The sequence below is a fragment of the Gavia stellata genome, chromosome 10 (genome assembly GCF_030936135.1).
Source record: "Gavia stellata isolate bGavSte3 chromosome 10, bGavSte3.hap2, whole genome shotgun sequence".
Taxonomy (NCBI): Eukaryota; Metazoa; Chordata; class Aves; order Gaviiformes; family Gaviidae; genus Gavia; species Gavia stellata.
In genome coordinates, this window is record NC_082603.1 from 27,479,011 (window position 1) to 27,600,906 (window position 121,896).

The following is a 121,896-nucleotide window of genomic DNA, read 5'->3' on the forward strand; positions in this document are numbered from 1 at the left end:
CGGTCTACTTTCTGTTAGAGCATATGTAAGGAAGCTATCTTGGTGCAAAAACAGTCCCAGCAGCAGATCTGGACAGTGGCAAGTTACTCCTGTGTATGTAAAATGTGGCTGGAAAACTGTACATACACTTTGTTACTTGTCATGGCAGTTTATTTCTTTTCTTTCTTCTTTAAATCAATCATTTGACTCCCCTCAAATATCAGCCTTTAGACGCAGAAGGCATTTATGCAGGCAGGCTATTACTGTATCCACCCAGACCTCCACGCTGATTGTGCAGATTATATAAACCTTTTGGTTACATTAGCACCTGAATATGATTTATGAGGGCAGACGGGAGATGGTGATTGACCTGCTTTCATGAAAGCAGCCTGTTTGCTGTGAAACGGCTTCCGGCATAAATCATTTTAGACATGCTTTTACACCAGGACTAAATAAACACTCACTTACCCCTGGTACCTGCTAATATGTTAACAAGTAATGTCCTCAAACAGCCTCATTATTTGATTACATCCGAGATTGGGGACTTTGTGCTGTTGCTTTCTCTGCCTGCCAGGATCTCACGAGCCCAGACACATTAGCTCACTTGAATACAGAGAGAAAGTGGGAGTTTTATCAGCCTCCATTATCAACCCAGCATAACAAAATAGAGCATAAAGGCATTTATGATCTCATGGCTGAGGCATTATAACGCAAATGTCTTAATCCCTGCAGTTCTCAACAATGTTGTTGCCATGTCTTTGGGTCAGTAACATGGTGCAGGGTTAATTAAAAAAGACAAATACAGTGGAAACAAGGGAAGCTGGAGGGGTCCCTCCATCCCATTCCTGCCTGCTTTTGTGACCAGCGTGCTCTTGGCCTGTGGAAGTTGTGCTCTCTTGCTATAATCTGTGCAACATACCCCTCTTCAGCAACAATTACCAAAGTGGACCATGGCTGTGGGTCATCCTGCATCCCTCCAGACAGAGGAAGGTAACCACCCAACATGGAGGAGAAGCAAAGACACACACACATGCAAAAGGCAGTTTTTATCTCAGGTGTAGACTTCAGTTACTAGCTTTGCTGCTGAAGTAATGCTGGCCACCAGGTCAAGATGAACTTACCCAAACCACTGCATTGTCTGCAGGTAACCACCTCTGTGTGTAACGCAAATACAAAGTCAGACAATGTAGCTGGGCGTGCACAAACCACAGTTATCCTAAGTTATATCACTTTTCTCCTTCTGTGGCTTAAAGAGTGTCAACATCGACAGCTGGACTCACTTATTCTATATAATATCATTATTTTGGTATGACTCTGACATGTTAACAGGCCTCACGAGCCACTTTGGGACCAGACCTTTTGTTAGCATGAGGCTCTTTCCAGCATCAGCGTTTCTAGTTGTTTTTCTAGGCACTGAAGGATGTTGTAGGAAGTGCAGGAACTCGGCTTATATAGAGCAGAAGGAGAGAAAAAAGATCCATGAAATAAGAGAGGGAAACAGCACTCTGGGAGGTACGTGAGCTTTATGTCCAAAATATGGTGGCAACCAATTGTCGTTAGCATCAGCCACCAGAAGCACCTCCAGTGATTTCAACAATAAATGACTCCCCCCTGAGATACTTTGTCAGCTCACCACCACAGCAGCTGTGACCTTACAAGGAGTTATTCGCTACCCTCTCAGGGAAATCAATACATTTTTTGTAGTCCATTAAACAGCACTTCTGTTATCTTGGGCAAGTGAGAATGCAGGTCTCCATATGGCACATTTGGGAGCCCTCAGTGGAGGGGAGAGGGTGATCAAGTGATGCCTCCCTATCATTCAGGAGCGCAAGTGAGAAGCCAGGGTTCACCTGGAAGCTGTATCTCCTACTGATACGGATCTGAAGTTATCCTCATGTAGAAACACCCCACCCCCAGGCTTTGGGGACATCCTGGTACCACTGCTCTGACCTGCCTTCTTAAAACACGGCAGAATCCATCTTGACATTAATATTGGGCAGATATCAATGAAGATTTATTCAAATTGATAGACACACAAGGATGCAGGTTTGCTATGAGAAGAAAGTCAGACCTGCAATGCCAGGAAATTGTCCCCATTTTCAGCATAGTTACCTGAGCTCAAAATTTTAATAAATCCGTTTAAGTTATCAATAACCAAAAGCTTTAGACCTTTGTTTCCTCACCTTTGATGGAGCGGTGACATGCTTTACAATAACATGTGGTTATCCCTTGCAAAACCTACAGCAGATTATACAGACTTCAGACCCTGACTCAGGAAAGCTTCCCACCATAGGAAAATGTCAGAAGTAGAGAGTCCCACTGTAATGAAAGGGACATAAACACATCCTAGAAGTCAAACACAGGTTTGGATCTTTTTCTGAATCTGGCCCTAAATGCAAGCTTCACGAGGGCATTGAACTCCAGATACTCCTTTACCTGGGACTACATTTTTCCCCCATCTTTGCTAAGAAAGGTTAGCAAAACTGATAAAGGTGAACACTGAACAGACACTATTTTTATTTTATTAGATTTACTTTGCACCTCACATTTATCGTGGCTGTCCTAGCAGTGATGCTGTCCTAGCCATGATGTAATCTGCAATTAACTAGTCTCCTTTTGTCAGCCTGCATCATCAAAGCCTGGTTTTATGGAGTGTTAAGTCTAATATTTACAGTGTTAAATACTTGGACAATATTTAAATTGGTTTCATCACATACTATATTTAGTTGGAGTGATATTGTCTGGTTAACAGCAATGAAAACAATTCCTTTCTTTTGGGTTTTATATTTTGAGTGGGTATTAGGTAACTGGAAAATATGGTCATTATATTTGTCTAACATTTCTACAAGTTGTAACATGGCATTTCAATTTGAGCTTTAACTCATGAATTATCCGTACGCAAAACTTCTGAGAAGTTTCCAGGTTCAACATCCAAACAAACGCAGAGTTCAGTGGCGTGTCTGAAAGGAAGGTGGATTAATATTTATACGCATATATAGAAAAGTATGAAGACATTTTTCAGGGCCTTTTCTTTCCAGCAATGCTGCTGTTACACAAAGCCTGCTCCAAAGGTGTCTTTAATGTCCAACAAAAATCGCAATTAATGTGTGATCTAATCTCAGTCTCACAGAGACAGACATCGCTAAATTTCTGGGTGTTGCTTCTTGGACTTTTTATTTGTCCATGTGATTCATGTTTGTCTCCACTTGTAGCTTACGTGGGCAATCTTGCCCATACTCTCCTGAGTAATTTTGTCCTTCAAACCTAAGACCTGTAAGACTTTGCAGCTGTGCTGACTTCTCATTGCCAGCAGCAAGGAACTCCTTCAAACAATGAAGATGTCTCCCTTCTTCAAAGTAGAGATCTTTCCTAGAGGTTTTTGCTAATGTTTTTGCATTAGAGCAACTGCTATGAGAACTTTTATTTTTTCAACTGCAGGGAAAACCTTTTACCTTCTTTCTTGTCCTTAGCTTTTATTTCTTTTCCTAGTGTTGGTGTAAAGACATCTTCCCATCTCAGCTACGTGATTTCTAGCTATCCCACTGAGTTAGTCATTCCTCTCCTTGATGATCACAGCCATGGTCTCCGGGCCAGAACAATACCTGCTCCGTATATTGGCTCTTTTCCACGAGAAATTTCTGCTCCAGAGACTTTCGTCTATAGTTCTACGTGAGAGTCAGAACCACGAAGGAGCATGGCATGGAGAAGGATTTTCTCCTGACTCTTAGAAAGTACTCTGCTCACAAAACCATGACTGAGATTCAGCTTTGTTGAGCTAGGTCTCTCTATGCAGATGATCCCACTACACAAGAAAGAGCTGTAATCCCTTCAGACAGCCCTTTGAACTGCCCAGGAGCTCTTTGAAAAAGCCTGATATAACTTCTGAAACACTGGAAACTTTTAATCATCCATTTTATTTGTTTTTAGCAGATAGAAATAAGAGACTCTGTAGAAATCTACGGTCAGGCTACAGAAAACTAAGCACAAACCAAGAGATACACAGTAATTTTCTTAGTTATTGTACAACAAGAAAATTAGTACATTTCTTCTTTTGATAAGTCATAGGCTTTTCAGGTTTGAAATCTGCCTGTTTTTAGAGACTTTTTAAAGAAACACAGTAAAGTCCATTTCTCTCTGTGGATTGCAGTTTCTCCTTAGCACTTCAATATGTGTTTGTTCATTGGACTTAAAATAAATTTGGGGTATGGAAGCAGTTCTGCTTCCCCTTCTGCTAAACTTGTACCAAAGCCTTCACGGGTGTCATGAAACTGTTGCTTGCACATAGCTGGCTAGAAAACGGGTGGGTATGAGGAAGGAAGATCCCATCTCTGTGTGGCATTGCCATGACTTGGTGACCAAAGTCTCCTGTGTGTGCTTTTAAAAATAGCTTGGGTGCCACCTGCTGAAGCTCCAGCTTTCAGGGTGTCTAACTGAAAGTAAAACATACTCATCCAATAAATAAATAAGAGTAAAACTATCAATAACCAAATAAAATGTGCTTGAATTCGCCACCCTTGGTAGACCATTTGGGTAAGGCTGAAGTCTACCTTTGGCTCCCTCCCATTCTCTCACTGGCTAAGTATTCCTGAAGGAAGCACGTCAAAGAAGCAATCTTTGCTTTGGCTTGAATGCCAATGCCAAGTTGTCCAGAGCTAATAGAGCAACCTGGGGAGCATCAGAGCCCCTGAACAGTCACTTCCAGAAAGTGGAAAACGTCGACAGTATTTATCCGTTTTGTTTTCTATATGCTTATGAACCATCCACTCTTACAGAGGTGAACGCCTCTGTAAGACGTTTCCTTTTCTGCAGAGGAAATAAGGTGCTGAACACTTCTTCCACAAACACTGATCTAGTTGTTTAAACCATGCTTGAGACTCTTAGAAAGGGTTTGAGTGGCCAAAGTTGAATTTTTTTATTGTTTTTAATTCTGTCCTTGCTTTTGCAGGTTGGACCTCAGTATTCAGTGCCTAGCAAATACATTCTTCAACTGCAGTTTGGAAATCCCTAGTGAAAAAGTCACAGAATGCTATAGGTGTGGGAAGGATAAAGACCTGAGAACCAATGTCTTTGCATCTTATTTCCTATTTTCCACATGGTCCCATGTCATTTTTGTATATATTTGTTTTATATAAATTGCATAAAATGTAGCATTTTGCAGTTTTCACTTACTAAGACAGTCTTTTGCATATTTTTCTTAGGAAAAACCATCTTCCTGAACAATCTTCAGGACAATTTGTGAAACTTTCAAAATATTGTTGTTTGTATAAAACCAGAGTTTATTTCAGACTTTTCTAAAGCATCGGGCTGCTTTGGGAAAATGGAAGGGAAAGGTTTAGTCATATTCCTTAATGAAACTGTGTTTTAATTTAAAGATGTGACAAATTTTATGGCAGTCTATTTACTTTCACTTAGCCCCCCAAAACAAGTATGACTTCCAGATTTGCTACAAAGCAAGTAAAAAAGCAGGAAAAGTAAAACAAACTTTGATTAAGAGCCTGATTCTGCAGATTAAAATCAGTGGTCAAACACTCTCTGACTCCAGAGATCAGATTTGAACCTTTACTGTGCTGGACCTGCTCCAAAACGCACTAAAGTCAATAGGAGTTTTTCTTTTGAGCCCAGTCACTGGGTTTCTGTCTGCCTTTTTCTCTCTTAAATTATAAATCTCCAGGAGGAGTTTAATCTTGCAGTTTTCAGTGCCAGTGTGACATTTATTTTAACTTTGGCTGTTGACAAAGCACCCCGCATCCTGCATTGCCCTGCTGGCAATCACATGTCTATTCTAACTCACATGTTACTTTCTATCAGGGATTTTATTTTATTTGTTCTCTGCTTATTGTGCTGTCCACTTCTTCAACCCTCCCTTTTCATCTGTCCATCACATTTGGCAGCAAGAAAAATGGATCTATTTTGCAATACCAATTTCAGTGCCACTTGCCAGTCCAAATAAGAGTTGTGTATCTAACACACCATACAGGGTCTCAGTTTCTGGATTTTGTCACCAGAGCTGTATTTTCTCAGCAGCTTATTAACAGCGTGTGTTTGGGGTGAAAATTAAGCAAATGGAAAAAGGATGTCACAGCAAGGAGCCGTGTTGCAACACTTAGGTTATTATATTGCATTAAGTTAAACAAAGACTGTTTAGCCATGTTATGACTATGTTTCTCATTCATTCCAGTCCCTTAAGAAAATGTATTTGAAAAGAGGCAACTTTGCTCAGTCAATTTCCCTTTGGTCAAAATGCTCCCAGGTGCCACTCTTGTGAATTTGACAGAAAAAAAAAAAAAATTGTTAAGAGGGAGTAGAGCTTGAGGGGGCGAATGGGGGGAAGATTGCCATAACTGAGCTGATGCCAAGAATAAGAAGAATAATGGGAACCGCTACAGATCGGAAACTTTCTTTTGGTCATTTATCAAGCCCTTATTATTTTCTCATCTTTCACTGTCTTTGGAGCGAGTGTGTCAGGTGAACAAAAAAAGTTACAAGAAATCATGAATTGCACTCCACTTTCCCAGAAAAATGTGCTGACCATCTATCGTGTGCCTGAGGTCAACCATGCAGCTTTTAAATTGGCTCTGGATCCATAAATAGCCCTTGGACAAGGCTGCCAGTCAACTGAGAAGGCTTTGAATTTCTCATTCAAGGAAGGGGTGACATACAATTGCTCAGCACCAACCCTTTGACTGGCTCTTTCCCACATCTGGCCAATGACTTTGTTGCTTAAATGGGAGCTGAGCAATTCTGGAAATTGGACTCTAAGTAGAAAACATTCCCACTTCTGCTCCATCAGTCATGTTGGTGGGGAAATAAAGCACTGTGACGCTTTTACCGTATGTGGATTTCAGAGTAATTTCTAAATCCCCCATGCCTGAGAGATAGCTGAACATTTCCCATCAACTACTGTTCCTGATCAGGGTGGAAATGATGCAGGTGACTTCGATAAGATGAACTTCTTGGGTGACCTAATTCAAAGACAGCTGTTCTACCTTGCAAGTGCCTAGCCACTTGGTGGGCTTTAGCCAGAAAGCTGTTCTCAAATGAAAGGGACAGCCGTGTCTGCCAGGTCTGACCTCTGCAGAGAAATCAGCCTTCTCATAGGCTGCAACAGTGGGTGCTGTATCCTTTCTCCCTGTAGGATTTCCCTCTTTAAGGTCTTGCTTCCAAGCCTTCGCATACAAACAACTGCCTGCAACTCTTTTTCCGCTTTCCTGGCAAAGGATGCCACCTTCATTCACACTGTTCTCTACCAATCTGACAAACACATTTTCTCCCATGCTGTCCTTCATTCACTACCCAGGTTGTGCCCATCTTCTCCTGTTCACTCTCGAAAACTCACTTTTTCCATAATGCAGGCAGCAACATGTGACCTGTTAACAACCAGACAGGTGAGGAGCTGTGTCTTGGCTCCTAAAACACACCCTGCTTGTGGCCTACTGATAATTGCACATCTGATCATAACAGCCACATTATTTCAGACTCCATCCACCCATCCATCCATTTCTCGTGTGTGAGCTGGATCCAGGACTAATCTTGAGTGGCATTGAACATAGGAAACTCATCCAGCCTCAGGGTATGAAAAGATGGGCAACACTAAACAATACGTGTTGTTAAGCTGTGAAACTGCTTGCCACAGGAAACTGTGGATACAAAGAGATTTAGAAGTAGCTGGATGAATTCCTGGAAGCAAAATTCACCAGGGGCTATTAAATACAAAGGCAGCGTGTCTGGCTCCGGAAATCCCAGCACCACAAATCACTGGCCCTGAGCCACAATCTGCATGCCCTGTTCTGATATCATTTTTAAGTACCTACTATGGCTGGCTGCTGTAGACAGGGTATTGGGCTGGATGGACCTTTTGTCCTAACCAGTTTGGCCATTCCTGTGTTTTTGTATTAATAGATGAGCTGGGACTGAATATCACATTCGGCACTAAGGTCTCTGCATTCATCCAGCAGCGTTTCTATCACCAGCACTCTCCAAGCTGCTTCTGCCACAACATCTGGACATCATGTAGCACCTGAAGCACATTAAGCTTTTTCAGCAGGTAATAAACCCCTGGATAGTGTATGGCAGGCGAGCCCCTGTCTCTAAATACCCACCACGGACATTGCTTTCTCCAGCAATTGCCAAAGCCTGGTTTAGATTAAACTACTTCAGACCAGCCACTGCAGAACGGCAAGGCTGGAAACGGAAGTCTCTCTTGTTTTGTTTGGGCTCTTTTTTCCCAATGATTGGTTGTTTTGGGCTTGTTTGTTTTTTGGCAAGTTATTTAAAGGACAAATATAAGGCTAGAGAGCTGAATTCATCAAGAAGGTCAGCCAATTTCTCAGGCTACTGTCTTTTTCCAGCTGTTCCAGATGAGAAAAAGGATCAGGCAGGGCTGTATCTCCCTGGTTGCTTTCCATAGCGTAAGGTAGACTTCTTTGATGTAAAGCAAGGGGTTAGAGAGGTTAGAGAATGCTGGGGTGGTGATGCCATACAGGACACCAGCAAGACCCCTCCCCCTCTTTTCAGAGCCATTCCCAGTGTCATATATCCAGGACCACTGTCCGTCAGAGCCCTGAAACAGAGCTGTGCTGTTCAGCTCTGGGTCTGGGAATGATATGGACCTGGAGCCTTCCTTCAGCATCTGGCTTCCCTGACTCCACATATTATAGGGAAGTCTGGGCCACAGCAGTGGAAAACTTCTTGTGAGACATGGGTTGTGTCAGACTGTCCCCTGCAGCCCTGTCCCTGGAGGGTACCATGCACAGGTTGCCCAGTCCCACCAGTGTGCAACCCAGTATATGAGCACAAATGTGCCAGATCACTGTGAACAGGGGACAGTGAAGCACAGCATCCTTTTTGCACATCAGATATGGGGGACAGGGTTGTCCTCAGAGGAAGGTGACACCTCCACTTCAGCTGGGTCCCCCAGAGCTCCCTTGGGAATTACTCCCTTTTGTCCTGTTTCATGTCTGTAAGTGAGGCAACTCAGCCTGGAAAGAGTTGCATCAAACAAGTTGATATATGAAGGAAAGAAAGGAGGAAGGGAAGTGAGAAAGGAAGGAATGAAAGCAGAATAATGAAGGAAGGAAGGAGAAGGAAAGAAAAACAGAAAAACAAGAAGGAGGAAAAAGGAAAATAGAAAAAGAAAAAGAAAAAGGAAGCACAAGTATGCATTTCTGATGACAGCTGCACAAACGTGCCTTATTCTAGCAGATCTCTCAATTAAAATACAGCCACCCTAATTTAAGGGGAAAATAAACACAAGCCTGATGTTATGTGCTTTGCTTTCAGAAGGAATCAGCCTGAGGAGAGGCAGCAGGGCCCTCAGCTCAGGACGGCTGGTTGTAAGGGAGAGGCAGATCTCGCTGCATCAGCTGCCGCCCCCTGATGCTGAGACAAAGCTGACCAGTGGTTTGCACCCCTGCAGCAGCGCGGGGGCCGGGGTCAGGAGAGCCCCCACCCTGCAGTGGCTCTGCGGATGAGGGGAAGAGGCTGGTCTCAGGTAGGTCTTTACGCCAGAAAACTGGGGCAGAAAGTTCAGTGCAGTGACTCACTGCTCCTTTTTGACTGGGTGCACATCAGCTAAAGGCGCATAGAAGAGCTTGGACAGTCTCTGCGCTGACACTGTCCCTTACAGTGTAGAATTAGGAAGTTCAAAGCACAACCATGTTTTCCTTCTCCCACTTTTTTAATTAAATATGGGGGCGCTTTCTTTGCACATAGCTATTCTAAAACTATTGGCGAACAACACGAGGGGCTGCTTTTTGAGCAAGCAAGCTAGGAGTGCCATTCACATGGAATCCACAGGGTTACTGCAGTGCTCTGGCTCTACTGTAGTGCTCCTGCACTCTCCAGGATGGGAAACTGCTTGATGGCTACATCCCTACCTGGCAATAGCAAAACTTTCTTAAATGCTCCTGTTTGTCCTTCTGCTGTTGTCTTGCTGTACTCATGGTGAAATAAAGAATCACCATCCACCTTTGGATCTGAAAATAGCTGAAAACAAATGAGTTTGCTCATGGACTGAGTTCCCACATTGTCTCTCATGCTTGTCCAATGAAACTATTCATGAAATAGCAGACACTCCCTGTCCCACTTAGGGACTGGATGACATGGCATAGGCAAACCTCTGTGATTAATCCTGGGGCTCTTGCAGACCTCCACAAGCCACATACAGCCCTTAGCCTGCATGGTGGGAACGGCTACGATGTTATGATGTTATGATGGAAGAAACCAAAAACCAGCAGAGGGATGCAAAGGTCCAATGGTCTGGGGAACCGTAAAAGGGTCACTTGCCCAGGCTGGACATCTAAAATGCCCATTTCCTGCACAGAAGGAGTCTGCCTGAAGTTTCAGGGGAGAAAAAAAGAAAGAATTTAAAGATTGTAACAACAGGAAAAATGTGCAAATTCTTCAGCATAAGCTATCATGGATTCGGCTGTGGATTACAGAGGTTCAAGAGATCAAAGCAGTAGCAACCAGAAGGGGCAAACCAGAGACAGCATGCAGATAAAAGAAGAGATGAAAGCCAAAGAAAGCTAGGACAGGAGGCTGATGTTGGCAAATGAGGAACTGAGGTTGGATTAAACTGGTAGTGCTTGATGCGTTGTCTAGTCCCTTTTTTGGCCCCATTGGTTTCTACAGAACTGAAGCTTTGGGGGTTGGGGAGAGGAGGGGGAGGAAAAATGATATTTCCATTTTTTGTCCTTGCCAAGAAAAGCTTCACAGAATCACAGAATCACAGAATCACTAAGGTTGGAAAAGACCTGTAAGATCATCAAGTCCAACCATTACAAAAAAAAACCCAAAAAAAACAACAACAACAACAAAAAAACAACCAACCACCACAAAAACAAAAACACACCCACACCCACCCACACCACACAGCTCCATGCCCATCAAGCCACATCCCACAATGCCACATCCACACGCTCCTTGAATACCTCCAGGGAGGGTGACTCCACTACCTCCCTGGGCAGTCTATTCCACCGTGTTCTGTGTGTGAGTCGTCTCTGTGCTGCCTGTGGAAGGCTGCAAGGAGCCAGGATAGAAGGATCCTCCTGGGAGTAAAACACTGCTCAGGGGGACGGTGGACCCAGATTCAGCGGTGCTGCAGGCTGCCCAGATGTCACCCTGGTGGGACACACCGCCTACTCTTTGCCTTACATGTTTTTGCAGGGGAGTGAGCTGATGCACAGTGCTTCCTTACACTCTGGGATCAGGTGTGGATCTGGCCCTCGGGCAACAGGGGACTTTTGTAAGCTGATGGGGTATCTCTGGGAATTTCCTATATTTCAATATAAAGTGTTCCCATTGCCTGGCCTGAGAGGGAGACCCAAGCAGTTGCATTAGCAGAGCCTTGACAGAGGATCAATTAATCAGTCAATACATCAGGGAATGGGCAGATCCTCTCATTTCTGTAGCTCCTCAAAGCAAGCCTCTCTGGGTGAGCAGGTGAGACTGATCACTTCCCACAGCTGCTTTGTGTAAGCTGGGATTTATATTTCTCTCTTCTCTGAGACAGCCCACCTGGGCCATCAGCTGGGAGGAGGAGGTGGAGGACGGAAAAAAGGGAAAAGAAGAAGGACAAGGACATCTCAGAAGTGGATGTGGAGCTGGAGTAGGAGTTGTGGCATAGTGCAGTGAGATGCTCCTGTTGCAAGACTGACTGGGATGGAGGGAGGGACCTTCCTGAGCAGTGGGGCCTGAAAATGAAAGGAGCAAGTGATGCTAACAGGCTGATGCTCGCTCCTGGGCCTGGAGCTGTGGGGAAATGCTGCAATGCAGCAGTGTGATGTGTTGTGGTTGAGGCTTTGGTGTGGAGAGGGAGCAGGGATTGCTCCTGTACTCTGAGTCACTCTGCCCAAAATGCATTTGGGGACTGGCTGGGACCTGCATGAGCAAGTCTGAGGTGGGATCAGGTTAGAAAATGAGATCTAAATGACTCTGGTTTGAGAGGTTGAGCTTGGGGTGGAGGGAGGAGAGTTGTGGGCTGTGAATTGGTTGATTTCTTCTTTTTTTTTTTTTTTTTTTCCTTTTCCCTATGTATGGATGAATAAGCACTGTGTCCTTCCAGCTTCTTCTCTCTGTCCTTGCTGGGACTCCTAGTGCATTCACCCCCTACTCGGGGTGAAAAGCAGGAAGGTCACATCCCCGCTCAGTGGTGAGGCCATGCCTGTGCCAAGGTCACCCAGTATTTGCAAGCTGCACTTGTAAGGCCAGAGAAAACCCAAATCTCTCTCTGTGCTCGGAGGAGCGGCACCTCAGCGATCCCCAGCTGCCATCTGCTGGTAACGGCGCCGTGCCGGGGCCGGACAGCCAGCGCTTCGCTGCCCGACCTTCCCTGGCTGCTGCAAAGGCTGGGCATCCCTGGGGACCAGCGGCCTGCAGCAGGAGCTGCTGGCTTCCCACCCCACTCGGGGCAAAGCAGGGCAGGAGAGATGGCAAAGAGCTACCTGAACTAAAAGGACCTTGTTTCAAGGTGTTTGTGTGTGAATCAATCCTGTTAGAGCAGAGCACTGAAGGACAAGCAGGGTTTAAGTGCTGCAGTAAACTTGATGATTTATTGGAGACTAATTTTTTTCTGGAGGGATATTAAACCTGCCTTGGGGAGGCGGGGAAGAGGTGGGAAGCAATCTGTTAAAATATCTTTCTGCTGTTTTCTGGTTACTTAGGCACAGAAAAGCAAGTTAGCAAAAAGTGAAGTGGTTATTGAGAGCTTGGGTCTTTGCGTAGTGGGTTTTTTGGGTTTTTTTTGTTGTTTTTTTTTTTTAATTGAATTCTGCAACATCAGAGCTGTTCTGCTGCATATCTGCCAAAGAGGATACGAGTCAGATGTGTCCCAGGGCTATTGCATGAATACTAACTGTCCTTCACAGCATGAATAGTAGGTTCACGGTACTATTTGCACCTCTGGCTGGGCTGGAAACATCTTTCCACTCTCCACTGCCCCACACTGCAGCTGCCTCTCTTATCTTGGACCTTGTCAGGTGCGTCACGTAACACGGTGGCCAGGCATGGCTTGTTGTGTGACCTGCCAGCAGGCATCCATCCCCTCTGCGTACAGCCCAACACATCACCCCTTCTGCTTTGGGTTATGGTATAAAGCTAGTAAGTGTGAAAATGTCCCACTCAGCACCAGGCCCTGTGATGCCGTTCCTGCCTTTCCTGCATGCGGGACTCTGGTAGGTGGGAGGCGAAAAGCCACAGATACTGCCACAAGTTGTCTCAGGAATTTATTTCACCAGATTTGGAAAGGGAATTTCCTGGGAGGATCCCAGGGAGGAGGTGGCAAGGGTGCATTGGTCCGTGTGAGCAGCAGCTCTGGCCTCAGTCACTAGTGGCTGCATTGGTTAACACCAACTAAAAGTGGTGGAGAACTAATAGTTTTGAATATATGAAGCTCTTACAATTCATGAAAATAAATGATGGAGCAGAGGAGAAAGACCCTATCAGTCCCACCAGCAAAGGAAAAATTTAAGTGTGATATTTAACCCTCATTAACCAGGAAAGAATCCACAGCAGCAGTGTATTCTGACCACCAGAATGGATGTGTGAGACCTCACATCTTCCTCCAACACCAGAGCATCCTATCCTAGGATGTACACCCAAAGGAAAGCAGGTTTCTTCAGCTTAATTGCTCACAGAAGAGCTTGTTTCTTGGGGTTGTCTTGGAGACCTACCCTCTGAGCTGCAGCTTGGAAGGCTGCACATCGAAGAGCAGAGACTGTGCTAGGACAGTGGAGGAGTGTAACAGCAGGGCCTCAGCTGAGCACCAGCATTGACAATTCTCCTGTGGAACTGGTGAGGTTTATTGTTTTCCCTAAAGTCCCAGTTTCTGGAGTCATGGTATTGCAGTAAGCATCCCAAATTTCATGCAAATATGAGACTCACTTCTAGAACTACTTGCGGTAGAGAAAAGTATAAAGATGCACCCTCCCAGAACAGAAACCAGAAGGAACAAAAAAGCTTCACTGCTTAAAAAAAAAAAAAAAAAAGAATTCCTTATGATACCTAAGCCAATATCATACAATTTTGGCCCCCAACTCAAGATTTTTTTAAGCCTTGGAGTTGGCAGTAACAGAACTCCACTGATGTTTTGGCCAAGAATAAGGGCATTATTTCTTGTGTCCTGGCCAGTGTCCTAAACCAGATGATTACCTTTCCATTTACTCAAAACCCTTCCTTGGAAATCCAGCTCCACATGGGGCTCTTTATCACGTTTTGTCCTCGGCTTCTCCAGGGCATTACGAAACAGCAGCATCCTCCCACGCGAAGTCTCATCACGCTGTGCAAGTTGATGGCAGTAGTTTATCAAGTCTGATGTATTCCTCAGGATAAAAGCTGCTTGACTAAGGTATAGGAGTCATATAAGTTGTTATTATTATTATTATCACGAGGAAGATTAGCATTGGGGGTGTTGCTGGAGAATGTCATAGTCTTTCTATCTCATTCTAATTTTTTTTGTAGTGCAGCTAGTTTTGAAACTGGACCAAGGAGACTTTTTATTTTTATTTTAGTTTAGTTTTAAGAAATCTCAGCCCTGGAGGGAGCTGTCATTTTGGGATGCTAATTAGCTTTTGCAAGTTGACAGGGAGCAAGGCGGCTTTCTCTGTAGCTATCCCAAGTTCTTTCGCCTAATCAAGCCAACACTGCAGGCTCTGTGTGGAGGAAGTGTAACCCTATCTCACTGCCTGACAACTCCTTCAGTTACAGACTTTGTTTCCTCAGTCCCCACAAACTGTAACAAACCATTAAGCTTGATTTTATTTCTTTTTCCTTCCCCCCCCCCCTTTCGTTCTTTCAGCAACCATTTTGGCTCAGCCTTCCTTTCTGGTTCTTTTCCTTAGGGATAGTAACGCCGAAGACCGTACTCACTTCATCTATATCCATCATCCTTAGAGCTTTTCAACACCTATTTTATCAACTAGTCAAAGGAAATGCAGCATCCTTCAAAAATTCTCCTTTCTACAAAAATAAAAGTTGTATCTTATCTGTCCAGTTCGCTTTGGAAAGTGTTCCAGCTAGAAATGGATCAACAGGCTTTGTAGAAAGATCTTGCTGAACCTAAAAAGAGGATCTTGCAGCTATAGAGTTTGACTCAAAAGATGTGGATTTCACTTCCAGTTCTGTGAGAGTCTGTAACACAGTGACTCAAGGGAAGGGACACTGAATTGTCTTTCATTAAGCCTGGATGTGAAAAGAAATTAGGCATGTTCATAGACTGCTCGTTGGAGCAAGAGGAGCTGCTGCCCCAGACTCTCAATACTGCATTCAAGGGAGGGTCAGCAGCCCTGATGCAGACATGGGGAACAGACACTAAGTGAGGGAGCTGCGTATGAGGGAGGGAAAGAAGGAGCACAGATCATCATGGGGAAGACCTTGTAACTTTAATAAAAGCCCTGCAGAACTCTGGGACAAAGAGCCAGCTGGGAAGAAATCTTTCCTTGATTCCTTCTGTTGGACTTCAATATTTCTAAAGAAGCAGGTTTGTACCAGACTTTACCTCCTGGTGAGAACAACAGCCAAACCCCCAAACATTGACTAATCTGTCAAAGGGGAGAATGTCCTTATCCCACCTCCTAACTCCAAAATGAAGGATCTAAATCTTTTTTGCCATTTTTTCCCTGACATGAAGAAGAAGGATTTTCTCAATAGTCACCGAGTGGAGATGGATCAAAGCTGCCGATACCTATCTGACTCTGCAGTTCCAAAACATCCGGGCTGTTGACATCTGTGGTTTTGCCATGGAGCCTTTTCTCTTGAAATGGGCCACACAGTGAAAATTTAAATGCATTGGAACACTTTTATTTGTGTGTAGGGAGTGCTTTTTTTTTTTTCAGAGCACATATCAAAATTATTCAGCAAAGACTGTTTTCTTCCCCACTGTGTGATCTGTAAAAGGATTATGCAAGGTCACACTGGGAAACAGAGATGGGTATGAGCCCACCCCCTCCCGTGCCCTACAGCAGCTTTCCAGGTGATTCTGCACCACCTCCAGTTTTACCGGTCTTGGTCTAAGTTCCTCGTGATTCTCGGGCAACGGAATGCAGGAGAACATAAAAGGAAACTGGTTGTTCCTGTAGTACCTACCAAACGTGCCCTTTGCAGGGGCTGTGAAGCATTATCTTATCTGCTTTGCTGTAGAGCCTTACTGTCTCAGGCAGCGTGACTCGCCTCATCCTGCCCTTCCCCTTGGCTGGCTGTCATCCGGAGAGGATGAAATAAGGTGGACATGTTCTTACTGCAACTCCTCCATCTCTTTTGCATGTTGATTCTTTATTATTGAATATTCATCTTGCTGGTGGTAGCTAACGGTCACAGTTCACATGAGCCTCATTGTGCAGCATCCCCGTGAACACAGTAATTCGTAGCTCAGGTCGTAGGGCTTATGTGTCTTTCACTTCTTCCTTGGTGTTTCTCAGACCATCATTTCATTGCACTCCAGACCTGAAACGTCGTTCCAGAAAAGCAATACCCAGAGTCCTAATACAAACTACAAGTAGATCTCTTCATGTCTTAAATTCATTAAAAATGCTCTTATAAAAAGATTTATTCCCAGGGCTTTTACTCAGACTTCTGCATGGAGTTGGCAACGACATTATGTAATAGCTAAATCTTCATTAGTTATATCTGTTTGCTTTGTGCCTTCGTGACAATGATGAAAGCTGTAAATAAGTACATTGTCCCATCTTAACAAGGATAGCGTATCCATCAATAAGGACACTTACTCTGCTGAGATCTTTGCAAGGCTGTACAGGGGAGTAAATTAAAGGGAGAACAACATCCTTCATCTAAAGTGTCCTTGTTCTGTCATTTAATGTTTTACCCTGGCTAATATCTTTCAAAGTCTGGCTGTTAGTCAGAAAAGTCACTCAGTAAATGTGACATATTTTATCCAGTCTAAGTCTACTTGGTCCTAGAATGATTTTTCTAGGCAGCCACAGCTGAAAGCGCAACTTGGAACTCCTCCTGTGGCTTCTCACTTTAGTTTCCTAGTCGTCACTGAAGTTTCCCAGCAGGGTACATGAGGATGGAAGGAGTGACCGGAGTGACGGCAGCTCAGCTGAACAGGGAGGTGCAAACCCTTGTTTGGGGTGGCAGATGAGTTGTCTGGATAAAGACAGATGGGATGAGACTCCACTCTCAGTAATGTTCACTTCAGCCTAGACTGGCTGGTTGGTAACACCATGTTTAGCCCAAGGCATCTCCTCTCAGCAACTGTCCCAATTAAGTGCAGCAAAAACTATATGCTAACTTGAAACTGCCCTGTATGTCAAGGCTATCCTTAATCTACACACAGATGACAGGGTCATGGCTCCACAGTGCTCAGGCAAGAGCTACAGGTGGTCTTCGGGATGGAGTGAGGAGGGGATGAGCGGTGGTCAGTGTCGCTTCCTCGGAGAGGTCCATGATCGCATCTCCCTGCCGAGGGGAAAGCCCAAACAAAGCACATCCTATGTGAGCCCACCTGCCTCTGCACCAGCATTGCATGGCCGAGGCTGAGCAAACACATCCTCTGCAGGGCTCTCCCCCACACCAGGAGTGGACAGGAGTAGTCTCCAGCACACAGAGCTGTGAGCTTTCCCCCTGGTGTGATGGGTGCACAAAGGAGCCTGCCAAGATACCGAGGTTACCACCAAAACCAGCACCTTCCCTGGCTCCTCTGCACGGCATTTATACCACTGCCTTCAGCACCGGTATCCCTGACTCACCCTGGGGTTAAAAAAAAGATATAATAAAAATGCAAGGAGACTTGAAGTGATGGACTTGCTCCAGGTTTATGGGACGGTCCAGGAGTGAAAATCAGAGTGTGGCCTGCAGAGGGAAGAAAAGAGCTGTGGTAGCACTGCCGCAGCTTCCCGGGGGTCTGCTCCTCTTCCCGCTGCAGTGCCTGCTCCCCACTGCGCTGCTCCTCCGGAGCAGGCTCTGAGCTGAATAGCTTGCCGTTAAACATTAAATACATTTAAAGCCCATTCATATCAAACCAAAATTAAACTGCTGGATTTTATTCAAGAGTCATTTACCTTAAGAAAGGGCTGAAAAGAAAATAATGGTTAGCTGAATGCCTCACCCATCCAACATGCAGAAAAAATCCCCCCAGGAGGTAAGGTGAGAAGTGAGGCTTGGCTATCGCCTTGCCTCGGTGCATTGTTACCTGTATATAAGCCAATTTCTCAATCCATTTAAAAAGTCACTAATTGTCATTGGAGCTATTTGCTGACGACTGTGAAGTAGCTTAGTAATGAAGAGGAAGTCCATTTATTCGTTAACATTTGCAAAAATAATTGCCTGTCACTTAACTGAACATCCTTTGCCCCAGAAACACTTGCTCTTCAGCACAATTTTTTTTTTTTTTGAGCTGCATGCTTTGAAACGCCACTTATAATTTCCAGTCCCTGAAGGGCTCATTTTCAGCTGCTGTGACATGAGTGAGAGAGCACACTCCACAAGAGGACACTAAACGTCCTGTCACTTTTGCTGCAAGGAGAGGAGAACGTATTAATGGTGCTGCAGGAGGCCTCCAGCAGGCAGGCTGCAGCTCCGAGGTACTGCTTAAACTGTGCGGTTCCACAGGGCTGCTGCTCCCCTGCAGCCTGCCCCACACCTCTGCTGGGTGTCCCGACGGTGCTGGGAGAGGTCATGGCGCTCTGGCCAAGGAGATGAGGCACATGAGGTAGCCCCAGCCCCACTATCTGAGCTCCAGAGGCTGTCTTCTGCCCCGGTTTGCTAGCCCTGCTCTCAGCTCTCACGAAGGCAAAAGAAAGACTGCATGTAGCTGGGCATGCACCAGCGAGTGAGTCCTGGAGGGAGGAGGAAAGGCTCTTTGGGAGGCAGAGAAGTGATGTCTCAGGAGGGGAATGCGGAGAGGATGGAGTTCTGTATTCCTCAGCTCAGCCCTCTGTGCCCCCGTGAGTACAGCCAACACCTCCAGCAGTGCCTGTTCATGCCATGGGTGACACCCCACAACAGCTTTATCCCCTGTGCTCACCCGCTCATCCCTTCCCACCATGCCCAGCACTTCCTCTGCCACCACCACTGCTCCCACCAACACAGATAACATAAGTCAACCTGTCCCTTAGCTTTAGGGAAGCAAAATTCACCTTTGCCTACATGTCTGAGAGGCTTTGAGGTGCTCTGCCTGCTGAGGAAGATGGGTTTGCTGTAGCAGTTAACTAGAGCATCTGAGGTGCCTTGCTAGGTCCCTAGCAGGAACAAATGGGTGTGCCTCCCCCAGAATCAATAGATATCTGCCCGCTTGCACCTGCTGGGCTTATGCTGCTGTCATATCTTTCAATCCAATGGCTGATCATTTGTTTGTCAAATGTGTTGAATTTTTATTGTTTCCCGGGCACATGAATTCCTCCATCCATTCTCAGGGCAAGGAGTGCCACGTCTCCTGGGGGTGGATAGCTGCTGATGTTGACTTAAGAGGACGTGGAGCAGGAGATAAGCACTGCCCTGCTGCCAGGGCCCGGCGGAGCCAAGCACCTTGCACCGTGCGCTGCACTTCTCGCCTGGGGCTCCTGCTGCGGGGCTGGGAGCCAGGGCGAGCGTCACGCAGCACCGGCATGCGTCATCCCCTTGGCTGTGGGCAGGGACAATGGCCACGTCCTGGGAGGAGCACACCTCTGCAACCAGCCCCGAGGAGTGGGGACTGCTGCCTGAACAGGACCAAGGGCAGGAGGGCTACGAGACCACCGAGCAGCAAAGAAGGGCACCGCTGCAGATGTGCTCCAGGTATCGTCTGCATTCGAGGTGCAGCCACTGCAATCCTACCCAATTGCACGAGCAATGGGGTTGGCCACTACGGCTTGGGATGATCCGGTCGGTGTAATAATACTTGACAGGGTCCTGTCGCCATAAGCCAACATCATTCTAGTGGGTCCAACGTACTCGTGATAGCTCCCAGCTGCTGGGAATGGCTTATTAGTTGTATTTACTTTTCAGGGGTGCAAGCTTTCAAGTGTTTGCAAGTGTTAACTGCTGCTGGTACAGTGCCTTGGGAAAGTGGGGTGAAGGGCTGGGTTGGGCAAGTACTTTGGTTTGGGCTCCCTGTGGGAAGCAGGATTCCTGGTTTGGGAAGACCAGAGATACTGGCTCTGTTTGCTTCTTGGGAAGGAATTTGATGTATTTCAAGATTAGGCAACTGTCTTTTTGCTTTCAGGTGCTGTGGTGTTAAGAGGGAATAGTGTGTGGGTGAGTGTAAATCAGCTCTGCGCAGGGAGAGCTGCCTGTTTACACCAGGGGATTTAGGCTTCCAGATATTTAATTTCTGGTAACTGTACTTCAGCTTGTTGAAACATTTCAGTCTTGAAAAGCCTCTTGTGGATAATGAGACTATGGGGAGGCGCCGGTCCCAGAGAGTCTCAGGCTGGGGAGCAGGGGTGGATGAGGGCCTTGCTTTGGCAGTGCAATTAATGAGCAAGCAGGTAGCCAGCATTTGCAAGAAAACTCTGGCAGGGAGGGGGATAAAACAAAATGAGAGAGAGGTTGTGTCACCTCCCTTGAAACCAAGAACAAGCAAAACTCACCTAAGTATAAATCATCCCACCTGATATGTCATGGGGCGAGGGACCACGGATGGCGGAGGGTGGGGGAAGTAGAAGATGGTTCTGCTTTGAGGACCAGGAGACTGCCTGGAGAAGGCTCGTGCCCCGCAGCCAGCTCTGTAATGGCTCTGCAAACCCGATAGGAGCCTTGGGCGACACTTCCAAAGCTGTCCCAACAAAGGAGCAGAGGTGCGGCGTGACCCACACCCTGTGCCCTGATTCAGAGGTCTGGTGGTGTCAAGGAGAGCTGGGCTGGTGCTGGAGGGTCTCCACCTTGTCTCCAGACCAGGCTGGTGCCCTCAGCTGAGGTGTCCTGTCCCCCATTAGCAGGTATGAGATAGCTGCAGACAGAGGTAACGCAGGGACATTTGCAGCCACGTCGGACCTTGAGTCTTGGTGGCTGGTGCCACAGTCAGGACCACCCTGTGTGTGTCCCAAGTGTTCTCTTTCTTTTAGCATCCAGCTAGAGCCTTTCATGATTTCTTTTCTGACAGGCTCCAGGGTAAGCCCCGCTGAACCTGCCAGGGTGGCAGCCCCCAACCAAACCTCTCCAGAGGACATCAGTTGTAACCCCTGCCTTTGCCTGCTAGCCCAACGCACTGCCCTGTCTTCTACAGCAGCATCTCCAGCATACTTGCTATTTCCCTGGTGCTACTGCAGGTGGGGAAAGTGAGTCAGGGAACTGACTCTGTCTTGGAGGAGCATTCACAGCACTGGGGGCACTCAGTGGAAAGGAGAAAAGTTGCTCTTTCACAACTGGTGGAGAGAGAGGAGAGAGATCTCCAGGGGGTGACCAGAGTCAGCCACGGTCTGGAGATATTTGTATTTATAAACTAAGGAGGAAATGGATGCCACAAGCACCCATGGCTTTGAGGGGGGTGCCAGGAGCCAAAATCTGTGGGAGGCAAATGTCTTTTAGCACCATTAGGAACCACGCTGACAAGCCAGGTCTCTGCCCGTCTGCCTGTCTTGGGCTTTTGGGTTAGAACCATCAACTGAAGCACCCGCAGGGACCGTCCTGGGCTCCTCCCAGCATCTCTGAGCAGGGCCCTGGTGCAGAGGGAGGTGGAGGCACAGGTCCTGCCTGGCCTCAGCCCTAAGAGGTGGAGAAGGGTGAGACGTCCCACAGAGCTGGGAAATGACTCTGCTGCACCAGCAGCCAGCAGGATGGGGAGGAGAACCTGCAGTTTGCAGTTTGCTGGTGTGGTAGGGGACAGCCCTCTCCTACCTTCCCATGCCCCAAGACAGCTGCTGCTCCTGCTGCCACAGCAGCTTTCCCAACTCACACAGGTGACCTGGTGTTTGCTCTGCTTGCCACTCAAGAAGCTTAACTCCTTTGCTTCTGGCCACATGCATGCTGGAGGGCCTGCCAAGAAAGCTCAGCTGTCTCCTCCCTGAACTTCTCCCTGTTGCTATCTGCAAAGTGAAGGTACAGCGTAACACGTGCTCCCTGTTTGCTGACCATCCGTGGGGGCTGCGGGTCTCTCTGCAGCACGGAGTCTCCCTGAGCTGCAGCACTGGACTGGGATGGAGGAAGCACATGGCTGGTCTGAGTGAGGAAAGGGGCACCGGTGCCCTTGCCTGCAGCTGGTCCTGCCCCTGGGGGTGGGTGCAGGTGCTGCACCCATCCTGCACAGATCGGTATCCTCACTGCCCACACCAGGAAGAATGACCAACTCCCCTCTATGGCAGCTCCTCTTAGGAGGAACTTTCCCCTCTAGGATGCTGCAGAGAGAGTGATGTGAAAGAGGGTGGGAACAAGACAATTTGATGCTTATCCACTTGCCATCCCAGAGGCTGTCACCAGGTAAATGGGCAGGAGAAGGGACCGCTGGTAAAAGGGTGCAGGAGCAGCCAGGAGGGACACTTACACCACAGAGCTATGGGGAGGTGCTCAGTGATGAACCATGGAGCCAAAACTCTTGCTGGGGCCTGCTGGGAAACGTTAACCACAGTCTTGCCTGGTTCCTGCTCCCCACTCACACCCTTCCATCCTGTTAATTATTACAAGGGAGGCGATGAAGGCCAACGTGCACCAAAGTCCAGTGTGACAGAGAAAATCAACAGTTCACTCGCAGCCATGAGCCAGCCGACCCCAGCCACCACAGAGCTGCCTGTGCTGCCAGGGGACACAACAGTGGCCTTTGGGGTGGCAGACATCATCGTTGTGGTTTTTTACTTCGCCTTTGTCCTCGTCGTCGGGATATGGGTGAGTCCCCAAGGTGACTGGGTTTAGGTCTGCCTGAGGCAGAGAACCTTTGATCCTCCCCAGACCCCTCCTGGGTACAAAGGTGTTTGCTTGCAAAGGGCATCCTCTGCACATACTGTTATCCCATGGCCTATTGAGCAGGTGTGTGGATTGATGGTGATCTCCCTGTTTTCCCTCACCCCTACCCCACATTAGGACAACCATGGGGTGATTCCCTGGAGGTTATTCTGGGGATGATGTCTACCTCCCATGCTGCAAAGTAGTCTCACACTGGGGTGTGGGCAGGTAGGGGGCAAGGGCACGAGAAAAACTGGGGTTGAGCGGGAGAAGACTGAAATTCAACTTTAAAAAGCTTTGGAAATATTGTTACTAATTATTTGTTCCTGTTGCTTTGCAAAGGCCTCTTTCATAGAGACCTACAATCTTCTGGTTGGCTGAAGTGTTTTTTTCTCATTCCCAATGGGTACATTCAAGGAGAAGTCATTAAATAGGTATAAGCAGCTTCTTTCCAAAGCTGGACTACCAAAAACCTGCACAAAGAGAGTCAGAAGCAATGGGTGAAGCCTGGTGTACTTAACAGACACACAAAACAATTTTTGGACCTAATGCTTAGACCAGGCATTCAGGCTTCTCCTGTCTGGGTGGCAGTGCTGCTCACCAGTCTGGCTGCTGCCATGTGCATCAGCATTTTGCAGCAAACCATTTTATTATGGTGCCCAACTGCAAGTTCCTGGTTGCTGCAAAAAGCAAGCACAGTCAGCCTCAGTCACATCGGAGAGGCTTGCTGGCCTATGGACATCCCTGCAGTTCTCATGCAGTTCCTAGATGGGGCTGCATGATGAGGCCATACAAAATGTGGGCTGCTGGAAACCCTGAATCCACAGCAGTGGGAAGAAGCAAGGCAGCAGGAACTGCAGAAGGGCATTGCTGGCCATCCTGGAGTGCACCTGCATGTCATGCTCAAATGCAATCCTTGAGGTATCCCATGGGATACAAGGTTGTCCTCTGATTCTCACCCCTGTGCCATGTTCTCACTTGTTTGGCTCTGAAGGCATTTGCTAGGGGTACTGGACAGGGAGGAGGGAAATGCTTTCTCTTAATGCATATTATCGTCAGAAGGTGGGCAGCAAACACCTATCTTCACATGGCTGAGAGCAGCCAAACCTGTAGATTTCTCAAAATTAGATGTCTTTCACAGTGGCCCAGCTTCAGCCTGCATCAGAGCCATGCACTACCTGTCTGTGCTGCTCTGAGTAGGGTGAACCAGTTGACTGCAGTGACACTAAAGGGAGTAGGACTAATGTGGTGCAAGAGGTTGCTAAGGGGATGTTTCAAGGCTACTGGGATGGGCATTGGGTCTAACTTGAGGGTGGGTGAATGGAGGAAAAAATTTTTCTTTTTCCTGTGCTTCCAGTCATCGATACGAGCAAGCCGGGGGACCATTGGAGGCTATTTCCTAGCTGGACGATCCATGACTTGGTGGCCTGTGAGTGAAGTGCAGCCCTCTGTTTCTTATGGTTTGAAAGCAATTCCAGATGTAAGGAGGGCAGGTCTAGTGGGGGGACCCAGTCCATACATGTTTTGACTGTAGTCTTGAGATGAAGAGGATCCACCAGGAATCATCCCATGCAACTTTGCTAATGGGCTACAGCGTGGAGCTGCCGGTCCAAAAGGACAGTTCAGCATCTTCAGTTTTTTTCAACTCTCAATTTCTCTGCTAAAGTCAGCAATAAAAATGGTCACATTGGTGGAAGTGAGGGAGTGCTGACTGCCTAGGTGGGTTTGAAACTCTTTGGCCCCTACTCACCAAAGATACCATTGTCCCCAAGCCAAGAGAGCATTAGGTAATCTAGGAATGTGCTATCCGGTAAAAAAGCATGTAGAGACTGAAGAAAAAATAATCCCAAAGCCTAGGACTTTCTGAGCCCTTGCTATATAGAGTAAAGTTGAGATTATTGACTAACTATGTAAAGGATATAAACTTCAAACCACCAAAGTATAAATCTTCACTATGAAGCAAAAAAAAATCTATTGAAGGCGCATTTACTTGGGAGTGAAAAGTACATATAAAGATTATTTAAAGTTTGAAAGGAAGAAAAATGCCACAGGAATAAAGATCCTTCTCAGCCGATCCCAGACTCTAGCACCATATATCTCTCCAGTGAGTCGTGGGTAATGGAATGCACTTCTCAACCAAAACACTGTATTGTTTTCTTTTTTCCTTTGGATGTACATTGCCCATAAATTCACTAGGCTAGATTTTCAACCTCTTCCATCAGAGACACATACACCTCTCTAAAATCTGTTATTTCGTAGATGTTCTTTATAATTCTGTCTCGGCCAAGTGACATTTAATGGAAAAACTTAGCTTGATGGTTTTCTCTAATTAGGACGGGGAAAATTAAAAGATACTAAAATAGAACAATTTCCCGCAACACCATTCTTTTATTTTAAAAAAAAAAAAAAAAAACCAACCCAAAAACATTCTCTTTGCTTTTGGCTTCAACCACAGGTGGCCACAGAGTCTGTTGTGTACAGGTTGGCTCTTGACTCCCCTGACTTACCTTTCTAGGTTCATAGCAACCACTAATGCTGTTAACTTTTCAATTTTGTTTGTCAGAGAGCTGATTCCACCTCTGCAGCACTCCTGCAGGCTCAGCTCCTCATGGCCTTCACCCTGAGTACATGACTGCCTTACATGTATTTTATCTTTTTTTACAGGGGTGACAAATTTCTGCTGTGTGTTAGGCAGTCTCAACCAAACCCTGATATTACATTGCTGCTCCTGTGCAATATATCTTTTGTATTTCTGTGTGTGTTATAGATATCAGGAAAACTGTTTACATCTTTTGAGAGCACCAGTCCCCACCTGAGTTGCAAATTCATGATGCAGCAGCCAGCTCTCTGATCAGGAGTTTTCTTAGACAGACAAGAAGGCAGGGTTGTTGGCAGGAATCCGTGTGGGTGCTGATGCCATATTAATGTTTTACCTTGGTCAAAGGCGAGAAGCAGATCAAATTCCATCATTCTTTATTTCACATTTAGCAGTACTAAGGAGAGAAAAGCTCCTTGTAGGCGATGTGGCTAAAAGCAAACTTTCCCTGGAGACAAAAGGGCTAGACTTGTCCTTTGGGTAACTTCTCATTTGTACCTGAGAGAGATTTGGTGTTGGCATACAGAAAGGAGGTGAGGCTTTATGCCAAATGAAAGTAGTAATTAAGTCAGATAGCCTTTGCCCCGTTTAAACCGCCTTGGAGCTTGCATTCTTCCAATTAGGGTGTCAATGAGCCATGGTAGGGACAGCCTACCATGCCTCCAGCCTACAGTTAAAGTTAACCTGAGGCATTAGTATTTTCCAGCCTACTGCAGAGCTGAGTATCTTTGAACCTATGTGTAGACATTAAACACGAAAGGCCTGCATGTTTCTAACATTGTCCCTGCTATGGCTCAGGAATCTCGTCCCTTAGGCGGAGCTCCAAGAGAGCACTCCTGTCACCCTGGCTGTGTAAACCACCACATACATATTCAGTGCAAGACTTAAAAGCGGCTGGGCTGTCAGCAAGACATGGGGAGGTAGAGCAAGGGTCAGCAAGGTTGGAGAAGGCATGTTGCTGGCTGGGTAACAAGGGAATGGAGAAATCCATCATGTTTCATGGACACTGAGGTATCTGTGGCTGCCACCAGACCTCCCTCACCCCGCTGTAGTCCCCATAACATGTGCGTATCTCAGCACAACCATTGACAAATTGAACCCCGATTCTGAGATGAAGCTTTGCATTGGAGTGGGGGCGGTGGAAGGGAGTAGGCACACCTACTTTAAGATATAAAAACATAGTTTTCTTTAAAAGGAAAACCCAACTCTCCATTAGCACCCAGCTACCTGCCTACAAGGAGACGAGGCCCTGGGGAAAGAGAGTACTGGGGGGAAATGCTTGGGCTGATGCAGGAGTTCTTCAAGGTGACTTCCTGGGTTTTATGCCTGTGCCATGTGTTTCAGATTGGAGCATCCCTGATGTCAAGCAACGTGGGCAGTGGCTTATTCATCGGTCTGGCAGGCACTGGAGCGGCTGGAGGCCTTGCTGTTGGGGGCTTTGAGTGGAATGTAAGAGTCAGTTATGTTGTCAACTAAGATGTCACTGTTTACAAAGGGACTGGGGGTTTGTCTCTAAAATCAGATGCTAACAGTATCGGCAACTACAAGTTCTCAAGCCTCAGGAGAGAAGCCTCCAGACATTCAGACAGCCTTAAAAACATGAGAACTTTATTTTAGTTTAAGTGGAATCCACTAAAATTATTAGCTCTTTGACCTTCCCAGAAGCACATGGCCATATTTTTAAGCTTTAGTCTGCACTCATCAAGATTAAAATAAAAGATAATGAATCCTGAAAAGGTATTTGGATAATCACAGGATTCTGGGTACAGGGAGTTTGAAAAAAAGCAGCATGTGCTCTTAAATTCAGTGTAAAGCCATGAGAATTGGTAACACTGCATTCACCTGTCAGCTGCCAAAATGTGATGTCTCTGGGGTGAACATCTGGGTGTGAAGGCAGGTCTCATTCTGCCCTGTTGAAGTGGCCTGGAAAATTGCCACTGACACCACACAGAACATGAAAACCAGGCCCTTTACATGTGATGCTAATGAAATTTCTCAGCTGCAGTGATGAGGAGTGAGATTAGTGCCAGCCTCACAATAAACATCACTCACCTAACTCTAAATCTCTTGTCTATATCAGCAGAGACTGCTAATAGTGCCAGATACTTGCCAAGCACAGGTAGGGCCCACCAAAAACTCTTTCCTGGGATATCTATTCACAGCACTGTTTTTTTTGTAAACCATTAAGATCACCTTTAAGTCCTTTGCGAAGAAACTAGAGCCTGTGTTCAGCCTGGTGCATGTAGGACATAACAATATCACTGCACTTTAAGTAAATCTATTCAAGTCATTTTAGAAGCCCATGAAGACAAGATTGTATGTCAGGGCAAATATAACGTCAGGAGTTTAGATTCTTTTCTTTCAGATTGGAAAGGGACCTTAGATATGCCATTATTCTTTCCTTTTGTCATGGGACATCACTCAGCTGCAGGGATCATATGAGCATCTTTTAGCTAAGCCAGTCTCTGCTACTGCAGGAGCCATGGCTGTTCTCCTCAATCAGTCACAATTTCTGCTCACAGGGATCAGATTCATTTCTGATAACTTAAATAACTGCTCAAAGTAAAATCTGGACTAATGTAAGGTACTTGGATGAAAGGTAATGGTCTGAGACAGTCAGGAGGTGAGGTTTGATAATCCAATGGCTTTTATTTATGTTCGTGATCTCCTGTTTGGGCTTTTGCTGGGTTTCAGAGAAGAAATACACGATTGGAGATGCTTTTACACCTTCCAAAAGACCCTTCACCTGTGGCAAAGCAACTGAGCTGCCCCTTTATCTACCAGCGACAGAGGCACGTCTGCGTCAGCCTGCAAGGAGAACATCCAGGCAGAGTCTTGCTGTTGCTTATTTTTATGCTCCGCAGGGACAGTCTGCTGCCTCAGCCTCATCACTTGCTAATCAAGCAACAAACAGATGCTCCCATCCTTCTCTGAATCACTTAACTCTTCACTGCCACAGCATCAGTGGTTTCAAAGGCCACCAAATAAAACACCATCTTTCAGAGATCCAGAGAAACAGAATACACCATCTTGCCCAAAAGACCAGGAGATGGAACAGGATGTGCCACCCATTACAGAGAGACACAGGGCTTGGGAGGATAACTTCAGAAACTTCTAATTATATTGTAATAATTCCTCCATTTGTCATCTCATTTTCTGAGCAGGGAAAAAGTCAGACTGCTTCCCAAATATATCACATGGCACTGTACCCTTCTACTTTCTTAGGATGTCCACTGAAAGAGCAGAGAAGGACGTTCCCATGTGTTGAATCATGTGCCTTTATTTTCTCTGTCTCCTTAACAGGCTACCTGGGCACTTCTGGCTCTCGGCTGGATCTTTGTGCCTGTTTACATCGCGGCAGGAGTGGTCACCATGCCTGAATACCTGCAGAAGAGATTTGGAGGGCAGAGGATACAAATCTACATGTCCGTACTGTCCCTCATTCTCTATATATTCACCAAGATATCCGTATGTATCCAACTGAACGCAACCCTTCTGTCTAGGGCAGGGATAGGTCATTCTGGTACAATGCAGGGCTGCTTAGAGAGAATTCAGATGTCCTTGAAAGGACCAGCTCAGCTACCAGAAACAGCAGCAGTGTGTTAGTGTGCTGCTTTGCTCAAGTAAATACCTGCCTCTATTGATCATGGAGACCTATTCTGAGAGAGAGACCCTTCATTAAACAGCAATGCACAGTGAGAACTTTACAGGGCTATGACAGCTAATTACTAAACACTCTAAGTACCATAAGCTGTCTGCCTGCTTTTCCTCTTCTATCAGATCAAATCTTAGGCAATATAGACAGGGTTACTGCAGCATTACTCCATCTGAGGATCTGGCTGGCTGCATCTTGTAAATGTGAAATTCTCTTAAATTATCATAAATCCACTGTTGTTCTTGTAGCTGAGTTTTCAGCATTAGGTATGTTATGATTATTCCTCTCTCGTTCTGTCACTTGTGTTGTATAAAAAGGATACGGTGAAATGGAGGTAGGGTCTGGCTTAAGACAAAGCTCAGCATCTTTCCTGGATTGCTTGTAGCATTGTACCCTGCTGGTAGCCAAAAAGCAATGTAAGCTACTGGGTATTTTCTTTCATTTAAATGTCATTAATAAAGATGCAGAACTTATGCTCAGAGATTTGCTAAGAACTACCTGTGCCCTTGGAGGGAGAGGACTGTATTTCGGAGTCCATTACAGGGACTGAAAATGTCAGTCCTTTGTCTCCAGCTGATTGTCCCATGGCCATTACAAGTCAGTTTTCACTAGACCCTACTGAAGTATTTAGATGTCAGATTGCCTTGGAAGACATTGACTGGAGATGAAGCACCCATGTGCCTTTTGCAGCTGGCTTCAGGGTCCTTCTCGCAGACTTACTATGTCTCAGGTCCTGGGAGATGCATTAAGAGGAGTTCCAGACTGGGAGTTTGGAATAGATTTCCTCATCTAATGGCCAGCTCTTGGTCATGTCACCCATTGCTGTCTCCACTGCCTCCAGGAGATTTGCTCTGTGGGATTGAAGGATTGCCCAGGGTGAGGTCTTGCAAAGAGGCATTTGAAGCCTCTTTACCCATGCGGGGTAAATGGAAGATCTCTCCTGCAACAGCAGCACAATCTGCACAGCTACACAGTCAACGTATGTGACGAAAACAGACCAGTCTTTCAAAATGACCTTCAGCAGAGCGGTATTTGCCAGTGCCTTTCAGAGCAGGACCCTGGCCTCAGTCATTGCTGTTACATCTCAGTGGTTTCTCCTCTGTGCAGCTAATTCACGCGTGGCTGACGGATGTGACTGGTGGAGTTTATGGACATGACAGGTGCTTTCTATTAAGCAGTGCTATTGTTTGTAGAGAGCTCATTTAGCGGCTGGCTGGACAGCAGGCAGTTGGTTACAAGAAGGGTTTTTCTGCCTGTGCTTTTTGCCCAAACATAGGTTAGCAACTAGGGCATTGCAGAGTCTTCCCTGCTTGCAAAGAAAAAGAGAGGCCTCAATAAACAGCATTGTCAAAGGACTGATCCTGCATGGCTACAGAGGTGTTTGTATTTCCTGCTGGGAAGTCAAAAGCCAGAAGACACAGTGGTTCCTGTTGTGTACTGACAGTGTTTGTCCTGTTGCAGGGTTGCAGATGTTAGGAGCTGCACTGGGTGCTTGCTTTTAAGGTGCTTATTTCAGGCACAGCAAACAGAAATCTTGTCCCATCCCTTCTGTCTCCCTTGGCAAATGTCTTTACCTGTATCTCACCCCATACCAGATTTGCAGGTGTCCTTCAAATTGATTTCACAACATACAAATGTCCCGTATCACCTTCTGCTTTCAGATGATGTTATCTGTATAATTCCAGGTTTCGCCCAGTTTCTGGTTTCACTGTCTCTGCCAGTAGATCCAAACAAAACAAAGCCGATGGGGGTTTCTGTATTTCTAGTGAGGTCCTCAGCAGGTATAACCTGTTTTTCTGGAGTCATTCTAGTATGCTGAACTGCATGAATAGAAAAGCAAGCTGTTGACCTTTTCAGATAAATAAATCATGGCACAAGACATCAGTGATTCTTTATAGGTCTTTCAAGAAGGAGTGTCTCCTGGCCACTAGGCCACCAAGAAGTAGTCTTGGGAAGAACCTGGTCCCTGCTAGTTGCCCTGCTTTCCATCCTGTGTCTGCCTGTGGATACATTGGCTCCTGCTGCCCACAGATGTTTTCAGTCAGCAAAAGGAGTGGCAGTTTCCACCAATACCTGTCTGTGCCAGTGAGGATTACATGCCATGAAGGCTACCTGTAAGATGGTCTTTTGGTTGCTTTGTAGTCCCTTGGTGTGGGACCTTGATTTTCATCCTCCTGCTGCCCCAGCTCCCAAATGCTGACAGCTCTGACCTGGAGGAAAAATTTTCTTTACACCGAGACTTAGGAGGTTCACAACCAACAGCCCCATGCTCTCTCCTCCTCTTCCACTTCACCTTCGTGGTGTCCTCCCTCGTCAATGCTTTCAGCCGCAGAGGGCTGCAGGCTGCTTTATTAGATTTCACTTGCACGAAGCCATTACTAATGCCAGACTGCCCTTGGGTTTTTTTATTCCAGACAGACATTTTTTCCGGAGCATTGTTCATCCAAATCTCTTTGGGCTGGAACCTCTACTTGTCCACTGTGGTCTTGCTAGCAGTGACTGCTGTCTACACCATAGCTGGTAAATAGCTGATTTTAAAAGAAATGCTATAAACTGGAGCCCAGGATATAAGTTTCCCCTTTCCTACATAGCGGAAAGTATTCAGCTCCTGGTCTAAGGGAGAGATTCCCCCGGTTGCTGGTAGTACCTGCCCTGTCACTCCCAGCTGTTGGAGACCTCTGGTTATTCCCCTCTCCCCTCCTGGCCCAAGGGAAACTGGTTTGGGGGAACATTACTGTTTTCTGGAGAATTTTCTAATGCTACAGAAGGCTCCTGACTCCCTCTGTGCAGATAGTTACCACTGCCCATATTTGCTCTTTTTTTCTTTTTTTTGCAACATTAGCATTTTTAGACATTAAGATGCTGGACTGCCTCCAGGTCCTTTCATGAGCATGGACAAGCCCTTCAGGCCATTCCTCACAGAAGGGCTTGTGACAACTATAGGGTCCTGGGGACCAGTTCAGTGCCAGCTTCTCCCAATGGGTCTATCCTGAAATCACAGGGCTGGGGGCCAGGAAAACCTTTTTCCAGGTGAGGTACCTGTTTCATTGTGCATGTTGACACACTCTGCCTGTTTTCTCTGATTCTCCTGACAGGTGGTTTAGCGGCTGTGATATACACAGACGCACTACAGACCCTGATCATGGTGCTGGGAGCTTTGGTCCTCATGTTCATAGGTAAGGGGAACCTGCAGTGGCATCATACACTGGTTTAATGGTTCCAAGGTCATTAGACCTTAGCAAGGTACCTCACCCTTTCACGTATGGTGCAGAAATGAGTTTTAACCACTCATAGAAGTAGTGCCAGCACAACTCTCATTGGCCAAGTCATCAGTCTTGCTTCATCCTTTGCACTAACTGTATGGAAGTGAGGTTCTGGATAATCACCTTGCCGGTTTGGGTTTACCTGGTGTTGCCAAAGAGCTTGCAATACTGCATCCCCAGAGCTAAATTCAGCTCTCACTATGCTTATGTAAATTCAAAGTAATTCTGCTGACTTTCCCCATTGACTTTGGGAGTTACTGTGCATTCATCTGGGTTAACTGAGCATTATAAAAAAATAAAAAAGCAACAAGGAACTGACCATCATTAGTCTTTGCTTTAAGCCTTCTTGGCAAAGAGAAATATAGATATATCTTGTTTCATGTCATACCTTCCTGCTTCAGCTCTAGGAGGGTGTATGAGCAAAGACTAGATGCAGAAGACATTGTGGGGAGTAGGATCATGGAGATGTTCCTGTACTGATCCTTTTCCAGGGTGCACTGTTAAAACCACAAGGACTCTGTGCAAAATCCAACTACTCCTGTAGAAACCTTGACTGCCAGAAGTGAGGGTGGAGTGAAAGGAAAGGAGATGAGAGGAAGATAGGAGAAAAGAAAAGTAATCATGAGGTTCAGATAAGGAAATAACTTTGCAGGAAGCACCAGACCTTAAATCATTGTCATTTTCTTTTCAGGATTTGAAAAAGTTGGCTGGTATGAAGGACTTCAGGAGAAATACAGCACAGCAATACCAAAGATCATAGTCCCAAACACGACCTGTCACCTCCCACGTGCAGATGCCTTTCATTTGTTCAGGGATCCAGTGACAGGAGACATTCCTTGGCCTGGCCTTATATTTGGCCTCTCTGTGCTGGCTCTTTGGTGCTGGTGCACTGACCAGGTAAAGAAAGTCTTTCCCTCTCCAGGCAAACCACCACAATATTATTTCCAGTCTAATGCTCAGTTTGTGGATTTGTGAGCTGAAACATGACTGTGTCTCACTGTGCTGGAGTTACTACCTTTTTACTAGTCTAGACCAGAATATCTAACTCCTTCCACCTTCTCAGCAAGCTGCAAATTTTGTGTACTTCTTAGTGCAGAGAGAGTAGGTTATTTTTTTCTGTCTTTATCCCACTGTGGTCTGGTGAGTACCGGGGGTCTTCATGCAGTTAGCGTGACAGGGATATGAAAATGTGGATCTGGAGCTATCTCTGCAGTGACTTTGTGTAGACCTCCAGACAGGTCATTCATATTCCCGGAGGTCTCACGTTTCTTATTACTTTCCCAGCTACAAACAAGGAAAACTGTATTTGTTTCTCAAGACACGGTGCTTTTGTGCTTTAAGATGGGATAATTATGAAAACCCACCACTGAACTTTTACCAAAACACCCACAGTCTGCTTCATTCCTTGTCTCTTGCTGCTGTACAGCTGCTGTCTCCAGTCCTCAATGTGGCTTTATTTCAGTCAAGGGCGAAATGATTCCTATAAAGGAAATTTCCATGCTGCCCTCTCCTATAGCCTGTGCACTGAGCTCTGAGCAGTGGCAGCAGGCTGCAGTCAACTGAGATGGGAAAGTTGCCATTGGCATGCAAAACACCCTGGGGTCCTGCCGGATGAAAGTCATCCATGAGAATGAGAGACAGAGAGGATGGATCCTGCTCTCTCTGTAGTGCTTCTGTTTTACTCTCTCCTCCTTTTCTGCACTGATTGCAGGTGATAGTCCAGAGGTCTCTCTCTGCTAAGAACCTCTCCCATGCCAAAGGTGGGTCAGTGCTGGGAGGATATCTGAAAATCTTCCCTATGTTTTTCATTGTCATGCCAGGAATGATCAGCAGAGCTCTTTACCCAGGTAAGCATTTCCATGTTCCTTGCCACAGGGCTTTATACCTGCCATGGCCACTAGTCCCACACCGGTCCTCCAGCACTTTTACACCTCAGAAACTCTGCTGTCCTGCAGGCACACTTGTACATACTCCTATTGTACACTGATGTTCCCATGCCCTTCCTCCACTTCCAGTGCTCCCACAGTGGCAGAAGTAACTGGAACTATCCATATGGGGCATATTTTACCATTGGGGGCATATAGGTCCATGCTGTGGACATTGCACGCATCTGACTCTTTAGAGGAAATCAGTGAGATGAAATACACAAAGGACTGAGGTTGTCCTTCAGGTTCTATGGATTACTTTCATTAAGTATTTGGTGAGAGTTTTAGGCAGATGATTGCTAAAATTCCTGCTGGATTATGCAAAATGGCCCTCCTTTGTGAAAGAGCAGGAGTTCCCCTCATGTTGTCTCCCAAGGAGCTCTCATTGCTGGTTTCTCCAGAGCATGCCACTTCCCGGGAAGAATACCCTGGTTAGAAGGACCACTCCTGGAGGAAAGTGTAAGTGTCTCAAGTGCCTCTCTCCCAGAATTCCTCAAATAGGAGTAACTCAGCCTGCAACACCCTTGGTAACCCAGCTGACAGGTTCATGGAAACAGTCCAGTTCTCACAAACAACAAATCATCAAGGTTTACAATTATGCAACATCCAGGAGAGTTATATCTGTACCCTGAAGAGAATTGCAAAATATCATCTCAAAGTTTCAGCTTTATTTTATGATGTAAAATGTTCTTCAGCTCCACTCATTCTAGTTTTGTGCCAGCTGCACCTCTGAATTTATGTGAATCCACACAAGGCATCCAGATTTGTTCCCTTGAATTAAACAACCTATGGCTTAACAGGGTTTACACTGACTTCTTGCTATTTTCCTGTCTTCTACAGATGAAGTGGGCTGCGTGGACCCAGACATCTGTAAAAGGGTTTGTGGAGCTGCAGTGGGTTGTTCCAACATTGCCTACCCCAAACTCGTGATAGAACTCATGCCCGATGGTGAGAAACCTTTACACTTGTGGAGGTGGGCTTGAGCCATGCTCTGTCCTTATCCATCCTAAGGATGAGGAAATCTTTCTGCAGTTACCAGACATCGGGATGAAAAAACAGTGCTGAGAGGCCAAAAGTCTAGTCCTGATTTTCCTTCCCCTTTTTGTTCCCCCAGGGCTCCGGGGTTTGATGATTGCCGTGATGATGGCAGCCTTGATGAGTTCCCTCACCTCCATTTTCAACAGCAGCAGCACTCTCTTCGTTATAGACATCTGGCAGCGGATCCGCAGAAAGACTTCGGAGCAGGAGCTGATGATTGTGGGCAGGTCCTTAAATTTCTTTATGTCTCGTTGCTCTCATCATGTGTTTTAAGTGCAGCATTTACATTCTTCAGTCTGGACTCACTGAGAAAAATCTGGTGCCTAAATTATAGAACAGGAATGCAGCCTGGGAAAAAGCATTATATTTTCCATCTTCATCTCAGATAGACCTGGTCAAAGAGAAACACTGAGCGTACCACTGAGCTAGGTAGATCATTGCCTCTCTCTTCTCTAAAGTTAATATAAATATTGTCTTAAATGTAACTTTTAGAAAAGCCAAAGTTGCTCTGGAGTCACTGTCACCAGAGGTCTTTAAGAACAAGTTATTTTTGCATCAAACAGGAGCGATACATTGCAATTACTCCTTTTTTCAGGGGAAAGTGCAGAGAGCTGGGCCTCCCAGCTCTCTGTCTCCCTGAGAAGTTACAGTGCCCTTTGCAAGGAAGCTTTGGTACTGCATTATATCAGGGGCATATAAAGTTCTCCTCCTGATAGCAGAATTTAAGCTACATTCTGCCTGTTTGTGGTGCTTTTCCTCTTCCGTCATGAGCATTAAGTTTCTAAACTTTCTTGTGGGGTGGGTGAAGGCTGCAGGCAATCTCATACTCCATCACTGTACAGTAGTGAAAGGGAAAGTACCTCTTGTTCAGCAATATGGAGAAACCTCTATAACATACAGTGCAAAGATGAAGGAGGGTGATGGTATGCACCTGAGATGCCAGAAGCAATTTTAATAAGCAGAAAATTAAAAGGAATTTGGCAAAGGCACAAGGCTGAGCATGTTAACTGCTTGGAAAGGTGGCAGAAAGATTGCTTCCACAAGCTTCCAGCTCCCTCTCTCTGTCACATCCAAGAGCTAGTCCTCTGAAGAATATGTCACTCTCTAGGACACACCAGGTTGAATGGCTTGCACTGATCCAGCTCACGGTGAGAGCCACCATGCCCTTGTGGATCTCTCATGCATGTTGACTGGCAAGTCCTCACTCAGCTCACTCCGAAATCTGTGAAGGTAGCTCTGGGAATTGGTTGAATTGACTTTCTAGAAGAGAACAATTTTCTCTTTTCCTGTGTACATGGGAAAAGGTTCTTCTTGAGAGTGATTTGTGGATTTTTTGTTAGGAAATTCTGAGAGCGACTGGAAATGTGTTTTGCTGCAAAACTTCATTTTCAGGTGGACTCCACCACCTGCAGAGCTAATATAATTTTATCTTCATCTTCCAGAGTCTTTATCCTCATCCTTGTAGTCATCAGTATTCTCTGGATCCCAATCATTCAGTCAGCCAACAGCGGCAAGCTCTTTGACTACATTCAGTCCATAACCAGCTATCTAGCCCCACCGATTACAGCTCTCTTCATCTTGGCAATCTTCTGCAAGAGGATTAACGAGCCTGTAAGTGGAGTTGCAACATCCAGTTGATATACATATTTAATTTGATAAAATAAATAACTAACTCTCCCCTCACTAACTAGCCTTTGAGACTCTTTAAACTTAAAGCCAGCCCAGCTAAAGTGTGACAATTAGACAGCCTTTCCCTGGCATGCATTAATGGGTCTTAGTCCAGTCTCTAGTCTATGTGTGTTTGCTTCCAAGAAGCCACTGCTAGTGGTACTTCTTGGCAGTCTCATTTGAAAGCATGAAAGGCAAAGTTGTTTCACACTTTAGGGATGATGTGTCAAAGTCTAGTTGGAGGCATGTTGCTAGGAAGAGACTCTTGCATTGTCTGTGCTCTATCTGTTCCATGTTCAAGGGCAGAAAGAGAAAATGAGGATTTTTAACTGAAAACATCCTCCTTTGATGCATGTCAGTGTGGGTTTCCATCAGGCATGGAAGGTCTTGGTCTAAGAAAGAGCAGAAAAGAAAAGAGAAGAGAAAGGAAAAGAAGAAAAGAGAAGTGAAGAGAAAACTTTAACCAAAGGTAACATGCAGTGCTTGTGCTTGCCTTTTCTCAGGGTGCTTTCTGGGGCCTCATGGTTGGGCTAGCTGTTGGTCTCGTTCGGATGATCATCGAGTTTATTTATAGCACACCGTCTTGTGGTGAGGAGGACAGAAGACCAGCTGTGCTAAAGGACTTGCACTACCTCTACTTTGCCCTCATCCTCTGTGTCCTCACTGCGATTGTCATCGTCCTTATTAGTCTCTGCACCCCACCGATCCCTGAAGAAAAGGTAAGTGACTTGCAGTGGCACCCTTTTCTCAGAGCCCCTGGTTTGTTTCCAAAAATCTCTGAAATCTGTCCTTTTCTTTTCCTCCCATGGTTAAGAAACAGTGTGTAATCCATATGCTGCAAAGAAGCCCTTGCTCCTCAGCTTTCTATTCCCCAGGTCGCATAGTGTTAATGCTTCCTGAGGCACTGAGTGCTTCAAATTGAGTGTGAGCTCCCATGCTGTGCCTAGAGCTGGGCAGACACCACAACCCATCATAACTGGAATAGAAGGAAAAGAAGAAGGGGACGGAGATGAAATCATATTACAGAGCACTGCTGAGAAGGAATTAAATGTATCTAATTGTAGCATCTACCCTGTTTCAGCAGAGCCAGCATCAATCTTGCAGGCAAACAAGATTAATATCTTTTGCAACATGGGCATTTAGGAAAATAACATTTTGTCCCAATGTGATCTCAATTACGTTTAATAACTTTGAGTCAAGCACAACTTTATTTTACTTAACACATTAAAATGGTGCAGAGTTGGGAGGCTTTATATAATAAAACCTTAAAGCAGCTCTTTCCAGTCCTAAGTTTTAAAGCAGCTGTCAATATAAAAACCCTGCCATCTACCTCCAAACAAAGGTTACTGGATAGATTTAAAAGACCTATTTTTTTCCTGTCTAACTGCATGAGGAAATGAGGGTGATGCCATCATAGCATTTTCTATCTGTTGCTTCCTCATAACTTGTAAAGCATTAACCGGTTCCATCAATGTTTGATTGAATGTTAGTGGTGTCAAAGATACCCAGCTCCTAAAGATTACATGAAAGCAGGTGCTCAGATAGAGGAGAAGGGGAGAGAGAGAGACTGTCTTTGTGTCTGCTTTGAGATAAAGTCTCAGCTTTTATTAGCTATCAGAGGATCCACATGGGAGAGAGAAATACTGGCAAGGAGGCACCATTAGTTCTGCTGCTTACGTTGTTCACTGCTGCTCAGGGGTGGCCAGATGGTTGCCAGCAATTAATTACTGTGGTTTAATGAGTTCCCACTCATCATCTGACCTGTGATAACTAAACATGTGCGGTGCTCTCTGCCCACAGCAGTAGGAAGATAAGATGCATTAACATAGCACTAACATAACAGAACATCACACCAACAGTTCAGGAAATGAAGAAACTGGCTACAGCACTTACAGGCTTTTTAGTCTGACCTCAGAAGTATAAAAACATTTAAAGCATGTTTTAGGGGGGGGGTTTGAGAATGAAGACCTACTGTAATAGCATCAGGGAAGAGATCATAACTGATTCCTTAAAGGAGATTTTCAGTAGAAATAGGTGAGTATAGGTGCTGGACTTAAGGGACCTTATTTGACATATTCTTCAACAAGCCAATGCTCAGAAAAGGTGGATTCAGACTGGAAGCAGTCCAGGGACAAAAGCCAATGGGATGGTCAGGGAGGATAGGATTTTGTCTGAAACAGCTGTGTGCAGTTATCCCAGAGGAACAAAAGATGAGGGGTGGTGGCTGGCCCCCCAGGGGAGCCTGGGGGGGAGGAGAGCTTGCTAAAGAGCAGTGCTAGCTATGAACAAACATAGTCTGGACTTTTATGGCAAAGTTTTCTAAAGAGGGATGTTCGAGATAACCTTTTGGTAGGCTGTGGACCCCACACAGTGCTGAGCTCAGTGCTTGACCTCTGTATAAGAGATTCTGTTGAAGAAAATTAATAAGAGTTAATGATATTGCCTGTGGCAGTGAGAGGCTAGACACAGAGACTCAGATCTATTATCTGATGATGGTGATGACCATCCATATCCCATGTGCCCCCCACCCCTCAGTATCTTCCCACCACAAGGAAAATGAGATGGGCTGCCAGGCAATTTGTGCCAGTAAGTGGTAGCTAATTCCCTCTTCCCATAGCTCGGTAGGAATGGGAGAGTCTGCCCGTATTTGGTTTTAGTCTGATTTCCATTCAGTTTCTACTATTTATCCCCAATTTCAACAGGAAAGGTCTGACCTTGATCCTCAGAGAACAGCCAAACTGAAGCTGTGGTTTTTAAGCTGTGGTAGGTGCCAACACTGCTGGGTTGCTGCCTGTCTGGCATGAATCTGAGCGGGCAGCATTAAAACAACATTTTTCATTTTCACACAGTCAGACTCACCCCAACTTTTCCCCTAGACATGAGCACGGGTGTAGGTTTGGACCATCACTCCTGGTGGCATGGTTTCCTCACGGAGTCCTGCAAGCAGGGCTTGTCTCCTCATCTCAAGTTAGTCTGTGACTGTGCTGAGATGGCTCAGGGACAGAGGGGTTTGGGAAGGAAGGGCAGGAAGCAGATATCAGATTGGACCTGTCAGGATCTGACCCTCTGGGTAGAAACAGGAACTTTGTGTTTGGCCATTAGTGACCTTGGGTTGCTGGGTTTGCAAGTGGGCAGACCTGTGGCGAAGAGCCTGTATGTCCCCGTGGTAGTGGCTGAGAGGGGGAGGCTGGTAGCGGGTGTCCTGGCTGAGGATATCTGAAGCTCTGGTGCTTCCCAGTTGCATGTGTTGGTCAATTCACTTTATGAGCCTCAGATATTTCCCCCATAAAAATTGCATAGGGCTAGTTCTGCTAGCCCTTATCTGTGCAGTGCTTTGGGATGTAATGATGAAAGACACCATATAAGAGCTAGGAATTACGCCATTTATTTTGTCAAGCAAAAGGAAAAGAAAAACAAGCCACCAAAGAAAAGGAAATATAGAGATAGATCATACTTCTGCGCATGTAAATCAGCATAGCTCCATCGCCTTCAAAGACCAGGAGCAGCTGTTGAGCACAGTTATGCTGCTTTACACCAGCTGAGGATCTACACCAGACAACTTTAAATATTGAATCTCAATGCTTTGCAGATAGTAAATGGGCAAAAGGAGAAAAGAGATTTGTATCTGATGTTACAGTGGTACAGCTAATGTGCCTGGCTTTAAATGAATTACAGTCCAAGAACTGCAAGCTGTAGCATTTTCTCCTGCTGTTTTGGACACTCTCCCATCCCTGTGGTGATTGATGCTGTGCTGGAAAACAAGTATGCAAGGAATTTGTTTGGTATGCTCCAGAGTTCATACGTCTTCATTGTAGGTAGTCCATATTGTGTCACACCGTCCTTGAAAACCCTGCAAAAGAGCTTACAATTAAATTTGAGGCTGTGAAGCTGAAACACAACTGTCAGGTGCCAGATGGCATTTTGGAACAGAAGGATTTATTCTAGTTTAAAAACAACAAAAGAAAAACTTTGCTGAGTTCTTGCAAACTCCCTTGTCCAAGGAGAATGTGAGGGTGAAAAGGGAGAGGAAGAGCCCACAAAGCACAAGTGCTACACGAGCCGGTCACCTCCCCAGGGGTCAGGGCTCACCCAGACAGGCTGGTGGATTGACAATTCCACCTGATGTGCTCTGGAGTCAGGGATGTTTTCCCTGGGTCCTGAGGTCTGGCTTCAGTGGCTCCTTTAGGTGCCTGGCCCAGGAGCAGCACCAAGCTCACTTGGGCTGGCCTGAACCCACACCGTGCACTCCTGAGGTGCTGCAACTGAAGCTCCCACAGCATCATTTAGTACCACTGACAGCAAAGCGGGCTCAGCTCCTCTGGGAACCAGGCAGTCACAGAGGAGCAAACTAAGGGGGAACACAGGGCTCCCAGAGCGGTGCCCACACTTGGCTCTGCCGTGGGGAGCAGAGCCACAGGGCTCCCTGGGACCTGCCAAGTGGCTACCCCCCTTCTCCCCCACCCTTGGGCATGGCAGCCTCAGGCAGCATTTCCAAGGTCTGAGTCAATTATGCTAACGCAGCTCCCCTGTCAGCAGTTCTTCTTATTTATGTACTTGCTTGCTTTCTCCAGGCATGCAAAACATGTGCCATCATCTGCCTCCCCCATCCCCATCCCTTTGTGAGTCTGTGCCAGGGAAGCGTAGCCAGCCCTGTGGTTGCCTCCATGGCCACACAATGCTGCCAGTCTGCCCCAGCATGTGTCTTTGGCGATGGCAAAGAGGAGAAAGGGGGAACTCAGGGAATTCAGCCAGCCAAAACCCACCGTGGGGGAGCTTGAAGCTGGAGCGTGGGTGTGATGCTTCACTGAGGAGCCCTCTAGGGTGGTGGTTTGCTTATTTGGCCATGGTCAAAGCACCAGCTCCTGCATGGGTCAGTGGGATGATACGCAATGAGGTTACCTGTGTGTCTATGCTACTTTCCGTTGGAAATCACTGCCGTCTGGCAGAGTCTGAGCCCCAGGTAAACTCCAGCCCTTGCAGATTTTGCTGCAATGTGAAGAGACAGTCATTCAGTGACGCATGGGAAGAGGAGGGAAAAGAAAAAAAGTTTTGGAAATCCTTTAGTACCCTGAAACTTTGCTATGTTCCAGTGACATTTCCTAAGTGATTAGAAAAAAAAAAAGAATCCTTGAGAAAGATGAGGATCATCAAATCAAAGCAATTTAGCACATCGTGACAAGAAAGATTAGCCCTGCCCAATGCTCATCTTGGTTGAAAATGATTTAAATAAAGCTATAAATCTTCTGGAAATTATGCAATATTTTGTGTCATCTGGAAACTCCTGCCTAGATTTGTGTGTGTAAAATTCAAAAATTAAACTTGTGTTACTTTGTAAGTGACCCATTTGAGGTGTTCATTTCCATATGAGCAGAGCAGGGAAGCAGCCGCTCGTCAGGCAAATGTGTGACTTTGCTTGACCTGTTGTCACCACTGCAGCTTCGCTGCTCCGGTCCCATCCTGTGGCTCCTCTGCAGGGCAGCCGATGGGCTGGAGTAGGAGGGCAGCCCATGGACATGGGCAGCTGCATTTGAGTGGGATTGATGAGCATGGTCCTTGCTGCCTGGCTCAGCCAGGGCACACAGAGGTTAGGAAGTGCCGATGCCACCGAGCTGCTGGATGTGCCATGATCAGCCAAAGCAGCAGCAGGCCTGGCTTGAATTCAAAGACCTGAGCCCCTGGGGCGGTTAACCCCATCCCACAGCTTCAAAAGGACCACCCTGAGGTCTGCAAGATTAATGCCTCCTGTGCACTCCCTGTGTCCCAGGGAGGAGAAGACTTTCAGACTTGCCCTAGGATAAGTAAGTGTTTCAGACCTCCTGCTTTTGTAAACCAGAGCAGATTGCAGCCACAGCAGCCTGTCCAGGACTGATCGTCTTTCATGGCTTTCAATGGTTCTTTCACTGAAAGACTGCAGAGAGAGGTAATATCTTGTATTGGCCTAATAGAGAAAACTGGAATTAAAAAATAAAGAAAAAAAAGCCAAAACAACAAACAAACAAACAAAAAAGAGAAAAGGTGCTTGGATGGGCAAGTCCTACAGTGTGTGCCCAGAGCTCATTTTTTTCTACGTGTAACTACAGCTGTTGGTCTAATGTATGGTATAATCCTCCTTGCGAACTGTGACTTGGTATTTGCTGTCTTGGCTCTGTCTACCCACATAGTTGCACTTCTTGAACACATACTTGCAGTCACAGAGCAGAGACACAATACTGCTGCTTTTCCCACTAAGACCTCTGTGATAAGTTCGTTTGGAAGTGCAGGTTGCCGCTTTGATGTGAGCTTGTCCCAGCTGTGGGGTTTAATGTTCACATTGGGTTTTCTTTTCCTATAAAACAACAACTGAGACGAGACAGAAGATCCTCCATGTCCCGGAGAAGGAGCTGCTCAAATACCAGTGTTCCTATGGCCATATGTCTGTGTTGTGTCCCTATGGCCATGTATTTGCATGCCAGCACCCAGCTGATCTGTCTCTGCTGAGGGTACAATTGCTGTCTGTGATTGACTGTATCCAGAGAGGTTTATTGTGGCTTTTTTTTTTTTTTTTAATTGACTTTATTACCTTTCCCTGTTAGAGGGCTGCCATTCTGGACACAGATCATCATTACTTCATGTCAATCAAGTGAGCCTAGCAAATAGGAAGCTGCTTCTTCAATGTCTACTGAAAGGTTACTCCTTGTAGAGACAGGGATGGAACAGGTTAAGTATGAAAATAGAAGGAAAGAAACTAAATTACTTCACACTTTTTCTCAGCTTTTCAGCTCCAACTGGATGGTACCAGCTTTCTTTTGCAGGGTGTGGGCACCTGTGCAGAAGGAAGGTGAGAGAAAGTCGGGGAACAACCGTCGCCCCAGAACAGGTCTCTCAGCACCATCTTGGATCTGTCCCCCTCAGAGAGGGCATGCCAGTTTGGGACTGACAGGCAATAACCTCTTTGTTCTCTGCCCCACTTTGCAGCTCGCTTCCCTGACGTGGTGGACGAGACACAGAAAAGCACCTGCCATTGACCTGAAAAATTATAAGAGTGAAGCAGCACAGATCAATCCAGCCAACGGAGAGTGTGACTTGGTCGAAAGTGCAGATTCGGGTGATAAGGAGGAGGCAGGTAGGGTGGCTGTGAGTGAACAAGCACACTCATGTGCATGCAAGTGCACAGCCAAAATCTCATGCAAGTCCCTCTAAAGCTCATGAGAGGCCATCTGTTGAATTGACTGGAGGTGGGGCTTGTATTTATGGGTATACCAGTTATAAGGACGTGACAAATGAAAGTGTTGGGGTTCTTGGTCCTCCCAAGTTATCTTCTAGCATTTACCTTCATGTTGCAATCCTCTGAATGGCTCAGAAGAGCTGCCATTCCCGAAAAAAAAAGAAAACCCACCATTCACTAAAACATTTTCCCCCCTCCTTGCTAGAAAAAGTTATTTACCCATGCAAACTACCCCAGTCCAGTTCTGCCCAAGTCACAGTGTTATTTTAGCACTTCAGACCTGGACACTTCATGGTGTGCTGGACTTCTTAGTTGGGAGTCAATGGCCACCTACGAACATCCCTTGGGAGTCTGGAGGTCTGTGCTGCTGGAACACTGCTCCTTGCCCCATTGTCACTGAGGCTTTGTGCCATGGCACTTCATCTATTTGTCTGCCTCGCCAAGATGCTCTTGAGGAGCTCCATAGCACCACTGCAGGCATAACCAAAGCAGCAGCTACCACTAGCACTATGAAAGTCATGGCAGGATCTGTAATTTCAACTTTCAGCACATAAAAGTGGCATCCCTTCCTGTCCTCATCATTGCTAGGAGATAAAACCCTTGTGTATGTGCTAGAGATGCCTCCTCCTTACCCCCGTGTGGGATCTGCTGGCCAAACTCACCAGTGATGCTGTAACATACTGTACCAGTCTGAAGGGACCATGAGACACTGGGGGCAGATGTGTGCACTTTGTGGATGTCCTACGGTAAATCCACAAGCCTCAGTTTTCTCATTTACATTATACTAATAGTATCTTTCATCTTCCCTTGGGATATAAGCTATGGTTAAAACTCAGACCCAAATTGCTTAGAATAGCTGTGGGTCCTACCAAGGGTACTTAATAAGAAGGAAAGCAAAGACTCAAATGAACTTAAAGAGTTGTCAGGAGACAGAACAGTAGCAGGAGATGCTACATAGGCAAGTTCTTTTCAGAGACAGAGGTTTGTTCTGCAAATCCATTAAAAAAAATGCAGCTTTCTGGTTTTAAGCTTAACCTTCCAAGGTTACAGAGCAGAAAAACTCAGAAGAAAGGTACATACACAAGATTTCTTCACTCCTTCCTTTTGCTGGTCAGTTCAAAGGACACTGGTACCAATTACAGCCGAGCTAAACAGAAGTGAACAACTAAAGATATCTCTCAATTTTTTTTTTTTTTCCCCAGTAAACCTTGGGTTTAAGTTGAATGCAGCCATTCAGCATTATTTATTATTTCTTATCAATTCCTAGTTCACTTAACTAGCTCAGATTTTTATAAACAAATGTCTTGGTATTTTGGTAATTAGTAATGATGGGAAAGGAAATGTGAAACACAGCAGTTGACAGTTTAATGAGGGGTTTTTTTGGGTAACACCTTTTTAAAGGCCTTATGACATTCTGCATTTCAAGAAAAGGTTATATTTGGAATGAACAGCCAGTGAAATACGCATGGCACAGGGCTGACAATTAAAACACATACTTCACCCGGCACGTCATGTGTAATAAATAAGCCAGGATATCTCTAAATGGACCATCATGCTGTCAGGAATTTGTGAAAGTGGATGGAAGCTGGGTTGGGGAGGAGGGGGAAGAGATCTGTTAATTAACTAATGAACGATTGGTGTTGCAATCAACCAACTGTAATCAGGCTGTGCTATACATGGTTGAGGCAGAGCTTTCTCTTTTCCCTTCCCTTCCCTTCCCTTCCCTTCCCTTCCCTTCCCATTTCCCATCACCATCTTGCATCTCCCATCCAAGGTGTATCTCAACCCCACTCCAGATTGGTCGATGAACCTCCAAACTAGTGGAAGGATGGAGGGAAGAGTCCCAGCTAGATGATAACACCCATTTTTTTCGTCCATCTCTCGCAGCAGCCAAGCCTCCCTGCTGGAAAATGCTGTATTTGTGGTTCTGCGGTCTGTCCACTGGCCCTGCACCCACCCTGTCCCAGGAGGAGAGAGCTGCCCTGGAGCAGAGACTCACCAGCATCGAGGAAAAGCCCCTGTGGAAGACTGTTTGCAATGTTAATGCTATTCTCCTGCTGAGCATTAATGTCTTTCTGTGGGCATATTTTGGCTGAGGTGGGGTCAGGGAGCATGTGGCTTTGGTTTCTCTCAGGGGCCCTCATCTTCATGTCTAAGCCAGAGGCGTCAGGTGACAGAGACCCTGGTGATGGTCCCTGGAGGTGCCGACAAGCCTTGGCGCAGCCCTTCCCCAGAGGCACTGCTTGCTGGAAATGACTGCGGGGCTCAGTTTCTCAATAACATAAGGTGTGACCAAGACTCAAGACTGAACATGTCCAGGATGCAGGGGACATGTGGGACAGCACGTGGGTGAAGTCAGGAGACCTGGGGTTAATTTTAAAGGTGCAGAGCCAAGCCCAGCAAGGAGCAAAGGCTTTGGAAAGTCTGTTTGTGACATGGCCGGGTCCTTGCTCCCCTCATGCACCAGCTCAGGGCTCACTTTGCACTGCTGCTTTTTGTGGAAGGACTTCTGGTTTACACTGGTGTGGGGAAGGAGCTTTAAGTACTACCTGCAGGTTTTTTATATGGCCAAAATTCAGATGGAGTTAGTGTGGGACCACTGGATTAGCTCAGCAGTGACAACCTTGGCTCCCACAGCCACCCCAGGACCTGTGTTGGACCCCCCCCCCAGGTTGGTATTGGCAGTGGGGACAGGGGCTTCCTCGCCATCCCTGAACCCCCCCACCCTGCCCACTCTGCCATGTGACAATGGGTCTTACAACAGCCTGACCTTGTTTACTCATCGGGCCGATCCTGTCCCTTAACAGCATTACCAGCAATAAAGGTGCCTTAGTAACAAAGCCAATTTTGACTTTGGGTTATTGTGGTTATATATCCTGCACTGACGCACAAAGGTCTCCCTGGGACCACAGTGACCTGGCTGTGGTAAGGAAAAGAAATATCCCTCCTTGGGCCAGGTCCAAGGAGGTCTCCTCTGACCCACTTTGGGATCATCATGAAATGTGGCGTGGCCATAACCTTTTAAACCACCTCCGGAGGAAGAGGTGGCAGTACCCCCTTTAGTGTCTTTGTCTGGTGGTTAGGATGCTCACCTGGAGAAGGCTCACAGAGATGTGACCCCTCCACTCCAGCATCCAAGGGACATGTCCAAGCCACCAGGCATGGGCTGTGTGGGGAGGTGAAGGGCATGCGGTGAAGCACAGTGCCATAAAGATGAAGAAAATGCATCATGATCCAGCAAGGAGAGGAGAAAAAAAGGCTCTGTGCCCAGCTGGCACAGGGAGCTCGGGCCACGGTTCCCTTGCTCATCCTCAGTTTGGATGGAAGAGACTGAATCAGCCGTGCAGGACAGGATCTGTGCTGTGCTCATGCAGGTCAATACAAGCATTTGCTTTTTCTAAGAGGAAAACGCATATTTTCTTTGAATAAGGGAGATAGCCTCGTCAGTCGCCCGTCCATCCCCGCGGGAAGAGGCATACGCTGCAGAGCTTGCCTTGCCTTTCCACTGTTCAATCTTGAGCAGGTGGTGCCCAGATCAGAGGGTGCCTCAAAACATTTAGAGGAAATCAAGTTACCAGCTGTGATTAATAGCTGATAAATGTCTAATAATAACAGACGCATTTCTAACGCATTTAGAAATACCAGGGCTCTCGCCTCCTCGCCTAGAGCAGCGAGGTGCTGAGTGCTCCTGAGCCACAGAGCCCCTCAGCAGCACTTAGCTCAATGGCTTTATTGGCTTTTTCGGACCACACACCGCTAAAGACGTGAGGAAAGCAATGTGGAGCAGGATGAGGAATACTGGTGCAGTTTTTTTAAACATTTGAGATTATTCTTTTCCCCTAAGAAAATTTCAGTTTTGCAGAGAATAGAAGTGAAATTTACTAAGTCTTTTTTTTTTTTTTTAATGACACAAATAGTTTTAATCTTTGGATACATGATGCTGACCTCTTCCCCTCCCCATCTCACCCCATGGACCCTGGAAGACGAGGTTTCCTTTAAAATGATGATGTCTATGTCAGTTAAACAAAGTAATGCGCTTTGAGAGATGTGACTGCATCCCTGAGCTTGGCCCACAGAAGGAATGGAGACATCCGCACTGCCAGATGCAGCCAGCTGTGTGCCCCACAGGAGAAACACATTTCATTGGTAAATTTATTTGACTTACTACTCTGCTTTGAACTGCTAAAACAAAACAAAAGAAAAAAGAATCATTGGGGAGGGGGAGTCTGAAATGTTTTATTGAAATAAACCAAAGTCATCTCAAAACATCTTGACCTTTCCTTGTATTTTCTAGGGAAATATCATATTTAGCTGAAAAAAATTAAAACCAAACCAAAAAGAGATTATATTTTTTCTCCTGGTTGAAGACTGGGGATGGGGGGGAGAGTTTTCTTTTCATGTTATTCCTCATTTCAATCCCTCTGCTCCTTCCTTCTCGTCTCCCACACCCATTCCCTCTGCCTACACCCACGTGCAGCTCTTCCCCTCAGCATCTCCCAGCCCCTCCTTCCTTGATAATTTCCAGTTTATGCTACATCTCCCCATGGTCCGCACTTGAACACACAGAGTCCCTCCAGCCCCAGCTCCCACCCTCCTCCCTGCAGCCAGTGGGACCCTGCTTGCCCCGGCAGCTCCCCGTCAGCCTCAGCCCTGCGTGCCATGGAGCCGCGGGGACAGGGATAGGGACAAGGACAGGGACAGGATGGGATGGGATGGGATGGGGTGGGATGATTCTCGGCTCCCTGCCGCTGCAGGGGTGATGCTGTGGCAGAGAGAGCTGCTGTGAGCATGCAGCTCTTTGCAACATCTCAGATATGCTCTGGGTTTTTTAAGAGGGAAACCCCAACAGAGGCTCTGCAGGTGGAGTGATTTTAAGCCCAAAATAAAATGCTCTTTTCCTAACAGGGATGATCAAGGCCTAAAAACCAAGGCCCACGACACTCGCATGCAGCACCTGTGAAGAGCTTTATCTCCTCACGCGTTGTGCATCCAGTGAAGCGGGGGTACTTTCTAAAACTGTGTCAGTTGAAGACATACAGGTGCTTAAATGCCTGTGGCAGACTCGGGAAGAACCTTTTTAGAGATACATGAGGTGGGATGAGCGCAGACCCTGAGCAAAAGCGTATGTCAAACACCAGGTGCTGCAGCCCAAGCTGCTCTGCGCCGGGAGCAGCCTCGCCACCAGCATTGCTCAGCCCACACCGTGAGGGCATTGCTCCCGACAGAACAAGGATTATCTGCGAATCCAGCCAGCCATAGCCCCAAAAGCAAGGAATGAACAAATTCCTGGGGTTTGGAAGAGTTTTTAGCAGTGACATGGGGAAACGCACGTGGGAAGTCAGAGCCCCGCAGAACTGGGGCTTCGGTGATGACAGGCTCATCCAACGGCGGATGCGGCAGGCTGTGGCGCGGCCTCAGCGTTGGGCTCCTCGCGAGCCTTTCCTGGGGAGTAGCTTGTCGTCGCCCCAGGAACGCTATACAGCCTCGCTCCTCACAGCGCGTGATGAATTGCAATATCCTAACAAGAATGCATCGCTTTCAGAGCTGTAACCAATATACAAGTCCATTGGCAGCAGATGTTATTAATGATGCCAATACATATTTTCTTATTAATCTTCCATACTAGGCTTGTGTCTATCTGCAAATGATTATCATTCATTTTCCTGACAAATCTATCAAGATCATTTATTACTGTTCGGCAAAGGATCTTCTTTTAAACAAAGATTAATAACATTGCATGTTATCTGGCTGGCTGAGCCAAAGGAAATGAAATTAACAATGAACCCTACAAACATGTCATCACTTTAATTTACCGGAAAATATTTTAAAATGTTATTTAAAAGAATATACGCTATGGTGGGCACCATTTATTACAAAGAAAAGAAATGAAACCACATGCATTTTAGTGGGGTGGAGAGTAAGTTAGCAAACAGGGCACTGTTTTTCCTCTGGTTCCTTGTGCTTGTTTTCTGGGACAAGGAGGGAGCAGTGCATGCAGCTTTCTTGCCGTGCACAGACGGGTACCTGCCCAGGTGAATTGCAACTGGAAGTCACTGCTTCTGGGTTAAAGTGGATCCTACCTGGGATCACAAGCTCTCATCCCTGCAGGGGCCATTGCCCTCCCTGCATTCCTGTAGAGGGAAACTTCGCCAGGGTAAAGCTCGTGGAGATCTGAGGAAGAGGAGGGGACACGTGGGTTGACAGACTCCCAGCACCCTTCTGCACTTCTGGTCCCTATGAGGAAAAGAAACAAACTCAGTAAATTTACATGGGTTAGTTTCTTTTCTTCTGCATTCTCTTCTTACTTTTCCTTCCCTTTGTTTGAGTAAAATAATAATAAACAACAAATATACACCAAAGAACACATCAGAACCCCCCTCCTACTTTTACTGTGAATAGTAATGCAAAAACTTAGTATCAACTTTGCCTTTGCATTGCTTTGTTCATACCCATCAACTTATCTTTTGAGCCGTGTTTTGGTGCAGGTACCCACTGCCATGGCTCTGCGGGACTTGCCCTGTGTGCCGTGTGCCTGGCTCTGGGCGGTGACATCTCCGGCAATCGGAATCCCACCACTCCCCTCCACAGCCTTGTGCCTGGAAGGTGTTTCCCCACCCTCCCCAATACTGCAGCTCACTTACCCATTTCTCAGTGCCCAGTGCTTCCAACACCAGCAAATTACTCCTCTTCCTTGCTGGTGGGGAGAGGAGAAGGTTGCTTAAAACAATTTTGAATTACATAGCCAAGAAGCTTTTCTCCCACAGATAATAAAGTCAACTTCTTACCTTCAGTGGATTCATCTTATCTTACCCAGATACCAGGTTAGGAGCAATGTTTTAAACCCCAGACAAAAGAAAATAACCATGCTAACCTCAAGCTGTAGCAGTTTCAAAATGCTGACATATTGGCAAGAGGATTTCCAAGTGTGCCTTTGTGTATCTCTGCAGAGCAGCAAAAGCACACCCGCTAAATTGGCTGGTATTTAACCATACATTTTCTAGCCACATAACAAAGTCTTCTGGATTTTTTTTAATAAGAAAAGTCATCAATGTAGCATAGGTCTTCAAAAATTTATATCAAATAAGAAAAGCCTGAATATACCCCAAAGCAGGTTTGGCTTGTCTGCAGGTTAAAAGGTAATGAGTTAATAACAGAAGCAAGCTGGCCCTCTGTTTAAGCTGGAGATGTATCTCCAGTTACTTTGGGGACACTTTGTAGTTTCATAAGTGGCAAGAGCTCAGGTTGCACATGTCCAGACCATGCATGCTGAAGTAGGACCAAACTCCGAGCTTCAAAAAGGTCTAATTTTCTACTTTGACCTAGCATTTATTGGTAGGATCTGGGATCTTTCACTGAGCAATAGCTGCAATGCATAGGGCAGAACATTGCTGCCTATTTCTTTATCAAACTGCCAGCTTAGCCATGTTTCCTTTAATATAATTGTCAATCCTAGCATAAAGACTGCAAGCTAACAAGAAACCAGTTTCTGGCTAAGGTGCTCTAAAAGCTAAATACTCATTACAGTAGAGAAAAAAAAAGGAGCTGCACCTTATTTCCAGCGTGACTGCATCTCCACCTTTCAACCGCTGGATTTCATCAAGCCTCTTCTATTACATTAAGCAGTCGTCTGTTATGAATTTACACCACATAAATAAAAACCATAGGCAATGTATGCAGAAAAACAGGGCTTTATAATCATGGAAAGGCAAAAAAAGGGGATCAAGTCAAAAGAAATTGGCAAAAGACAAAATGTAGTAGATGCAAACAACAAATTCAAGCCTCTCATCTCACAGTCCTGTATATATATTTAATGGGGTACATTTATTTTCCCCATTTCAGACTAATTCCAGCATAATGTGGGAGGTGTCATTCAACCTCGGTGATTCCCCAAAGCTGGGTATGAACAGTTTTTAGTTTGTTTGCCTTCAGCAGTAACAGCGATGTACAGGGTATTGTGAAGGCAACACAGGGAGCAGTAAGTGAAAGTGATTTTTTTTAGCATAGGTAAAATGTTGGTGTCACAACAATTTGAGATTTTTTTGTACAACCTCCTCTGAAGCAGGTGACTGTGAGTGAAGAAGCCGATTGCTGAGCTGCTGCCCCAGCACAGTGTTGCTGCAATGGCGATGAAGGCACCCTTCAAGGCTGTGAAAGAGTGCAAGGAAACATCACTGCCTGTTTTTCAGAGAAGTGAAAGACGATGACTTCCTCATCACCCAAATGTAACCTTCTCCCCAGTGGAGATGGCAAATCCACTGGGAACACCAAAATACAAATGTCCTTGTCAGAGCAATGCTCAAGGAGGTGAGGTGTCTTTGTTGGTGTTGCCAATCATTGTCCCAAATTCCTCTGCACACAACACTGCCTTTTCCCAAGTGTACCTTGACCCTCAGAGTCATGCGTTTTCTCCACCTTTCTGTGACCCAACGAGTCTTGAAACTCCAACAAGAGAGATGGAGAATGCTTCTGCCCCAGAACAGCCCCTCATTCCAAGAACTGGGCACTCTTCAGAGTCTGTTATAGGTTTAAAGTCCTTCAAGGTGAGCAGGGTATTCTGTGGACATCCAATGGCTCTTTAATTCCTGACCTGAGATCCCATATAATACCTGAAGCCACCTTCATGCCTCCTCCTCCCCCCCTTATCTCAAATGCAATTTCCAACACCTCTGTGTATCCATCTCCATCACAGTACATGGGGGGGCTGTTATTTAAGCATGTGCCATCTGGACAAAGGCTGGCATCAAGGTATCAGTGTGCCATTCAAGCACAGCCCAAGATTTCATAAGCAAAAACTGAAATATCATGCAGTGCAATATTATGGATAAGCTGTCCAAGCAAGACCAGATGGCACCACCATGCCAAGGACAACAAACAGAGATATCAAGTTGTCAGAGTACGAAGCAAAGTCAGCCTGAGCTGCTGAGTTCATGCCATTCCTGTGCACGACTCCCAGGAACGAGAAACAAGCTGTCCCAAAAAACACTGCAGAAATGCTCCTGGAGAGGGCACTTGAACAGCGCCCTGTGAGCCACAGGGTGCCCCCCGAGGAGTCCCAGTGCCACACAGGGGGAAGCGTGCGTAAGAGTGCACAACAGTACACACGTGCATGCAAAACATAAGAGCAACTGCACTTGCACGCTCAGTTTCTGCTCTATGGTGTGGTCTCCCTACTAGACTACTGTCAGGTTGGGTTGACAGCACTCCGGAGTCAGTACTGGGATGGAGATCATCGGGGACGATTCCTCTGCCCACTTTCTGGTTTAGACTAACAAAGCAGGCTTTATTTCTGAGTGTCTGTGTGTTGGGGGGAAGGACCAGGGTAACCATTTTAAGAAATCCATAGTTTTTGCTGCGTTTGTTCAAAACAGGAATGTTGTTCAAAACACTCAGCTGTGACTCACTCCCGTAGCTTCCACAAAAGAAGCATTCAATTTAATATGTGAGACTCATAACCAACTCACGCAGTGCAATAGTTCACATCAGTTTGAAGAAAAAAAATTCTGCTGGAAGCACAGGCAAGTAGCAGTGTCAATTTTTCATTAACCTACAGCCACTGTCTCTGTAGACTTACAGCTATAAGTAAGATTACTGTTATAATTTCTTCTGGTCCCTAAGGGGAAGGAAAAAAAATTTCTCAAAACTTTTAAGGTCATTAAAAAAACCCACCTTTAAATTGGAGGTAGTTTCAGTTTACTTTCATATTTCAAAATCAAACCTTAGCTTCAGCCTCACATCAAAGCAGAAATGTCAGTTGCTTTGTTTCTACATCCTCCATGAAAGAAGTTCCAGCTTATACATGAGCTGAATGCCAAGTAAATACATTTTCCTGGGGAACAAAGGCAGCTTTTTTTGTTTGTTTTAAACATATGTAAATAGAGTCCCAGGAGCTGAGCTGCCCGTCACTTCAACCAGGTTTACACTCATGTCACTCCAGCTGGTTATTTCTGACCGACCTTAGGTCAGAACTGCAGAAGCTTCCCTCCCCACTCCTCCACGCGCTCGTATCAAGCAGCCAGTCAAGCCCTTTCCCTCAGGCCTCATACCTCAGCAAAGGGGAAACAGTTCAAGATGCATTCCTTTTTTGCTAGTTTCTTATTCCTTCTTTTCCTTTTTTCTGTTTTTAAGCTCCAGTTACAGAATCACAGAAATACTTTGGTCCTCTGTCACAGTCACCGCGGCAGTTCGGAGAAGCTTTCGGCAGGTAAGGGCAGTATCTGACAATACATGGCTACTATCAATAAACAGTCAGGGCTGTGTTCCTACGTACTAGCAGTATATTAAAGACTGAACCTACTGGTTCATGGTCAAGATTATTGGGGGGCAGGGAAGAAACAGGAATGGATTGGTAAGAAAAATGATTTATTTTTTTTTTTTTAAACAGGAGGGCACCATCAGTCTTGGGATTTCTCTGTTCAGTACCAGGCATTTTAAAAGTGGAGAGTTATTTTCCGCAAAGCCAGAAGACAACAAAGAGGAGTACAATCCCTTACATGCCCATCTTCTATTACTCCCTTTTTTTTTTTTTAATTTAAAATAGCAGATCAATGCAAAATTAAGAGCATTTAATGCTTGTCATTTCCAAATGGCTTGGGTTATATCTCAATCTTCAGCACTCATTTTGGGTGTAATACCGGGTAGCACTGAGGGGTGCATCACTTTATAGGCTATGCACAAGCCGCAATTGAAGAAAATCCTCAAGTACACGAGAAACCTCAATTTTGATTGGCCAAGTTACCATAACTTATTGATAATTCAAATCACTCGAGTATTATTCAGTGCTTTCTTCTCCCTGCTTTTTTCATCTCTTGACAAGTTTACAAAGAAAAGAATGGAGCAGAGCTTAGCTGCATTACATCCAATATGCTGCCTACACATACGCCAGAGAAGCTAAATGAACCCCAGAACATATGGCACTCTGCTGACAGAGCTCAGAAACTGGTTCTGCATGAGCAACAAGGAACATCTTGAAACGCACAAGACATATGTGTTTTAGGAAGAAGATTGAAGTGTTTCATAATAAAACAGGACAAAGTGAAATACAAGTGCTGTATAAAATTTTAATTAAAAACTGGTTTTACCCCTCAACGTGAATATACAATATGTTTCCCAGATGGATTTCATATTTAAGTATTATCCAAACCAAAAACGTAAATGAGACAAATAAAGCCTTCAAAAATGGCACAGAGGCTAAAATGTATGTAAACACTAGATGACTGTGGTGAAAACAAGGCAGGCAGGAAAAGCAACCTCTTAGAAAATGGAGTACTGAATGAAACAGTTCATACAACTATAGTCTTAGTAACAACACAATTAGCTAAACATACAAAAATTCAAGTCAGTGTAACAATACAAATATAAGCATTAGAATTCACCACCATCCAGTGATGTAATGGTGCTTTTGTTACTTCTAAGTTTCACAGGTTATTTTATACACTGGTAATTCATGGTATACAAATGCATAATTCATGGCATGCCATGCATCAAACCACTCTCAAAGTCTACCCCTGCTTTCAGCCTCCCACCCCCACTTTGTGTGAAGCTCCGTTCATTCAATGGCACCAGCGCTACAGGGTTATGCAAATGCATGACCACGGAACAAAATTTTTGTTCTGTATCCTCAGGATCAGTAAGTTCTTAGGAACCAAGAGGGACATTGTTTTGCAACAGCAAACTCCTTTCCCTGAAGAGGTGAGAAGGCGGCTCAGATCACCACTTCTCAGGCTGCAGAGAGTTCTCTGCTAGGTCAGAAGCAATCACCCACAACTGAATGGAAGTCCACAAGAAGAAAAAGCACAATCTCCACAGTGATCAAGCAAAGAGAAAGATTACAGTTCCTTCATGTTGCCAGCCAGACAAATTATCACTGCACTTCAGAGAATTTCTCACTAAAGACAAACAGGGAAAAAAACTGTATGTCTTTGGCAAGCCAACACTGTTAACAAAAGGAGCTACAGCCTCATCTTTTCAAGGTTTTGGTTGATGATGTTTTGAATTCCATGGACAAAGCACTAGAAACCAATGCAATCAATGGGGCTTGTGCTTAATAGTTCACGGTGTAATAGAAACGGGAATATTAGGTGTTCTTAATCACTTCCCACAACACTGGTTTATTTGTTGAAACTGAAAGGAACTGGGCAAAGACCAGTTCTCTACTGCTACCAGAGACCATCACCTAAACCAGACATCATTTCTGTCAGTGAGGTAGCTCATTAAGATCATCCACAGAAGTGCTGCTCTCTCTTAGCTTCAATTGTTTTCACTGGAACCACCAAGGAGCTAAGTTTCATTGATTTGAAAGTTTCCCTGAATTCCTTGACTAATAAACAAATCTCTTGAGATACCCTCAGCATCCTAATAATGATCACTCCATAACTACTGAAGTAATCAACATCATGGTAGGCTTTCCTATGACCCAGAGATTCCACAATACAAGATTTATACTGTTGTGTGACCATTGCTAAAAGGCTAAGAATTTTGTTGCATAGTTCAGTGTTCTAGAAAACACTTTCAAGCTTAAAAATTAGGAAGAGCAGAATTATATAATAAGCTATTCCTTGCACACGGACCGAAAAGGCAGAGATTCTTTCCAACTTACTTTCTCTGACAAACCTATGGCACACCACACAAACTTTTCCAGTGTCAAGTTGCACACACCATTGCACCCCTTGCTCCTGGGGAGAGGATGAGAACAAATGATGTGATAGATGTTAATAGTACTGATTAGTACACATGGCAGAAAGCACTAAGACATCAGGATAACGAAAAAATAATTTGTATTAAAAAAAAAAAAGATATCATGAGAGCAATCAGTATGAGTATGATGAACCCAGATCATGCAGGAGACAGAAGCTGAGTAGGATACCCACTGTAAAGATTAGCTCCTAAAAGCACATGTAGTAAAGCAGTTCATTATCTTTTTCAGCCATCTCTTAGATTTAATAGGTTTCTATCCTGATAAGATTAAGACTTGCTTAATAATTGTCTGATTAAAACATAATAAACCTGGGAAAATTAGAACAAAGCTCTTTTAGTAACCTGGAGATGAGATGGGACTTTTCAGGCAGGCTTCCACAAAATAATTTCTGTAACATTCACCTCAGGATCCCCAAGCACTTCACAGTCATTTAATTAAGCTTCAACAGAGCACACACTCCCCATTTTACAGCTGAGGTAACAATGAGAAGGAGTTTGGAACAGACTATTTAATACTGAGCAGAGCTAAATGTCCCATTATTTTACCCAAGAAACAGATTCCCAACACCTATAGGTAGATTTCTTTCTCCCATCATTGTTTTGGCAGCCTCTGAAGTAATAGTGAAATTCAAACATGTGATGCACAATCTAAAGAACAGCCCTTATCATCTTCCAAGCTGCTCAGATTTGGGGTATAAACACTGCTGCCCATCTATCTTACAAAGCTGCTCCTACCTGTTCCCATTGCTCTAGCCATCCCTATGCCTCTTGTCCCCAGTGGACCAATTTAAGCTTCCCTTCTTCTAGCTGAAAACTTAGATAAGGCAAATCATTAAAGAGTTTGACATTTTTGCCTTTAATCCACAACAGGTCAATGACTGACTGATTTCCAAAGCAACTACTACTCAGCAAAGGATTTGCATTTCCACTGAACACAGGCAGGTAGTTTGTCTAAAGCCACCCCAAGATCCTAAACTATACGAAGTTATTTGTAGGAAAGCGGGAAGGGAGCAAGTAGGAAGCAGACTCTGACTTACTAAAATGAAAGTGATTAAAATAGTGCACTGATTGAATACTGCAAGCAACACTGGATGCTGAATAGCATTTGGTGAGAATACTCATGGGTTATAACAACTTGGGGAGGGCAAGAGAAAGAGACAGACTCTACAGAAAAACACTAATTCACTCTTAATCTAGCCCATTATTTCTGTATTTGAGTAGGCAGCTTTCCTTTAGGAGGCAAAATGATGGGGGGTGGATTTATGCCATCCCACTGTCACTAACAGACCACTTTGTGGATGGCAAAAGATAAGGAATCAGCATAGAAAATGCTATTTAAAGCTCCACTCAGGAACCTAGAAATTTGCATTCGATAGAAGGGATTTAAATTGTATTAGAAGGCAAGGTGCACTAAACAATTACAGTTTATTACTATGTTGGTTCACTGCCTGAACCTATACTTATCACATACTGCAGTAGCAAAGGAGCAGCCGTGCTCAGTGCACTGGAGCTGTATGCATATTAATAGGAGGGTTAGCTGAGCAAACAGGGAAGGGGCCAAAAGCTTCTGAAAACGAAGTGGCTTGCAGATTTTATGGACAGATCAGAGTAATTTGGGTTTTAAGTCACATTTCATAGAAAAGTTTTCCATTAACCAAACCGTATTTCCAGCACAGTGCTTGGAATAGAACACTCTTTGCTGTATCACAGCATATAAGCTGTGGAATGACTCTGACCCAAGAGAGAAACATATCCTGCAGCAGCTGATTGAGAAAGACATTATACACACCATCTCCCCTCGCAGCTGGAGCACGGCCAAAGACTCATAGTCTATCTGCTTCATTTGTTGTTATCCTCATACGAAGGCTACAGTCAGAATATTCATATCGGCCAAAATTCAATATAGGACTTTTTTTCCTCCCATCCAGTCTTCACCTTTGATGAAAAACTGAAGGTTGCCATATTACCATATGCTTGCTTCCTTTAGATAGGGGAATTAAACAGATAGACCCCAGCCATTCCTCCGGACTCCTCGAAAACATTACCCTGTTTTTTCACGGTGGCCTCCAACCTTCCTCATCCCCTCCTTGTGTCTTGAATTCATGGCAACTTGTGTCCTTACTCATCCATACAAAAACACCAAAGTCTCGGCATTCAGACCTTCTTACACATTGAACAAACAGGCACTAAAATCTGCAATGCTGGATTGCCGGGGAGGGAAAAAAAAATAATCATCAAACAGTACTTCTATGTCACAGAACCAGATTAGGCCAAAGGGGAGCAGCCAATCTTCAGAACACTGTAACTTTTACTAAGCTATGACACTGGGGAGGGAAAACACAGAGAATATTGAATGAAAACTGTGGGATACCATGAGAAGAACAGTAAATCTTATGGCTCAAACACATACAGGAAACCACAGCAACCTTCAGATTTCAGTAGATTCATTTTAAACCAAAAGCTTGGAAAGTATCTCTCAGAATGTGCCTTGCCTATTTTGGGTCCATTTGAATATGTATACTTTCCTGAGCATCAAGGAGAAAGAAACTATTCCTTTATGGATTCATATGGGGTCACAGGAATAGGCTAATGAATGAATACCAGGTACTGGTAGCACAATACTCCATGGCCACCATGCCTTCAGTGGCACAGCTTGGGTAAGTTTTACTTTTCACTTCTGCAAAAAAAAGCGTACTACTACTTCATAGAGTGACTCAACACTTATCCATAGCATAAGACTGCACAACTAATGCCCTTTGAAAGCACTAATGTGCTAAATGGCTTCAGGGACAGGAAGTTATCAGTGTTAATCCACTTCAACTGGTTTAACAGTTACGAGGAATAGAAATGTCTATATGCAAGACACTTCCTCTGAGAGTCCCCTTTCCTGAAACAGAAGCACACAGCCTTTCAACGTGCTTTCCCACTAGCATAATTGCTCACCAACTGCTTTCTCAAATCAATTATGTTGTCTCAGCATTAAAGGATGGAAGGCAGAGTAGACCAACTTTTTGTTTATCTAGGCATGCTGGCAGGTTACAGTCATATGTTCTGCCATCTGTACTGCTAGCTTTATCCTTTATCCAATCGTAACAGGTAAAATGGCAATGGTGTAACTGAATCTGTTCACTCAGTCATGGAAGGAGCCAGAACAGGCATTTGTTTTTTCCCCCATTCTGAAAGGAAGCAGGAGATGGACACTCTTGCCCTTTTAAAACATTCTGCTTTTCAATAGATGGGCAATTTGCCCTGGTCTGCTAATGTGGGATCTGTTCAATGCAAGGCTGAAAAGGTTCCATCCCTGGGGAAAGCATCGAACTGCCGATGAACATTTGGTGGCCTTTAGCAAAAACGATGCGATTTCTGCCAACAGGATCCCAGCAGACTGGGAAGGACAGGCTCCAAATTAGGTGGGATTGTGATGCAGGAACTTCAGAAGGCCTGTGCGAGGTATATGAGGAGCTTGCTGACTAGCTTCAGTCTCTCCCCCTCCACACTCCTTTCTTATTAACATTTTTAAAAATTACAAGTAGATTGGCAAATTTCATGGCGGCATTCAAGAGAACCTGTAAACTTCCAAATGCACAGGGTATGTCAAGATGACCTTTCTTCTGATACAAAGGCTGCTGGGCTGGGTGGGTTTTTTTTTTTTTAAATTTGACAGTATTAGAAAAATTTGTGACTAAAGGTGCTTGAAACCACTTTGAAAGCATGTCTATAGGTCAGTATCAGAGTTTCTGCCCATCTCAAAAATAAACAATTCAAATGCAATTTTCTAGAAAACCTTTGTCCCAGGTGGGACACTTTTAAATCAACACTCACATCCACCTTCCTTTTTACACCCCCTCTCTGAACACTAGGACATACTGCTTCTTCAACTGATTCTGTTCATGTTACTAAATAGCTTTAATTATTTAATAAGAACTGGCTGCAGCTGAAACCTGAGTTGATGTCAGACAGGAATGTCCAGCAGACCTATTAGTCTTCAAATGACTATCTTTTCATAGTCTCAAAGGAGCAACACCATCTTGATTAACTGTGCAGGGACTTAGTAGTTGTTGGGTTTTTTTGGGGGAAGGGGTGGGGGGCAGGGGGATGTTAATAGCTTCCTTTTGGCAACCCTGGCCAAAACCCCATTTCTCCAAAACCCTGCCCAACCATAATTACATCTTAAAAATAGAGTACAAGTATTTCTTACATAAAAATAGGTTTCATTACAAATAAGAACACTGCATACTGTGCATTTCCAGGTGAATTGCTATCAGGAGTGCATTTTTTTGTCCGAAACAGTGCCAGAAGATTTTTGGTACATGTTTCTGTATATTTTTTCAAGACTCTCTTCAAAGATCGCTCTGTGAGGCTTCCCTTTGTATACAGCTGCACGACTAGACCAATATTCACCATTATCCAAGTGAACAGTAGTGTTCTGCTGCACTGGTGAACTGTCAACAGAAAGAAGACAAGAAATAATGATCAAATCAAGATAAGGAACAGGAATCAGAAGCACAAAACTAGCAGAAATCCAAGTGTAGAGCTGCTAAACACAGATTATCTTTCACAAATTGAAACAAAAACTGCACTGCAGCTAATTCTAAGAAATGGGAGCCCCACATAAATCAATTACACAAATTCTCCCCCACTTAACTGAGTGCACTTGATAATACCTCCCAAATAGAAAGTGAGTTAATTTTCAGAGTAATTTTGCTGCATTTTGATAGGCAGTGTGACTAGGCGCTAAGCCTATGCAAGAGCAACACAGCAGGATTTTTGTTTCCTTTGAAGGTCAAAATGTAACCACAAGCAGCTATCTCAATATGAAGACAATCTATCAGAGGTATATTAAATTACTGTGGTTGCAGCTGTAAAGTGCTCTATCGGAAGCATCTTGGATTAAGTATTCTACCAAATACATTATGACATAGTGGCAATCGAGTGTTCCTTCCCCACCCCATCTTCTGTGTCACTGTTTTAATACTAAACACAAATACAGTCTCGTATTTTAGTTGCTTTGAGAAATTATTTCCTAGATCTATGATGTGAAATTTATTCTCTGAAAATTATTATGAAACACTGACGGATCTGAAGTATGTATATCCAAACTTCATGACTATTTGCCTTCTCCTGAAGCTTTCAAAACAAAGGCTTGTGTCATATAATGAAATGAGCCATTTTCCCTTAATAAAGCATGAAACAAGTAGTTCAAAAATAGCAGGCAAAAATGACTCCTGAGGTGACATTTTTCACATCTGCTCAGAGATTTAGGCACTTAAGACACTTAAAAATTAGGACTGAGTTATCTTCAGCCTTTCATGAATGTTCTCAGTCTGGGAAATGAAACTGGAAATGTGAAGCTTACAGTGATCATCTTCACTTCGTAAATGGATTACATTTCACAGGGAAGCCTTACATTTTCTTATATGCATATCATTTATTAATCTACTACTATCAAACCAGTACTTAAAAGTTTGTCCTCAAGTTAATAACAGGAAAGACCTATGACAAAATTGAAAGAAACCTTATGTCAAAGGATCCACAAATATACATCTAGCTAGCTGCATCAAAACGCAAGGTTTTCACTTTAAGAAAGGAAAATGGTGAGGGAAGGAGAGGAAGATGTAGGATCCATTTTCTAAGTTCACATTTCTAAGCTTCCACTGTCCCATGGTAAACAAAAGAAGGAATAGCTTTTTCTTTTAAATTTTTTACATTCAAATATTATGGTGATGACAATCTACACCACATAAAACAACAAGATGATCTTTATGTGGCTCCAATATTAAAAAGGGAGGAAGGCCACTTTCACACTTTTTAAAAAAACTCCAACGTTTAAAGTCAGTCAACAGCATGACAAAAATTTAAACCTGTTTATCATCCTGGAGAGGGTGAACTGTGCTTCACAGTTTGGACACAAAGAAACCAACATACCAAACAGCAAAATCAATAGAAAAGTTATACAGACCTGTGTTACATGTAGACAAGTCGATACCCTGGCGACCCATCAACAACTGAAGTTTTACCTCCTCCTTTCTGCAGTTCGTTTTACCTCACTTCTGATGGAGAATTCTCAGGCCAACAAATAAGCACAGCACTAGGAGTGGCACTTGTAACTAAACAACAAACAGCTCTGACACTCTTTTCCTTGGAATCTCCTTCCTGCAGTCAGCCTTATGCTTGCCTTTTCTTCTACTAAAAGCTTAATCTATATAGAGACACTCAAAATCCAACCACTTTAACTGCAGTAAAGACTCAAAAAACAATAGTAACTTTCACAAGTCCCTTATTCTGGTACTTACAAAGACTTAAAAAAAAGACGTAAGCTTAATTTTCCCTTTTTTTTTTTTTTGGGGGGGGGGGCACAGGGGGATATGTTTGTGTGTGTGTGTGTGTGTGTGTGTGTGTGTATATTTCCATTAGCCAGTCCTTACACATGAGATACTTAGCACTGATGTGGTCAAAGATACAGCCAAGCTAGGGAAGAGTCCCACTCCTGACTCAACTGGAAACCAGCTGACAACCTGAGCTAAGCAATCTGGGAATTACACTCACAAATCATATTAACAGCAGGATTTCTGCACGCAACTCCCTGCTCTGAAATACCTGTCATATGCTTTTGTTCCCTCATACATCTCCTTTAAGAGTCCCAGAAGTTCTTTTCTGAGTGAATCATATACTAAATATTTCACAAAACACGGACCTTTTCCTTACTCCCAGTGGTTTTCAATCATCTACTTTACTGCCAACATTTGGTCGACAGTACCATGTCCTTCTATGAACTCTGTCTCTGTCCTTGTATCCTGTTTATGAGCACTGTGGCAAACACTCAGCAATCAGACTGTCCTTGACTCCTTTTATGTCTTGCCCTTCAGTGAATAGGACTCGAGCTGCCGGCCTCTAAACCCAAGGAGCAGTCCTTTCCCAACTTGAGTGCTACATTTCATATCCCATCACTTCTTGATTCTGTAGTATTAGGATTTGTTTCTTCTTTTTTCATGGTCTGCAGTTTCAGCATCAATCTCAAAGTCCCAAAGCTGCCTCAAAACAAAAACTTGCGCTTTCTCTCTCACAAACACATCCTACACAATTTAATTGCAGCAGCTGTCAGGACAAAGGATAAAGGAGCAAAAAGGCTACATGCAGAATACAGGAGTGAGCACAGGTACAGAAATACTAACAACTTTAGTAGCAACTTCACATAAATGTGAAAATCTAAGACTAACTAGATCCCTTGCACAGAGGTGACTACAAATTACAGGAAATTAAAAAAAAAGCCAACAAATCATAAATAAACTTTTTAGAGCTTACTAATTGCAAGTAGAAGTTCACTATGATACCCATATTGAATTATCCTCCTTTCAGTGGTATACAGTGGTGATTGGGGAAGCATTTGTTACAAAATATTGCATCACATTTAATTATAAAAATTTTTTTTTTTTTCCTAATGTCAAGACCCCTCAAATTTAGCACCACAGTTCTAGGACTTCTCTCAATATAAAGAAAAACAGAAAAGCCATACAAACCAAAAAATGTTTTACATTACTTAGTATCTTTCCTTCAACAAGTACCCAAAACGTTCTATGACATACTGTATGCATACATAAAGAACATTGATATCGATAACGTCTACTACAGAAGTTGTCAAAATCAATTCAATTGGTGTTTTTTAAGTAAAATATTTGAACGAAACCCTAGTCATACATGTAAGGAGTACACAGAATAATTAAGCTACATAACCCAGGTTTTCAAGATCTCAGGTTTTCAAGATGTCTTCTGAAATACGGCATGCTGAATCACTAAACCATAGTATATACATTTGCTGTGTTTTTTAAGATGCTTCTCTTTTCCAAATACGTGTTTTGGAAAAAAAACCCCAAATGACAAAACAGCCCAAAACCATATTACTAAACAAACTTCAATTTATTTTTGCACTCCCATAGTTTTAAGAAAAAAAGTAACCAATTGGTTATTTTTAAAGTGACATTTGCTCTCTGGTTGCTAAAATCCAAAATCTACTGCCCAAGGATCATTTTTATGACCAAGACCAGTTCTAGAATCAGTGTTTTGTGAAGACTATACTGACACAGTGCCAAAGAGCATCAAAGGCATAATGATAGTTAACTGTATTTTGCTTTTAGGTGAAAAAGCTTGGTAGGACCAACTCCTACAGAAGCCTTTTCCCAGTGCAATATATTGCATAGTTCAAAATAGAAAGAGAAACTTTTAGCTAAATTTCAAGGGCAATATCATGAGTATGAAGGTTCTGTCTTGTCAGAGAAAAACTCCATACCTGCTCTGCAGTTCACTCATGGATAAGGGTGCTTTATGCAAAGGTTCTCTTGTCTTAGTCAGGTCTCCTTTTGATGCGTTACTCTCATCCTAAAAAAACAGAAATCAAATTCTCGTTACATTGGTTTCTGCTTACAATGATCTCATTTCAAAAATACTTTCTTTCCATTTAGTAGAAGACTATTAAAGTGCTAACATTTCTTGGGGGAGAAAGGGACAAAGTGTAATGAGCCAAATGCCATTTATGAACACTTTTAATTAAGTTCAGTACAACTCAGCTAATAATTTTCAGGTAATAAACTGGAAAGAATTTCTAGACAGTGTAGATCTAAAGAACTATGCAGACAATACAAGCTTCAATAATCCCCAACAAACAACTTGGTTAAATGCTATGAAACCTACTGCTCACTACCTTACTTTTGTTTCTTGCAGAAGAGGGGAAAAAGAACGTAAAGCTTATTATTTATTAGCTTTTATAATGAGCTATCATTATCCATTTAATGCATTTTACCAGACAGAAGCATTCTACACATCGATACTTCGATTCCATATACAGAACTGAGAACATGCTTACCCAACTTTAAAAAATATCTATGATACACTTAATAACCCCTCAGTGGTATTCTTAGGAGTCACTAGAAAGCAGTCTTATGTTCCAAATGCTATCTAGATATTAATTAACCCATATTTGCCCTCTTAAGTAAGTAAGAAACAAAACACCTCATGTGAAGGGAGCCAGTTGCTCACCTGACACAGGATGGTAGAAATTCCACGACACACAACCACATTCACTCTACTCTGAAGAGCAAAGACCCTACTTAAGAGGTGACGCTAAGTGATGCTTTTAGCAGAAGCCAATTGCTGTAAGGATTAGTAAACAAAATAATCTTTCATGCTATTGAAGAAATAATTGGAAAAAAAGACTGTGCAGTAAAAATAATCATGCTTGCTGGTAACACAAAACTGGGGAGAAATGACAATAAATACAGTGGTAGATGGCAGTAATATGCAGAGCAAGCTGAACGGCAGGCATATGGATGAGGAAAAACCTAACACAATTTATTGTGGTGAAATACAAGGTAATATGTGTGTTTGTAAACAGGAAAACTCTCTTCCTTCAGCAGTCACAGACTACAAACACTGAAGAGGAAATGGGGTACAGTGGTAAATAAAACTCTGCAGCATTTGCCAGAGGCAAATTATGTTCTGGAAAGCAAAAAAAGATGGAAACATTACGATACTGTCAGAATGTCACAGCAGAAAGCTACAGTGGACACCCTAAGGAATCTGCAGCAGAGCTCCAATCACACTATTTTTACAGAGCACTATGGAAACGAAATTTTGGAAAACACAGCTGGATGCTTCTGGGAATGGTTATTTAGCATTAGGCTCTTTGGAACGAAACAGAATAAGAGATACTTTTTAACCTTTCAAAGTTTGGAAAAGGATCCAGACTGGAGCCAAAATCTACTCACCACATTGCCAGTGCACTTGCCTTACTATTCCCTCACTTTCAAAATGACCTGTTCACCTCATCCATCCACTGTATAACAATGCAGCCTAGATTTTGGGCCATCTGGGGAAGCACAACCCATCCTGGTGTATTTTACAGTACTCACTGCAAGCAGACCTGATTTTTCTTTTTAAGCAGGTCAGCTGCTGTTAGCACAGCTTTCACAAGTTAGCTGTACATGATTATCAAACACCATGAGACTTCTCTGTAACATCCTCCCATTCCTTTTGCTCAGTGGAAGAAAATGGAGTGAGAAAAATGGTCCTTTTCCAGCATTGTTCTGACCAGGTTGGTAACTAAGGACTCAAAAAAAATCTTACCCAATACCCTGATATCTGGATTTTTTAGGGCAGAAACCTGATGTTTGCCAGCAGAAGAGGAAACAGAAAAGCATCATCTCTGATTATCAATGTGAGTATTCAGCAAGTGTTTGATACTGGAAGTGACAAGCTGTGCTAACAGAAAGCCAAAAGAAAGCACCATGCTTCAAGAATCTAACACCGTGCTTGCAAATTTGTGTGCGTTTGTGCAATATCGCAGTAACAAGTGAATACCAGCATATGTGTAAGCCATTCTAGAGTAGAATGTTTTAAATTATGTAAGTAAAATAAGTAAATAGGAAGAAAATTATAATTATTGAATTCTCCTTTACCCGTTATTATATTTAATAATCTTTATGACTGTATGGAGAGACTGTCTAACCAGCCATCCAGGTCTCCTAACAAACTAGTAAACCTTTTATTGTGAAGTCATGGTCTACTGTTCCAGGAAAGTAGTCAAGGACCACTGGAGATAGTTCAGGCTGTGCAAACTTTCATTACATGTAGGTGCTGGACCATCATGAAATCCAATTTGTTATCTTAAGTTCATTGAAATATCAGAGAAGCATTTGACATGATTTGTACCTATTTTGGAGTGGCTGAAACACAGAAAAATGCGATGGGCATCTTCTGTATGAGAGGTAGCAGCTCACAAGATCATAACGTTTGTATACAAACTCAGGGAGGTACAGCATGAACTAGATCAAACAGTCGTAGCATGCATGAGAAAAGGTTTTTCTGAGTTTAAAAAAAAAGGCTCAACTAAGCTAAAAATGAAGATTAAACAGAAATGAGAAAATAATCAGACTAAGAGAGCATGCAGACAATACAAGGAGCTGCCCAGGATGGCTAATTTGGGGAAATAAATAAATGAATTAATAAATAAAGACAATAAATTGAGACAACAACCTTCACTTCTGTCCCAGCCCTCGGCCATGGGTTTACTGTAGACAGTGGAGTGACCGCATCCCAGCCAGCACAGCTCAAGTGCCAGCGTACTAGTGTTATGCCTGCTGTTCCTGTGTTGAAGTGTGAGGTGGGGAGGCCAGCGCTCTCACACTCTTTATCATGCTTCCCACTGATAAAGTAAACTATGTTAGAGGGGAAAGGTGGACAGTTGGGGACAGCAGTAATTTAAAATTGCAGCAACATTCAAAAGCAGATTTCTGTCAACACTCCTTTTTCTAAGATGAAAAACTGAAGCAAAAAAGACGTCTTTCTCCATTTTGAGAGACTCATGTCTCCTCTAACTGACTGATAACATTTGTGTGTTAGATTGTCAGACAAAAATAATAATTTCACCAGAGCTCCTAATCTTATTCTTACCTCTTATTCTTATCTCTCATCTATTACATCCTTTTACCTTACCTTTCTTTTACCTCACCTCACACTTAAGACCCTAAGCTCTTTGCAGATGAACCACCTTGTTATTCAGTTTGCACAATGCTTTGGCCAGGGAGCTCCTGTGCCACAAATGGGTTTCTCAAAATTGCAATAGCAAAAATTTTTATCTGTCTAAAACCACACTTCAAAATTCCATTAGACTCAAGGACAAAATACTCTGATCCCAGGCATAATCTCATTAGATAAAGAGCTCTGTTCATCGAAAACCAGGTAATTAAAGGAAAAAAGCACACATCTGAAGAATAGTATTAGCTCTACAAACAGCTGGACACAAGCAGCTGCTGATGTGCAGCTGCACAACATGTTAAGCCTTGATCTACTATAGATCTGTAACATATTTTTTGCTTAAATTGGAAGTGGAGAACCAGATATGAAAAAAACCCCCCGTAATTGTCCCCAATACCCTGTGAGAGGGTTACCTATACCAGCTGTCCATAAAGGCTACACATAAGGAGGCTACTGAAATCAGTGTGAAACAGTTCAGCTTATATACTAAATCCATATTTCTACAATCAAGGCTGCCTCAAAGGACAACGTTATAATAAATCCAAGACTGTAGGCACAGTTCTCTTCCTCAGCCATCTTGGAGAAAAGAAAGGATTTAGTTTGCAGTCAAACTTACAAATATTAGGCGCTGTCTAGCACTGTGAGTCCTTAAAATATTTTTCACTCTTTTATGGATCTCATCTCCATTTGCTTGTGAAGGCCAACCAGAGCTAAATCTGCAAGAGCAAGAGGAAAAAACAAACAGAAGACATATATTCCTGTTGAAAAGCTCAAACATGCTTTTGACTCAGATTTATTTTTTCTTAAAATTATGAAGCATGCATTACTTGCTTCTATTTGGAACATACACAATGTTTAGATTTGATTCTTTTTCTCCTCTGGGGTACAAGTAAAGAAACATTTCAAAGCAGCGCATAAACAGTATGCATCCATGATACCAACAGAAGATGCGAAACAATAGAAAATGTTGATGATTTTGTAACTTGAGTAATATTTCCATAATGTTTGTATTGTCCCTGCAGAATAGAAAAGCTGTACAGTTATTCTATTCCCAGTGATCAGGTTTCATTTTCCTCTTTTTAAAGGAAGTAGTACACACATCAAGATCTCTTCACTGGAATAAATCAACAGGAAGATAACCCCAATACGTGCAAACTGGAAAGCTCACGGAGTTAAAAAACCTGCACATTCACAACCTTTATTTCACAAGATGAAACTGCATTTTAAGTGGCTTTTTTACATTAAAAACCAGGTAGCTTTCTTGATATGAGTGACTTAAAACCAACAGCTACTTTTGGATTTTACCCTTTTATATTTTGCAGCACATTTTTTTCCACTTCACCAAAAAAAAAAAAAACCCTCATCCTTCTCAGCAAGTTCAGAAGCTGGCAGAAATTTCACAGCAATAGTTATTCTCAGACTGTTAAGGGAGGCAACTAAGATTTTAAGAATAGGATCATTTACACACCAACCTCCACATGTTAGTACACTCAAAAATGTAAGGGGGAAAAAAAAAAAAAAGAGAGATCAACATAAGGAAAGAATTATTGGGGAAAAGTTATTAAATGTTTACTTACACAGTCTCATCACAGTGGATAGAAACAGGGCACCAAATCAAGATTGTGCATCTTCATTTCAATGTTTCCTAACCTCTGAGAACCTGACTTTGCACCAAGAAAATAAAAATTCATGATGTGGTATCATGCTAATATGAACACAGGTCACCAGACAAGCTGTGAGCTGGCAAGCCATACCACTGCAATTTGAGCTAATGGAACAACAGTCAACAGCAGTACTGGGCTGCCATACTCTGGGTGGATTAGGAGCACAAGAAACAGCAACATGCTTTGATAGCTGGCTTCACAAATTTGATGCAGTGGAGAAACATCATGACTTGGAACCCTGAGATTCTACGCTGGGCGCTGGATGGGTTTGTGGGACTGAGACTGCAAGCCCTTCTGCCCTTTTCTCTCCAATTTATCACATTCCCTGTGTTATCTAGTCTCTGACATCCCCAATCCGATCATGCCTGGCTTAGTTTACCTTCATCAAACTTCCAGAAATTTCAATACAGCTAAAGAACTGTACAGCTCCTTCCAAAAAGAACAAACTAAGTACACATAGAAGGCTTCAGTCCAAAACAAGTAACTTAGTAATGGAAACAGGATCCTGAAAATGGGAAGTGCCAGGCTGCCTTGAAGGTTACAGGCAGGGCTGGGAACACTTTGCAATCTTTTGGATCATTCCTTCTATTACCAGAGATAGAAATGTAAGTAGAAAGTGACCAGTTCTCTGCTTTTGAGTAACTTTCTTCTGTTTTCTTGCATCTAATCAACTTATTTGGACTCACTTATTATTGCTTACCTTTCCAAAATATCTCTCTCTGTTCTAAAGAGCCCCAATATGTTCAGGTTATTTATGAGCTTCCTTAAATCAAATGGTCTATTTCTGAGTGCTTTTATTTTTCTTCAAGAAAGGGTACCAAGAAAGGACACAGTATTGGAAGGATGAATCATATAATCTATAGGGGGAAGTATTTTCCATATTTATAATGACATTTAACATTGTTTATCCTTGGATCATTACAGGCGAGAATTTTCACAAAGCTGGCTATAACATTCATATTAGCATCCTGAACATTTACAATTAATTTCAAACCCAACAGCATGTATGCCAAATCCATACTGTTCAATTCTTTTGTATACTAGAACCTAACAATCTGTTGCACTGAAAGATCTCACATAACTTTTCCTAAAAGAAAGCAAAACGGTTTGTGAATTTTGTTAGGGGAGGAAAGCATTGCCTTTAAAGAAACAGAAGTCTAAGCCCCTTAAGCAGGCAGGAACATTCATTTCCCTAACACAGTCAAACCCAGTTTGATGTACTGCATTACAATGCATATGCTCTATCACTAGCAGTGTTTTGAAAAACCCCTCTTTTTTTAAAAGAAGAGAGGTAAAGGAAAGGTGCTGGAGTGTTACTATCATCTTATGACTTCCCATTAGCATTTACAAGCATTACTAATATTAAAGAACCTCCGAAATGCATGTTTAAAATTCCGCGTCCTAGATGCAGGAAGAGTGAGTCATTTCCCATTTGACAAATAAAAGAGAGACCCATGAAGTCATGGCATTTTCTCTTATTTATACAGCAGCTGCTGTTCTTCCAACATCCAGGTTGCTGGCACTGAGAAGAGAAGTTGGAATAGATTGCCTTTGGGAAATAAATTTTATGAAATTCATATGTAAGATTTCAGATCATCGTTATTAATCTTAAATTTACAAATATACTTGGACATAAATGTATTTACTTTTGGAAAAAAAGAAACCCAGCTTGCTATCGTATTCATTTAGAAAATACGTGGTTATGTCTGCAAGAAGAAGATGATGATTTAAGTACTTAATTCAAGAACTATTAGCTTTCTTTCTTCAGGTGATTTTATTGATCAATCCACTAGTGTGCGCTGTGGTATAAGAAATGTTAGCCACTCACACATAACCCAAACTTAATTTCAACCAAAAAAAGGGGTGGGGGGGGGGGGGGGGGGGGGGGGGGGAGAAAAAAACATCAAAACCTTAAGTGTGATTAAAAACACTATCAGCTTCCTTTTAATTAGTTTTTTTATTATTGTTATTCTCTAATTTTAGTAATAACTATCATCTAACCCACATTTAAAGTCATAATATTAATATTTACACCAGCCAAAACTCAAACTAAAATAAAATCATGCCTGAAATGTAACAACCATAATCTGAAGTTAAACCTTTTTGTGATACTCTAACTCTCCTATTGGAAATATTTTATAAAACAGGCTTTAGAGCACAGCTTCTTAAGTACAAATAAAGGGATTCCATTTGCCCAAAGTCACCAATAACGAGTTTTTAAAATGACTAGCTGCTTATTTATGTGATTAAGGTGTCACTATCATATTGCAATGTTGAAAGGAAAGTCATTTCATTTCAATGACTGTTTGCCCTGATAAACAAAATAAACTTCCACGGCTGTATTCTTTGTCATACTTTCAATTTTCCCTGGGACTTGCAAACATTCTGCAGTTACATCAGTTTAAATTGTTTATTGATTCCAATAGATTGTATAAACACTTTGGAAATATAGCTCAGTGACCTAGAAAAAGCCAGATCAATCAGAGAACTTCTCAAGATTAATTTCAAAGATGTTGTGTCGAGTACGATCAAGGAAACAGAACCATTTTCCCCTGTAATGTGACTAAAGGCATTTATTCTCTTTTATGAGATAAGGATTTTTTTTAAGGTCATACAGACAACATCTACCATGATGGAAAAAAAAGAAGCCTAAAGATTGTGCTAAAGATTAAAGTTATTTTCATGTATAATTTTATCCATTGGGATGAAATACTCCATTAGAAATACAAACAGGATATATGCACCCACGTGCTCCAGTCAAACAGCAGCTTGCGAACTTGAGAGCTGTAATAAATAGGAATTTTCAAATGTCAGACAATCCAATCATCCACTTGCATACAGCAAAAATGTTAATATCCCATTTCAGCAGGAGATACTAATACATTTCATATCAGCAGAATTAATGCAAAAGCCTACTGCAGAATATTTCCAATGCCTATCGTGACCCCTTCCCCCACCATCACACCTCCTAGCCTTGTGAACAACTCAGTGCATGCGGCCTCCATGAAGAATTTATCAGCTTCAAAGACACAGACTTCATGCTGAGCAAAACCACATGCAAGGACAAACTATCAGAGGACAGAAATCAATGAAGTACTGTAGTACCAGATTCACAATTGGAGAGAACGCTACTGTAATTGGGGAGAAGAGGGAGAAACAACTCTTAAAGCTAAGTATAACCTGAAAAGCCACAATCTGCAAGAACTTACACATGGAACAAGAGAGATTCTCAAGAAAACCAAATACATTTAATTCCAAAATAGAAATAAACCTCATAGATTTTATATCCAAGTAAGTATTCATGCAGCATTCACAGTAAGTGGAGAAGTTGCTTTATTCTCATTTAAGAGGACATGAAGTGGCAATTCAGTACAATGAACTTGGTTCTCAGTGTATACTGGTCTGTATGGAGGCACAATAGAAAGGCTGGGCTACACTTAAGCGTTTCACTGGTCTAGTTAGTAAAGGAGGCAATTTTGTTTTGCTTTTTCTTAGAATGACTGATGGCTATGAACCTTAGTATAGATGCAGCTACACCAGTGCAAAAGTGTTTGAGACTGTATTGGTACATACCAGTTCTTGAATTGTAATGAAAACATATTGACATACAAATACTGTAAGAATGCAAGGATTTTAAGTTGAGGAAGTACGCTGCTTTCACAATGCCAGGATACTACTGCGAAGCAGAAACAATTACACACAGACAAGGCCTTAAATCAAAGCACAGCAGCCTATATATTTGGAAGCAGAAACTGACAGCTTAGCTGTGTACCCATTTGCTCTCCCTCTTCAGTAAGAAATTTTTAAAAAGTAAAAATTTCTCATCCTTCCTAAATAGTTTTTCTTACCTTCAAAAGCCCTATTTACAGTTAGACCTTGAAGAAGTAGAGATACATTCAGTACTGAGTTTTTGAATTGGTAAATGTTTTCTTTTGCCTCCTAAGCTTCATATCTAGTCCTCAAAACTGGGGCATGATACATCATCCTCATGTCAAAAGTGAATCCCAAGTGGCAGACAGCCTCCGAGATTTCAAGGAAGGCCCAATACTCTAGCTGAGCAGTTGTCCCAAAAAGGTTCAAGTCGTTCTTGTACTAAATCATTAGTATGTCATAAATGGGCTGCACCTCCTTATCCTCTTTGGAAGCTTTTCCATTACCTTCTATCGTCTCTGAATTTATTCATTTATACACAAAACAGCTTTGACAGCAATCAATTTCAAATTTACCTACCGCTGCAGCAAAATCAACCAATGAAGATGGCAAATAGTACAGATGTTGGTCAAAAATATGAAATAAGGCTTAGGTACTCCTCAGTTTTGCAGATTATAATACGAAACTTCATATTCTTCAAGTGTTGATTTCCAGAGTTTAACTTAAAGAATGCAAAATAAGGAAACTTCCCCAAGAGGCGAGACTGATAAACCCAAAAGATTCAAGAACAACCTTACTACCAAACTAAATGCCAAAAAACCAGAAATAATGACTTTTAAATAACTAGAAATAGACAGGAAACCTAGTTGCAGCCTCTCCCTAGAGCAAGCTTTTTTTCTAAAAAGTCTGCTAAATTTTTCAGTGTTCCACTTTGCAGTAGAAAGTTCTCAGAATTAAAATACACTCTCACAGAAGTAAACCCTGTCTTAGGATGCATGCCACTCTCTAAAATACTAGGTGAATTACCCGTGGTCTGGATTTTGCTATGCAACAAAACTAGTACACAAGATCCTGGGGTGACATTTCAAGATCACTGAAGCCAAAGCTTCTGATAACTGGAATTTTCAAGGACTTCATGTAAGATCTAGTCTTTCGTTAGTATCTAACTATTAGTATCTGTCATTATATCTATTATCAGTAATAGCTAACTTCATGCTGGTATTTCCCTAGTACTTGAAAAAAGATAACATAAAAAGATGGTAGTAAACCAATAGAAGAATATTACAGAAGGGCACCTGATCCATACAGTTAACCTCTGTCTTTCTTCCAACAGAACTTATATTTTTGTTAAATTTTATAGTAGGCAAGATCACATATTAGCAGGAGAACGTAAAAAAGACATTGAGCTGGACTTCACCCTGGAAATGATTATTCTTCAGATCAATGATAAAAAAACAAAGCAAAAGCCTGCCATGTCCATAGTAAGAAAAAGAATCCTTTGATCCCTAATGCATGAGAAGTAGCTTTGCCTCTCAACATAACAGGAATCGTCAAATACTCCTATGATTGCTGCAGTCTCTTGAGAAGAGAATTCCTCTTGCACCAGCAGATAGCTCCCTTCAGAGGACTTCTGTCATTACCTTACAGAATCCACCTCAGCGTTTCTCCTTTTCTTTATGAAAGGTACTTCGCTGCAGATTTCAGTGCTGCAAGGAAGGTTTACCTTGTAAGTTCCACAAAAAACACCATCTTCTAGGAGTGCATGAGGATGTACATGCACTATGAAAGCAAGGACTGGACTTGAATTTTGCTTTCCTGCAGCAACTTCGAGAGAATATAGTGCTAGTGCTCTTTCACAGAGCATACAGGATACTTATCTATGCCCAAAAGGATACTTCTCTATGGACAACCAACCAGCCTGTGGGGGTAAGTCAACTGCATTGACTGAAGCTGGCCACACATCACGAGCAGGAACTGAAGAGTGTGCATGTACCTTTGCTCTGCACAGGAGCTAGAATCAAAATGAGAAGTAGAATTGTACAGCCACATCACTCTGCTTAGTGTCAGTTTGCAACACTAGCAAATGGTTTCCTTAGGTGACCGAAATAATGAAAAATGTAAAAATAAAGTATGAAAATAAATATTCAAAACTTTGCTGACTTGTTCAGCAGTAAATCTATTTACAGTTCTGCTTCTGGCTCAAACCCAGTGGAAAAGGAGAGAGGATTGATTTGTGGTCTCTCTAGCAGGCTCATAGAAGAAAGGGAGTGGAAACTGCTAGAAAAAGGGCTCAGAGGACCTTATGCAAGATCCCAATTTCTGTATCACTGAAAAATATTGCAGTGGTTTAACAACTATTCAGCAGTGCTCTGGGAAGTACTCCCAAGAAGACTGACATTCACTTCACACTACTTCTTAAAAAAGAAAAAAAAAAAAAAAAAGGGAAAAAAGGGAAGTAAAGGTCGAGGTGGGGAGTCAAGTTTCATATTGACCGTGGGCTGACTAGCATTAAAAAAAATAGCCTGGATATGCTAAGCTCTTTGTCTTTGTAATTCAAAATAAAATTGAGGAAATAAACACCAAATACTGTGAGATAAGACTGTGATCTTGCAAGTACACTAACACTGGTATAGTTTCAGTAGTACTGATTTTCTCTGTATTTCTCTGATCTGAAGAACAGCGTTTGCTTGCATTTCCAAACATCGACCTCTGATCCATGATCGTCATTCCAACTATAGCTCTCAGTATACAGTCAGCTAAAGCCATTGTTATCTCAGCAGCATGAAACAGAGATCAAGTTTTTTAGACTATGACCTTTACCTTCTCATTTTGAATTTTTTCTGATGACAAAAGTAAATGCTTACATCTTTAACATAAAGAGATGTTACATCTCTAAAGAGCTGAGAACATTTTTTCTAATAAGAAGAAAAAACATAATTTCACAAGATCACAAATCTCTTCTGGAGAGGGTCTCATAAAAAGAAAAAGCAAGAATATTCAGATAATTTCAAGATTAACTGGCAGATGACTAAATTACTATGCAAGTAACAGCAGCTTACAACATACAAGACTTTCCTGCTATCAATATAAGGCTTTAAATATAATAAATTTCAAAATTTATGCCCCCCCCCAAAGGAGTCCAGTTCAAAAAAGAAGGATAAGAAAGTCACCATTACAGTATCTCTTCCCCAGACATGGGTAACTAATGCACAAACAACATCAGGAGAGAGTGGGGAGGCAGACAAGATGACAAAGAAACCTCCTCCAAACCCCAGATACATCCTAATCTCTGTATAACAGATCTCACAAAATACTGTTACACAGAACAACAAACAAGCAAGTTTTCAAGCAGAGGAAGATGTTAAAACACCAACTTGATCTTTGTAAGTATTAAAAATTCAATCCCCACCTGCCATCTGTCATTTTTCTTTTTAAAGAAAAAAACTGAGACAATTTTTCTATTTTGAGAAAAAGCATTAGGCTGTGTGCAGGCTATAAAATGCACCCTGAGAGCATTGACTAACTGAGGTACCAACAGTAACAAGGATGAAACAGCCTGGAACGAGTGCGAACTAGCCACCAAAGTATATCTCCAAGTAGGGCCTCAGTAAACACTTCAGCACTTAGGACAGGACATCAGTTTGATCCCGAGCGTCTCCCAATTATTTTATGTATTTCCTTATTCAGGCCCAGTTTTGTAATTAGTTTTTTTGCTCCCAGAAAGCCATCTAGTAACTTACTAAACTGAATGTAGAGTAGAAACATTGTGCACCAAGCACATGTTCTACTCAGCAGGAAGTAGGGAATACTCTCCTTGAAGGACTGGAGAACTTAAGCATGAAGAAATCTGTTGCTTTTTGACGTTTCTTCCAACCCACCCTCATGAGACACTGAAGCTGTGAGGCTTTCCCAAAATATTAACCCAGGAATTGAAATCCACTGACCTAAGGGATATTAGAAACTGTCTCCACACCAACCCCATCGGGGACAGGGGAGACCACTAAGAAAACTAATTTAAATATAGCAATTAATATACACACAACTGCTCCAGAGGCCCACACTTCAACTCAAACAAAACATCATCTTAGGATGTCAATAAAGAAGAAAGATTGGAAGATAATACACTGACTAGATTAAAGATAGCCCAAGCATGTGACACACACTAGTCACACATCTGACTACAGAATAGCCATGAGTATGTCCTTACAAACACCAGGCTGAACAACAGTCAGAAGGAAAAAAGGTTTCCAAGTACCTCCATAAAGCCTACTTGACATGTACCTATATTTACATTCCGGAGATTCTAATCGCCTCTGAAATAGTGATTATTTATTTAAGCATTCTCTGTTTTAGACAGACATTGGCAGTCTGAAATCTGGGGCTTCATTGTTTCAGAAAAGGTTAGCAACAGAGATGTCAAAGATCCTTTTCATTCACATATTATTAGGATTTGTATTCACTAAGCAGAGAGGTGATGGCAAACACAGCACCTGAGGAAAAGTCAAACAGCATAGTTGTTGGGCAGAGATTTTTCAGTCTCTTCAGACTGCACACCTCCAAAACACGTAAACTACAGTCATGCAAGTACTGTCACATCATCTGCTTATGTTAATAGTTCCAGAATTTCACAAACAAAACCAAGCCATTACCTTTCCCTTAGAGAAGATCGATTTAGCACAGAACTTAGAGAATGCTTCTGAAATGCTGGAGGTGCTGAATGCTCTAATGAACCAGAATGGGACTGTCTGTTGGGTGGATCTGAGATCACATCCTCATGGCAAACATCAGAACTGTCAAAGTCTTTTCCATGAGTAGATTTTACCTGTAAAAAAGCCCACCAAACCTTGCTAAAATTTATTATGAATATCAAGACGTACATTTTCATATTTTTATTTTTCAAACCAAAAGGTTAAAGGTTGCACATACATGTAGGAATATCTGCCTCCTGGGGAAAGAACAAGGACCCTCATTTCATAGAAAGAACCCTGGTTTAAATTAAACCAACAAGTGTCAAGAGAACTCCACTGGTATCTAATGCACCATCTTATGGCACAGTCTAGTGTAACAGGCCTTTTAATTCCCTTTTCTGACTGCACAATTTAAAGGCTTACCCCTCCCAGGAATCTCACAGATTCAGAATGATGCCTGACAGTCTAAACAACACAAACCTCAGACCCCTCCTCAGTGTGGGAACCCTTGTTCTTAGACTTTTTTTTCCTCACTATTTGCTGTTCCTCAAGGGAAAACTCAGGTCCATCCCTCTTCTAGTTACTCCTTTCATAGTTCCTCTTAACCTGAAATGTACCACTAAAATGTCTCCATGGATTACCATCCCCTTTTACCTGGAATGGGGACTTTTACAGGAGCTGTTTCCCAAAGCTGAAGAAAACACCCAAAAAACTACAACAAAACCAGACCAACAATAATCAGGTTATTCATTAGCTCTTTCCAGGCTGCAGTGTTTTTTTCCTCAGCTTTGGGAAACACCTCCTCTTAAACAAAGCTATATTATATTTCTGGCAAGAGAAAGATACATTCTCTTCAGCTCTGATTTTGTGAGAATCACAAGTGATTAGAGGCATCAAGAACATGATGAATTGACCTGTAGCTCAGCTATCTACATTCTCCAAAAAATGACTGCTCCTAAAATATACTTTCCCATTGGGGAGTAGAGGGATGAGGAGGACAACACAACGTTAAAATAGCCCCATCATTAAAAAAACCACAAAAAACCAATGACATATTTAGGATATTTTATAGATGATCTCTATTTTCTTTACAGTTTCTCATTTACAGCCATGGAACAATCCAGAAGTGGCACAATATATTAGACTCACATGGTAGGCAAAATGGCAATACCTGGTAATAAAAGTTTAGAATCTGACAAAAGTGCACTTAACATATATAAAGGTTTATCCTTTTAATTCCCCCTCTTTCCTCCTCCCTGTTACCTTCAGTTTTCCCAGCCATTAGGAAATCTAAGAGGACATACATAATTAAATGCCTAAATCCACAATTTCTGCAGTACTTCAGGAACACAGGCAAAACCAGTTAAATGAGGATGGAAAGAATAAAGATCACCAAAAAACAAAGGAACCCTGACATTACTCTTCAGATCCATTTGATACACAAAGCAGCTAAAATTTGAAAAAGCAAGGACATGAAATAACAGAACAATGGCTTGCCAGTTGTACCAGTGCTACCTTTGCATACAATTCTGGAATGAAGCGTGCTCTCAGAATGACTGTGAAGGCACATGCAAACTGCCTCCAAAGGCTCTTCTACAGCCTTGTCACGAGCCTTAATGCCAAGAAGCAAGTTCTGTACCTACAGGCATGAATATCTTATAGAGTGTTAAGTTTCACATTTCTATTTGTAAATAATCTGTCAGCAGGTCTAAACCAGGTTAGATAAGATTTAAAATGTCCCTTTTCTTGCTTTTGATACTATAGTAGATAAAGTTTAAAAAATACGTACACAGGACAATCCTTCTCACTCAGAGCTTCCCAAAAAACAATTTGTAAACAACAGCACTTCAAAGTACTCACTTTGGCTTTCTTGGGTCTGTAGCTGCCGAGAAGAGAAGGATCTGGAGAAAGAAAAAAGGTACATCCCAGAAGAAATTCAAAAGAAAATCTGAAAGTCTTAAATGTTACAAAATCTTTTACAAAATAGCTTACCTCTCCTCCCAAACAGTACTAAAGCAATTTATTATTATACATTGTGAAATTCTAAACAGTCTCCTCAGAATAGTTCAGGAAATCACTTTCTTTAGCTGAAAACAATAATTTCACATTTAATGGAATACAATGTTTATAATAATGAATGGTGTAAGCACCGTCTTCTGCATAGACAGAAGTGGCCATTTTGTTAAACTATTAATTGCCTAAATCAATATAAAATCAAGCTCTACCAGTCTCAAAAATTCTTAACGTATATCACACTACCTTACTAACCTTTTCTGAACAAGCTTCCCAATGATCACCTCTCCTTCCATGACCTCTTCATTCCTTCCCTCACCACTGACCCACAAACACGAGTATGAAGCCCATGGAAACATACGTGGGGAAACTATTAGGTCCGTACCGGGTTAGGATGTTTCATCATTGTCAATACACACCTCACCCCTGAGGGACTGACATTAAATTAGGTCTGGCTTCTTGATCGGTTGTATATCAGCCTGTACTGAACAACCCTCATACTGTGACCCAAGCCCAAAGAGATACTTCTATGCTGTATAGCAATGTAAAGACACCCCTCTATTAGTTACCTGCACAAAACCAAAAAAGGACTAAACTGTGCTGTCAGTATTAAGATATCTAATCCTAGGAATCTGTTTTTTTCAGAAGTTACAGTAAAGCCTCAAAACAGCGGCAGGTGACCAGTGAATCCTCTGGTTATGAATAGTGAGGTAGATTTCAGTCTCTTAACCACCAGCCAGAAACTATCAACTCATTTCGTACGTATGCAATGGTATCAGATGATAATAGGTCTGTTACGTTATCCAGCTACTGCAGATTGGGAAGTATGACCCCAAAGGAAATGTGAAACCTTTAAAATTCTCCACCCAGTGCTACTACAAAGAACAAAAGTAAAATAACAAGTTCATTATGATTTGCTATATAACAATTTATAATTAGCGAGGAGTGCAATAAAAATGAGGCATTAAAATGCTCATATTGCCAGACACATGCAATAAAATAAAGTTTTAGGGTACTTCCTTAAATTTCTGGTCGCACACCTTTTATTAAGCTCTCACTTACTGATCCCAATGATTATAGACTGACTTTTTTTTAATAAATTAAAAAAGACAAAACAAAACCCCCAAAACAAAATAACCTCACTAAACTACTGCAGAAAATAAAAGCATTAATGAGATATATAGTAGAAAATACTGACCATGGTCTACCTTGGTCCAGGCTTCCACTGTATTTTCTCGTGTGGGATACCAGGTATGAAGTTTAATACCAGGACTTGGTTGTTCAACCTGAAGCAAAAATACAGTTAAAATGCTCAGTATCAGATCTATCAATTTCTATCTTGTCCTGTTTTCGTTCATAAGATCACATCTAGTCCGTTCTGAAATATTTTATTCTTATTTAAATACTATTTAAAACTATTTTCACAGCGCTTTGCTCATATTATGTGTATTATTAGCATTAGTGTGCATAAACAAAAACAGTACTAGAAAGGTCTAGAATACTCTGACTATCATATTGTTCAAAGAAAAAAAAATGCAGATAGTTTCTCCTTCATCTATAATGTCTGCAGTCTTTTTAAACAATTTTTGGTATCTCAAATTTATTCCAAACAGTTCAGATCTCACCAAGAGAGATCTGAATCTCTTCCTAATTAAAAAAGTTACATTTAACATAATCTAATTTTAATCTTCACATAACACAAAATCTCCAGGCCAAAACACTCCTCAGCAGTAAAGATGCCCTAAAACAAGCATTCCCAATCTAGAAAGGCCATGACAGTCAGGATATGGTGCATTATGAGACAAGCTTTTTCCTTTTTGGTACAAATAACCAAGCAATCAAAATCAATAATCAGTGTTTAAAGATGCTATAATTAAACAGTGAACTTCACCTATACATCAAAACCCAGAAGAACTGATACAAAGGAGTTAAAAGAAAAATATCTGAGAGAGAGATAAACACTAGGTTGATAAATGATTAATGGCTTATTAAGGCTAATCTGAATTTCCAACAGGTATCTATACGTAGAATAAAACTTGGAAAAGAATTCTAAAATTTGACAAGATATTATTAATTCATTTGTACATCAACTAGAAAAAAATTAAAGTGAGAAGCAAACTAATTAAACACTAAATTATCTCAATGGCTGTGACAAGTGTCCAGAATTGTAGCCAAATCATAATGTCATAGCACAGAGTCAGAGCAATCCCATCTCTGCCACTACATGCTCAAAGTGGTATTCTAAAAATAAAGGATTGTTACAATCATAAGAAAAATAGAGGGAAAAAAAAAGAGAATATGATCCTCCAAGAGGCTGGGAAATCTGGCCCATTCATATTAAAGCACTTAAACACAGTTTCTTTAAATAAGTACCTAAGTTCAGAACAATTTTTCACGTATGGTTAACAAGAAGTCCTTATATGAGTGCTAAGTCAGGTTGGTTACGAACTCTAAGTCAAAGTGTTAGAGATGCATCTCTGAGCAAAGGAAGTGTTTCAAAGATCATAGGATGCCAACATAAAAAAAGTTGAAAGAGAGGAAGTGTAAGTGTTCATAATGTGACTAGACACTCTTTCTTTAAAGTCTTATTCAGGAATTTTTAATACCAATATCAATTACTTCCAAGCTGAATTTATACACCTATTATCCTGTCTAGTGCGCTGGAAGAAAAGAAATGGGGCCTCAGAGAATTTAACGAAGATATTCATGAAAGAATTTGATCTTTGTCTGTTACTAACGCGGATAAAAGAAATTTTATTTTAGTTAATTTTACATTTAAATCACTATGTGACAGACTGTTAAGGAGAGAAAAATTATTCATCTAAACTAAGAGCTGAATGAATTTTTGGAGCAGTATTTAGTGAAAGAACAATATTTGATCTGAGCTTAAGCTGGAAGCACTTTGGAGAGAATACAAACCCGTCTAACTACAAATGGAGGTTTATCAGTTTCTCTTCTGAATTCATAAGGACCAAGGTTTAAATGGGCCAGTCGTTGCCTGGCTTCTTCTGATAGCTCACACATTCGTCTTTTTGTGTATGGAGATGGAGAACGTGATTTAGAAGCTATTGTAGGCTGCTCGTAGTTCTTTGTTGCTAAGCTGTGCCTGCTTTTCTCAGGTGAAAGAGTATTTTTCTTTGGTAACTTTGTTTGCAGTTTTCCATTTGGGGTTGAGTGATGTACCCAATTCAAATCACCCTAAAGTGAAAAAGAGAAATTATCTGGTTTGACAGCATGCAGAACAAAGATCACTGAAAATAATGCAAACAGGGAACTAATAATTTTAACAGAAATAAACACCATGTCAGCTGATGTTCCCCTCACAAAACTATAATCAAACAGCAATTTAAAAATCATCAATGTATTTACCATTTTCTCTGAAACCAGAAGGAGGTTAAAACACAGATTACTACATGTTAGGTGTTAAGGTTAAGTGTCTCATACTTACCCGATTAGCTTTCTCACACAGTTAGTGTACAGAGACTGTAAAAAATTAAAATGAACTTGTGACAAAATTCAATTAACACAAACTTTACCTGGATTGGACATACACAGATTTGAAGCATTTTTCATCTGTTTAAACTTTTTTTAACCTTTTAAAATTCTTATCCTTTAAAATAAAATAAATAAATTAAAATAGAAGCCTGTTTAATAGTTTAAATTATATTCATTTAGAGTTGCCTAAAGCCTCACAAGAAGTGTAATTACATTCTCTGATATTTATATTTTCTTGGATCATGGTGAATTTACTAGTTCTTTAATCAAGATCACTATAATCAAGAAGCTATGTTTAGTAAAAAAACCCCCAAACCTCACACTCCCCCCCCAAAAAAAAACCCACCCAAAAACTTTAAAGACCATCTTCCAAATATCTTCTCAAATCATGTGAATAGTTTTGCAAAAGAAAAGGCAAAGCAGCTGTTTATTTGTAAAACTGGCATTTGACATACAAAATACGGATTTTGTAGCTAAAATTTATCAAAATCACACCATTATCAAATATTGTCTTAAAAGTCTATCTCTCAGTTGATACTGCTTTTAAAATACCTACATACAGCAGAATGAAGGGAAGTGGAGGAACAACCAACCTGTGCTGGTTTTGTCTGGAATAGAGTTAACTTTCTTCATAGCAGCTAGTATGGGGCTGTGGTTTGGATTTGTGCTGAAAACAGTGTTGATAATACAGAGACGTTTTAGTTCCTGCTGAGCAGTGCTTACACGGAGTCAAGGCCTTTTCTGCTTCTCACCCCACCCCACCAGCGAGTAGGCTGGGGGTGCACAAGAAGTTGGGAGGGGAAACAGCTGGGATAGCTGACCCCAACTGACCAAAGGGATATTCCATACCATATGATGTCATGCTCAGCATATAAAGCTGGGGGAAGAAGAAGGAAAGGGGGGACATTCGGAGTGATGGCGTTTGTCTTCCGAAGTAACCATTATGCGCGATGGGGCCCGGCTTTCCTGGAGATGGCTGAACACCTGCCTGCCGATGGGAAGTGGTGAATGAATTCCTTGTTTTGCTTTGCTTGCCTGCACGGCTTTTGCTTTACCTATTAAACTGTCTTTATCTCAACCCACGAGTTTTCTCACTTCTACTCTTCCGATTCTCTCCCCCATCCCACCTGGGGGGGAGTGAGCGAGCGGCTGTGTGGTGCTTAGTTGCCGGCTGGGACTCAACCACGACACAACCTCACCACCTCCCTTCTCTCAACAGAGGATGGGGGTGGTGCTGTTGTAGTTTTTGTTGTTGTTACCAGCAAAGACTACCAGGACTGACACCCCCTCCAAATAACTATTAACTTCTTCAGTGACCAATTTCAAATTCTGGGAAACTGTTTCCAACACTGAAGTTTTGTTTGAAATACATTATCATTCCTTTGTAATTCCTAGCATTAAAGGAGCATTCAATTACTCTACAAGCTTTATAGGTCAAGGCAGTCTAGATTATACAGCTCTTATCAGGCTACTTAGTCAGCAGTGTGTTTTAATTTTGAATACCGCAGTATGGATAATTAGGCTTTTTGGTCAAATCTGGCCCAAATTCACATTACAAAAGATCAAAAATATTGGTACAGCAAGACTTTTCTTCCTGTTAGAAATTCTTTTTCAAGCTTGAGGAAGTTGACATTACTCTTAAATCTGAATGTTGTATGCATTACTTCAGAGGAACCCAGAAATAAAATATCCAGGTTGCTTATAAGCCTTTCCCTCTACACCCAACAATGAATGAGGTTGAGGTTGTGTGCTTGTTTTGCAACAACATAGTTTGAATCTGGCAACACACAGACTGGTCATGCCACTGTCTTTCTCACGCCAGTACTAGCACTTGTGCAGCTGGTAGTGAGCCAGAGTATGGAACTGGCCTTAGCAAAACCAGACCTAATTCTCTAAGACTAATTTCAATTTCACCAGAAGTAGGCTGTGCTTCTTCTGGCTTACACCAATCACGAAACTAGACCTTCACCGCAACACGTGCAAATTTGATACGCCATTCATAATATATTAAATACTTTCAAGGACATTTTTAATTTTAAATCAAACTGCCCTTACTGAAGTCACCTTCAGTGAAGTTAGTTTTCTGACAATGCCAATTTCCACTGATTTTTTTTTTTTTATTCTTTACCTAAGTAATATATTCCTTTTGCTAAATTTGGAGTAAACTTCTCAGTGAACAAGCAATGCCACGAACAGGTCAAAGTCACCTAACCCTCTTTGCATGCAAGCCTTCCTGACAACCATTCCATTTTAATGATGTTGCACCATTTTTCAATAATCTAGCAAAAAAAGGAGGATGTAAGAGTAACTTCATGTAATGGCTTGTGCCACGAAACCCAACCAAAAATTCCAATCAGTGAGACCAGAGAAGAGTGCTACCAAATGAACAAACACATCAGAAAGGGTTTTTTTTTCTCCAGTCTTTTCAGCTACTTCACCTTTAACTTGCTCGTTGCAGAAACAGCATTTCCAGATTAATATTGGTGACAGCCTTTTCAACAGAAATCTTCATTTCCATTACTGTTACTGATATTGTTATGGAAAACAATTAAATTAATTGGTTTGTTTGATAATGTACCTTCTCTGACTTCACCTAGCTTTCATTGTCCCACCTTAATTTTAAGTGTCAGTAAGGAATGGTGAGAAGGCATCTTCCCACCTACAAATACACCAGGGATTGACACTTCAGCTGATCATAGAACACAGCAGCTGATAATTGTTTCAGATTCAAGGAACTCTCAGCATTTACTGTCATGCACCAAACCCACTCTTTACTCATACTTGATTAAAAATTTAATCAAGTTGTCAAGCACCCATGACAACTGCTTTAACCACAACAAAAGAATGAGAAAAGTTTGAAGTGAGCAGCACATGCAAAAATTGGAACCAAGGCTATCAATATTAAATCTAGAAACAATTAAATTATGCTAACCTGTTTGTGACTTCTTCCTGAGTTTAACAGACTTTCTGTAATAAGGGAGCTTGTAGAAAATCTCAATTTTGGTGCAATTCCCTAGAAGAGAGACAATAATTGAACATCAAGCTCCAACTCAAGTTAAAGGGTATCAAGGAAGTAAATGTCACCTAATGTAACAAACCATTCCTAATTTTCAGCCATTTCCTTTGTTAATTTCAGCCTTTAATAAAGATAATTAGAAAAGACAGAACAGCAATGGTAAATGTCAAGATGCTAACATTTGCATTTCTGACAATTCAATTACAGATGATTATATTGCTTTCGTACAACAATTAAGGTCTGACTTTTATTTCAATACATTTCTTTGTCAAAAGCACTTTTAAAGATTTTTCATGCCATGCTATATAGCATCAATAAAAATTCCAGTCATGCTCTAGAAGTTTCATTAATGCTAACTTTGGAAACTTATTTATAAATAGTCTCAATTGTGCAATCTTTTTTGTAAAAACATTTTGAAAATTAGTCAATTACCCTGCAAATAACTATTCATTTTGTAACAGTATGATTAAGAATCCCCTTTATTCTGTAACCATTACAGCAAAGTCCAATTTCCGTGGATTGTCTCCCATGTTCTACAACCATGTTCCACTGCCTTTCAATCCCCTCTCACATATGTGGCTGGCAAGAGGCAGCCCTAGTTTGACCGATCTGGAGTCAGTGGGGTCCAACTGGGCCTCCTGGTCAACCAGCACACATGTACTAATGGCCAGCAGGTCCTTCCATCTTTACATGGCTAACAGTTCCTGTTCAACTCATCTTCTTCAACATAATACCTTTGAGAGCTCCACTTCTTGTTAAATTTAGCTAGAATTGGGCCACATATACAAAACTTACTGGCTGTAAATGGCAGAGATTATGACACAGAAGTGTTATTTCCCAAACCAGCAACATTAGAAAAGGCGTAAAAGAACTAAAGGCCACATATGCTATAAACAAGTGGGAACCATCTAGTACATCTTACACAGCTCTGCAGAAGCAAAGAGAGAATCAAGCATCCTTAAAACTTTCTACCCTCTCTTCTTTCAGCATGGACAGTTTGCTGCCCTGAGGCATCTGTGTGCATGGGCATTTGTGCACATGAACACACAAAATCACTGAGAAATGAAAAGGAGCTGGTCTGTTTGTGACTCTGCCCCACATTCTTAAGAATTAGCAGGAACTTCATGAGTGAAGTCTATTCTCTACCATCTGCCTAAACACAAACTGATTTCCCATAAGGGAATATGATCTGGCCCCAGGTTAGACTGTGGACATGAAATGACAAAAATGCCAAGAAAGCTCAGTCATAGCAATTAACAGAGTCCAGGATTCAATCAAGTCAAGTTATGGCATATAAAAGAGATTTTAAAGCTGACCGTCTTTAATCAACTCATTTTTATTACTAATGAATTGTCAAGTGCTATCAACAATTTAAAAAAGGATACCTCAGAATTAGTAAGTCTTCTATAAAAAGCAACAACGGAGCACCTACTGCTCTTACAGAGACTGAGAATGATTACAGAATTGTTAAACGCTCATAGCTAAACAAATCACACAAAACCATGGTTTCTTCAGAGAAATGGTTTGTGGAAAGGGAATATGGGATGGCACTCGCATACATAGGCATGGATATGTCAAAAGTAACCTATAGGCCAAAAGCAATCAGAGGAGTAGTTCTGTTTTCTGCAGTTCCCAAACTAGGGATTGCTGAAGGATATTCAATATAGTATTACGTAAAGTCTGTCGTATAGACCCAAACATATCTGTAAATGAAAAACCAGCCAGAAAGTTTTTGGAATCTACTCCTCTGCCTCAGGCTTAGTGGCGTCTGCAGCCCTAAGCGGGCTTGTCAGTCCCTCTGTACCAGTCATTAAATAGAAGTGATATGGACATAATATTAATTTTCATCATAGAAAAACTGCAAAGGTGGTTCATATTTAGAAGAACCTAAGTTAGAAAACAAGTCTAATATGTGCTTTTGACTGTAAGGAGCATGAGTACAAGTCTGTAGCTTAAAAAAAGTATATATGAACATAATAGAAGGTCTTGTATTGGTATGCTAATGAAAGATAACATAACTAAAAATAAACTGTTTTAAGTAACATAGGAAATACTGCATGAGGGTGGGGAATGGCGATAAGAATGTCTGTAAGAAGTCACAACCAGTCAAAGCTTAAACAAATTCTGAAAGGCAAGGGTTGCAGAGAAATACAGAAGAGCCAGCAAAAGCCTCAGCTGGGCAACACTGGACCAGGAGAGATAACTCGAGGCACGTCTTGTATGCGTGCTGTGTTTTAAGCCTCATAAGACATTTAGCCAGAGACATTATCAGCCAAGTGCCAGATTTCTGGAGGAGTTCTGATCCTCTCAACTTGGGATTCCTTCCAACTGGCAGATTAGCAGTGTTAATCAGACACTGCTTGTCACTGCCTATCTGTACTCCACAACCGTAACCTTGCTGTTGCTACCTTTATGTTTTTTTAATAAAAGAAAAATTTATTGGGACTTAAAGTGCCACTGAAGCACAGCTGTCAGTCAAAAATACTCAACATCTCAGCTAGCTATAAATAACTTTTCACGTGGGAAGAAGATGGCTTCACTAGCATAGGGATAATGTGAGTGTTCTCAAGACCTTGTTTAACACTTTCCCTTTTGCTTAGCATTCACATTCAGTGCTTGGTGCTGACAGAGTTAGCAGGACACACTTGTCAGTAAAGCTTAGGGAACACTAGAAGGTGGAGGCATTTGAGACTGCATTTCTACTGGAGGTAAAAATCCTCTCACAGCTATCCCATTTGGCAAGCAAGGAGAGGAACCACAAGTTCTTGTCGGGAGCCTCCCTCCAATTCCATCAAACACAGCTTCTTTATTACTCCTGAAAATGAGGTCAGTATGCCAAAATCCTTTCTTAAACTATTCTGTCTGCAATGGAGATGGAATGGAGCAACAGATGCTTCTGCAGTCCTTGTTCCAGGGCAGAGACGGATTTCATTTACACTGTTCCCGAGGACATGGAAGTACATTTCTGTCTTACATCAGTCAACTTTTTAAAGCTACTACAGTGTCATCATTCAGCTACACATCCAAATGACTCTGATCACATCTTCTCACAGCTCACAAATTATGGCACTCTATTAGAAAATACATACTTTTTGTATTAAAGAAGTCAGTCCAACAAAAAACCTCAAACTTGTCTAGTGGCTTTGCTTCTACAAAGATTCATTATATTGCATTTACAAAAAACCTGAAATAATTTTGCCAATAACACCTCATTTATTACTACCTCCCTGTCTATTCTTTCTCAATACTAGAAAAGTACCTATTCTAGAAGCAATATGAAAGCAATACAGTCCCATCCCCTCTCTTGAGCCACCACTAACATGTATAGGATAAGCCATATCGAAGAGATGCTACGGCCAAAAAATGATGGCTGTTTTTGCAGGGACAGTTTAAGCTGCTGCAGAACCATATATTTTGTATCACAAAATCACAGCTTTAATTCATTCAAATGCAATGCAGCATTAGACACCAAATTAGCACTTCTAATTGCAAGTGACTGGGCAATTTCCAGGTTGCCCTTGCAGGGTAAAGATTATAGCAGCTAGAAGATACCAATGACCTTTAATCAGCATTTCCCTCCTGCCATGTGTTTTTAATCCAATCACAACGGACAGGGCAACTGAGTCCCTGTCTTCCCAATCCAAATGTCTTGCCACTCCACTAGTAAAATTTAACAAAAATAAGACAAACAAAACAAACCCCAAAACACATCTCCCACAACATCACCGTCATCTTCAAAGCACCTTCCTGAGTTACTCCACTGATACCTAAGATTCAACAGTCGCTCTATGAAAGGGAAGCGTGAGAGAAATTCGTTTTCATTTAGTATGAACTTGAGCCCTTATCTCCAGAAAATTAACATTCATTCATTGTACTCATTGTGCCATTAGTTGTCATTTATCATAGCTTTTTTGAAACTGTAGAAAAGGCAAGTTACTAAATGAGTGTGAATGGCCTGAACAGATCTTAAGAAACAGGCTTTGGAACTGAAAAACAATCATGCAGCACTAAGGTAAATTTCAGTTACTTACTATTTTAATGGTGATCTTGCACCTCAGGGAGGCCCACAGGACAGATGGCATAGCACTATAAATTTGTACTGACTGTCATTGTCCTAAACAGTACCAAAAATGGTCTGAAACAAAATGCTACAAAGACAGACTGAGAAGGAAGGGTTACATGGTTTATCTGTTGAGAACCATGAAGTTGATAGGACATCTCTGTCTTCTCTTGCATCCCCTTCAGCTACCAACTCACCACAGATTAAATTGAACGTAAGACATGTCCTGGCGCCACATTGCAAAACAAGTGGAAACTAACTTTTTCACATTAAATAATTTCTTGAAGCATTTTGAAAAAAGATTATACCTTCACCAAAGTTCAACTGTGGATTTGTACGTTCGACACCTGAAATGGCAAAATCTGTCAGAAGTAATCACTTTTCATTTGAAATAGTTCAAAGGGTTTCTTCAGTGAAACACACTGTATCATAAATACAATCCACAGATATTCACTCACTGTAAAAGAAGAGGACCTCTTCATTAAAATCTCACGATCTAAGCCATGGTGCCCACAGGTAAGCTTAGGGTCAGGGAACAGGAAATCTCTTGTATTTTCTTCATATGTAGCTAGAATTTTTCCTACTAAAAAGAAAATATATACTTCAGTTGGAAAATAGACAAAGCCATATAGTACAGACACCACACACAGACACCACATATTGAAACTAAGATAAACTTTGTTCTTTAAAAATTAACAGCGTGGCTCTAAAACTCGTATCACACTAGGAAGTAACCTCATCAAGTTAAATCAGCAGCAGAAATGTGCAGAATCTGCTCTGAAAATATGTTTCACTGTTATTGTGAAAAAATTATAGAACACTTAACACAATCTTCTTTAAGAGACATGAGAAGTTTTCTCTAGCCAATTCTTCAGTACTTTTCCTCTTTCTTTTTCTTCCATGCCATAGAAGAAACCAGTATTTTTTTTAATGGCAGCCAATCCCTTATGAAAAACTGTATCATTCCATATTACAGATTAGTAATAGTAGTAGTAATGGTAGGCATGGTAGTATGAAAGAAACGCAAGCAACATCAAAATCATTATGTCAAGATTTTCTCACTATCCTGGTTTGCTACTTTTAAAAAAAAAATATTTTCTTTAGGGAAAAACCTTGAATGTATATTATAAAAAAATTTAAATTGTGCTATTGCAGTCATCTTGTCAGCTTATGTGGGGCTGTATCACACCTGTCTCTGACCCCTGAAATTAAGTTCCTTATCCAAGATCTTTTACCCTCCCACAACAAAAAGCCACGTTCGGTACATTTCTTTAAGTAAACAGTCTGGTGCGTCACCTGAGAGAAGCAATCATTTCCTTGAAAGTACTAAGAACAAGTGACAGAGAGTGCTTTTAATACCACAGTTTCCAAACGAGTCCTCTTTAAAACTTGACTTTATTTCCAATAAAGTGCAGATTTACATTATTCATGGGAACACTTGAATTTCATTAAAATAGATTTTTATAATCACACAAACCAATAACAGAAGTATGACAAATCTCTATTTATTATCTTCACATATCCCAAGAGACCTGTAATACTTATAGTGAGGATAACAGTTTTCCCAATGGTCACCATTAAAACGGAAGGAAAAAAAAAAGCGTCATTCTGAGAACAAGATTATGCACTCTGAAATTTCACAGACAGCCACTTTGCAAGTGAATTGTGATGCAGTTAATAAGTGTGCACTGGATGATTTCAGTTTATTTTCCATTTTTAAAATATTATCACTTTCCTAAGCCTGAGTATAGTACATTTCAATTTTCAGTTATTAGTCTCTTTCAGGAATGAGATCCTCTTGATCTATTAACATTTTATATTCAGAGGACTATTTGTTGAAGAGCTTTCTACGTTGTTTGTGTGTTGGAAAAAGTGATTGTGCTCTAATGGGCAATGTCCTCATGGAAATTCACCTACTAAACTGCATAATTTATGAAGAGACTGATACAATACCTGGAGGAATGAGCTGTATTAGTTCAAGTACTGCTGTGTCAACTAGAAAGGAAAAAAGTTTTTTCATGAGTTAAATAAACTAAAATGGAAGGTAATTCTCATAATCAAAACCCAAGAAAACGGTTCACTGACTTAAGCTTCATAGCACTGTACATAGCTACACTACTTCCACTACACCAACAATAAGAGAAAATTAAGAACAGCTTACATAAATACCACAGATGAACACAATGGCATTAGTAGCATACAAATGACAACTCTAAATTTGACTTAGAACTTGGGAAGTTCTATCTGCTGCCAAGTTTGTCCTTTGGAGATAGCTTTTAAAGAAGATGATGCAAGCTTCGCCACTTTTTCAGATAACTCCCAGTATGAGGGAGCATATTCCTGGAGTTTGAGTTCAGGGTCAGTGTTGTCTCACTACAATTGATTATGCTCCACATGTGGCAAGACATATAATTTTCTTACAAAATGAAAATAATTATTTTACAAAAATCAAAGGTTTATGCTTGTATTATTTGAAAATTAATCAAATAAATGATCAGATAAAGGAATCCATTACCTGTCTGGATAACCAGCTGTATTTTCCATTAATTATGACATTTAACCCCTTTCCTGTTCTAAAGTACGTAGCATACATTTCTAGAGGCATTTTGTTAGTTAACAGTATTTTGGGTAAGTTACTAGTAACCAGAAGACAGCAAAAAACCTCTGGCTGCCCTGACAATGAATCTTCTATTCTGAAAATCCACTAGTCCTAGAGTAGTGCTTATTTCGTACATGATATACTACATTGGTTACCCACTAGCTTTTCTGAGAACAGGCTCCTGACAGAAAAATTATCACATACTTTAAACCTCCAAAGTCTTTAGAGTCCATACATGCATGACATTAATGCATACAACATAGTATACATAAAAAGCAGAACCTACGTTCCAGTAACTCCACAAGGTCTCCAGGATCAACTATATCAGCAAATGCCTGGAAAAGAAATTAATAAATAATAATAACGGCATGGTCAAAGTCATCAGATGGACCTCTGGGAATGCGAAGGGAAAAAAAAAAAATAAAAATCAATATTCTTCCTTGCTTCAGATGGTTGCCAAGAGTCCTATCTGCACTGGAAAAAGAAAGGAAACTGAAATTATCATTTGGCACCTGATCAAATTCATTGAAAGGTAACAGTTCTTGTCATATGCTTTCTAGCCATTCAGGGTTACCTCTCCGTATTTAAATTAGGAGGTATTGTGAAGAGTTGAACACATAGAGACAAGTATTGTCTGAGAAAAATTCAAGAGAGAAAGATAAATCACTGAATGTACTAGAATTCTGATATATGAAGAATATGTTCTTTAATATATTAGTAATGCTTTAAGCTTCATTTTCATGGAAGTGACTATTCATGTAGAGAGTACTGTTCAGGATTTTTTTTGACCTGAATCCCACGTGAATAGATGGCAAGGAATAGGGGAGGATGTTGCACTGGATATTCAGCAGCTAATAGACTTCCCCCTAATTCTGTACAAAAGTCTCAGCAGAGTGGTGTGTGTAGATCACTTTGCTATTCAAGGTACTAACACTAAAAAATACCAAAGTACCACCGCTCCACAAGTATCTAGACCTATTTAATAGCTATTTGTAAGAAGACAGACATTATTCTCAGCTTTCTTGTTCACCTCTTTTGTAAGGAGATAGATCCTGGTGTCTTGGAGTTCCCCTAAATTACAATGAAAACAGTATTCAGTACATTTCCCTTAAGTAGTTTGTGGTATGTTTGCCTTTAAAGAACTATGGGTTTTTTTTCTCTTCAGTAGCTGGTGAAATGATCACTGTTTGTATCTTAACCACATCACCAGAGCATCATCGATGTTTACTCAGTCTGGTTTTCAAAGTGCTGGGGGATGCTTAAAGGAAAAGAACTAGAAAGGGCAAAGTATTATTATTCATAGGTAGTCAAGAAGCCAGATCATATCTGTAAGATACTGTGTTTCATTATCCCTGTGGTACTAATAATGAAGCTAGTAGGGACTCAGAATGTGATAAACAACTATAAATTATAAGGCCAGAGTACCAACCTGGGAATTCTGATGACAAACCATGAAAAAAGTATCTCACAGGGAGAAAGACGTCACCAAAAAGGCTTGAACTGCTATTCTATCTTTCTACTAAATTAAGTTGGCTCTGTTATATCTTATAGTCTTTGTTCTTCACCTTGCCATAATTTTTAGAGCAACATTCAGTTCCTTCCAAGCCAGGAAAACAGACACTGAAAAAGGACGGTTTACAAAAGAATGAACAAATACCTAAAAAGCCTCATCATACCTCATAATCTTCAGTACGCACAATTCTTGAGTCACTGTGTGGATAATATAAGCACACACCTCCTTTGTACTGAAGAGAAGCAGGAGTTATAATGCTATGCCATCCTCAGTGTGATTACTTGTGCTCAGGAGTTTTGCAGCGAGTTTTTGTGGAGTTTGGGATGGGTTTTATTTGGCTTGTATTAGCTCTTGACATTATCTTACCTTTTCAAATACTAGTTTTTCTTGAAAGAAGAGTGGAAATGCTGCAGGGACACATTGAGTTTTTTTGTACTGTCCAAGTACAGAGACACTGAGATAAAGTTCCTCTTTGTCTTTCAGCAGCACTCCGGGGCAAGTTATCTGCAAGAGTAACACATTCATTAAACAAACTGAACTTTAGTTATAGAAGTAACAGCTGTTTTCAAGATAAAAATTAAATGGCCAAGGCTGAAATGGTTGACTTCTGAGAGTCAGATTATAACAGATTAGAGTGAAAAAATTTCTTTCCTAAAGCAATTACATTTGTACATACTGACCAGGAAAAATAGTCATAATTTTAAAATAATCAGGACCAAATACTGTAAGTAAACATACTCCATTGTCTTCAACCAAAACTGAAACCTGGTATTCCCAATCCCCGTTTAATACAGTTAAAGGCATGCACTGACTATGTAAGAGTTAATCAAGGGTCACATCAGGTTCTATACGAAAAGTCATGTACAACGAACTCTGTATGATGCCAAGACACAAAAATCCATCCAAATTTTAGCCTTGCCAGAGAAAGAATGAAGCTGGTAAATGTACATGCTTAGACATCCATATCCTGTCCAGCCACCAAAAAGGGCAAGTTTATTTGCAAATATTATATTAACTTTTTCTTCTAATATGTAAATGAGAAAAAGCAACTGTTGTTCCGTTACTATCAGACCCACGGCACACAAAGTTTTATCTGAGAAGTTTGGCCGCTTTGGAGGGTATTCAAGACGGGGAAGGCTCCTCAGTAGGCTGCCAGATACTGCCAGTAATCTCTCAAAGAATAAGAACTGTCCAGAGAAAGTTAAGTAGGAGAAGTTGGTGTATTTTTAAAGCTCTGATGAACATCAGACATTCTTACTTGTGTTTTCACTCCAAGGATGTACACAACTCATTGCAAAACTATGTGCTATTTTCGCAAAGGCACATGGTTTTATTTTATTACCCAGCCAGAGAATTGTCACCTTTCACTTCAGTTCTACTGCTCACTTTTTATTGCAGTGTAATAAATATGAGGTTGTCTCTTCCAACATAAGGTTGCTGGAGAAAGTGTTCAGACTTTCAATTGCCAGGTAGAAAGACAAAGGAGGAGAGTGACAGGAATTAAAATAAGTGCTTTGGTTACAGTCTCCTACTCCCAAATGAACATTTTACTTGAGAAATTCTAACTGGATCTAAAAGAAAACTATATAAACAGCAGAAAAACAGCCTCAGGTGAAAGAAATAACAGAAACCAATGGGTGACAGATTATTATGAATACAGTATAAACTAAAAAATAGTGCTTCTACTCAGAAATATCCAAGGAGGAAAAAAAAAAAGGGGGTTCTCTCCATGTAAATGAGGGCTTCAAATCTTCAAGAAAAGTGCCAGAATAATACATATCCCAATTGAAACAGACTGTCAAGCATTAAACAGCTTGCATGACACTCATGCAGTTGCAAGTGTGAATAGCAGTGAGTGAAAGATTTCATTCATACAAGGCAAGATCCCCCAAACTACATACTACAAGTCACATGAGGTTAGTTCTCGTGTATCTTCTTGACATTTTTGTAGAATTTACAGTCATTTTTAGCTGGGGTTTCATGACTTTCACCTTAGAGAAGGCAACCAATATTTGCCTATTTATTGAGATGAAAAGTGAGAAGTTTGAAGACAACGGAGAGGGCAAAACTGCAAACAACAGGTGCCATTTATTCTGGCTATCCTGTGAAAGAAAACAAATTCTTACAAATCAGCATGTGGGGCAAGATAGCACATGTGGAAACTTGCGCTTCTACTACCCTTGAGATAAACTGCACAATTCATTGGCTGGGCTGGAACACCAAATCTACATGTTCATGTAACTTTAAGCCAGCTCCAGTAATGAATGACACGTGTGTAGCTGCAGTTCATGAGATCTATTTTGTAATATACGATGCATGGAGCTGCATAATGCTTAGGAGACAAATTGAAGCTCTTATCTGACTGCAAACTGTTCAGGCAGGATGAGGGACATTTTAAACACTGTAATAGTATTATCTATGGATCAGCTAATCAAGAGGGATATCAGTGCTGCAATTAACTGATCTTACAACCAACCAGGAGGACTATGATAAATGTCTGGGACAGTGTTACCCTGGACTTCTCTGCTGCAGTTCGCAGGAGGATAGAAAATGTGTACCAGCCCCCGTGTTGGGACATCACAAATAGCCATAAAGAAATCACTGAATTCATCTCATGGAAAGGAACAGAATTCTACTGATCCACAACCCCCTGTGGCATTTGTTTTTGTTACATGCCGTCCTAAAACAGTAGCTGCATATGTAACCAATGAAAAAGGCAGGCCTTGAAAAATCCCTTTAATTGCCCATTACCATCAAAACAAGAAGAGTTCCCTATGAAGGGCAATGGACAGTATTAACTTCTACTGAGTCCAAGCTTCCAGATAGAATAGCGTTTTGGACTTAAGAGTTGCAAAAATAATCTTCTCAATGTGAAGAGCTGCTGTTTTAGTCTCCCTACCTGGCAGTAATCCACAATGCTATTAATTCATCTTAGTGCTTAAAGCTTTACCTACCTTCACTGCCGCATTTGTGAATTCCCCATGTAGCAATGACATGAAGAAAAATGTGAATTTCATTCTGCTGCTACATGAGCAATCTAAATGCCAGCAGCAGAGGTAGGCTCCAGCAGCAGAGGTAGGCTCCAAAATTAGTCTCAAAAATACAAATAACAATAAAATCTCAGTCTGAGCAATCATGAATTATTCAATTTAAATTAATGGCAGGATAAACCAAATAAGATCTTTAACTAAGGTTTTCCATTTTAGAAAAGCAGCATTTCAGAAATGAAGAAAACTAGCAGTGAACTAAACCAAAGAGCTCGTGGACTCAGATCAGGAAAGACCTTGGAATTTCATTAAGTCAAAAGGAGCAAAAAGCATCTGTATCCTAAAGCAAGGGAAAAAAACAAAAAGGACAGAACTTCCGACTCAAGCAGATAGGTTTGAAACAGGGTTGAGAAATACTCAAAGCATTGTAAAAGAATGGGAAAAGGAATCAGAAATTTGGACAAGACTTTAGTCACAAATAAAGCGAACAAGGAGAAAACAAGTACATGTAGTATAAATCAACCAGGATATGAAAACTAACAAATCTATGCCCCGAACAAAACTGAATATTTTGTCTTGGTTTTCATGATACTGAATACAGGAGCAAAAAAACAACTTAAAGAATGGAAAGATAGAAACTGAAGTTACCCAATGTGCACTAGGCCTAGACCAAGGATCCACAGGGACGCTGAATCATCTTCAGCCCAGGTTCTGAAAGAATATAATTTTTCTTGCTGGATCCACACATTACTAAAACCTATGTCACGAAAACAAGGATAGTACCATCTGCTGAAAAATAACAAACGCAAGGCCCACGCAAGGCAGAAAAAGAGATCTGAAAAATTGTAACCCCACCAATCAGAATATTTAAATATGCAAAAGTAAAGAATAAAGGATATGGAGGAAAATATGACTAGAAAAAGGCCCAGCAGAGTGTGTTTCATAAAAATAGATCAGTCAAGCGAAACCTGACATTTTCTTGAAAGCCTGTTTTCAGGACAAAGGATATCTAAGTTATCTGGACACCGGTAACATCATATGGTGCCACATGAGAAATTATTACTTATGATGCAGATGATGGGAGTTAGTAAGAAAGTCCTAAGGTGGTACAGAACTGGACAAAGGACAGCATCGATAACATGCAAAACTGGGAGGCATCAAGCTGAGGGTTACTACTAAAAATGTTCCTTTATATATCCCGGGATCCAGGCCTTTTAAATACTTTTAATGACTCTGACACAAGAAGTCAGAGTGTGTTCATGAAATTTTTCCAATTAAAATCCAGAAATCATCAGAGGTCAACAAAAAGATACAGAAAAAACTGTTTGCAGGACCACAGTAATAGAGACAAGATGTACCTACTGTGTATTAACAACAGTTTCTGCTTTCACTGGGAGGCTCACCTTCAAAGCTGACTGAGAGGAAGAAGATGAGTGTGTTAATAAATGACAGCATAACTGCAGTCCAGCTGTGAAGAGACTAATATTAAGATATATAGGACGAATGTTGTACTTTTTTTCCTTGACATCACCTAAGGCAACAGTGAGACCCCATCTGGAACGCTGAATTCAGTTCCAATCCTGATCAATGCAAATTCAAAGTGGAAGAGTAACATGCATCCCTAAGATGATCAGAAGACTGGTGAGCCTATCACACAAAATACTACCAGAAGAATCTTAGGTGACAAAGATGCATTGTGAAATGTCGGAACTGCTGCCCAAAAAATACATCAAGAGAGCAAACACCAAGGAAGGAAAAAAAAATTATTTAAGTGAAAGGCCAGTGTTGACATTTGTGTAAGAGTAGGGCATCAACTAGCCAGAAGGAAATTCAGGCTGGGAAGTTTTCAAACCATCACAGGAGTGAAATGCCAAAGTAGGCTCCAGTGGGGGGAAAAAAGGCAAAACAAGTGGTTCAAAAAGAGACTAAATACACTTATTAAGAGGGTTATCTGAGAGAAATTATATAGCATAGCAGGGATATAACCGAACAACCCACATGTGCTGAAAGGGGTACTCTGATCTGTGTTGGTGATTTCATGTTCTCTCCCTTTCCACTGTTATTTGTAGCCTTGGGAGCAGTGTGAATACAAATACCCCACAACTGAAGAAGCCTGACCCTGGGTGAACACCTTCCCTGTACTCTCTCCTGGCACATGAATAGCTCACAGCAGTAGGAATAGAAGAGGAAAGCACATCTGCTCCTTTCCAGGAACGAAGCAGGCCTTTGCATTATATTGCATTATACACCTTATTATTAAGACAAACACTAGCTGTTGAGACAGCAGAATGACACCATTAGGGTGATACCCTTACCATCTACGTGTAGAAATTCACAGCTCTATTTCAGAGCAGCTGTACAAGTTTGGGAACAAAGGTGGTTAAGCAATGAGGAATACCAGGTCCATTTCCCAGTATGTACTTTCTAGATCTGCACTTGAATTTTTTGGATAGCACCTCAGGTTTTCCTTTCGGCAGCAAATATTCTGGCAGCACTTGCCCTGCAAGGAGGCCTAACCTCTGGATTACAGCGATCAGGGTGTATCAAGCCAACAACTCTGTCTACCAAGAGCTACTGGGCATTATCTACCTCAACTACTTCTTAAAAGTTATCAGGAGAATGATACAGACTCTTACTTTCCTCCCACCTTGTATGTAAGCAGAAAACTTTTCAAGCTTTGCAGAAGGAAGTGTCCTAACATGATTAATGTAAAAACTTTCCGCTTTCATACCTACTGACCTCACACCCCTGCCATGTAACACCCAGGTACTTCGAGCTGCCCAGTGCCACATCCTGCCCCTCACAGGGACCTCATCGCTCACAGGGGTGCAGATGCCATGTACAAGTTGCTGTTTCCCGGGATTTTTTGTTCTCTGTTTTTTTCAAGAGTGCTTTTCCCACACCATACAGCTTCCCAAGAATCAGCGTCTCTTAAAAAAAGACCTCTTTCACAGGAAAGTGAGAGCTATGAAAGAGCACAGCTGCTGCTAACACCAACAGGGAGGCACAGGGACCGGCTGCCGGAGGACGCACACACAGCAAGGGCAGAAGTTGCCCAGCAGCCACCCTGAGCTGGAGTTCCAGAGGGAGGGCGGCCCCCCGCTCGGCAACAGCCTCCCAAAAGAACCCCGGGCTGAGAGCGGGGCGGGAAGCGGCGCCGGAAGGGCAAACCGCGGCTTCTCCTCCAGCCTCCGGCCCGCCGCGCCCCGGCTGAGGACGGCGGGGGCCGCGGCCCGGGCACTCACCGAGCGGACGTCCAGCTGCAGGACGCAGAGCAGCGCTTTCCGCGGCATGGGCGGGCGGGCCGGGGCGGGGTGGGGTGGGGTGGGGTGGGGTGGGGGCCCGTCTGCTCCCGGCCCGCTACGGCTCAGCCGCGCCGCGGGACTGACGCCGTTGTCACGGCAACTGGGGCGCTTCCGGCGCCCGCCGCCCTGCGCATGCGCACCATCCCTCGCGGGCGGGCCGCGGCGGGGCCGGGCCGGGCTCGCCTGCCGCGAGCTGCCGCTCCCCACTGCCCCGGCGGCGCCAGCTCCGCCCGCCGGCGCAGCTTCCCCTCCCTCCCACAATGCCCTGCGCCGGTCGACCGGTCACGACCACCATCACTCCCACAGTGCCCTGCGCGGCCGCGCCTGCCCCTTCCCACAATGCCCTGGTTCAACGCCGCGGCCCCTTCCCACAATGCCGTGCTGTCTCCTGTACCCGTTCCTCACCCAGTCAGCAGCTCCACGGGGCCGCCAGTGCCGCCCCTCAGCCCTCGGTCCGCTTTCCGCAGGGCCCTCAGTCCTCGCCCCTGTTCATCCCCACACTCTGCTCAGGCGGCGCCGCCCACCCTCTTTCTGTGCCTCACAGCCTGGCCTGTGCTGGCACTTCCTCCGGGGCCCGTTGTGCTGATGGGATGCTGCTAGGGTGGATCAAAAGTGGAGTAATTACCAACCCCTCAGCCTCCCAAAGGGCAGACAATTCTAGGTGCTGTGTTGAGTGATGGATCGCCGGTGCAAAATCTGAAGTGCCTGGCACGGAGCAAGGAACCGGACAGGCCACACAAGAGCAGAGAGCTGTTGTGGGGCATCTAAAAGGGGGTGCGAAGCTTGGGACGTGTCTGTTTCCCCACGGTTTCTTAGTCCTCCTGTGGACAGCTGCCAAGAGCTCCTTCCCTTTGGAAAAGGGGGACAGCAGCCAAGTTTTACACAGCTCCAGGGCTGAATAGCCCAAAAGCAGTGAATTTCCATGCTTGCTTTTGTCTTTTTTATTTCCTTTTGATGCTTGTTTGAATTTCACTTACGTCCTGATTCAGGTATCTGGGCCCTTTTGACTCCTTGAGGATCCTATTTTAGTATTGTCTGTGGGTGAGACACAGAGTGGATGGGGTATATTCTGACTGGTCCCATCTTCAGAGACTTGTCTCCACACTCATATCTGAAACTGTCTTTTCAGGCCTACTTTTCTGCTTTCATTACTAGAAAAAATCAAATTTATGTCACTGATCTTGATCATCGTTGTGATTATATCAAGGGTATTCCCCAACGTCCTTGCTGCTAAGTTGTTCTCAGAGCATTTACAGTCATGTATAACACCAAACTAGTCTGACTTTCTGTTTTGGCAACTGCAATTCATTTCAGCCTCAGGCTGTGAGGGGGTTTAAGCCTTTAAATATTCTTTCCAAATTCACAAGTACAGCTGTAGAGAGGGGAGGAAACTCTGGACAATTTTAATTGCCTCCAAAAGAGAGCAGTGGCTCAAATGCATCCCATTTTAATTTTACAATTTCAAAGAAATATCATGCTGAGTGATCTAGAAAGCTACTGCTAAGTGATCTGGAAAGAAACAGCATTCTCAAAATGTTTTGATTTTTTGAAAAGAAACTATACAAAGAACATAATATACCAATGCAGACAAAAGTGAAATCTATAGATGGATTACCTATCACTATTAATACTCAATACCAATCTTCTAAAATAAATAAACGACTGGAAATGCAGGCCTTATTTTCATTAATGTGACTTCGTGTGACAGCTGGAAGTCTTTTTTTTTATCTGAGCAAAGGACAGGATTTTGTATTTAGGGCCTGGAAAAGACTCATTTTTGAATTGCAGATCTCTAATACATATACTAAGGAGGGTTTTACACTTGGGTAAAATAAAATAATTTTCTCTGCATTATCAGTCTCAAGGTTATGAATAGCATTCCAGAGTTAATGAGAAAAAAATTCTCAAAGATCCATAGCCTCAGATGGTAACAGTATTAAAATGGCTTATTGCTTATTTTCAGGTACCTTTCATATACATGCTTTTTAGAGGGATAAATAATGTGTTAAAGATTGTGAAGTATGAGATATTATGGTAAGTTTGGCCATATAAGAACAGAAGATAGATAAATGCTGAAATCAAAAATGGCATCATGTTTGTGATGAAAATGTAATATCCATGTGCAGTGCCCTGGAACAGAAGTACTTTATAACCCTTGAAAAAGGAGCACAAGGCAGGACAGAAAGCTTCTCCGAAGTGATAAGGCAACGATGAATTTCAGTGCTTTTGCCTGGTAAACCAGGGAAGATCTGGGGCAGACTGGAGGGATGTGCACTCTGCACAGAGATACTTCTCCGTCCCTCTGATCTGCAAAGTTTCTGCCACTTTGCCCCGCTGGGCCTTGGAAAGAAAGGCTGCTGCTGCAGTGTTTTTCCTGTCCAACCCTTTCTGCAGCAGTGTAAGATCCATCTGGACCTTCTTTTTATGTTGGAGTGCATAATTTAGTCTTACATTTGCACTGCCGCAACAATGATGCAGGGATTTGGGGGACAATAAGGGGAAACCCTGATTTTCAGCACAAATCCATTGGCTAATAAGCAAAACCACAAAAGTGCATGGTACTTTAATAGACCTGAGGTTTTAACTGCTATAAAGTTTCCCTGCTGTGAAAGCACATGAATTCCTTTGCTTTTACAAAAGTAAATCTTCTTGTAACGCTACTTATGCTTAGTTCCATGCAATAAAAGAGCCTGGATGACAGTTCTGCATTACATTAAGGTTTTTGCAATCTCCTCCATTTAAAAGTTTCATCTTTTTCTGTCCTCCAGCCCCACTGACATGCCTGCTATGGAAGAACCCTGGTATCATCAAAATATTCAATTCTGCTCTTATTTCTATCATTGCAAACCAGGAGTAACTGTCAAAAGAGTGAGGTTGCGCTGGTTTAAGATAATTATCACAATAATCATGCCATATTGTTGCAGTGCTCCTGAGGGTCAGGCCTCAGGAGTTTCAAAGTATTGAAATATGCTGCAAAATAGGTAAAGTGGGAAAAATGGGAAGAGTCAGGTTTGCAAACAAGGGGTATTATAAAATTCAGAATCTGAAAAATACGGTGGATTAGACAGAATTAGATCAGATAAGACTGGAGATCAGAGAGCAAGTCTAACATCACCGAGTTTGTCAGAGATTCACTTTCGGCTAAGAAGCTGAGAATGGTTTTCTCCTTAAACTTAGGAAGCATTACACTGGGTGCAAAGTGGCATTGCACACACATTCTGGCAATAAGAATGAAGGAAATAAAGAAGCTTTCCACATTTTTCCACCTTCTACTGCAGTTCTTATGAGTGTTGTCAGCATGCCATTTCTGCCTACTTTAAGCCCCTGATGTTGACGGAGCAGCCAAAAGAGATCTTTGTCTTTCTGCACATCGAGCCCTTTGTTTAGATATCATCACCGAGTACAATTGTCTTGTCATGAATAACTGTAGGAATTCCAGGAAGACATCTGCTTAAATAACAGCAACAAATTATGAGATATGGAAATATTTTCATATTAGAAAAGGCAAACAAACAAAACATTAAGCCTGTTTTACTTCAGAGAGGAGAAAAATAAGATGTAATACAAAAGAGGTACATAAGGGATTGAATGATATGTAGAAATGGGTTCTTCTATTTACCCATGCCTCTTTATCCTTTCAGAGGACACATGCAATGGAATTAAGAGACAACACAGTCAAAACTGATAGAAGAAACTACTTTAAATAGTGGAACTCATTATTACAAGATATATTCAACAATGTTCAAAGCAGAATCAGAGCGCTTTAGGGACCCCATAGGACAATACCCACATGCATTAGTTGTTTTGATCTTCTCACTCACTGTTAGCTTAAATGTGCAATTCACAAAAGTCAATTCCTGTGCAAAGAATTGCAGTTGAGAAAAACAGCCAGCAGAAGTTAAGACTAAACAATCCCAGTACGCTATAGAGCAGAGCTGGAAGAATTTTGTAATGTGAGAGATTCTACTAGGATCTAAGGGGACCAAAGTGAATTGCTTTACTGCAGACAGTAACGTAACGGGGAAGGTAGAGTGTTATATTATTGATGAGGACAGAGGATGGAGATTACCTGAGGGTGTCAGCATACTCTTCGTAAAATACATTTTCGTCTAATCTTTCTACTTTAAAGCAGGAAAAAAAGTTGCCAAAAAGTTAGCATTCATTAATATCTATTGCTTTAGAAAAAGGCCACAATGATTTTGTTGATCCCATCTTACTGAGCATCTTGCTCTTTCCTAATGTGCAAGGACACAACTGGGCAGAACTCTCAGACTTCCTTGATGAACCTACTAGTTGCTACAGGCAAAAGGCCGCCTGCTCGTGTTATGTAGGCGAAGCAGCGACCTTTCTTCCCTGTGCCCTCCCAGTCTCACTGGTGCCTATTGAAGAGCATTTTTCACTACACATCTGGAGAAACAAAACACGTCCCTAACATTTCACCATGCGTCAGCCATGACAGAGCAATTCCTCTGTATTGCTGCTAAGCCAATACTTGCTTTGGTGGACGTGACCATTAACTTCACTGATTCTTGGTGTATGTCATGCCTGCAACAAAAAAAAAAGGCCAGCTACCTAGAGACACTGAAGTTTTCTTAAGATGTAAGCTGTTTTCCAGGTCTGCTAAATTCTTTCTCGACTGGCTGCAGCTAAAGAAGAAATCAAATCTGATTTGATTACAGCCACTAGAGGAATATTCCAGATCTTGAATTCAGTTGTAGTAATTGGAAACTTGCATTGTAAAGGAATGATCTAAATTCATCTAAGACATAACTTCTGTGAATACAGTCTTATGAATTCACAAATGGTACAGATACAGTCAGGCAAGACAGCATTAGCTTTGTACCCCTAGAAAATTCCTGGGCTCTCCCTTTCTCAGTTCAAAAGAGGTAACACTTTTCTGTGTGTTCTGTATTTTAAAAAAATTGTCTTAGATGGAGACATTGCCCCTGCAAAGTTTTTGCCTGAAACAAAATTCTTCTAACCAAGTTATAAACCCCTGAAAATAGGGGTTTATAATGGAACCGCTGATAGACCCTTAACAATAGCGTTGTGGATGGCGCTGCTATAATTAATGATACTTCAGAAAGATTTATGGTCCTTAGACAGAGATAAAACAGAAATATCATTGCTTCTTTGCCTCCCATCATTTTATCCTCTATGAAATTTTATGTGAAATAAGTCAAATGAAAAATGTAAGCTCTTAATCTTTTCCCAGAGTCCTGTCTCTCACTTGATGAACACTTTTGTAGAATAAATTAGAGCTTTTTATTCCTTATGTATGTATGGCTTTGTATTTAAAAAGCAAGGAACAGAACATTGTTGGGTTGGCAAAGCAACTCAAGATGATGGTCATGGAGGAAGCAGAAATTACCAACTATTCTTGTCCACTCCTCTGTCATCCCAGAGACAATGACTGGTTCTGCAGAAACTTGGAGCAGCTGGCTTGGAAGTGTACAAAAGGGCACCTGTATTCTGCATTGAAGAACCTCTGCCAATGGCAAGTTAGCTGTCATGGCTGTAGCTGCAGCAGCAATAGCACAGTGGCCTGAGCAGAAAGCCGAAAGCTGTGGCTTGATTACAGTGGATATGTACCTTTGTGTTGAAAAATGCAGGATACTAAATGGATCTTCTTTAATATAACTGGGAAAGGCATAGCAAGAGGCAGTTGCTAGAAGCTAAAGCTACAAAAAATTGAATTAGATATTGGGCATTATATGGTAACAGAGAAAGTGAGTAACCACTGGAACAAGCTATCAAAGGGAAAGTGAATTCTCCATCTTCTGACAGTACCGAAGGAAAATGAGGAGCTGACTCAATAAATGCTTTTGTCAAAACAAAACATATCTTAGTCAAACAAAAAGAAAAGTGACAACAGTATTCAATGGTCCATGATGTACAGGAGGCTACCCTAACGGTCTAACAGTATGTTCTATCTGTAAACATTGTGACTCTGTAAAGCATGTAAAAAAAGTAAATGGTAAAGTACTGCTTACTTAGCAGAGAACAGAGGAGAGGGCTCTGAACAATTCGCTTGGGAGCTCGTGTGTTGCAGCACCTGGCATTGCCAAAGGAGATGCTGGGAGGGCAGCAGGGAGCGTTGGCTTCTGAGGCTCCGAGGGCAAAGGCAGTACGTGGCTCCAAGCTTGTCAGAGTTGTCTTAACTGTGCTACTTCTGAGCATGGCCAGGAAGCGAACGTCAGACACAAGGCTTAAGGGGGAAAATCTTCCCCTCTGGGCAGCCAGGCTGAGGCAGCAGCTGAATAGGGGCAGTTTTGGCATAGGCCATCTGAAATGGCAGTTAAAACTTGAAATCCATCACATCCCATTATAGTCTTAGGCTCTGGCTTCTGTTAGCCTCATCCAGCTCAGATGGCATCTAGTCGCTTGTTTTTCAAAAGCCTCTCTGCAGTGTGTCAGGAATTTTGTCCCTCTGCCCATTAAAGTAGCAGGGTTTGAGCATCTTCCATGTTAATTTGATTGACAACAGCGAAGTCACTAGAGAACCGCAAGGACTTTCTGGCTGGCTTGTTTTCCTGTTATAAATTGTAGCTTGTTGTTATATTAGAGAGGAAAACTGAAACACTTTCTTTAAATAATAGCTGAAGTTACCCTGTCTAATAGGGAGCTCTGAGATCTATGCTCAAATTCCCCATAAATTATAACATTGCTCCTTTAGAATTTCTCCAATCCATCAGGAACAGAGAGGGATTTTTTTTTTAACAAGAACTTTTGGTTTTCAGTGGAATTCACTCTGGAGGGCAGAAGATTTTTTTTTTTTTTTTCATTGTAAAGAAGATTTGTAAAGGGGCAGGACTGTGGCTATTATTAGAGTCCTTCCTAAAGAAAATCATCAAATCCTTTACAGCACTAGGCAGATCTGGGCTAGAGACTATAACAGGATGGCATAGAGCAGCACAGATAGCAACAGAGAGAAAATGGAGCAGGAAGAAAGAAAAAAATGGAAACCCAAAAAGAAGAGCAGATGCCAATTAGAATTCTTGCAGGCTGCAGCAAGGGGTGAATATAAGAAGCTGTAGGAAAAGAAAGGGTAGAGTGGATTAGTGTTAATCACAGACACGGGAAAGTAGGAAAGGTTTTAAATGAGCTTTAAAAGGCAAAAATTGAGTTAGCAGCTCGGAAGAGAATTCCACTGTAGGAGCAAAAATAAAATGCAGAATACCAGGAGATACATCCGAGTCCTAAGCAATTAACTTCTGAAGGTAATAAGACTTCTTTTTTGGAAGCGGAAGCTTCTATCTCTCTTTCTGTCTGAGGACAGCACTGTTTTCCTTATCCCAGTGAAAGGGTGCATTTAGTATTAGAAGAAAGTGACTACCACCTGATTTCTTTTTCACTGTCCTAACGGTATATACACACAGCACCCTATTATAGGAAAATGAAGCACTAAGGAACTAGAACTTGCCCAGTCTCTGGCAATAAATTTACCCAGGCGCATAGTCCAGATGAATTGCCTCTGGAGTTGGGTGACTTACACCAGGTAAGAATCTGGCACAGTATGATGCACTGTTTGCATCACAGTCTTGAGTTGCCTGAAGACCTTGGGGATGAAGATGAGTTCCAAAATCCACTAAAGCCGTCGTTGACTTCAGTAGACATTAGAGCAGGATGGCTGGACTGTGGGGATAGGGGTTCTCCTTACAGCTCTGAGATACGAAATGTCACTTAACATTTCTGTGCTGCCATTTTAACTACCTGTAAAATGAGGACAGTAAGTCACTAAAAAAAAAAAAGGAAAAGAAAAGGAAAAAAAAGCACCAATTATGTATTCTTACAAGCTGTGCAATACTATCATTAAGAAATCCGACTTCTAGCTTTAGATTTATTACAATGTAAGAAAGAATAGCATGGTGTTTGGGTTTAGTTTTCTTTTACATGTGAATCATCATTAAAGGTTAATGAGGAAACTAACACTAGATGAAAAGGTTGTTTTCTCATTAGTTAAACACTTTCTTTTTAAAAGCTCTATGTATTCCTAGAATACTATGAATTTATTATTTGCTAAACAAAATCTTAATCAGTCCTTTTTTTACTTCCTTACACGACATCATTTTAAGCAAATGCAATCAATGCCTTAGTTCCAGTCATCAGTTCTGGATCTCTGCACCACTGGATCGCGAGCAGAACAAACTTCATCCAAACAAAGCGCAGGCATGTACATCAAATCAGCCAGAGCTCCTGACATAGTTTGTGCCAGCTTAATGCTTTCACATTGGCTTTGCACTGCCTGCCGAAGGACAGACGATGCCGGATCCAGTGTAACGTTAGACTAGCACAGAGAGTCAATGCCTAATGTAGCATAAAACCCGCCAGCACCGTGCCAAACCTTCCGTGCCTTTTTGAACAAATTTAAACCAGCCGAGTGAGTGTAGATGAGATCAGTGGTTTACATCAGATTGCCACAGTGGTTTGGATCCAACACTAAGAGCCTTAAAGTTGCAGTCTGGTCACACCCAAGCCTGCAGTCAATTTTTGCTCTCTAGTTACAAGGAAGGAGCACTGTGATAAAGCATCAGGGAATTCAAACAAATCCTGAAAGACATGTCCATTTTCTATGCACTGGGATATATTATGGTGCTGAAAGCAACCCTTCTGGCATGGTAGGAGAAGATGGATCCTACATTACAGCCTCAAACCAAGCCACCATGCATGTGGCCGCATGGGGAAAAGATGAGCTCTCAGGGAACAGAGAACCAAAAGTTTGCTCAAGTGTCTTGCTCCATGCCAGGGGTGCATGTGCCAGCTTTTTCAGTCAGACGTGACTCTCTTTTAATGACCAAAGTTACACAAAAAAACCTTTCTGAAAATGGGGCTTTGTGACAGGAACGCCTACACAGCTGTAACAGCCACTTCTCAAATGTGTTGCTGCTTATGAACCACGAGAATAATATGGTGAAATGTGCCGACTTTTGCAGTTTTCCCCTCTTTTGTTGAAACTAATGAGTCACGATTAGACTAATGCTTTTCTGTGACTCCGAAACCATTTTGCTTAATGAGGTACTAAGTCTTTATAATTAGGCCCAGAAGGGAACTGGGACGTGGCCCCTTAAGAGCAATAATTATTTAGGTTATTTATGGTAATAAAAAATTGAAAATAGGAATTCTTTGTCAGAATGTGACTATTTATTCTTTTACATTTTGCCTAACAGGCAATTACCCTATTAAGGCAACGTTTTGTTGCTAAAGACATTAATTGAAATGTAAATTAAATGTAAATCAGCTAATTAAATTGATATGTAATGAACTTGTCATGCAGGCCTTTGAGATCAGATGCATTTTGCTAATAAACAAGTGTTATAGTGGTGCCATTGCTCACAGGAGTTAAGGTTGTTTAACGTGTTGCGTCGATAACACTCTCCCTCCCCTAATTCAAAGGTTTGGATTGTGTCGTTAGAGCCCAGAATGAAGCTGGCACTGGGAATGTCCAGACTTATTCCCTCCAATTATTTCCTGATCAACTTCATTGCAAAGCAGGGTGTTCCTCTAATGGTGAGTGCTACACACCCCACCGGGGTGCAGTCCAAGCTCTGTCTATTCCTTCCGCTCCCCAGAAATGATAAAGCCTCTCGCCAAGACCGATGCTGCTGCGTCGGATGGTTCTGGAGGGGTTATTGTTATTTCTGTCTCTGTGCGCCGTGGCCAGTTCGGTAGGGGCAGTGAACCCTCATGGCAATGGGAGGATAACTCTAGACATTCCTGAAATACAAATAAATAAAATGACAAATGAAGCAATCAGAATTTGCTTGGCAATTATGTTGACAATATACAAGGTAAACATCAAAGCCGACATCATCAAGTCAATACAGCAACAAGAGAATGAGCCAGAATAACCTTCTGTGCTGTCCATAACACACGAGTAACCTTAATCATCAGAGTGTGAGTTTGTGTCAAACTGTAAATTAAAGGGAAGGAATATGAAGCTATCAGTTCTCCTATGAAACGATCAGTTTTCCTGCAGCTACATTTTGAGCCAGACCTATTAAAATTTCTGGCATAAATTCAAGTCTTGTATTGAAGGTATCTTGGAGGATAGAAGTCCCTCCCCTGCCAGATACGTGGACAAAACTCACTACCTACAATTATGCAACAGTAAGGCAAATGTCGCAGATTTCGCTTTTGCAAAAGCGCAGGTCTGCACCTTATAAAATCCACTGCCCACTTCCAAATCATGCAGACAGTTTGCATGCGCAGTCGTAAAACTCAAGCAAATGTGGCAAAAAGGGCTGTGCAAGTGAGAGAATAGAAATGCAGTTTGGAATTGTGGAAACTCTTTTGCAGAAAGTTTTCCTGGATCCATCGTGCCATAGTTGCACCTGAACATTCACACATAATTGTTCTGTCTTGAATAAATCTGATGCTGCATTTATAACTTCTACCCAGAGAACCTTCCACCCTGCAATCCTTCGGGGCCTGGGGGTATTTAATAAACGTGTCAACTACCACTCTTCTTTAGCTTGAATGCAGCATCTTGTTTTTTCCTACTGAAGAACACTCCAGTTTGAAGTTTACAGAGCAATTAAAGACCCTCATGGGGCCCCTGATATGTAGAGATTGTCAGAATATGTAGATTAGTAATTGTCAAGTTTCTCCCTAAGGCCGAAGAGCTCTTAGTCAAATTCCAGAGATCATCAAGTATTCAGATTTCAGCAGGCTTTGTGTCATACACAACATAGTGGCATAATTAAACTACAATGCTGCTTTTCTAATAAACTTTTGGATCTGGCTATGTTTCTATTAATTTCTTTTAATTAGCTATGATCACAAAATAAAAATGAACATCAATCTAAAGCTGCAAGTTTGCTGCTTCCAAAAAGATGCCCTGGGAATAGCTTTCTCTTCTAAACTGTTGGGATTTGGGGACCACATTTACTGGCATGACTTGCAAAGGCCTGATGGAGGACAAAAACCAGCAGACTGAAGGCACAATCCTTCTCTGGCTCCTTTTCAGCTGACAGGTGGGCACAGGCGATTGAATGGTGCTGCCATCTTGAACTATGTCTTCATTGACCTGTTGGCTTGGACTCTAGCTCAAATTTTAGTCTATTCTTCACTAGTTTTCATGTCTTTGAATGTTGATCTAGATGGAAACTGAAAAAAAAAAAGAATTACTTTAGAGGTCAGAGAAGGAAATTAGTATAAGGATCCTCACAACCCAGGCTGATGCTGTAATGGCCATCTCCAACATCCCCCATTGTTGACCCCTCTGCTCCCCACGCTGGGCAATCAAATATGCACCTGAATTTAATATTAATTTGCCTGAGTGTTGAAGAGGAATTGTGCTGGCTTGCTTTGCATCTTGCATGATCCAGCCCTTGAAGATCAAATCACTGCTCTAATATAGTATTCCCTGGAAGCTATGGGGTAACAAAAGCAACTGGATGAAGCCAGCTGGATCCTCTGCTGTGGTTTCCACATACATTGTGTTGTGGTCCCAGGGCTTGGAAGGTACAAGGTGTTGGTCATTGGCCTGCATCCATCATTTGAGTCTCAATCCATCGACCTGTGTTTGTTTGTGGACAAAGCCCATGGCAAGGAGTAAGTTGTTACAAATCTCTGTGGTGTTTCTGACCTACAGACCGAGATTTTCAAAGCCACATGTGGGATCTGAAAGTTTAATTCCTAATAAAATAAAAAAAGAATTGGACTTGGAAATTGTGAAGGCAGCTTTAATAATCTTCATTGCAGCATAAAAGAGCTAAATGACTACTCATGAGGAGCAGATCTTAATTTCCATGCTGTTCACACTTCCTAGGTGTAGCAGAGGACAAACTGGCCACGTTTGGGGATCAACAGAAATCTTTTGTTAACACCAGACTGCCCATGCACACGTGTGTGTGCTTTTGCACGAGCACTCAGATATAGGCACCCAAACGAGCAATGTTGTTCTCTTCTCAAACTGGGCTAGCAATTAAGACCCTGAGAAGCCCCAAAAGCATTTGTGTATCCAGGAGGAAACTATTGTCTCCTCACTGTACTGGCACAGCACTTCTTGCTCTGTAAATCCCATCTTATTTGTCACAACTTACACACACCTCCAGTGTTGGAGTATTGGCAGGTCTGAAGACTGAGACCTTTCACTAGCCCCAGAAAAGACAGCTGAAGCATCCCCATCCCAACACAAAGGATAACCTGAAGCCAGCGGATAATTTCAGAGTGGTTTTCTGCAGTCTTAGGCTGACTTCAAAGCAAGGGTCTATCATTTTGCCTCCGAATCTCTAAATAGTCTCCATGTCCCCAAGCCCCTTTGTGGGCTAAATCCTCATTTCACGAAAACCACTTAAATTCTTCCCATCGTTGAGTAACACCCGTTGGTGAAGTGGCTCTTCTCCACATGGCCCACTACATATGGCAGAATATAGTGCTGCTTTCTTTTCTGAGGTCTGATTTTATGCTAGGGTGTTAAAACTGGATCAAAGCAGCATGAACAAAGTTGGGCTTTAAATAGTAGCCCAGAAGGAGAATCTCAAAGAGTCCCGATAAAAAGAAGAAAAAAAATTCCTCACATTCTTCCTATGATGATACGTCTCAAAATTATTAATTTTGCTTGTCCTGTATCATATCTTAGGGCAAGCTGCTTTTCCTGACTGAATTGCAACGTGGTGTTTGGTTCGGTGGGTTTAACTGAAGCGTGGCTATCTGGAAAAGGCAGTGTTATCTGTAATAAAGTAACTCCTTCAAATTTACTTTCTTGATCTTGTACTTTGGTTGGGCTGCCAGAGTCTTAATGCCTGGAACAGTATCTGTCACCCAGGGGCCCTCATTTACAGGACTGTAGGTTTTTAGGGGCTGGATGGCGTCATCTCCCTGCATTGATTTTGTCAATGTATTCCTGCGAGCGAGCCAGCCTGAGCTGCGTCCTAATTTCCCATCTCCTCTTCAGCTGATGACAGTCCCTGGCTCAGCGAGATTTCAGTTTTGCTCACTGGACTCTTCCTTCCCTGCCCTCCCTGAGCTATATTTTCTAAGCACCAATTTCACTCCAAAATTAAAGATGAAATTTAAAGATTAGGGACTGCAGGTTTTTTTCCAAAGGCATTTCGATGTCTCATACTCATTGATTGAGTTAGGTATCTAAATCATCCAGAGCAATCTGGCCCCCATCCCAAATTTTGTGATGTAAAAGGCCAATTTGACTTTTAAAATGCTCTCCATTTTAATCGCCTGCTGTGCGATTAGTACCATGCGTAATAAACACGTTGTGTGCGGCATGCATAGGTCAGGCGTGGGGTGATGTAATGGATCCCACTGACTGCCTTGAATATAAATGCCACGTGCACCAGTCTTAGTCCCAGTCAAATCTAATTACTTTAGTGGTCTGACTCCAAATTCAAATGTACCATGGTGTAACTGAGGACAGGATACAGTACATGATTCTTATTTTAATACCACTTAGTACTGTAAAGGTCAAACTGAGCATCATCCAAGGAGAAGAGGTAGGGGCTTTACTAATTATTGCTCTCTCCACTCCTTGAACGAAGGGATGAAGATTGTGTCTCTGCTGAAGAGCATTCTGCCGTAGTGCATATTTAAGTTACAAAAACAAGGAAGAACGAAGGAGGCATTCCTGCAATAATACTTAAATGAGCCTTGCTGAACTCTACCTGAAATCTTACAGCCCTTGCTCTGCCAATCTTTCGAGCTACAACTGCACCAACCCCTTGCCTCATGTCAGAGACCAGGGAGGGCAGCGTTCCCCCTCCAGCCAGCTCCCAGTTCTGACCATTAAGAAAAGTCAGCTTCGTCTGCTGAGTAACAAGTTCAGAAAACATTAAACCCCCATGTTTATTTGTAGACATTCCTGCTGTTGGAGGAATTGCCGATTCAGTGGGGCACGAGACTGGAGCCTCCCTTTTCCACTTGCTTACAACTATCCTACTCGAATGGCTGTAAAGCACCTCCAAATAGGAATGTTCCCTGCATGCCAGTGGTAGCATTTTTGTTCCCTGTTTACATTAGTTTTAATAGCTGTATTAGGTAGAGATAGTGGAAATCTGGGTTCAGAGCTGGTTTTAGTTGAACTCAGCTCACTGTTCTACTGACTGTTACGTGATGGTACCATTAACTACACCCATTTCCAAGTTACCTTCTCAGAAGCCCACACTTATGAGACAGTATTTTGTTCCTTCTCAGGATGTAAGCAAAGTCATCGCTAAAACCAGACTGTGATCCCAGTCCATAGCCATTCTACTCATTTCGTTTTCTGATATCTCTAAAGTGTTAACTGCTGAAAGCAGAAACATGAAAACCTACCATAGTGAGAGCTGATTAAAATTCAGCCCACTGTATCACCCATAAATAGGAAATAAAGAATACATGGCTGTGATTAATCGTCCATAAATGGCCATTGCCTGCTTCCTCTATTCCATACAAACACAGTCCACGTATTTATTCAGCTCACCAAAAGAGTAAGAAGCAGATCATTCCTATTTGTCAGGATCTGGGATTTAAGCAAGTACTTAAAGTGCGGGCTCTGTGCTTGTGTGTCTGTAGACATGCACGCACATCTGCTCTTCTGTCTGATTTTCAATATTCATGAGAAAAATCAGATTTTTTTTTTTATAAAGGTGTACTTGTCAATAGATCAAAATACATTGAGATGCAAAATCACAGCAATGTGAGCTCTAGCTAAGGAATATTTATGATATTAGAAACATCAATCTCTAAGGATTGGTAATAATAGTACTATTAAGAAAGAATGTTTCTGTTATGCGTTGCAACTTGGCCAAATCTGAGACATGCCGTAGAAGCACTGGGGGGGGGAAAAAATAAATCACATGATATACAGAAACTAGACCTGTAGTCTGAAGCACTGGTGGGTAAAGACTGTTTTTACCAGTTGTGAATACACCTTCATTAGAGCACCAGCTTGCTTGTTTGTGGTTCAGCTGAGCTTGCTGGAGCAGAGCTGCCTGCGCCATTGTCTCCCTGGCAAAGCACAGAAGCATTTCTCCTTTGCTGTGATTTACAGTCCAAGGGCTGCATCTGTGGGTAGAGTGCTGCATCCAGCGCCTTCAGCCTCTGCTGTCACTGGGTGCTAGATATACCAGGCATCTCTCTCGAAATACCACTTGCACAGGCGTTGCAGTTGCAGTGCTGGTCCAGGAATGAGAGGTGACACTCAGGAAGTTGGTGCCTCTGCCCCTATCTTCCTGAATGTCTTTAAGCAAATCACTTGTTTTCTGACTGCCCCAGTTCCCCTAGCTGTTAAAAAGGGATGATGAACTACAAACCTCATTAAAGGCATTGCAGATCAAGGAGTGAAAAATGCTGCAAAAGAGCTAAATATTGATATTATTACACTGCTTGCTGCAAAATGACCAATAAAATGATCAGAAACAAGTATAAGAATCAGGAAACAGAATCACAGAATGGATGGCGTTGGAAAGGATCTTGAGATTGTCTCGTCCATCCCCTCTGCTCAGGCCAGGTCAGCTAGAGCAGGTTGCCCAGGGCTATGTCCAGCTGGGTTTTGAATAGCTGCAGGGATGGTGACTCCACATCCTCTCTAGACACCCTGTTCCAGTGTTTGACCACCCTCACAGTTAAAAAAGTGTTTTCTTGTGTTCAGATGGAATTTCATGTATTTGTTTTAATTTGTGCCCATTGTCTCTTGTGTAATGTGCGATCCCCATACACCCCTGAGCAACCAGTGAGCCCCAGATGGGGTCTGCATGTGACCAGATATGATCTGAATTTGTCCAGTCACCTTTGAAATCCTGGGTATTCGTTCTCTTTTCCCCTGTTGATCTCTCTCGACGTGAGATTTGGCTACTTTTGCTTTAAGACCAGTATCAGCTTGTTGAATCAGTGGGTTAACAGTGTTAGATCTCCTGGAAGTGCTCTGGCACCATCCCAGGGCTCAACACTCCTAGGAAGTTAGCAGAGATTGTCTAGCAATAGGGAGCCTTCGCTGGGCCAGCCTGTCGAATTGTAAACCACAGTGATTGCCACCACCACCACCACCACAAGACAGCTCCTTCAGAAAAAAAAAAAAAAAAATAAAGCTCATGCCTAAAGATGTTATCATGCGTAATTCAGGGAAGAAATCCATACTGCATTTAAAAGATTACATCTTATCATCCAGGGTACTTACTAGCTTGATGATTTAAAAGTACATGGGACAGAGCCTTTCCTGCTATTCTGCATTGGCATCAGTGCAGATGTGCTGATGAATGATTAGCCTCGTGGCTTGGTTTGGGACTGAACTGCTTTTCTGATGCCAGAACTGGCCCACATGGGATTGGGATGTACCTGGTTCACGGTGAGCAGCCCTGTCCCTGCCTGGACGCGTGGTCTGTGTGTCTTACTCCAGACTGCCATCCATGGTTACACCAGGGACCGCTTCCTTCTTTCTGTTAGGTTTGGTTAAGTTTGTGTCAGGCAGTAACAAGGAGTTAGTGGTGTTTAGCTCCACTGATTAATCCCCTCTCCAGAAACACACAGCACTCCCATCTTTCCAACGGCATAAGAAAATGTTTCGGGGCAGGCAAGGGCTGAATATGTTGGATGTGCTTCTCCTTCTCAAGTACAGAAACACAAGGCTAGTCTGTTCCACTGCTGATACATATGCTTGTGATCATTATTATTGTTTGTATTAACTCGCCTATAGGTGTTCACCCAGAGGACTCTCGATAACAAATGATTTTGGCCTACATGCATTTAAGACTAAGGGATTAAAAAAATGTCTGAGGGTTGTTGCTACCTCCAGGTACCCCCTCTGTATCATGGAAACATGCAGACAGGACACTGACCACAAACGTGCTGATAAACTCATGTCAAAAAAGCATCAATATGCATCTCTTTGTCCCTCTCAGTTGTGCCTTCGGTCAAGTCCAATGTTTTGAACCTACAGCCTGGAGTACAAACATGTTTTTATACAAACTGCAGGCATTTGGATATTGAAATAGTGAGGAGGTTGGAACAAAACTCAGGCATATTTACCCTGGAAAGCACCAGTTGCTCTGATGGCCCTTGATGTTTTCCAAATACAGGTGCCCCTTCTCAGAACGGGCCCTCCTTTTGACCTGGCATGTTCCATGCTACATGGCACCCTAGCTCAAAACAGGGCTTGGGTTTCCACCTCTGGCCCCACACTGTGCAGACTGCCACCATTTTTATAAATCAATGAAAATTAGAGATTTTTTTTTTTCAACCCATACACAGGCTGCTCTAAATCCGGTTACAGATTTGAAATTTACCCTTTAAATTGTTTAAAAATGGCATTGGCAGCAGGGAACAGTTTCATTCAAATACCACATGCCTCAGGTTGAAGCGAGAACTTGGCTGTGACCATTTTTTTTGCACCATCAAACTGTCCCTATTATGTCTTGCACCTCCACTGTATCAGGAGGCAGGACAGTTGGCATTCGTGGCAGAACTACTCCAGCTGACCATCTCTGTACCTCTCTGCAACACCTAAATGAAGTACGTTCATTTTAGCTTTTTGTTTATGGGCTGCATGGATACAAGAAGTGTGAAACTATGATGAAGTTGAGCAAGGAAGCTTAGGAAATCTTGATTTGCCATCAAAGATATGTGGCAGTTGTCCTGGGCAAACAAGATTAACCCCAAAAGGCGGCTCCTACCCTGATCATAGCAAGTGGCATGGGGGTTTCTGGGGTTCTTCTTTGTGTGGCTTTCCACACGACCTCTGTCATCTCACAGATCCCCCAGTCGTATCGTGGGCATGGAACTAACTAATAACCTGGGGACTGTGATATTTACAGCCGTTTCGGTCAGAAATCCTCAGATGAGTGGTTTGGGAAGTCTCAGGATGGCTGAAGGACAGCTCAGTTCAGGAGGAGGGTGTATTGCACGTGTAGTGTGAGAGTGACAGGAAAGGAAGTATTTTGCAAAAATCCTTCTCCCCATTTTTTCAAGGTTGAGAGGTATGAAATATCTGCATTTAACAGCCATTATTAATTACTGTTTACTCTCTGCCAACACTGCCTTGGGAGCATCTGTGATGATTTAGCCAAGCACCCACTGCCATCACTCAGCTGACTGCTGTGGCTCAGCCGTGGAGTCTCATTCACTTCCCTCATTTGCCCTGTGACCCACTTCTGTCCTGCTCCAACTCCGTTCAGCTGCCCAAGTCTTAGGCCACCGTGTGAGAAATGGGTATTTCCTCGCATGGAAAAAGGTATATAAAGCAACATTAGTATGAGGTAGAAATATCATGGGGTTTTGGATGGTAGAGGTGAATCACAAAATAAATATTCCTCACCTTATACTGAATCTTGCAACATCCAATCCATAGAAGAGCTGAGAGTTGTATTCAAGATTTCTAGGGTGAAGTCCTGGCTTTATTTAGAAGAATAGCAAAACTCTTCTTCACCTAAAAGGACCAAAGGTTTCACCTAACCCTCAGTGCTGAACCACAAACGCTGCAAGAGCCACTCCCGTGCTAAAGAGCACCTCTATGCTCTAACCAGTTTTGTGAGCTAAAGTTAAATCATGATTCTCCGTCTTTTTTTCTCCCCTCCTCCTCCTGCTTCTTAGCCAAGCCTCCCCGGACATGCTATGTATTTTCCACTTGGTGACTCAGGATCAGCTGCTCAAACTCTTTGGGAATGTGACAGGGCTGTGACCAACCGAGAGAGAAAAGAAACCTGCCTTAGGGGACGAAGAAATGAAAGTGCTAAGTACAACATGGATTTGCCAGAAAACAACTTCCCCACCAAGGGCACACTGTCTCCCTGCAGGACTGTGCTCTGCATTCAGCACTGCAAACACCAGCAAGCGGCCGCGTCATTTTTGGCAGCACAGTTCTGTTAAGGGGCATCTCGCAACTGCATCACGCAACACGGGTAACAGTTAGGGACTAAAAAAAAATCACACCTCTAGAAATTTATTAATCCAGCCTTAAAATGGGTCATAAATGCTACAGAACAATCCTCATTAATCTTAGTGGTACACACATGGAGCAAAACCAAAAAATCCCCCACCTTCACCTAGCACCGAAGGGAAATGTGTACAAATCCTCAACATTTGTTCAGGCTGCTTTGGCTGAAAGTACCAGGGGTAACAGCCCTACATGTGCAAAATGAACAGGGGACTCTTTATACTCAGTATAATTTTGTGTATGTAACAGGGGATCACAGTAGGATATTGGCTCCCTTATGACTGTGATAAAGGCTTCGTCCCCAATGGCATAACTTGCTCTAGTACTTTTTTCTTCCACGTACTAGCTGGTAAGAAAATCTTCCTTCATATACCCAGGCTATTGATACTGCAGCTTAAGTTAGAGTTGGATGGTTTCTTTTCCCACTGCTTCCAGACAGTAAATTTCACCGTTACTGGAAAAGCAGCATTTTTATATTGGGTAGATTTGTATTTTTATAAACATTTTCAATGATAAAGATCTTCTTTAATGAACAACTTCATGAAAAAAAAAGGACTCTGATTTCAAAGTTCTTTTACGTACCATGCCCATCAGTACTCATACTCTCAGCCTTCCCTGTGTTCCTTCCACAGGAGGATTCAAATCCCTCCAGACTCACTCTCTCAAAAGCGTATCTTCCTTCCATGTGTGCTAGTCTGCCATGGAGACGTGCACGAAGCATGAAATAAATCACACCTCCCTGTACTGGCCAGCTGTGCCAACCCCTGACAGCCATGCTGCTGCAATGCGGTTCATGTCAGGTGCCCTTGGACCTCTGCTCGGAGCTACCAGATGAGGAAGAACGTGAGTAATGAGAGGTGCTGCTCCATGCCCAGGCAGAACCACAGCAGGATGTATTGTGTATGATCTGATCTGAAATCCCCTTTCATGCACCACAAGAAGTCCAGTCCAGAGCGCGCTTACCTCCAGAGAATGGATGGGACGATGGTTGGTCAGCTTTGCCGCGTCTGGAGCGTTGTGGCTCCAGGAAGCCTGGCTCTTCCACGCCTGGAGGTGACATGGTTGCATTTACAGGGCGATACTGAGGCAGTCGGCAGGCTGTGGGCCATCCTCCCCTTCTGAATGTTGCGTGCAGGGCACACGCACTTACGCGCACAGACTGCTCCTGGCCGTGGCTGCAGCAGCTATAGCAGTACACATCTTCCTTGTAGCCCCGGGCTTGCAGCCACCCAGTGAAGTTACGCTCCGCTATTAAACTGTGGCTATGAACCACTGAATACTAATACTAAAGCACAGGGAAAACCTTAATCAACGCTTGCAAAGTGCTCTGAAATCTTTTTCTGTACAAGGAGAGAGAGACTTTAAGGGGACAGAAATCAGCTCCTTTGCAAGCCATGTCAAATGTTTTTAGCAACCTCCAGTACAAAAGGAAACACAGTGAGCTCTGCTTACGAATTGTTACCATCCAGCACCATGCCTCTGGCTGCTGAGGAAACTGATTTAACTTATTTTATATGAAAAGAGATAGACAGACACAAACACACACACACACACATATATATAAAGCACACACACGCATATAATCTAGGAGGCAAAGAGAGAATCTGTATCTGCATTTACGATATCTTCCTGCACCAGGTAAGGAAAGCATCTTTTTCCTTTCAACCAGGTGCTGTACATACATTGTTTC

The 121,896-nt window shown here is 42.5% G+C and overlaps 2 protein-coding genes across 2 annotated transcripts; one reads left to right on the forward strand and one right to left on the reverse strand.

Moving 5' to 3' along the window:
* Window positions 1–22,515: 22,515 nt before the first annotated feature.
* SLC5A9 (solute carrier family 5 member 9) lies at window positions 22,516–46,230 on the forward strand. Its single transcript, XM_059821610.1, has 14 exons — window positions 22,516–22,728; window positions 24,143–24,214; window positions 26,726–26,830; window positions 28,685–28,849; window positions 31,451–31,556; window positions 32,132–32,212; window positions 32,991–33,196; window positions 34,011–34,146; window positions 35,065–35,172; window positions 35,339–35,489; window positions 36,705–36,873; window positions 37,434–37,649; window positions 43,885–44,032; window positions 46,022–46,230. The coding sequence occupies exons 1-14, from the start codon at window positions 22,600–22,602 to the stop codon at window positions 46,228–46,230; spliced, it is 2,001 nt and encodes a 666-aa protein (XP_059677593.1). The 5' UTR covers window positions 22,516–22,599.
* Window positions 46,231–61,064: 14,834 nt separating this feature from the next.
* Window positions 61,065–101,332, reverse strand: SPATA6 (spermatogenesis associated 6). The gene is made up of 13 exons (XM_059822053.1): window positions 101,285–101,332; window positions 95,419–95,556; window positions 93,826–93,874; window positions 92,894–92,935; window positions 91,399–91,523; window positions 86,797–86,877; window positions 83,289–83,567; window positions 81,568–81,655; window positions 80,217–80,257; window positions 78,318–78,490; window positions 68,966–69,069; window positions 65,112–65,175; window positions 61,065–61,269 (listed from the first exon to the last, which is right to left on the reverse strand). The coding sequence occupies exons 1-13, from the start codon at window positions 101,330–101,332 to the stop codon at window positions 61,089–61,091; spliced, it is 1,413 nt and encodes a 470-aa protein (XP_059678036.1). The 3' UTR covers window positions 61,065–61,088.
* Window positions 101,333–121,896: the final 20,564 nt, after the last annotated feature.

Coding starts and splice junctions, on each gene's coding strand:
- SLC5A9 (XM_059821610.1), top strand. CDS start 22,600: ATGAGCCAGCCGACCCCAGCCACCACAGAGCTGCCTGTGCTGCCAGGG. Junction 28,850..31,450: donor ATATATTCACCAAGATATCC/GTATGTATCCAA, acceptor TTTTTATTCCAG/ACAGACATTTTTTCCGGAGC. Junction 34,147..35,064: donor CAGCAGAGCTCTTTACCCAG/GTAAGCATTTCC, acceptor TGTCTTCTACAG/ATGAAGTGGGCTGCGTGGAC.
- SPATA6 (XM_059822053.1), bottom strand. CDS start 101,332: ATGCCGCGGAAAGCGCTGCTCTGCGTCCTGCAGCTGGACGTCCGCTCG. Junction 93,875..95,418: donor AAAAACTAGTATTTGAAAAG/GTAAGATAATGT, acceptor TTTCTTTTCCAG/GCATTTGCTGATATAGTTGA. Junction 61,270..65,111: donor ATGAGTGAACTGCAGAGCAG/GTATGGAGTTTT, acceptor TTCTGTTGACAG/TTCACCAGTGCAGCAGAACA.